We start from the raw sequence: 144,179 nt of genomic DNA, 5'->3' as shown, positions 1-144,179 counted from the left end.
CAACTATAAAAAAAATAAACACTCGATATTATATACAAAATTATCTTTAAGACAAATTATTTATTAATTAATATTAGTAAAAAAGCAAAGATATAAAATTGTTAATGTAGCAGTATGATTTGTAGCAGAATAATAGAATAATAAACATATTTTATAAGAACGGTCGTTTTTAATACTCTAATCCACCAAACATCGAAAAACTTGCGGTACGCAGTTTTATAATATGGAAACATAGTTTTAGATTAATTCATCTTGGAACAAGCGCAATTTATTATATAATATTTTTTTTTCGTACGCGTGTCCAAGATTTATGCGATCGGCAAGTCGCCAAACTGACGTTCGCGTTTAACAAGCCACAGCAAAAAACTGTGGATATTTATTAAAACCGTAATAAAATTATCAAATATTTTTCTCGTTTAATTATGAGCGTAAAGATCGCATACAAAAAATGTATCAGTGATTTAATTATATTAAACTTGTATTATTAAATATTTAGTTAATATTTATTTAATTAACTCAATTAAACATTAGAGTTGTCGAATATATATATAAGATAAAATATATTTTAAACAAAATTATAGAGAACATTATTATTTATTTATTAGATATTTTGTTATTCTATGATTATAACGATTTACAAGAATTTTGAAATAAACATTGAGTAAAAATGTATGTTGAAAAACACATAAGCGCATTAATTAAATTATAAAATAATCACTTTTTATTGAGCATAATTAAGTCGTTAAATATGAATCAACACTTATACGAAATTTTTGTTTGTAATTAATTATTATAATATTTTAGTGATGATAATATTTAATATATTGTTTTGATTGATTTGAAAAAAAAAATCTGCGTGGTCAGGATACTGATATATTGCCTAATTTATTCTATAAAAACGAAACAAGTTAAGTAGAAAAAATACTCGATGATACAGCCCAACTTACAATCTATCGATGTATGTGTTATTATTTATTTGTATTATGTATATTACATAATATGTGTTACGCTATTTTTGAAAAACTTATGTATACATCAATAAACAATGGCAGAAGAGAAGTAGTATTTCTTACCTCCTCTTGCTGTCGATTAAACAGAAAAAAAGTAAAAAGTACTTTATTTATGAGCATTTTAAATTTTAAAGTAACGATAAATCATTCAATGGTTGCATACAAAAAACATTTTTAGCAGAGTCGAGTTAACCCGAAAATGGTCAAGTATTTGTTGAAATCAGGCATAATCATCGTCTCTAAGAAGTTCTTTGAATTTTTAGTCCTTAACGTATATCCAATATATCAATATAGTCTGATTTATAGATGAACTGAAAAGAACATTTGACCTTCTATCCAAAATCTATTATTACATGGTATAAAAATTTAATTAAAAAAAAAAAAAAAACAAAAAAATAAAAGTCATTGTAAAACTATAATATAATGTTAAAACACGGCATAAAATAATGTGAGCAATGTATCAATTTTACCATAGAAGGTGATAAAAAATATCTTAACAATATGGTTAAAGGTTAATAAGAACATAAAATGATTTTAATTTTATTGTTTTAAAATTTATAACTTATCAGTACAGTACTGGATATAAATTCAAATTAGAACTTTAAATTTAGTTTATATTAATTATTCGTATACGACACACATTATAGGTACATAAATACTTATTTATTAATATAATATGGCATGTGTTTTGAATTTGTGTATTATTTCCATATTAATAAGAAGTTGTCGAGAATTCGGAATAAATGTAGTCATTTTATTGTGACGTGATGTAAAATTTCATATGAAACGTAAAAGATAATATTATACAGTGAAATATTTTCTTTTTGTATGATTAGTATAATCTACAAGTAGATTTTTGTAATTTCTACTCGTTAACGTGTTTAAGCGGGCAATACGATGATGTACACTGAAAACGCGGCCGACACATTTTAATAAAATATATCTATTTTCATAACTTCTCGATCCGCCCAACATTTATGCAAGTATATATTATGTATTATCGTATCACGCTAACGAACAGTGACGTTAATTATTACCATAAATTTCAATCCTGCGTTTCGAGTTATTGCAATATCGTATACATCTTACCACGTTCGCGTCACGAAAGCACACACAACTCGACTTGACACACTTGCACTCGGTTGAACAATATTTCATACATGTCCATTATACGGCAGTAAATAAACGAGCGTAACCTTTGGGTGCATAACCTCATGCGGAATAGGTTCAGGACGCATTTAACGTGCGTATGTGCACTTGAACTCTACGTAGGTATATTATATTATGTGGAATTCCTGATAACCATTTACGCGATGCTTTAATTTTAAGTCACAACCATGGTAACATCCACTGTTGAAAAAAATAATACAATGCACAGTTTTGAATGTTTTTCTAAAATATTTTTCGACATGTATTAAATCATGTCAATTGCCATCAGTATGAAATAATCGATAATGTCCATAACAGCTGGATCAAATATAGTATAGTATAACACTATCAGCACACAAAAACGTCTTTTAGATGATGAGCGTAACGAGACAGCATTTTTTTAAACATACAATGATCTGTCGTGTCTTTGAAGTTGATGATTTGTTTGATCGAAATTCCAAGTGATTTTCCAAATATCCGGGAAAACTAAAGAAAAATCGAATAAAAGCGGCCATAACTATAAACCTATTAGTAAAAAGTTCTTAGGTATATTTTTTAATGCACTATAATAATTATTTTGGTTAAATAGATTTTTTTTTTCTAATTCAGATATAAATAATTACAGATACTTGATATGTTTATCAAGTACTAAAAAATTGGTATTTTCTTAAAACAATATATTTTCTCAAAACATTTTGATTCTTTTTCAGACATGAATAGACATTTAAAATAGACGATTTTTTTTTTAGTGTTTCTTTGATTTATGTATGTCTTTAACATTTTTCTTTTTAGTAAAATATCCTGAGAATTAAACACAAAGTTTCTCATTTGCTCATATGATGTGCATCTTAGAATATTCATTTGTATTTAAAAAACACATAATTATAGTTTTTATTAATTATTATTAGCGTTTAAAGTTAAAATGCTTTAGCCATACGTATTACTAACCAACAATATTATACATGTAAATATTTTTTAAAATAACACTACAACATTTAATAGAGTGAAATAAGTAGAAACTGTCTTCTTCATCTTTTGAATACCTTACGAGTATGTGTATCATAGAGTTATATATCATGATGTATTGCATATTGCATGAAGTATAATATACATTTTACATATATACACGTATATATATATGGTTAGTGGTATTAATAATAATAATGAACGTGGTGATAAAGCGACCGCGTTGCCAATGTCATTTTCGCACAAAAACATACTTCATATCCTGCCTCGTAGAATCAACAAAATTTTTTTTTTGAATTATTTTAATTAATTTTCAGGATGGCATTCTATACAATACAAGTATATGCGTCAAGCGTTTTTTTCTTCAAAAACGTATATTAACGCTGTAATGTAAAAAGTGTTTAAAAATATGTATTTTAGAGTTTATTTTATAATTATTATTTGTCTTTTTTTTTTTTTTTGATTGGTTTTTGTTTTGATTTTTTTTTACCACAATTTTATTAGAAATCAAATTTAAAAATGTAATCAATGTATATACTGTTTTCTTATACAAATCAAAAGGAGAAAATACTAACATAATATTTATTGAGTTTATAATTGAGTTGTCCCTTTATAGAATTCCCGGAACAGCCGATCAAAAATCTGCTATATTTTGTTTGTTTTGCAAAAGTATACGAGTTTATTTATTTATTAAAATTTATTTTCCTTGGATTAACGCTTAACACATACTCGTACACACAAATTAGTTTACATAACATTTGAACGATATTATTGTAAACAATGTTTTCTAAGACATATTATTATTACAAGTAACTATATAGTTAGCATTGTAGTTGGATTAGTTACAAATTAGTGCTTTTTTTTTTTTTTTTAAAAAGTGAATAAGTAATAGATTTGAGTGTAACTATATTTAGAGTTTACTTGGTGTGTTCGGTCAGTGATGCACATCTTTTGTACGATAAATAAAATTAAATATTCTATTAAATCTTCAACCGATATTTTATATTATAGTACTAGTACTTATTACTGTGATATAATATGTTGTATTAAGTACGGTATATACGCACATGACTGGATTGAAATACTAAATAAATAGTCAATCAACAAAAATAAAAAAATGGTTCTTTCTTCTAAAAGATTAAAACTAAAAAGAAAATCTTCCTTTTTTCTCAATGTCAATTATTCATTTTCTACTAAATAAAATCATAATATCGAATTATTAAAATCATCATGCATTTTTATTGATTACTTAATATATAATTATACTTAATATCTATAATTATTAAACCTAAACCCTAATGGTTAATTTATGATTATTATTATTTCAAAAATGTCAATTATAATCAAAAAAATTTTTATGATTTTATCATCAATTTGTATTCACTAGGTACCTACTTGTACGATTGTTTTCATATATTCAATTGTGATTTTGTAGTATTTATAATAATTATATGAATAATAAATATTATGCATGTTTTAAGTGTTTATGTGTAAAACTAAAATATATTTCAGCCTGAGTGCTTGATACATGGAATTTATTATTTTTATTTAAGGCGATTCATTTAACAATAAACATTAGTTATTTAAAAAAAATTGAATGTTCGTAGAAACATATTTATTTGTTAAATAAAAAAAAAAAAATTAAAATTTATTAAATTATGATATAGGTATATATATTTTTCTTTTAAATTACATTTTTTACCACATTTGTCGTTTGTAAGTTTATTTATAACATAGATTATGTATTTAATATTCTAGAAAAAATTTTTCTTGGAATCTTAATACTATAAAAATCAAATTTTGAATTAGTAATTATACAGTATTATATTTTTGAATACTATAATAGCTAATATAATCAACTAAATTAACTAGGCACTAGTTTGAAATTCAATTTGTAGGTATACATAAAAACTACCAAATGAATATTCTGTTTAAGATTAAGAAATTATGAAATTAAAAATTGATGTTGCCATTATAAAAATTACAAACTTAAAGATAGTAAAAAATATGTTATATTATTTTATTATAATAAATTAAAAATTACGTAAATCATAAGTTTTCAAAAACTTATATTTTTATAGATATCGTGTATTTGCGATTAAAATATTCCCTGGGATTGATGTAACTGATGTTATATTCCATGTACTAGTATTTCCGATTTGCTGTAATTTATTTATCTAGAAGCATGCACAATACGTAATCAAATAATAATAATAATAATAATAATAATAATAATAATAGATCCTCGAAATGGTGGTGAAATGGAATAAGGAAAAAAAACAAAGAGTATCTACACTACATGCAGATACATCGGTACATGTACAATGCACATGTCTTGTTTCTACTGAATACATTTGACATGAGTATCAAAAAAGTTATTTTTATCGTCAATACAAATTATTGTTGTACGTATAACGGACTATACCTAATGTTACTGGTTAGTGGTTACTACTAGATCACTCACCACCGTGATTCCGATAACGTTCGTATAATCGTTAATTTCCGGTAACCGGTCCCCGCCGGTCGACGCACACACACACGCACACGCATTACATAAAACGCTCATGACGTCATGGTAACATTCTTGATGTCGCACAAATTAACAGAATGACTCCCAGCCATAAGACATAATATTATACATGTCAAAATGGCACGTGTCTTCGATTGGTTTCCTTTAGTCTCCATCGTCAAGTGGACGTACAATCATTTAAAATATACAAACGTGTACAGCAATACGCATTCGGTAACGCGGCATCGTCCGATAATCTGAAACGTTCAGTAAACCAGCTCGTTTTTGGACAGGAAATAACAATTTGGTTCCAAGTAAAACGAGAGAGACGAGAGAAGTCACGCCGGTTTATTATTACAAAACATTATCGATCAAATAATAATTGGAAAATAGACAACGTACGAATTCATGAACTATACACATTGTGTGTTGTTACAAAACTAAATATGTAGGTAACTATTAATACATTCGCTAAATATTTAATCCTTTGTTTTTTGTTTCCTCGAGTATGAAATCATATGACTTGTCTCAAATATCCGCACGACGGCGGCACGTATAGATATGTATTAAAAACCGCCGAGACACATTTGACGCTTTCACGGGGTTGAAAAAATGATTTTACCGTTTCAGAATAAAAATATATTATTTTCAGTCGTCAACTCAACAATGTTATTTACTAAACCTGTATAATAATTTTATTACATCTCGTGCGTAATATTTAAAATATGAGCTGTTAGAGTTTTTATAAGTTTAGTTTAATAATATTTCAGAGCTTTGCACTAGAATTCGAACTCGTACACTTTTAAAAACTCGAATAAGCTATTCGGTAGTATAATGGAGAAGTGGGGCACAACGGGGTCACAACATTTTTTTTTTCAAGTGTGACAACAGATATCGTATATTGTTGTCGGAAATAATAAAGATCTGTCTCCGTGTGACCATTGATATCATTGGCACCATCAAAACCCGTATACTTTTTTTGATGGATTATTAATTTATAAATTATTGTTTCTTATCCATTGTTTACAATTTTATTTCATTTTTTTCAGCAGATAGGTGGTATTTAATACTATACAATAACAAAGTATTATTATAAATTTATCAAAAAAAAAGCACTGTTGTTAAATTGTTATTTTTGTTTAATATTGAATAGTCGCGTTTTTGCGATGGAAACATAGTTTTGTTATAAATTATATTTTGGGATGTAACAGAACCGTGCAGTATGGAATATTGCGAAAAAATACTCCAATTCAACCTGTTATTTTTTTCATTATTTTTTTTTTTTTTTTAAATCAATATGGTTTTTCCAGTAAAATACTACGAAATAACTTTAGAAGACAACATGATGATAATAAAGTAAAATATATTCAAATTATTTATTTAATTATTGGAGCAGATTTATATTTATTTAATCAAACAATGATAAGAGAACTCGAAACTTTACATTAAGTAGAATACTGTGCGACTGAGTTGAAATATGTACTGAATTTCATATTCTATCCGAATAATATTTTTATTAAAAATAGGCGAATTAACCGAAATATGAATAAAAAATGACTAACCTAATCTGAAACTAAAATGTATAAATGTAATTTGAATATTACTCAAATTTTGTAATTAGTTGCTTAAAAAAAAATAAAAAAAAATATTAGAATGATTAATTTTATTCAGTGGGTATTAATTACTAAATGTTATAACATAGATGTAAATATTAAGCTCACATTTTCAGCTACTGAGAAAGTGCTAAATATTTTTTATGATATTTGAGAAATTTCTTTGTTGTGATAATATATAGTATTTATATTGTGTATTTGATCACTTTAATTTTTTTTTTTTTTAATTTTCCTGAATTACTAATATCCAAAAATTATATGATAATAAATTATAATAATAAATGTTGTTTATACTTAGACGTATTTATTTACAATTTTTATTTTAGTTTTTGAACATACAATTATATTCAGCACCCAAAACTCTAACAGTTAATAATTCAAAACTTTCCTTGTATTATATTTTACCACGTTTTGAATAATTGATTTATATCTGATTTAATGTTTGCCTCTTTCCAATAATCGACATTTGTACCACACTCTAACCGTTCTAAACTACCGAATAGCTAACACAAATTTATAATTGATTAATGATTATAATGTACAAATATAGCACATAGGCATGTTATGTATTTTTGAGTAGTTGTAATTTGTGTATCGTTATATTAGTCGATTTATATTCATAATAAACCAAAAACGAAAAAAAAAACAAGATTAAATCAACTTAAATCACGTATACAATACGAAGACAGAAAATTTATTTGATTATTGTTATGATATTCGTGCACGCACAATATCCGTTAACAAAAAAAACCGTTTTTTTTTTTTTTTTTATCACTTTCTAGCTTTATAACATATTATTTATGTGTACACTGATCTATAATATATTATTACTGCTATTGGGTAGCGTGATCGATGTACAAAATAATTTATTTAATAGGTTACACTAATAAATATATTAATCAATATCGGTATTTTTAAACATTTGTATTTTTTACTGAATTTTTAAAAAAAATTCAACATAATGTACATATTGATGTTTTAGATTTAAAATTATTTGTATCAACAATAAAACCATCGTTGTTTTTAAGTCTACATTAAGTTGTTGTAGCGTGGATCACAAATTTTCTAAGGTGACACTAAACCATTTTATCACGGCGTTTTGGCCTTGAAACTATTTGCAAACACTATTAATTTTTTTCGCGAAAATGATCCGAAAAAAATAATTTTGTCATTTAAATACGGGTTGCCTCGTATTTTATAACAGAATATAATTTAATTTATTTTTATAGTAACGAGTGCAGATGATGAGTAATATGTTTTTTTCAAATGTCATGTGAACGCTAACAATCTGATAATAGTCGCACACACTGGTGATATTTTTCAAATCTCTGCCCCGCCGACTTTTGGTCTTCTGCTGTTCACTATAGTAGCCCGCGTTTTCCGGGTCACCAATGCATTATTCAGACCAATCGATAAACGAGCGGAAAGATATTCGTCTGTGCGGGTCTGTGTACATTATATTATTATATTCGTGTGCGTGAGCGTATGCGTGTGCATTGTACACGATATACGCATTATATACTATTCATATATATATATATGTGTCACCGTTGACCTGCGAGAGAGGACTGCCCCAACTGTTCGATTCACAATTATTAAAACTGAGATATTATCGAAGCTTTGAAAAGTTGACAAATTGTCTGTCAGATTAAAAAATATATATTTATTGGTTAGTTTCATTTTTGATGTTGAAAGTGAATTAAAGAAATAAAAAACAATCACTCGTCGAATAAAATAATAATTTGGTTTGATATTTCATAATAGTGCATAAATTATAATGATTTTTCTTTAGCTGTATAAGATTGCAATATCGTATTGTTTCGTACAAAAAACATAATATTATAGAACTGACAATTCACTAGAATTTAAAATGTTTAGATTAGTGTCAAATTATCTTTGTTAAGAGTATCAGTAGTAAACATAATAGACAAACAATTTGATGAAATATAAAATGGAAATCATAATACTAAATGTAAACTCATAAATGGTAAGAAAAACTGAATCACGTTTATCAAATCATCTCTAACAGAGAAATACTTCTGCACTAAATTTATATCGTTGAAGTAACTGTCTTAAAATGTAAAAATTATAAAAGTTAATAAGTAATAAGTACCAAGATACATATTTATTACTACATTAAGTTGAAATTAAAAAAAAAAAAAACAACAAAAAATTATAAATATTATTATTGATGAAAACTAAACGAATATCGCCTTAGAAAATTCTAGTTTTCCGCAAATAAAATATTGAATTTTATAAATTATATTTTTAATGGAAATGGTTAGGTCTGTTTTTAATGTAGAAACATTAAAATTTTATTTATGAAAAAAGTTTTCAAGTTTTTTAATGTAACACCCTTTAAATCAATTAAACTACGGATTTCCAATAAATATTTCTATTTTTGATAACGTTTTATAAATATAAACACATTTCTAAAAGTTTTTATATAATTGATAGCTATAAAATAGATACTACGACAAATAATATTTGATATATAATAAATAAAATAAATGTTGGAAACTCATGTGTAACGGTTATTAAATTAATTATTTAGTGTGACGTATAAACGTATAAGACCGTATTGACTCATGCAATATAAATTGATCTTTTGGCGTTTTTATATTTTTAAAATACATAATATTTGATTGCGTAAATTGTGCATAAAAAGTGTGAGTTTTTTACTTTCTTCTTAAAATAAAATATAATATCAGTTCAACAACTACGTACAAAGGTTATAATAATTATTTAGAACATGAAATAATTTTGATATTAGATTAAGTGCATTGGATATACTTAAAATATGGATACTTGTATGGATAAAACTATGGTGCGTTAGTAATTATTTTACTTTTAATATTAATAAACATTAGATCATTATTTTACTAGAATTCGATTAGTTAAAAAATTTAATAATGATATTAATGTTGAAATTATATATATATATTATGTATGGGACCTTGATACTTGATTTGATCAAAAACTTAAATTTTACTATTGCGTTAATAACATTGTTAACAGTAACACACACAATTTTAGAAATTTTAGATTTTATTAATCGAAATCGTGGTGATTATACTGGAAAATATGCTTTAAAACTCATGTATTGCACCTTGTATTACATTTTATTTATGAATATTGTTTTTCTGCTTATAAGGGCATAAATCAAAATCAGAAAATAAACCTCAAAAATTCTTGTATATTCTTTGATCTAAATGTGTCTCATATATAGGGATTTCCACTTTTCATACGCTTAACTTTTGTCAGTTAAATAAATAATAATAATATTCAATAAGCTTTTGACAGAAGATATTAAGTATTGACTATCTTGATTTCCAAAGTCGTTTATTTTTCTTCATTTTTATCCATAGTTTATGGTTTAAAAACTTATTTTATTTAAAATAGTAACGATTTAGATCTCGTATGATAAATAAATGATAACTTACTATAAAAGTATAAAAGAAACATAGTATTTCAAATTTGTTCATCTAACCAAATATCTACACATTTGAAACTTTTTTTCATAAGAAACACGATTTATATCAAATTCTTAAATAAAATGTAATTAGCGAATAAAAAAGTATCATAGAAAATAATTCATAAAAAGTGATGAAAGAAACCGCCATTTCTGGCCATTGATGACCATTTTATATTATGCATGTTTATTAATAACTAGCTGTCCCCATGCACCTAGTTGCCCATTAAAAACAACACCTCTTACATGACTTAAACTTTGTTCAATTCGTTATTTAATACTCTGTGTACTTTTTTTTTTAAAACATAAAAAAAGATCGAGAAACTTATAATTTATAATGGAATAATGAAACATGAAACTGAAACTCGTATTATATAGTAATAAATCAAAAATATTAATTTATAACTAAAGTGGTAAAAGAAAGCCAGACATTTATCTTTTTGTGATAGCAAGTTTATTGATGAGATGAAAATCGTTAACCAAGACGTTCTCATAAAATAACGTATTAAAATATCTAAACAACTAAACTGTAATCGAAAAAAAAAACAAAATGCAATAATAATTAAATAAATACGTGTTTAACGATAAATGGGTGGTTTTTCTAGGTATAAAATACAAATCTAATATTTATCCAACGATAATAACCATAGTATTTTGTTTCCTATAACCAATAGCAACTTCATATAGATAAAATAATAACCATTTTTCATCAGCCAACAAATCCTTATATCAATCCTTCTTTAAAACACGAATTTCGAAAATTCTTTCTTAGTAAGCACTTATATTATGAAACGAAAATACTGTTAAAATTCCAACACCTTACCTGCTATAATTTAGGCTAAACATTAATTCTCTGTCAGACAAGACAAAGCTACTTATATATTACTATAGTTATGCTTGTGCACTTCGTCACTCGTATAAAGTGCATTCTTGTTAAATTTGGTTGTCAAATGCTAACATTTAGCGTAAAATGTGTGAATAAATAGTATTTTTAGTTTTCTGATTTGATGTATAGATAATGCATATATTCCCAATTTATCAACTTTACTACTCTACTACCTAATGCTGTTTTTTTGATCATTTAATAACAAATATTTTATTCTTTTTTTTTTTTTTTTTGTAGAATTTGATTTCCTTTTCATTTTGTACCATAAACCAATAATTCATAAAGTTTAGATGGTGTGAACTAAAAACAATAAAAATATTTTGTACAGTTAAACTACATCAATACAATTATTAACTAAAATTCTAATATATATAATTATAAATTATAATTGTTAACATAAGTAACAAATAAAAACATCATTAACTGCGTATTTTTGATAGTTAAAAAAATTATGTATTCTTTCATTTAAAAATAAAAAAATACAAAGATAATCAGATGAGTAGTTTCAAAAAAAATGTGTGATAAACTTTTTTTTTTTATATTTATATTTATAAATATATAAATATAATATTATATGATTATTATATTTAAGCTAATCATAGAAGTATAGCAATATGGACTGTTATTGTACCTATTTTAAATTATATTTTTGAGGAAATCCATAAATAGTTTTTATTTTTAAAATATTATTGTGAAATTAAAATTTTTGATTTTACAATGAATATTGACATTTTTCTTTTTTTATCTTTGATAGATCGATTAATATATTAAGTGATTGAAAACCTAAGCGGACGGTTTTTCAATGCTCCGTTTCATCTCTCCTAATAAATGAAGTTTACGGACACTTTGTCTCGAACAAATATTAAAGTAGGTAATTTTGATCAATTACGGCAAGCAAAGTATACAAGTATCTGAAAAAAGTAAATAACAAATTTTTTTGAATTGTATATAATTTTGATTGAAAAAAAAAAAACATTATATTATTCATAAAATATAAAATAAAAAACTAAACAAGAGTTTATCATTTTGCTGTATAGTATTTGTCGATAGTAATTCACTGTTATGGATAATATTATGTTAAGTTTGAATCAAATGATATATATTTTCAACAAAAAATGATTTTAACAGAGACGACCAGCTGTATTTATTATTAATTATATTTTATAATATTAATATTAAAGTAATTTATTTTACGATAAGTATGGTAATAGTTTGATTTATTTTTTAGCAAAAAAAAATTAATTTTTTTATATTATTAATATTAAATTATTGTACAAATTTATGTGTAAATAATTTTTATATATTATATAATTTTTGTGTCTGTTAGGAAATCTAAATGATATAATATCTATAAATGTTTAGTGGAATAATTTAATATTATAATGCATTACATATTTTGAGACATGTTTGAAAAAAAAAAAAAACACTAAAGATATATAAATTTCAATAATTGACGACGTTAAAACATAATGTACTTAATAAATATAGTTAGTCTATGGTTTTTTTTAAACATTTTTTATGTTCATTATTTTAAGAGTTTTTCTTGAAAACAATAATGTGGAAACACGTTACCACTATGTGAAAAGAAAAACACATTCATCCGCAACCTTGAGTTGTTCCTTTTTTTAGTAGATTATTTTAAGAAACCACAACATCATTTACATTTTAGGTGACTACATGACTGCTAAGAATGAAAAGAACAAGTTTTGAATTAGTGGATTTAAATGAAATGATAATCGAATACGAGCATTTTTATAGAACATTTGGCTTTTTTATATTAAACAGATTTTATTTTTATATTTATGTGTATTTAAAAGTTTTATGAGTAGAGTAGGGCATTAATTACATTTTTAAGAACGATGTTTTAAAAAGATTGAATTAAATTTTTATTTATTTTTTTTATCCTTTCCTCATGACTGAGGTTCGTAAGTTAAAATTGGTTTTAATTGAGTTACTGACTTAAGACTTATACCTTACTTCATACCTATTCATATTTATCGTATTGTCACTATGATTTTGTTTTAATAAACTTATGATATATTTTCGAACATTTCAATATGGCTTAAGTAATTGGGCATGAATCACTTGAAATAAAATATACAATAAAACGTTTAGTTTTAACATGCCCAATTTAAAAAATATTTTTTCACGTGTTAAATATTCATACGTTTTTTTTCTTTCATTGTACATTATGTACAAAGTGTTTTTTTTCGATAAATTCAGTTAGCATAAAATATATATTCAAAAGGAATAGCATATCGTTTCGTTACACGTTAACATAATTTATTAGGTGTACTAAATGAATAAGCCACTTAAATTTTGTACTGTTTGTTATTTATAATATATTATTAAACATTTGACACTATTATATTTCAGAATATTTTACTTGGGTGTTTTTCATAGTATCTTTTCAGTAACGTGTTCGATTCTTTAAGTTGCGAACGGCTTATTGGATTAACTGGTATACAATATCATATTACAGTGAAAAGCGAATTATAGTGAATACAATGTACACTATAATATAATTATTTATTATATTACATCTATGAATCATCCTTCCCACACACACAAATAATATTGTTGATGTTTACCTCTTTACCTCAATAATATTAAACAAATAAGAACTTTTGTTTTTCAAAATGTATTTGAAAGCCGTAAAATAGCATGTGTTATGAAATTCCCATTTTCAAGAACTTAGGTAAACCTTTAAATCGTATGAATACACACAAATCTATAGCAGTGAAAATGGTACTTGGAAGTATATAATATAAATACGTATAATTATGTTTTTTTTTTATTATATTTAAGTTATTGGTTCTTTTCTTTCATTTTTAAAGAACAATTGAAATTTAAATCGATATTAACAACATACATGCTCGAATTAAGCTTATAATGCATTTATTATTATATCAAATTTGATAATAAAAATTAAAATAATAATTAAGACTAAATATTTTAGATATTGATTTTTGAATAATTTGATATGCAATATAATATAAATGTTTTTGATAAATGTATTCATCTAATCGTATATACATTTCCAATGGTGTTTTCTGTATACTCACCTCAATTATTTTTATTGAGCAAAGTATCTATTAAGACTATATATTTTTTTGAATTTTTAAATATGCCATTTTAAGGAGTATTTTAAATATTTTTATATATCTCTTAGTTTGAATTTCAATTCAGATTATTTAGTACTAATACATTATTGTTAGGTAGTAATAATTAATAACAAATTTACGTGTTCCTATAAAATATATGATCATTTTTATTACCTACTTTTATTATCACAAATATTCATATTGATTGATTATGGGTCATGATATATTTCAAGGTTTAAAAAAGAATATACAAATTTAGAATATTATTTGAATTCAATTTTAAGGATCGTGTGTCATTGGGGACCGACATCGATAAATTGTGATATGTAAATATATGCTTTATTGTCTAAAAACCACTAAAACCACCGTCAAGTCATATTATTGCACACCCACTTATCGTTAAAGTTAATTTATTCTGTATACCAATAATATATATGTTACTCGTGTAAAAAACCAACTGATATAAGTATCTATCAACTATATCATTGGACAGACACATGGAATCGTAGCCGGTGTAAAGATAATTCAACGTCATCGTTGACCGCATCGAATTTCGCTATTTTCATTTTTTCCGATTTATAACATTATTTTGATCAAAGAAAAAAACAGTTATTTGCATTTTAAAATTTCTAATTTTTTCATAGTTAACTTGTTGACTAGAATATTATAGAGGCATATAGTAGATAGCATGATTTTAAATATTATTAAAATGTTGTTACGTTGTATTTAATTAAATAAATTTATAATACTGAATAAAATGCGGGAGTTTTGTAAATTCATTTTTTATGAAAAATATAATACTATCAAACATTCTATGTACATCATCAGCATGAAATATATAGGTATAATATGTGTGTAACCCCCAAAGATCAAATACAAAGCATAAAATAAACAAATGTCTGTTTTGATTTCACGTTTAATGGTAATGATAGATTTTTAATTTTAAAGCATTTGATAAATTATTACAATTAGATCAATTACTGAAATTTTTTTTTAAAATAAAAATAAATAATATATTATGTACCTCTAATAATATCTCATACACACCAGTAGACCAAACACGGCTATTCAAGCATATACGCCAAATATTATTTTCGATATGGATTTAAATTTCATGTTTTTTGTCGGTCGCAATATAAATGGTGTGCAACTTCAGTAGCTAAAAATAGTTTACAATTTATGAAAAGACGTTAAAATTAAGGTGCTGCATGGTTTTTCATCAACGGTGCGTATTATTATACAATTCACAATGGTTACTTTTCGCATTTGTATAATACATATTAAGACACTTAAAAGTTACAACTTGTTGTAACTTAAATTTAGCCTAAACGAGAATATTGCACATTTTTTAACTTTTTAGTACCTATTTATATATTATATAGTTTATCTACTATTAAACCATCGAAATATTTGTAATTTTTCACATTATAGTTATATTGTAATTAAATTATATTTTTTCTACTTTACTTTATATTAAGTTTATAACTATAAAAAAAAACATTTTTTAAACAATTTTGCAATGAAATACATACGTATTATATATTATTTAATTGTACTTTCTAAACAATAGTACAATATTTAATAACTCACGGTGGTTGATTTTACATGCGAACTGGCATTCCATGTGGAAACTGATCAGGGTACCTCATCTGTATAATATTATAGTGTATAATAATAACTAATATATTATCACGGCCATTATATTTTGAAGACCTCGCTATAGCAGAAAAGTGACTCTCGTTGATATCATATAATAATAATACAAGCCAAAAAGCCCTGAAAACCGTGCTTAGGTCAACTCGAAAGTCAAAATCATACTACGGTTGCCAAAACAATTAGAAAATATAATCAATCTAACTTTTGTAATAATAAAATAAATACATATTATTAGAGTGTACATAATGTTGGGAGCATAAAAAAGTTTCAATAATAAATGCATGTAAATAGACGTCGTTGTTGCACGTGCTTAATGTTACATTATAAAAATACTATTAATACTGTAAATTAACATTATAATTTAAATTGTAATTATTGTGATCGATGACGACGTTTCATGAGCGTTATTTCATTTGGCCAAGAGCCAATAATTCGAGAATTTAGAGCTACGGTGATTGTTCATATTGTCGCTTGTAAGAGGTATTATAATTCAAGTCGTGGGCTAAGAACCAAAAGGTGTCACCTCAAAATATCAAATTATTAAAGAGAGCAATTTTAAACTTCAAACTGTAATATCTTCTTTCATAATAAATGATTTTTAATCAAATCTAGAAATTCACAAAGTTTCTCTGCGTTTGAATTAAGTTCTTGCTCTAAGCAAATCTTAAAATAAAAAAAATTGAGATTGTAAAAAATGTCAGTTAAAAAATAAAAAGTTTTTTTTGTTTTATAGATAGAATCTTATTGGTTGTAAATATATTTTATCACTTAATAACAATTTTTTTTTTTGTTTTGAAAAAAATATATGTTTCTCAATAAATAAAATTCGGCTTAAGTTAATGCTGATAATTGTGCTTTTAAATAAAAAAAAGTTTGAAAATGTAATACAAGTACAAGGTCCCTCACGAGTTGTTCTCATAATATTTTAAATATATTAATAAAAAATATGCATCATTTTTTTTTTTTTTTTTTTATATATAAGCTTTTGATGTTTAAATTCTTGAACATAGATGCCCTTTATTTATAAAAAAAAAAAAACTTAGTTAGTCTAAGTCTAATTATTTTTAGAATTTTTATATACACTTAAAGACAATTTCTTTAAATTTTTGTGATTTTTTTGAACTATTTAAAGAGTGTCTTGTGTAGATATACAGACTTTTGTTTTTCATAGTCGAAATCCAAACGAATAATTTTTGGGTTATTTAATTGTATATACTCATACAGGTCTATTATATGAATTAAAATAATAATTGATTTATAATAATGGGTTTGAAAGTTAGAGCGACTATATCACATTATGATTACTTGAATATTTTAGTGATCATTATTAATCTTTCAAAATTTATAATAATTAAAAAAAACTATTCATTTATATTTTGTTTTTAATAAGTCAATATTTTCAAAAAAATTATTTGATAAATGATTTATAATAGAAAAACAAATTTTTCATATTTTGAAAAACAGAAGATCTTTACAAGACATACCTAAAAGTAGGTACTCGTATTATTAATAAAAAAACCTAAAAAATCTTTCAATGTATATTTTAAAACTCTATAAGTCAAATTTTGAATAATTGCATTTATGAATAGAAAAAAGAGAAAGAGAGGGTGAGAACGACGATAATGGACCACCCTGTCTATCTATGAGTAACAAAGCAACTACTATGTCGTCAAAATTTGCGGCACAATCGCAACGCGCTCAACGCCTGTTATTATCAGTTCAAAGAGGTTTTTATGTAAAAAATACAAAAATCTAAATACATGACTGTCTAAAATAAAACAAAATAATAACTGAAAAAATAGCCTTTTTTTAAAATTATATCTTAATATTTATTAGTATTACAGAGAAATCTCAACCATGACCTTTTTGAAAATTGCAGTAAAACCAACTGCAGGCGTTAAAACTATATGTTATACGCGATCATCGTCGTTTTCATAACAGATAACCAACGTTCGTATGTATGTCAACGTCACAAAGTGTCTGGTTCTTTTGACGTTCCAGTAGCTTAATTTGGTTTCTCCCATTAATAACCAAACTCATAAAAAATACTCATATAACTACCATACTTCGCCTACATTTACCTAACTGTTTAGTTTCATGATATTCTAGATGTATCATAGGAATTTTAAGAATGTGTAGTAAATGAAAATAATATAAACATTAAAATTTTTGTACTGTATAGTGTATACACTATACATGGATTAATATAATATGGTTAGAAGTAATTAGTTCAGTTATTCAGGTTAAAAAAAAATATTGAATAATCAAATGAAATATCTATATGTTAAATTTTTAATTAAATACGTAATAAAAGAATAATTTTGATTTCATATTTACATAATTTTGGAACTCTTTTAATTTAAACATAATTTATCTATCACTGAAAAAGTATGTCAAATCAGTCCATATATTTAGTAAGAACTATTCAAATTAAATTACAATTATAAACAATCAACTATCTATTTTCTAACTGTTTTCGTTTTTATATAAATGCAAGTTAATGAGCTATAACAAACGTGTTTCAAATTACCCGTGAATTAGTCGTTAATTTCTCTCACATAACATGTAAATATTTTTTTATTTATGAAAAAACTCAAATATATAAAAAAAGAAATATTATTTAGATTATAAAATTACAAAAAAAATTATATTTAAAAAAAACACACAATGCTTGATATAGCATAAAATAATATAGAATTATGTAAGTTTTTTGTTATTATTACAAAACAATGCATTAGAGTAGGTAGCACTATGGTCTCTTACATGAATTTAATATTTTAAGTATGTAAAAGATATGCCGTCATTTTGTACTACAATGAGTCATCAGCTTATTTTTTGTTTTCATTTTTTGTCAAACAACACAAAGAAATGATTATTGATTAGGATGCATAGATTAAAAACATATACAAATGAAAAACATTCATATATGAAAATAATTATCTTATTATTGGTAAATTATATAATACTAAACTAGGGATTTTAACCAATAACCTGTGTGCCTTACGGAGTTATGCATTTTTCATCGAAATAGTTTTATGTTATCCACAAAGTAAATGAATAGTTTTTAAAAAATCTCTTTAAAAATAAACAAAGATTATAATAAAAACAATATGATGCTCGAAGCTCTTCATCTTTTTAGTTTATGTAATTACTGATTAAATACTGGCGTTTCTTAATTATTTATTTTTATGCAAATGGTTCATGTAAATATATATTTTACAAAGTTTTTTGTAAATTAAAATATTATGATTGGTAATTTTTTTGTAGTTTGATTATAATATATTTTATCATGTAAATATTGTTAAAATTTTTAATATTTAAACTTATGATTTTTTCACACTATTAATAATAACTAATTTGTAAACTGTGTTGATTTAGAACCATTATTTAGTTCTCAACAATTCTTTAAATAATACACTTAGATAAATAATTAATTGTGGTTTTAAATAATTTAGTATTGTTATCTAATTATATATATGGAAAAAAAAAAAAAATTAAATATTTTAAAATATTCTACTTAGAAACTGTAATATTATAATATATATATCAAACTCAACATTTCGTAAATTGTTGTACGGAGACGGATAAATTGAGCCGTACATAGTTTAAGCATCACTATTTATATAGACTTTTTTTGTAAGACAAATGCACATAATTTTATTTTTGAGTTACCTAGATAGTGTTTGCACATCGCTCGTTTAATCAACATAAAATTATCGTCATTAATTTGCGCATCAATATATTCAACAATAAACTGGAACGCTTAATAACTTTCACCTTAAAATTTGACATTTGTAAAGTTGTAATAGTCAATTATCAAATATTGTAAATGTTTTTCTGTTTAAAAATATACATACTATACATAATATGTTACGACAAAATTAAAAACAAAAATTTACTGGTGATTATAAACCACAACCAATGTCCAATCCATATATTTTTATCATAATATGATATAGATATTAGATACGTTATATTATAATTATGGCTCATATTTAAAATTAAATAAACAAATTAATTTTTCATTTTACTTATTATATTTTGTGAATTAAAAAAAAAAAAAAATGTTAAATTTTCAAATTCAATCAGAAATTAATAATAAAAGTTTTCCTAATACCTAATGCGCAAATTGTAATTGATAATATTTTGGCTTAATTCATAGACGATGTACAAATTATGCGGCCAATGATAAATAAACATTAATAGATAGGTGTACCTATGCTAAATGGAAAATTAGGTATGAAATAAATTTCAATTATCTATTTTTTGAGACATTAACGTATATCATAACGTCACTCTTCAGGCAGTCACGATCTGGAGAGAGAAACCGTCTCCCCCCACCCGGGCATGGCAGAAACCTACGGGTGCCCACTAAAAATTCTGTCAAATAGGCGTCCGAACTATAGGCCTTTAGACCTACTCCCGGACATAAGCGCCATACGATAAATAAATAATAAATCATAACGTCGTTATAGTATCAGGAGTTGTTTGCGGGGAACCGTCAAATTATAAATGTAATGGAGTAATCCAAAAGTGATTTGATAAAAAAATATTCTGATCAGCACACCAGTAGCTGATATTACTTATGTTTTTATTTTTATTTTTTTTTTTTTTAGTAGTCCACGCACTGAAGAAATCGAAAAGCGTCCTATTTTACAAAACCAACAGTTACAATCGATATAATTTAGGATCTTTTAAATGCTAATACCATAGAACCAGTCCGGTAAGACTTCCATAGAAATAAAAAACAGATCTTCATTAAACTTACACAACTGGTATTTTAAACCAACACGTTATTATCATAACTTATTTTATAATAAGGTTTTTGCTCATCTCTTCTCTATTTTTTTTATGTAACAATTAATTAATTCAAAATTGTTTTTTGGAAATTTACATTTCTTGTATGATCATATTTTCATTCATTACTTTCATTTTTTTATTAAATTTAATGAGTTTGAAAAAAACTAATCTCAACGGATGTATTTTTTCAAACCGGTAAACTATCTTTTATATTATAAATTGTAATTGGATGATTTTTAAAATGAAAATCTGTTGGTGTTGTTACACATATTGATTATTGTGTTGAAAAAATAAGCTATTTTTTTTTATGAAAACAAGGCTTCAACATTTGAGGTCATTAGTCTGAAGATTTTACACATTGATCTAAAATTCAATGTGGATTAATCTTGTTGAACATTTTAAGAGGGGGATAAATAATAAAAAAATAAATAGGTGTATATACTATAGATCCTTAAATAACAATATAAGAATCTATAATTATAAAAAATACGGTCTTTAAGTAAATTAAAAATTCACAATTTAAACGAATGCATTATTAAATGATAAAAACGGAATGAGTCACCCTATATACATATGGAAGACGCTGTGTTATATAATAATAATACATTCGACGCACGTGCGTCAGAAAGAGTAAACGGTTATAATTATCAGGACAAATGAGCGCGAAGATTGAAGGAGTGGCGGCGGCGCCCAGACGCCATAAATAGAGAGTCGGTGTATTCAAATTTGTCAATGATAATTATAATAACAATAATACATCTAGTGTAATATCACATATGGAATGCTCATACGCCGTGGCGCGTACATTGTATTATATTTAAGTGTAACAATATTCTAATATCAAATACTTTATTAGGTAACTAATACCTACCACCTATCATACTACAGGTACGACGTGGTGTACTTACAGGATGTATCAGGTTGATATGACGTAATTAAATTTGATTCCTGTGTACAATTCTAAAACCATACTCACATGCACTCCCTATATTGTATATAATAGAATATTATCGTCGGAAAAATTTAAAAAGTCCATAACAACTGAACTACATGTAAGATATATTTTTGGTGTGTCCGAGTGACGTGCGGCTTTAATGATAATTAAAACACTATAGTATTAGCATAGTATCGTCATGCTCTTCATGCTCTGTAAAAAAAAAAAAGTATATAAAAAGTACTATGAATAAAGAAAATTGCATGAGAAAGCATAATGGATAAATATGAAAATAATCAAATAAGAAAAACTTTTTTTTTATTTATTAGTATTTTTGTTTTAACAATTTTTTTTTGTTTTTACAAGGTTTTAACAAATAAAGTTAAAGTTTACATTTGTGATTTACATTTAAATGTTATAAAGTATAGGATATAAAATAATTATAAATAAATATAAATATAGATATAAAATATAAGTTGTAATAATTTTAAGGTAATGAGTGTGTGTTTATGTTTGTTGTTTTGATTCAGATTCAAATGATCCTGATGTCGGTTCTTCAAATAGGTAGATATCTTGTAGGAGCCGAGGTTTCAGTCTGGGGTTTTTTGTTCGTTTACCGATTTCGTAGTGAACGGCTCCTTCGACAGATTTTAGTTGTTGGTGGAATTTTTTGTATTGGTCTTGGATCCATTTACCTAGGTAGGGGATTCCAATGTCATTATGGAGCTGTTTGTTGCGCATAAACCATAGTGATCAAGAAAAACTTGAATTCGTTAACAAATCACTATCATATTATACACATGTTTACCAAAAATATAGTTTACAAAAATTTAATTTTAAAAACAATTATGTTTATTACAGTTGCTATTATTATACACTATAATTATACTATAATCATTGAACATTATATATCTACAATATTATAATGTTTTTTACCACATCAAATAAATACTGTTGTATGAAAGTTCCGAATTTGGAAGAGTAATTATGGAGATATTGACAAAAATAAAATAATTAAAACAGAAACGAAATTTGATTGCGTGCAATTCGTCTCAAATTTAAATTTTGTTACAAAATTAAATATGGCCACTATGTACCTGCAGTTATACGTATAATAATATTCGTGAATCACGATATAAAATCTTCGTTGAGAGCGCTTCGTATACATTCTCTAAACATGTCGTCGACGATTCGTCTTTGTGTATCCTGTGAACATTTATGATACGAAATTATTACAAGATCACATATACATATGTTGTTTGCTGACTACAGGAACCTATAAAACGATTGATCGCCAGATTTGTACATAAAATACTATAGTATACTAGTATATTATATATATACAATATATATATATATAGCATAAATGTTGTATATACCTGCTCGAGTGACAATAATTGTTGTACGATGATCGCCACGATAATACATATATTAATGCAATACACATTACGTTTCCTGGTGCTTATAATATATGTAAACGATATTGTACACAGTGTAAAAGTCTATGATTACGTAAACATAAAATATATATATGGTTATTTTGTTATAACAAAATACATCATCTAGTTTTATAGTTGACAAACAGAAAAAATGTTTGGGTTTTTATAAAAAAACAATAAATTACGTTTAGTACCTATTATCTTGTACGTATTACATATTTAATAAGCACAATTTAGGGGCTCGGGGATAATTATCATATCTAGTTCGTCGTCATCGTGGTAAATATCGTTTGTGGACTAATGAAAAAACAAGTAAGTATAGCATTTCCAGTTTTTCTATTGAATTTGAGCCACTAAACGTGCTTTGTGCTTTAATTTTCATTAATTTTATACTTTGAATTTTAAAATAAAATTACAAATACCTAATATAATAATATGTAATATGTTAATATATACGACAGCGAGTAAAATTTTTGGGGAGAGAGACTGGGAAAATGTATTCAATAGAGCAAAAAATAAACGAAATTGTTTTCATTTTTTTAATATTATTACTAAATACTAATTCAATCATAATTGTTAAAAGCTAAGAATGTGGTCTCTCTGAGATAAGTGTCTTAAAAAATATAACCGTTAAAGCTAAAAGTTAAATTTTGTCTATTATTAATTTGCACTTAAAAAGTTTCATAAAATATAGTAAACTTAAAAATTTTAAAACCAGGAGTTTAAATAATTTACTTATCAAAGAACAAACGAGAACATACCTTATGAATAATCTAGTGTATATGCATACGTAATTTTAGATTATATAGATGCTCTAAAATAATATCAAATTCGTCTAAAAAAACTATTAGTAAGACGCTCATGTTATGAAGTATAATAATAGTAATAACTTTGTATTTTATATAGTAATAATTATACTAATACATGTTAATATATAAATTATGCAGATACATATACAAATAAACTTGCAAAAAAAAAAAATTAAAATTAAACGATATACTTTTTTTTTTTAAAATCATTAACCTAAACAGAAGTAAAACGATTTAAATGTAAACATTTAATTAAGATCTATCGTTTAAATTCGATATATCATGTAATAACAGTATTTTTACATTTATAAGTGTATATTATTTATTTTTTTTAATAACAAAGTGTATAATTATAGCTACTGCTACTGTGATTATAGTTATTAGGTATCGTTTATATGAATGATCTACAATTAAAATGAACAAATATCTGAACAATAAAACCAGTGATGTGAAAATATTATGAACATTTACATACACTTACGAATATAATATTATGCTCGAGTATCTTGTAACTGTGAGTTAATAATACTATAAAAACCTTAGTAATAGGTGTCATTCTAATATCCAATCAATATAAATTAATAAAAATAATCAATATTTTATTTATTTACATACATCGATGATTGGCGATATCAATTGATTAAAAAAAACTGTATATGGTTATGTGCACAATAATTATATAATTAAAACCATATGTGTTTCATTTAATGTACGTGCATAAAAAATACAAATATTTAACACTTTTGCATCATTTTTAGGAATAATTAAAATTTTTGCTTAAAATCCATGCACAGGACATTATAACATTTTGAAATAGATTAATACCAAAATTACACAGTCCGAGAAATATATTTAAAAATAGTAAAATAGCCATTTGGTATAATAATACAATTTTAAAAATAAAAATAAGAACACTCAATTTAATATTCAATTCTATATTTTCATCACTTAGTTTTGAAATACTGTAAATATATTATATCTTAGAAATCATCTGAAATGATTTTAAGAATATTGAAAATATATATAATTTATTGATCTTTTCAAAATATATCTAATTATACTATTATAGTTGTAGGTAGGTATGTTTTCCTTTCGTTCTACGTTTCTATTATATTTTCTGTTAAAATATAATCAATAAAATCACAAGAAAAAACCTCCCAACCTATAACCACGCAAACTGAATAAAACGAAACTTTTGGTGACCAATATTTATAATACAAAGGTACTTCAATAAATCGAAGAAAAATGTTTTATACATAATCCAAGACGTCGTAGAACTATTATACAATAGATACAATGAAAACATGAATGTAATACTAGTTTTGATCAAATAAATTAAATAACAATAACACTTTCTTATTGATTTTTTAGATACATATGTATTTAATTATTTCAGATCTGGACAAAGAATCGTAATAAAATATTTAAATTCATCGATTCGTTTATTTTTGATAGAAAATACATGGAAAAAGAAACGTATAGTAAAGCGGACCAATTTTAAATATCTTTATTACAAACAATAAGTGCTAAAAAGTTTGTATTTCGTTATACAACAACTAAAAAATAACAATACTATTGATTAGTCATCTTCTTTTCTTGATTTTTAAATTTATTTTTTTTTTATATAATATATACGAATGGAATTTTTCCGAAACAAACCAAGTTTAAATTATTCGTTAAATTACACATTGGTTGACATGGTTTATCATTTAAAACTCATTAAGTTACATAAATAGTGAATTCTACCAGTTTTTAAAAACATTTTTACGTCAATATTTTGTATTCCTACTTAAATCAATACTAATCGTATTCACTGGTCACTACTGAAGTGGTATGACATTAAAACTAGCAGCGCTAAACTGCGCGTGAAGAGGCTTATATATAATCTATATTTTTTTTTTTTTTTAATATTTAATATTATTAGGAACTTTATATTATACAATGTTTTATTGCTATTATTGATTTTTAGTTCAGTTTATAGTAAACATAGGTAGATTTAATTTTGACCGTGTAATTAAAATATATGTATTGGCTTTCTATTAAATGAAAAAAAAATATGAAAATAATACATATTTATTGTACATGATAAACCTATTGATTAAAAATATATATTAATTTAATAATATAAAATAGTACATGGAAATATATCCTTGAAACGTAGGTAATTGAATTAATATTTATTATATTCATATTTTACTCGTTCTCCTGTACTTTTCACGTATATACCGTTACGAGTTAGATTGCATTTACAACGAATTCTTCCACTGAATGATTTCTGCAGTAGCCATAGTACGTTTATTTTATTGATGGTGAGAAAAGCGCTAGAATAACATCAGCTAAAATAAAAACGGACACTGGTATTTTTGCATGGCAGATTTTATACTTTATAAACGAGATAATACTATACCGTACGTTATCCAGACGAAAAGTAGATGTCAAATGTCATCAAGTACCAATATGTAGACACGAAAGTGACTTGAACAAGTCCACGTGGGAAGGAAAAAAAATTATCAATCTATTATTGTCTAACATCGGCGTATAACCGAACGATATAAAATGCGCAACGTAATTTATTTCTACCAATTTCTTTTGACACGTTGCGCGTATATTTTCAAACGAATTCAATATAGTAATATTATTGTAACAGAGACAATAAATTATTTCAATGTTTTTAGTAGTATATTATTATGACGTTTACATTAAATAACGCTGTTTACGTCATTACATATCTATACAATACATAGATATAATATACACACATAACGTGTAATCCTATATCATAACACTATTTTGGTTCATATAACCATGGTTATACTGTAGTAACCAAACGGATTAAAACGACTCAGAGATGCTGATTGTATTATGTGTTCCTATACATGTCTAAACCAAATGTGTATAGATAGTGCGTAATATGTATATACGTATTATAATAATTACAATAGCACCCCTACACTTAACCACAAGATTTTGGTACTCGTCTTATACGGCACACGTACACCGGAATACGCTTTGTCCCCGCATGCGAATCCTTACACATTGTATAATTGAGTTCTGTCGGTTTATAACCATATGGTTGCATTGTATCAGCTATTAATCATTTTATCAAATATAATACCCAATGCTTACTCAATGATATGCTTTGTTTGCGTAGATTTTAACTGGAAGTAAGAAACTCGATACCGAGTAAAAACGCTTCAATAATGTGTCGTGAGAGCATCGATAGATCGCTTCCGTTTTTCATTTGATCGGACAATGGCTTAAATAACTTCTCCCGTTTTAATTTCATACTTAACTCTGACACACCTCTGCGGAGTTTTAGTAGTTTGACTTTGGGCCCTGTTGTCGGGATCAATACAATTCTCGTTGTAGTGCGAAACTGTAATTTTTTTTAATGTATTTAACAACAAAAGTCTTACCCTCTCAGTATGAGTACTAAAACTTGGTCAAACTTCGTTCAATATTATTATAAGGATAGGGTTTTCTCTACGACTTTATAGTCTACAGCTGGTATACGATACTGATACGTATAACTACTCATAACTACCTATAAATGTATTCCTCGATATTGGTCCATTGATAAGTGTGTATGTAATAAATTATATTAGTTTGAAATGACGTAAGTATCATAAATAATGTGAGCGTATCATATTAGATCAATAAATAGACTGATAGAAAATATGTGATTACTATCAACATAATTACTTATGAGCATAATATCCGAGTATAATATCTCAAGTATACCAAATGTAAACTATGTTTCATACATTTTTTATTCTGTAGAAAAAAAAAAAAATATAAACAGATTATTATCTGTATTGATTAATACGTACCTATGTCGTATACCAATACCAATTTCATTATAATGTTTCAACGTTATTGTATTATTGGTATATAGATTGAGCTCTATATAATACAATAATATGAAATTAATTAATTTAATTTACGACATTTGAATAATATATTATGTTATAAAATAATTTTCAATAGCGTTCTAATACCAATATCTGATGACTTCAATTGGTACTAGATCGACAATGATAAATACATAGGTGATAGGCGTGACAACAATTCGAATCATTTCGTATACCGACTTATTGTGTTTTGATTAAATAATATAAATAGATAAGTGGAATACCATTTAGAAAACGTATTCTTTTATTTAATTCAATACGCTTCAATGATTCTTGTTATTTTATAAATAAAAACATAGACATCAAGCTTACTAGATTTTTAAAATATTTTTAAATTACAAGCTATGTATAATATATATTATACTAATTTAAAAATTCAATTTTTCTAGAAATTTACGCTAACTAAATTAACTCATACTACATTCATCATAATTATGAAAACAAAATTATGTTTATAAAATATAAATAAAAATGATTTTAACTAATACAATAAGTATATCACATATGGGAATTATTCTAAGTACAATCCGTTGTACTTAAAATAAACCACTTAGTAAAAATATGACAAATTTAAGACACATTTATAAATGAACGATATTATGAGTACTTGTTGATATAAAGATATAATTCTAGATTTTCCCTCACATCTTTAAAATATCACTGAGATATTATAAACTATATAAAAGGTATACCTGATGAATAATGTTATAAATAAAAAACTGAGCTTCTATGCTTTAAATATATTTAAATTACTGATATCGCGTAATTTATAAATACAAAATGTCTTAGCTGTATCTTTTAATTCAAAATTAATAATGAGTTAAAGTAAATCCAATATATCAGAAACCCTACCAAATTAATTTTATGCAAAATAAAATACAAATGCAAATACAATTGTTTTTGGTTAATTAAATCTACTAATTACAATAATAATAACATACAGGATGATTCTTTTATCAGACAACGCACATTATTTCAAAATCTATAAATGTTTTTGAAAATACTTTTTTTCCACATAATTTCCGTCAAAAAATAACAGTATTTTTTTCATATTTTTTTTTTTTTTTTTTGAGTTTTTACCTTTTTGAATGCTAAAATACATTTTAAACTTAATATTCTTAAGTAGAATATTTTTTAGACTACTTCAACAAAAACAACCGAAATTTAGACAAGTAACTTATGAGGTATAAGTATTCAAAATTATGTTAAGCGGAATAAAGTGGTACTGAGATACCTTGTAAGTGTTGGCTTACTATTCTACTCACCAAAACTTTAAATACTTATAATTCATAAATTACTCGTCCGAATTTATATAATTATATCAAAATACTCCAAAAAATATTCTGCTTTAAAATATAAAATAAAAAATTTAAAAATGCATAATGATAAAAAATATAATTTTTTTTTAAATCATGTTTTATTTCGATTAAAAATTATGTTAAAATTATTTTAAAACAATGAGTATTATTACTATTATTTAACGAAAGTATCACCTAGTATAACGCTATGAAATTAAAAAAAACTACAAAGTTTGTGTTTCAACATACACGTGAATAAAAATTATGCCTAATTAATAATAGAATGTGAAATTGTTAACGCCGTACACAAAAAAAGTACTTTACCATATATGTGTTTGTATTTATTTGTATCGATTTTCTTATATTGGACCAATATAATAATACTATCTATAGTGTAAAGGGTGAAAAAGTACCCGGTTATATAAAATAATACTAAAGTAACTATAAATATATTTGGTACATACCAATGTTTTGAAATCTGTTTTGTGTATCATTATATTGCACCTAAGTGTATATTATATCTAATATAATTATTATTATAGTTATCATATTTATAATTATCATTACAACGATTGTGCACAGTTATCATGAATAAAGAACTTATACATTTTTTTAGGAATATCCGATACTAATCTAAATTATTATTACTTATTTATAATAATCATAACCACAGTATGATACTTTGATATATTCATCGTATATGTGTTTTATTAAAACATAATCATCGAATAAATTGTACATGGCAATCAATTATTAATAATTTGATACATTAATTTCGGATAATTTCATTTATATGCCTATATAATCATACGTTTACATAATATAGAGTTATACACAAAATATTGAATATTCTCACACAAAATACGTATGGCACGCGAGAATGTTAATAGTGTTAATAGGCTAAATGTCTGCACACGCTCGTTATTGCATGTGCGTAATGTATAGATAAGTGCGTTTTAGGTACGCATGAATTGACGAAATAAATTTAGAATGAAATAAGGTTAATATGAAAAAAAAAAATAATTAAGAAGTTGAAAAATTACGAAATTGGCTGAACCAATGGACCATACACTAAAGTAGTTGTAAATTAATGAAAAAGACGAGCCTTAAAAAATATGTATTATCGGTTAAAAGGTAATAATAATAATATATTGTGATTTTAATTATTATAACTCGGTTATTAAAAAAAAAAAAAAAAAAAAAAAAATATAAACTAAAATTAAGTTACATATTATTTTTTTTAAGAGTGTGATAAACAGATATAAATTTAGCCATAAGTCATCATGTCAAGTGTATATAATAGTATGATATTGTAGATAATAAAAATTTAAAATACTGAAATGGCACGAGAAATAATTATCGATTATTTTGTTTTAATTTCGTAAAATGATAAATTGTTTTTTTTTTCAACAGCTGAACAAAACAAGTAATAAAAACGCTAATTAATCGAAATCAGCTTTTTCTACGCTTTTCTTTAACAATAAATTCGATGTTTTTAAATTGGCAATTACATTTTTAACTCTAAGTAATGAGTAAATGTTGTGTAATGTGATGTACGAAAAATAAATAAATTATGAAGCTATTAATATTGTAAGCATTAATAATAAGATTGAAATAATTTAATTGGAAATGGTTATGATTATACAATGACAACTACAACTTTTATAATAAAATATATTTTTTTATGTAATTTTAACTTTTTTCACATTATACGATAAACAATAAATAGTGTTATTTTAAAAATATAGATGGTTATTCAATGATTTTATTTTATTTTTTTCATTTTTAACACATTTATTTACGTAAAATATTATAATTTGTACTTTTTACACATACAGACAAACTGTACTTAAAATATTTTATGAATCGTAAATTTCATATTATGCAATTATATTGTTTCATGGTAAAGTACCTAAATAATAATTTGTATTATCTTTTTATCTTAATAATTATATAACTAAAATTTATAGTAAAAATGTCTGTTTTTAAAAATTAAGTTGATTTTTTTTTTTTAATCATACATTTTATATTAATTTCTGTAATCTTTAGTTTAATATAAAATTAATTCTTTTAAATATTTGTTTTGTTATTGAAAAAATAAATGTATTCTATTAATGCGATGAACATTTTTACCATCGGCTTGGTGGAGAAATAATAGACAGACATGAGGAATATACGATATTTTCAACTCTGTTCACAATTGTCATGCATGTTCAATACAATGGTCATTAAGTATAACATAATACATTATTCGATAGTAATTGTTGTTAAACAAAGTATTTTCCAAGTATCTCTAAGATTCTAAAAACTAGATTATTCTCCTTTATATAAGTACCTATACTACATTTTGAAACAACAGTTGCGTAGTAGTTACTAGACTAATTTAGAGTTCTATCGATTTAGAAATACAGCTATAGTATAAATATATATGTTTATAGACTACATACACCAAACTTCCACGTTGAATTTAAAATTCAATGACTGACATGCGTTGTATTTAATGAAACTAAAAACAACCCATAATACTGCATAATTTTATAGTTTATTATGTATTCTTGCTATTGTAATTATTATCGTATTATAATTTATAATTAATAAAATATATTATACCATATGGACACGTGAGTGGGTGGTTTTTGATTGAATTCATATGCGTTAGGTTAATTCATTATAGTATCACATTATAGATAATAAATCGGACAGTCATTTATCAGGTATGCGTAGTTATCAGTTTCACAATAAATATTGTAAACGTAAGTACAATCTGTGATCAGAGAGTTTTAACTGTGACGAAACATAATATAATATTTTAAAATATATATATATATATATATATATATTGTGTATCATGTGTAATTTAATTTTCTAATTACTAAGCGCGTGTGTGTCTGTGCGACGGCGACGGAACGCGTACAATGGCGAAAAATGTGCTATACACAATACCGGGGTTCATTAAGTAAAAAAAAAAACCCGTGACATGTCGGTTTATAAAAGAACTGTATATTATTATTTAGAACGAATAACTAACATAAAAACTGTTTACAAGTGTTTGTAACTCCATATTTCCATTGTTACACTTCAAAAATCTCAACCATATAATTGGACAAATGAACGTAATATAATATTGTAACATTAAAAAGTCAGGTAGGGAATCGACTACTCTTTAAATAAAATCGGTATCAGGTACGTTTATTTTTGTAAAATCACGAAAACTTCGTATCTGGGCGATTGGCGTCTACGTGTAAAGGACTCATCGAAAAAAACCGTTGTCTTATTGTTCGATCGTTTGGTTAGTGCCGCTTAATAATATAACAACAACAAAATATAACACAATAATATTATAACACGACTACTATTAAAAATACATTGCTCAATAAAACTTGAGTTTTTGTCATGACTCGTAATAATAATATAGCGTTTATCTTTTTACTACCTGTTTATTATAATTTTGGCGGATAGCCCGGAGATAGCCGTACGCCCGTGGTATAACTATACAGTATAATATACTCAACCACGTACATTTAACTAAGTAATTTATCATAACTTTACACGGTTACACGTGTTTAATAGTTAATAACACTAAATCGATACAAAAAGGACGGACCCTCGTTACCGAACCGCGTTGTTCTACAAATTACAATCATGTTTACTAATAACTACCGGAATAATCATTGTATAATAATTATTGTGTTATTATATTATTATTATTATTATTATTATTATTATTATTATCATCATCATCACATAGTGGCGTAAATTGGGGAGTGCTGTGGAAAAAGGATATAGGTACATCGCGCCGACGAGGTGGAGTGTATTATAAAAGGACGATACTATGAAATTCAGGAAATTCGGGAGATATCGTTTTGAATCAATATAATATATTATCATATTATAATAGAATACTATAATAACAATATACCTGCCTAAACTGCTTCCCGGTTATGTAATAGAGGTGGTTTATGGAGAAAATGACTCGCTTTATTAGCATTTCAGATTTTCTGTCCACTGATATAGTATTATATAATATATTATATACAGTATACCGCACGGAGTCTAAAATATACAAGAATGATTATTATATAATATTATATTTATTATTATGAAGCAATAATATACTTTTTACTGGCAAAACATAAAAACGACTATTCTCGCTTTGAAACCACATCGGACGCTTATACCAGGAAATCAGGAAATCTGGTGATGGCATATAGCACTAGATGCAAGGACGATGACGTCGATGTATAAAGTATTCTAAAAGTTATTAATATCATAATTATTATGAATATTATTGGTATTAAAACAGTTTATATATTCGAATATCAAAAATATTTTAACTCTATGAAAATTAAGCGAGATTCGGATAGAGGTATCGTTAAAAATTTAACCAGGTATTCAATTTCAATTAATAACAACCCGAAACTTGTAAGTACCAGGTAGATGGTGCACTGAAAATTTAAGATCGCTTAATGCTTACCCATCACGTTAATTTCCATTTACATAGCATCATCTATTATTTCGACGATCGTGCTTCTTGTTCCTGAGTCCCTGACAAATATAATAGTTCAAACTCATGGAACAAAGACACGATTTTTTTTGATATCCTCAAAATATAAAATAAAGATTTTGATTGATAAGATATTTCTAATAACTTGCATTTTATGATTTAGACAATATGTTTACATAATTTAATGTAAGAAAAAAAATATCAGGTAAATTATGTAATAGCTTTGTATATCATGTTATACTTTAAGATAAAACTTTATTTAAATTTTATTTTACGAATCATTAAAGTGTATTTTAAATCGTTGAAATTTGATTTAAAATCATTGTAAAAATCAATATTATATCACTATAAAATAAAATATTAGTTATTTGGATGAATAGATTTAATAATCGTTAGGATAATTTTCATTTTTTCCTTTTTTATTAAATGTAAATATCTATTTAGTATTCGTTAATGCCAAAAATTACGTCACGAACTATAATATACATATAACTTATGAATTTTTGTTTGAACGATGTAGGGCGTAGGTATATCATCAACAGCGTAGTAACTATGACTGAAACTATAATTTTTTTTTTTTTTTTAAGTGCGATAACTAGATAGCATATAACACAAATTAACATATCATGATAAGATTCCTATGCAGCTGTACTGCAGATTTAACCTAACCAAACCTAACCTGGGCATGCTCACTAGAGAAGTGGATGAGACGGTCAAATCTTAGTTTGTATTTATCATTAGAAACTGTTCGTGTTTTCAATATTTTTTCACGTGTGATTTTTAAGTCAAGTTTTAATCGATAAGTAACAATAATGTATGCAGTAAATTATTGAAAGTATAATTATTTTACCGTCATCATAATTCAATTAATATAATTACTACGTACAATAATAATATACGTGTACAAATTGACCTAACGCAAAAAAATTGTAATATTTTACAGTAGTTACAGCTTATTGGACTCACTTTAGGACCAAAGTCAGAAAGGCGGAAGGTCCAAAAATTAAAATATATGTCAATATACATTATAATAAAACATAAATATGAATTATTATGCTATATTTTATATTTATTATATTTGCTTAATTATGCAGATATTCGTTAGAAAAATATGAAAACAGTTTTTTTTTTTTTCAAAAACGTTATTTAAAATTATTTATAATTATTTAAATAAAAAAAAAGATTAATAATTTAAATACATTTCTATTTTATGAAGCAAGGAAATACTAAATAGTATTGTTAGTTGTCGTAATCTATACGATAAAATCGAGAAAACGGAAAAAAATAATACATATTGACTTCATTAAACATTGTTCAACAGACGAATTTTTTCTTGTGATTAGTATTTTTTTGTAAATTGGGATTAGCCCGTTTATGTCCAATAGCTGTACATTAACCACAAGTATAAAATGAGCGGTGACTACTGCAGAATAATTATCATTAACGAGCATGGCCCCCGTGCAGGTAAATAATGTGAGACTACAATTTTTGATTTTTTCTCGTTATAACACCGCGGCGCGGTGGTCTGAAAACAGTCTAGAATGCATATTATCCGCGGGGCCTTCAAGACTGGTGTACCTATTGCGTTGTAGTCGACGACTACGGCGAAGAATCAAAACATTTGTACGGACGTAGCGTTATTAATTATTTTCAGAAAGATCAAGAGAAAAAAAAAAACAAAACAAAAAACCTAAAAAAACAACGCGACAGACGGCGGTAGTTAGCACTGTGGCCATAGTGTTGTTTACAATACGTACGACATTGCGTACATATAGGTATAGAGGTATACGACGGATAGCAGAACCGTGTGGCGTAACAGCGACCTAGGTGCCGGGGGCCCAACGACGGCGGGGAGGTACGGGCGAGATACGATCGCCGCCGCACTCCCGAGTCGCCCGGCGAATTGCACACGCACATACAAGCTCGCGTTTCTCTCGTCGCGGCGCATGCGGCGGCGGTGGCGGCGGCGTCGGCGGCGGCGGCGGCAGACGAGCGCGCGACCCTTGGCTGCGTGTGTGCTCCTCGGCGGTCAGTCGCCGCTAACGCACGCCGGACGTGCCCGTCGAACGCCCGGTGGTCCCCCCCACCGCAGTAATCACGCTCGCGAAATCCCGCGACAAGTGCGCGAGAACATCGTCTTCGTGTCGTGTCGTCTCGTGAAATCATTACGAAGTCTTAATAATCGTAAAATTCGTCGTTACCCGTCGCGTCACGAGTCGTCGGAACGTAATGCGTTAAATGACGATAACTGCAGTGATCGTCTCGCATTAAAACAAAATAGTAATAATAATAATAATAATAATAATTAAGAGACGACTTTCGTCTCGTCACACGGTTATACGAAATAATAATATATGATAATCATTGTGCGGTCGTCGGGATAAAATAAATTATAATATTAATAATAATAATATGTCATAATATCGTTTGGGCACAAAATATATTGTAATATTGTTATTTGTTATCAAACCGCCGCCGTCGTCGGCGTACCTGTTTCGATACATTATTAGGTATACGACGTACGTGTGCGATCGTTGCGAATCCGTTGCAACCAGTGACGTTTTTCCGTGTTGAAATTACCGACGGTTCCAGTTTTCGCAGCCCCGTCGGCCGACTTCATTTCCCGGCTCGAAGAAAAACCAGTCGGCGTGTCGGTTATACATCGTTTTGTTTGCGCGCGAGTGCCAACGACCGGGCCCCTGTTTTAAAATTATTTTCTTAACACTTTGTGTACGCGCGCGTGTGTGTGTGTGTGTGATGCGGTTTCCAGTATTGTGTTCTCCGGATCATCGTCGTCATTGCCGCCGGTGCCACCGTGACCCAGTGATCTCGCGGAGAAGCGTCCGATCTTAAACACGTACTAGATATTATATACGTATATCATATTGTACGGTGCACTTACGCAGGTACTTATATACACTACTGTTACCACTACCTTTGTCCGGATACCTGAATACGCGTGTAAACACCAGTTATTTACCTGTAATATGTTGGCCGCAGCTGACGCTAATATTATGTGATACTCTATATTATTATTATGATAATAATTGTTGCGCAGAACGATAACTCGCGTTATTATTTATTTTGTACGCCGCCGTGTGTGTTATGTATTTTATGCTAATGGTGTACGACAGAGGAAATATTGCCATTTTCATAATTTTGTTTTAAAAAAATAATGCTCCGAATACCATTATATAATTACGATGTAATCGTGTTAAACGTATCGTAAATTTGTTTTTTTTTTTTTTTTTTTTTTTTTAACACACTACGTGTTCTCACGCCTGTATATTAAGATTCTTTTTTGATTTTTCACAAAACACTGTAAGTACGTTTATTTATCGTTATTTTTTTCGCGTAAAATAATTTTCTCTTATCAGAAAAGTTGATTTCTCTCTTTGGTCGTTTTGTTTTTTGATCAGGATTCAGAAAAAAATGTATTTAACCGTGCGATTATCGCAAGCGGTATTTTTTTATACTTGATAATTTACTATCAACTATATTATAATTATGTTTTTTTAAATGACGTTTACAATATTATATTTACGTTCGAAAAATGGTATTCGAGTAACCTTTTAATTTCTTGTTCGACATTAACTTATGTAGTTTACCGTGGTCGTAAAGTGCGTACCTATAGTATTTCAACGTCGTCGACTATTGGTCGTAAACATAGTAATTCGTGTTATTTTAATTGCTGTGACGAAGGGTTATAAAGTTTGTTTTCGTTACGACCATTACTGAAGTGAATTTATACGAAAAAAAAAACAGGAAAATAAATGTACTTAAAAACACGCCTACACAAACACAAATATATCATAATAATAATATAATATACACGTAATCAGGCGTATATATAAATTATTTACTACGTGAAACTAAATTTATCATCACATATACACAATAAAGACGATAAGGAAAATACATCAAATGATTTTAAATAGAAAAATAATTCAAAGATGAAAATGCCAATTTAGTTCAGTTAAAATGTCAACGAATATGTTTCACGAAGAATTATGAAAAAGTTTTGTGTTGTGTGTCCTTGAATGAATGGCTTTTTTGATTTGAAAGGTTAAACTGAAAAGTTAAAATAAATCTAAAATGTATTATTATGATTGTGTTGATATTTTTATTCGTACGTCCATGACACGAACCTGCAGTATTATATTTTCATTAGAAGTTTCTACTTTCAGACGTGGAAGTAAAAAAAAGGCGATTATAAAATAACATTATAGACAATATTATGAATGAATAAGAAAATATTATCATTGACAATAATGGTATGCTCGTCCATTGCACGACATAATAGTGTTTAACTTGAGAACCGTTTAATACTTAATCTATAGGTAATAATATGTATCTATAATCAATCAAATTGATTTTCGAAACATAAATTTACAAAACGATAGTAAGTTATTTTACATCACAAATTCATAAAGTATACGAGTACATCACATTCTTGACTTGATTATTATCGTTCAAGTCGGTTAATGTATTCGAGGTTTTTTTATCACTGTTTCAAATTATTATCGTTATGGTCTGTAACACTAAAAACATTGAAATAATAATATATTCTCAAAGCTTAACAGTGGTTTTCGAGATATATATCCGAAATTCATTGAAGCATACAGTCAATGGACTTCTGGTTTAGACGACCTGATTTCATGAGAACGTATTAATAAAATGAAATGCTGTATAAATACAAAGATAAAATCGTATGAGAAAAATCTTATACTCTAATAATGTAATATAATGACATGTTAAGTCATTGTATTCGATTGAAAAATACTTGAAATAGATAATATTTTTTAAAACAAAAAATATGTATTATAGCATATTATTATTATTATTATTATTATTATTATTCACAATAGTCAATATATTATGTTGTAGGTACAGCTTATAACTACTATTGTTATCGTCGGTTGTCGAATTTTTCCTCGTGAACGACCAGTAAAATGTTATCATTGATTTATTTAAATAAGTACATATAATATAGGTATCATTAATATTGATTTATTTATACTTTAAGCGCGTATTATATAATATTATAAAATGTTGGTATTATTCACATATTTTAAATTATCGTATTTAAAAATGTCTGATTTATTTTTGTAACACAATGAATTTACCTGGTAAATTTTATTTTTTGAGCCCTAGTGTTAGAAAACAATGCGATTTTTAGTCTCGAGTATAATTTAAAAAAATTAATATGATTTTTAGAAATATTTCATTTAATAATATTATTGGTTTCGTGTGTATTGTGCTTTAAAAATTTAATTTTGAGCGTCGTTTTAGTGTTCTATAACTCTTTCACATAAATAATGAGTCGATCGACTAACATTTATGGTAGGTATATAGAATGTATGTAGGTACCTTTAATGTTTTACTTTGATCTTGTATCAAAGTCCCAGGATTTTCATTAATGTTTGTTTAAGTAATCAGTTTTTCTATATTTAATTATAATTTAAAAGGTAATTATTTCCTTTCATTAAATATCTTTAATAATTATATAGTATTAATTAACATTTTAAGAGAATTACAAATTTATTAGAAAATGTAGTTTTTTTTTTTCTAATAATGTTCAATCTAACTATTTTTGTGTAAAATAGAACTTACTGTTGTATCGCTTGATATATTAAATTTTGTAAATAAATTATGTTTTGTTGTTTTAATGAAAACAATTCTACTCCAAATCATTTACTGTAAACGATGTTCTGAATTGTTTCTCGGAATTTAACTCTAACCTATCCGTTTCAAGGGTAATCGAATTTGTAGCTTATTCACTTAAATTACTCGTATGTCTAATCTATTTACGCATTATCCATTGACAGTTTCATGTTGTATACGGTTCTTTGAAAACACAGATAATAAACATAATATCAAACTATTAAGTGATTGTAGCAAAGTCAAATCCGATATTATTATTTATTTTCGAGAAAATTAAACTCGTGTGCAAATAAAAATTATACTTTTATATTTCATTTTCTTCCAAAATTTATCTATACACATAAAATGTTGAATCATAAATTCATAAAATTAAATTATATTAATATTAATATTACTATATTTTTAGCAAGCTGATAAGTAATAATGTATAATTTAGAATAGAAGACAAGGTTTCGGAGTATTTAAACACTAAACTTTAAACACTGCATATTTTATTGGCAACACGAGATTATAATAAAAGTTTTCTGAGTTGTGTATTTTATGTTTGATTTTCTACACGTATGAAATATATATATATACTTTTATAATTTACTAATACTGTATAAAATAATAACTATGAACCCATACTTAATTATATAATATGTTATTTGCATATATTGCTACCAATGGAAATCTAAAATTCTGTTGTCTACTCTAAGTACAACTTTTATTTTGTTTGACTGAACGAAGCGCATTACAATCCGAAATTACAATTCTAAAGTGGTATAAAAATGTTGGTCTCCAAAATCTAATTCAATCTCAGCTGTGTTTTCGCGTGTATATCCGGTGTGGTTTATTGCGTTTTGCATTTGACGCTGATAAAATATTATACAGCCGATGCTGTATAATGTAGTAAGTATAACATAAAAGTTGCATATTGTTTTGTTTTGATTTTTTTTTTATTTTATTTTGCTATGTTATTAGCTATCGTGTGAGATAGACGAGTCGAAATAAAATATATTATCGCGGTTTGAATAGTAAACTTTCATCGGAAGATGATTTATGAATATTTTCCTAGTACGTTTTTATGATATATATGACACTATGATATTTTATCGTAGACGTTATATTTTTTTATTTTTTTTATTATTGTTCGTTATATTTTTTCTTACCATAAAACTCCGGATATTATTATTATGGGAAGAGGATCGCAATACGCGCGTAAAATATTTGAAATTGATTTGTTCGTTTCCGTTTCGGTCTACTACTTATATACATATATCGCGTTCTTCTGTTTTATCACGAACGCTGGCCACTTATACCGCGATGCCGTCACGGAATCGCTGCATCCGAATGCTCATAATACACAGGTGTGCACAGTGTACACTACAAAAAACCAAATAAAACAATCTCGTATGTATAATATAATATCAGGAACCTATTCACGGTGTGTTGGAGGGTCGTTCGATCGCGTGTGTTATTCTCTCATTCGATAAATTGGAAGTACGCACATAAATGTAAGCACACGATGTTACGATGAATGAAGAATTGGTCAAATAATTGTATAGTTTTCGACAAAGGTGGGCCAGTTAATGAAAAAAATAAAATAATTTCAGTAAATTCAGTTATACGTTGATGGTTAACAAACAAATATTTTAATCAAAAAGTTTAAAGTTAATATAAAAAAAAATATAACATACATTTTTTAAATAAAGTTATTATTATTTATTTATTTATTTATTTTTTATTATTTCCATTTAAATTACTCTCACTTTTAATGGTTACTGTTCAATTTTTTTAAAATAAATCTTAATATTCTTTATCATTACAATAGTAGTGGTTAAAGTATTTATAGTTTAAAGTTGCACATGTCAACTAATTTACTTAACCAAGAAGGTTTTATTCGTTTATTATTATTTAAAATAATCGTGTAAAACACAGTGAAATTAGTTTTAACTATAGTTAGAGATATGTATAAGACTTAATAGTCTTAACTTAGCGTATTATTTTTAAATTTTACAGGAAAAAGATAAGTTATTTAAATTAATAGATTTAATTAAGTTTAATTTATTAAAAATAAGTAAAATAGTCAGGTTAAAATATTCAAAAAAATAAATAATTTTCAATCACTTAGTTGGTTCACATTTTCAGCTTTTAGTTTACGTGTGGTACAACCAGTATAAAATCATATAGCTTTATCGCATGGTTGTATTGGTTTATAACTATTAACTATGCGATGGCGATGTAAACAAAGACGATTATGATTATTAGATGATAATATTTTTTAGTCACTCGCTAGAATGTATGTAAAATTATACACCATCGTTAGCCGGTACGCATTTAAATTATATCCATACGATATAGATCATTGTACGTGCGTTTTCTGCACACGCACAACAACAAATGTTTTACGATATTGTGGGACATTCGACGTTCACGAAGGGTAGGCAATAATATATATATACTATTCGAGTGATATATTATACTTTTTGCTCACAAAGTGTCATAATATATATATATACTCACACAGTCACACAGATAATAAGAAAAATATCCGATCGACTTTTTACAGACAAACAATTAATAACAATACACACACACACACACACATGCTGTCTTACCAGTGGTTTTTCTTTTGTTTTGTTTATATTTTATGGTAACTGGTAAGTATATATATATATCGTATTATAGTAACGAAATAATTGTAGTTTTAAATATTTTGACCTTGAGAATTGATATTATCCATTTCCCATTTTAATATTATATCTCGAAGGTTTATATTATAATACGGAAAATTTAATGAAAGTCAAACTATCGTTTTAATCAATAATCGACAACATTTTTCATTAAATTTTTCTTTAAATCCAACTATCTAATTCAGTTAGACCCATGCATAATAATATAATTAATAATTATATTTAAAAAATGTGTTTTAAACTTTAAAAAAAAAGACTACCGTTGGGTTGAAATTAAATCCTGATAAACTGTTACGTTTTTAATTACGATAAAGGTCATGCAGTTATCATATGTGATGCTACGAACTGAAGAAACAAAGTAGGTAATATTATTTTGAGATCGCGATAACTTCAGATAACCATGATGGCTGTAGTGAATAAAACAAATATTAATATACTGCTCTATTTAATTATATTATATAATCATATTATAGCATTATAATGTTATGTACAATAAAATGACTTTATTTATTTATTTTTTTTTTAGTTTGGATTTTTTATCATTATTATTTTAGTATGTACGTAAATGTATGGTAATTGACTATCTTCTGCAGTAATGTTCAATTCACCTACCTGGTTTGATACTTACTAACGCCACGATGTTTGGAATCGATCAGGTCTATATTTATATGACACAATATTTTAAATTGAAACTATACTTTATACGTATTTTAGTGTATCAAAGATGTTGTGCTATAATCTAATAATACAGGATTTATTGTTTCAATAATGTAACGATTACATTTATTTATCAATAAGCGTATAGTTTAAATATATATACCGTCGATATACATAAAATAATACACCGATAGTTTTTAACATCATTTTTTTCTTTAATAATGTTATTTATTTAAATTCCTATTTTTGGAAGTTAAATTATACTTAAGATCGTTTTTTTTTAAATACTTATATTTTATAAAATATTAGAAGTGTCTAATGGTGGTTCAAATTTTGTTTTTTTTTTTCAAATGGAAATAAACTTTTTAATACAATTTATTAAGCATTATTAAGCAGTTTATCTTTTTTTTTTTAAACGTTGATGTATCTATATTAAAAAATAGTTTACCCAAGTATAAATATTTTAATATTTTTTTACTTATTTTTACTAATTTATCTATTCAAAATACGATTTTTTAAAAACTAAAATTCTCAGAAAAACTGCATTAATAGATTATTATCATTAATTGTTATGGTTTTAAAATAATCATTAATTTTAAATTATAAACATCCAAACCTATCAAACTTAACACAAAATATAATTGCTTAAAAACTACTCATTCAAACTTACATTCTGACATAAAAATAATTTCTAGAAAAAAATCGGCTAAATAATTTAAGGTAAAAATATTAGTATCACTACAAGACACTTCAATAGCAAATACAATATCATATAAATATTATAAAACAAATTATTTAAATGTAGTTAAAAATTTCAAAAACCCTAATTTAAATATAATTAGTTATAAAAGAAAAAGGGAGTGAGAAATTTTGAGGAATCGTTCTGTTTATTACGAATAATATTTTTGTTATAATCTTCAAATCTCGATCTTCGACCTAATCGTATATACTCATAAGTAATAATAGTCGATTTCGTATTTTGAGACTTTTATTTATTGATAAATAATATCTTACTATTGTAATATTTGTAAATAACACGATATTATATGGATTTAATTTTTTTAATTCTTTCGAAAATTAATTTTTATATACCTATGTTCATAAATTGAAATATAGAATTACATTTTAAAACACTATAATTATAAACCACCAATATTTTGTGATTTATATGTTTAATGCAGGATGAGTATAACCAAAAAATTAAAAGAGAAAAGTAATAAAAATAATGAAGAATAACATTACAATATTTAATTATGATATTATGATATTAAAATAAATAACTAAACATTATGGTTAAATTTTACTTACCTATACTCCTTTTAAATAAAATAATGTAATACGCATACTAACTAACAAGGTATAGTTTTATTTGTATTTAATTTATGTAATTCAAACAAATTTGTATTATGTTTCAAAGACAATATAATATACGTATTCAGTATCAATATATATATATATATAGTAAAGTTATCTATATTAATTATATTATAATTGTTTCAAAGCCGTAATTTAAAAAAAAAAAAAAGAATATATACTATTGGCATATATAAATCACAATGTTAAGATGATTTGAAAATACTAAAATTAAGAAATTTAATTAATAATTATTATATAATTATAACATTATTATTATGTTATTAAAATTTTACAGATTTTATTCTATACTTTTACACTGTTATTAGATTTTTTCCTTGTTAGTATGTGTTAATATTTGAATGTATTTGAATTTTACAGATTTAAAAAAAAAAAAAAAAAAACAATATTAGATTGTATTTCGGGTTTCTAATATGATTTAAAAATTAAACATGGAACATGTGTTTACCTATATTTTTGTGTGTGAAATCACTTTACTGAAAATTGAAATACAAATAAGTAAAATATTCTGAAAAAATGAGTATATATATATAATTATTTTAGGACATTTATATGAATAAAAAATCCAAGAAAGTTATATAAAATCACTGAAATGAAAAATAACATGGAAATATTTTTTTTCTCATGTGCACATAAGGTAATTGAAATATATTACTTACGTACCCGATATTTGGCGGTTATAATGTAATTGCATTAATAAACTAAATTTGTTATCTAAGCCCATGCCAAGTACGCATACCGCCTTGCCAACATTCAACTTCTATTAATGTCACTTGGCTGTTTTAATATGGCGTTTATGCGAGCGTGCATATACATCGCATACACGTGTATAATATAATGTAAACGCGCGTACAATAATAATATATTGAACAGCTTTATGTGAACAATTTATTCGTCGACTGCCACTTCGTCGTGTGTCGTGTAAAAATTTTCTCAAATCACATTAAAAGAAAGAAAATAAAACGTTTTTCTGTTCACTCGTTGACCTAACCTTAAGAGTTACATTGATAAATCATTATAACAATAGGTATTTATGTATTAAATGCAACGAAATGAAGTAAGTTAACGAAATGCTTAAACACGTATAATAAAAGGTACTTGCGGATTAAATAATGCACATTTCACATGATTGTGCAAGGTGGTTATTTTAAAGGTAAATGCCTATTTCTTGAAAAAGTACAAATTTAATGTTTTTAGAAAATTTTTAATTTTTAATTCTATATTCTAAAGTAGAATATTGTTCTCAGAATTCCAATCAAGAAGAATTAAATTTCAAAAAATTAATGAATTATATTTATTAGTATTTAAAGACTTGAAGAGCGGAGTAGTGAATAAACCTTTTGCTGTGTACCCATTACTCAGCTAGTTGTTCACTTATTCAAAAAATTAATTAACATCTCGTTCGAAATTTAATTTTTATTTATTGAAAATAACAGATAAATATTTTAAAAAAAGTAAAGATCATCCAAAAAATGAAAACGATAACAAAAATTTAATGGATTTAATTTATGAAAAGAAAAAATATACGTTATGGATTAACGAACTTTATCGTGAAAATTTAAAACGTTTTTTAGATGTTTTTTTCAATTATTTTATTATTTATTTTTTTTTTTTTTGAGTGTTACCACAATACAAAAATATAATTTTTATTATAAATAAGAACCTGTTTATTTTATCGTTATCATACTAAATTAGTTAGAATCAGTCAGTAGAACTAAAAAAAAAAAAAAAATATTCGTTGTAATTTTTCTTGTCGATGCATCATCAGCGCGGCACAAAAACCGTCGATGGCATCGTAATCGTCTATGCTACAGCAGACCGGACAAATCGTGTGGGTCGGTGCAGCGTATCGTATTCCGTTTTTTTGATTAACTCGCTTGTTAAACAGTGGTATGCGTGTGTTATATGAAGCTCTGAATTCACTGTTTTGCGCGTCATGCACGGTTTTTTAGAGCTTACTCGATTTAATATTAAAACGCCTTTGACGTTTTTTCCATTATCCTTCCGCCCTTCTAGTACGATACACGCATTAGATATCCTGAAAATACATTTACGCTCATAATCACAATTCACTTACAACCCGACGGATAATGTGTATATAACGGATTTGACATTTGTCATTACGTACGCGACTACACTATACGGTGAACAGCACTTTGGCTACGTTAGCGCGCGGTACTGCACGTGATGCAGCCACCGAACGTGTACGGACCAGAAGAATATTATATCCGTTCTAGTCATGGACGAGCCAACTTTTGTTTATGTTTACCTTTTCTTTTTTTTTTTTTTTTTTTTTGTGAAACTTTCAATGGAAGCTATTCACACGAATGAAACATTATGCTGTGCGTGTTTTAAGCTTAGTGCTTTAAAAGGGTTGAAAACACGCCAAAGGTAATTTTGGACGACAGTTTAGTAGGTAATTTGTTTAAATTAATTAAAAGGACAATTTGTTTGAATTTAGTTTTAATACACAAAAAGGTTATGATATAATACGTAACATAGCTGCGTGCTGTCTACATGCAGTTATTTTTTTAATTTTTTTTTTTGTACTAAATTTATTTATTTATTATTTTTTTTTTGTCGAAAACGATAAAGATAAAAAAGTTTTATGATCGTACGCGCACAATTTGCTAAACGAAATTATGGCTATTTAAAGCATACCGCAGATGTCAAAAGTACGCTGAACGACGGCCAGACAGGCATCATGTATTGCTCGTATTATACGTGTATTATATTCACCTGGCGTGCATCTCGGGTTAATAATCGAAATGCGTTCCACTTGGATGGCTCACTTTATTCATTAAAATACACGATCCCGAAAGGTCGAAACGTTTTCGCGTCGTCTATTTAAAATCTTTGTTGGTATTTTCGGTTTGATTTTTTTCGCCCCTCAGCTTCGTCACAACAATATCAATATCGTGTATTTTTCGTACGAAAATAGGTATATATATATATATATATATATATATATATGTATATATATGTATATATTTATTATGAGTTTGTGTTACGTATAACGCAATATTCCGGTATTTTGATTTTATAAAAGGTAAAACGACATATATTTTGTATGTGTCACCATCGATCGTTTTACCGGTGCCTATATACGCGAGCATTGTGTTCGAAACTGTTATTATTATTATTTATTGTGGGCGAGCCTCAGGTGGTGGACGACAGTCGGCGGCAAAAGTCACAACACGTCGACGCATTATATAGGTATATTATTATTATTATTTAGCAGTCATGCCGGGCGCGCAGTGGTGGTGGCGGCGTTCAGCCGATGATTGACACGTCGAAATAAAACGTGATAATAAATCAACTGTTTGAGAATATTATTATTATCATTACCATGGTATAGTTTGAAACAGAAAACTCCAGTCCCCGCGCAGCTACTATCATTCTTCCACACCGCTCTTGGCACTCGCACTAGTCGCACTAGTACCTACACGACGCGTATATGTTCTTCTTTTTCTTCTTCTTCTTCTTCTTCTTCTTCTTCTTATTATTATTATTATTATTATTATTATTATTATATTACAGTATTAAAACGCCACCGTCCCGTTCTGCCCTTCACGACTTCCATCATCATCGTCGTCGTCGTCATCGTCGTCATCGTCATCTACGTTTTTCAGCGTGATCACAGATTGGCGGGATGGCGAATGGCGGCGACGGGTGGTTAGAGCGAGAGTTACGGATGCAAAGGCTTTATTATTCGCTCGCGGTTGATGCGAATAATGACCGAGCGACGGGATTGAGGGACGGTATAGCCGTGGTAGGGTGAAAGAACGAGATGCGCCTAGGGAGAAAGAGATAGGAACGGAGAAAGAGACCGCAACGCTCCGCAGTCGATGTGCGGCGGATACATACAGTGAAGTGGTTGTATAATAATAATAATAATATTATATCTTGTACATACGGATGTATGCATAATACGCTATGCTTTCTATAACGCAATCATCGTGCACCACCACCGCGTACGCGTAAATTCAATTAAAAACTCCCATCGGTCCTATAGCGGAACGTGTCGCGGTGACGAACGTTTATGAGTAGTCGCGTCGTGGTCGTAGCCATATTTTATCGCCATTCGTATCTTGTGAACGGCATAATACCGTAATAATCATATAAGTACGATCTGGTCTTGACGGGTTTATAGTTATGTAACAATGTCACTTTGTGGCGCGTCCCATTCGGTCGTATCTGACGAAAACTTGATTGCCAAGTAACACAATATAGCGTGCTATGTCGTTTTAAAATAACGAGTTACGAATGAGTTATTGGTTTATTAGGTATATTTTTCGTTTAAAAAAAAAAAAAAAAACCCTACTTTTAGATTAATATAAATAGTAATTCGAAAAACACCAGTCTCGTGTAAGCACGTATATCCATCGGTACATAATATAAAATCATGAATTTTTTTTTTTAATATTACACGTCTGAATAGACAAAAAAAAAAAAAAGGCTTAAGAATTATTCGAATTAGGTAGTGAAATAATATTTCTCTAAGACAAATTTACTATATTATATAATATATTATGTACTCGTATAATAGGTATGTATTGATTTATTAAATTCTTATTTTTATCATTTTTTTGCATATTTATAAAAAGCCAAATTTTCAAATAGTTACCAATATGAGTAAAATATTATCAATAATATATACAAAAAAAAAAAAAAAAACCAGAATACAAAGTAAGGTTTTTATTAAAAAAAAATAACAATTTTACTACCGCAATATTACTCTTCTTGAAGGCGATATATATACAAAATGTATAACAATTTCTTTTTCTTTTATTATTATTATATTTTCACACATAAATTTTTCTAATATATATCATATAATTATAAAATATATAACTTAAGCTTAATTTTTACATATTTAATATTCATGCAGGCAAATTTTTTTTCACACAACTGTATGTAATAATTTTAATACTTGAAAATCTCATTCATATATAATACAATCATGTTTAATTAAATATAAAAATTGTCACATTCAGTTGGTAAAAATGTAAATTAAAAAAATAAAATACTATACTAACCGAAAATAATGACACGACTAACGTCAAGGCCTGATAAAAGGCAAAATCGGATATTAGCGGCAGTGTCTTGTCTCTACCACATTATACATCTTATTTCTATATTTGTATAATATTCAGTCGTTGCACGCCTATGGTATGATAAAATAGAAATCCATTAAATAAATTATATTACCAACTATACTATAGCTATAGACCCAATATTGTTTATTTTGATATTATCTCATACCATAGCAAACGCTAGAACGCATCGCTGTCCACCATACATATACGTATGAATATATGATTGAAAACGCATAATGTAATACATGCATTAATTATAATTTAACGAACTAAACTACATATATGTACCACTACACGAAATCCGGTTGTAATATTATTATTTGTTCACTTAATCTACCTTTGTATTGTAACAAATGCTCAACCCAATTCTCTGACCCGTGTCGGTGGATGGAAGTTAACGACACCTATACACAGATTAGGTACGCGCATTAGTGATAGGTAAAAATAAATCGATGATTTAAGTTTATGAATATTTCATAATATTATATAATTTATAAATAAAAGCTTTCAATAAAATATACACTAGTCACTCATAGAACTTGTCTATATTAATGGAATAGTAAATAATTGTTAAAATAAATACAATTTGGCTATGATAAGAACTAGTTAAATATTGAAATTAGTCATACTCCATGATTAAAAATTAACATTCTCTGCCCATCGTTGATTTTGCTTAGCTTTATCGCTCTTTCTGGTTACCTACTGATATTAAATCAAGTACTAACATTATAATTAAAGACCGGATTTATTTGCACAAAAAATTCTTAAAATATGCTTCTAAAAAATGCTATAATAATATGCTAAAATATATGCACTAAAAATGTAATCGAAAATATTTTGTTTAAAAATATGCAAAAATAAGTATTAATTAATTAAGTATTAAAAAAAGGTTTTAAACGTAAAAAAAAGTATTTTTTCATCTTCGCCATTTAATATTCTTTGTCTTCAATCTATAAAATATTAGTCCACATTAATATAAAGTGAAAAAAAATTATCTATATATATATATGCTGCAAAAGATAATGTAATCTTATCTTTGGCAATACCGACCAGTTGTAATTTTATTGATATTATGTGGCTGTAAACGAGAGAATACAACAAAAAACAGATATATGTGCTGTAAATATTAATACACCTTAGTCTATCAAGCAACAAATATGCGTTTAATAAGTAAAACAGTTGGAATAAACAAAATATGTAAAATACAATTAGTGTTATTTTAACAAGAACGATTTAAATCGAAGACAATTTTCATCAGATTTCAAAAAGCTTATTCTAATACATTTATGCATTTGCATATAAATTTGGTCCCTAATTATCATACTTACGACTTAAAAAATATATTTCATAATAACATACATTAATAATTGTCCTTCGAATAGCAACATATTATTATTGTAAAATATTATGCATCTGTTTGAATTTATATTAAATTTCATAATTCTTAAATAACTATAAATAACCGTATTGGCCTTGGAAATTTTTGTCTTTTGAAAAAACTTTCCCAATCCGATAAACCCTTAAGCATAAATTAAAACTTTATGAATATTTGTTTTAACTTTTCTTTCATATTTCGATTTGAAAACTTTACGGATAAACTTCAAAATACCTATCCACAGATTAAAACAATTGGATGTTTTTAAAATTATACGCACAAGTGTTTAAGTAATTCATCAAAATTCTATATTTTATTGAAAACAACTGTATTAGGTAACCATCTTTAGTAGTATGTGCTACTAGTTAGTAGAAAGTAACGATTGTACGTGATGAACAAAATAAACGTTAACAATAGTATTTAAAATTATGAACGATGCGTCAAAAAGTTGTGTTATTACTATTTTTCGAAATTTGTAAAAATCAATCATATGACTTTACTATGTCAAATGTTTTACCTGAAACAGTTTTAGTTGTGATCTTAAATTTCTCACATCATTGAGAGTTAAAAAAACTTATATATTTAAATTTATTTTTTATTATCCTATAACGTGTGTGAATACTTGTATGTTTTGATTTAATGAATGAAACAAAAAATAAAATATAAAATGAATTTATTTTAATTTTATTTTAATGACTTGAGATTTTTATCGATAACTTAATAAGTACATATTTATTTTTCCGTTTGATTTGTTTAATCAAGTTTTTATCTATGGAATGGATTTAATAATTAACAACATATTACATGATAAAATTAGTATACAGATTGTAACTATAAACATAATGACCTAATACAAATTGTTCCTGTTATTTTTTAATTAAATACGATCAAACGTATATGAAATTAATACGTTTATGATAATTTATTGTAACATCTAACTAAATATGGCTAATTAATAATGGTTAAGGAGATTAAACTTTAATCCCAACTGAGTATGCGTTTAGATTTAATAGGATTTGATTAATGATTTTAATTCAAGTATTTTAATTTTGTTAGATGACATACATATTATATCATAATTCATTATTTCAATTATATCATAAAATATCAAAATATTTTTCCACAATAGCTGTAGCCTGTAGAGAATAATATGACTAAAATGATTCTGTTGTTCAGCAACCATACATTATTTTGAAACAAAAAATAGATTTTTACTACCTAATAAATTTATTCATAAAAATAAATATATATATTATACTTAAAAATTAAATCATTATGTATAAGGATTAAATTAAATTCTGAAGAATATACTCAATACTGTACATTAGAAATTTGTTTAATGTACCTATTTATTTATTAATCTATAATTTTTCTTTATTTTGAATAAATCATCAATTTTGAGTCAGGACTATTTTGATGATATAAGTAAGTAAGTACTATCATTGCTATTAAGTTTATGATAGCAGATGCTTTTCAAAACTCTTATGTTTTATATTATTATGTATAGTAATGAAAGAATATAATTATGTATTGTATTTGAACATTTTTGATCTCATTCATAAATTATTGTTTTTTATAATTATCATTATTATTATTATTATTATTATTTAAACGGGATCTGTGTGTATGAAAGCCATTTGAATTTAAATAGAATTCGTATGCAGACCTCGTATACATGAATAAGATTTCCATCGTACGGTTGTATGGAATTTTGTAAACCACAATCATTGTAAGACGTGTTTAGTTATCTGTATATTAGCATTTAAGTTGACTGGTTTTCTAAATCTTGTGAGCAACATGCCTAACCTATGTATATGGGTTTAATTCAGTAATAAAGGTTGGAGACTTTCATATTAGTAGCTTAAGACAATTAAACGATAAATAAAATATAATATATTAGTGTTATTACAAATAAAAATAATTGTTTTAACATCAATGGAATAAAGTGTATTCAAGACATTCGGTAAACTTTACTATTCAAATAATAAAATTGTTAAAGATGCTACTAATGGGTAGTTTCCTGTTACATATATTATTCTATGTACCTACCTATAATTCAGTCAAGTATTTTTTTTTAAATTATGTTAATAAATTTGGCTATTATATTTAAGTTAAATATAAATTAAAAATTTTTCTCTTTAATACAATTTATTTATAAAATAAAATAATAGGTACATTTTTTTTTTTTTTTTTTTTTTTGAGATAATAACTGAATTACATTATATAGGAATTTTTTTTTTTTATAATAGAAAAACTGTTAATCTATAAAAACATTAACATATTTTAAAATATATATTTTTTTAATATTTTAAAATTTTAAGTTTTTGCGGAATTTTAGAATATATTTTTTTTTTTTTTAGTATTAAACTATTTATTGTCGTAATATATTTTTTAAGTATTTTATTTTTTTTTTTTAAATCAAAATGTTTTCAAAAGCTTGACTACTTTTTGAAATGAGTTTTTGCTGTTCAAATAATCATCCAACTGAGTATGTATTTCATTTATATGATAATTTTGTTGTCACACAATGCGTCATTGTGAGATCACGTAGATACCTATCCCATCCACATTTATCCATAGAAACTTTTATAAATAAACATCTGAAATCTACTATTCTAAAACACTGCGATGTTATAAAACTGTTCTACTCAGTTATGTACTATGCATCTTCATATATAAATATAAAATACACGTTTAATACACAATACATAATACACACGCTTATCGCAAATAAATCAAATAGCATGTTTAATCTCACTTAAATTCAAACAGCGTGACATAAAATACGATATGTAGTTTTAAGTTCTAACCTATTTCGATGTATATAATTTATTAAGATATCATAAACGTATATGTATAAGCATTCTAGTAAATCTATTGTTTCAAATTATTTTGTAGTCAAATATTTTTTTTTATAGATTTCAAATTGGAATGATTATTATTTAATTATATTATATATCAGTTATAAATATTAATTATGTAGATAATTACCTAACTACAGCTAAGTTTATTAATAACACATTAAATTAAACGTATTGATGTAAGTTAAAGTAAATCGAGAAACCAACTATAATTTGCTATTTCAGATATTATCGTAATTTGGGAGGAATTTAATTTTAATTTAACACACGCGCGTTCGTCACGAAGTCAAAAATATTTGATAATTAGACTATTATTTAAGATTGATTAAAAACTTAATTCAACAAAATATTATGTTAGCCAACCAAAGGACGATTAGTTGAATCTCACTGACTGATGAGGTTTAAATTTTGTCGATAACTATAGCGTTACAGTTCTCGTTATTATTATTATGGGAACAATAGTAAATAATTCAGATTGGCAAGGATGAAAACCCGACAGAATCTTATTCGTCAATAACATACCCTATATATATGTTTGTTTCGCTATGATAATATTATAACAATTGTATAATAAATAGATTTTATGAATACACCAACCAATGGTTAGGTTAACTTAATGTTGATTATTTAAATATTCATTTAATTTTATAAACTTAGGAAATGTATATCTGCGCTTCTTTGACCAGTGTTAAAAGATAATATAACGATATTAAATGAGTACCTATTACTCTATAGTCAGTATAGTCTCTAAGTAACATAAACAAATTAAAATTATATTAATGTGTTACTTTGTGAATTATAGTCCATAGATTATAACAAACAAAATGTTCTATTATTAGAATATAAACATTGATAATAATGATAAATTGCATTTATATGTGCCAAATATTGCTTAATTTACCATATACCATCAAAATGTGTGATAAATTTTGACTTTTAGAATGAAATACTAAAATAATGATAAATCCCACGTCTTTAGGTACCTCCAATGATTAATTTAATTTACAGTGTAGAATTATGTGACAGAACCAGCGCGTGTTCCAACTCACTCATTTAATACACTATGTTACTATACTGATTGTTAGTGTTATTGTTTTTTTTTTTTTTAATAAATACCAAATGTAAATTTGTGTGGAAACAGAAAAATTAAAAATAACAATTAATATTTAAAAAAAACTATTTGACGTATTGTGAAAATTGATTTGGCAATATCTATGGAACTTTGTAAAATTCAATTTGTACACACACATACATATTAAACGCAACATATAATTATTATTAATGCATGTGAATATAATAAAATGTGCATAATTGTTACATTAATGCATGTTGAAAAACGATAAAAGTAATTTTAAAAATATAACATTAATGTAAATATTAAAACTATTCATAATATAATAATATTGTATAAGTTCAATCTTGTTATATTCAATTGACTTTTTTTTTTTTAATTATTTTCTTAAATTAATGATTTTTCCTGAAAATCCGCAATGAAAAATTATTTTTTACATAATGAAACATGACATTTTTGCAACGCATGTCTATCATATTATCTTGACCCGTTTTTAAAGTTATAGTTTTTATTATTAGCATAGTTTCATACATTTATAATTAATAATAATCATAATATAGAAAATATTAAATAATATTTATTACAATCCAGCACATAATTATGAATTAACATTAACCATATATTAACGAAATTAAAAATATAAAACTTATTCATTTAATTATATTAAGTAACTAGCCTTTTTGTTATAATTATGTTTTTCTTAAAACAATTTACAGCTATTTTAGAAAAAAAGCCTGTTTTCAAAAAGTATAGTATGATTAAATTGGATTTAATCAGTTAACTTTTGTTTTTATAAAACATTTAACAATATGTATACGTAAATAAATAGGTACAATTATTGTTTGAGTTTCCCCTGTAAATACATATACGTTATCTCAAATCTATAAAAATAAAATTAGTACCTATTTTCAAAATTCAACTTCATTGGATAAAAGTGTACAAGTGGTCTGTATATTCACTTATTAAATAAAAAATAAAAAACAAGATTTTTTAAAGTTTGTTAATTTTTTCAAAAATTAACGCAATTGATTTATGTAAATTATGTGCATTTAACTGTGTTATGAACTAATACATATAGCTTTAAAAAAAGTTTTAAGTAAATACACACAGAATTTAGAATTTTCTAATAAAATAATATGTGAATTAAAAATACCTAAAAATGTACTAAATTTATTTTTATTTTATTCTTTTGACTTTAAAAATATATTTATCATATTTTAATTATTTAATACATTGTATGTGAGCATAAAAAATGTGCAAGATATTTTCTTTTATGTTAAACAAACTTACCGTTCAAAAATCATGTCTTACCATCGATACGATTCATATTATCATTATGTATATATAAATAAATATTCTTATTCAGAGAATTCAAAAATTTCAGCAACGTTTCTCTTGCTAATAATAATTAGTAAACATTTATGCGAAAAGCTACTTAATTCCTCTCGTTTATCCCACGAACCCGTCATAAGCTATAAGTGTCATTTACACAATATCGTTATTAGCTATCCCGTCGATCAGATTTTTCAATTTCTCCACAAATAATATGCCTTTATATTATATATTTTATAGTAAATGATCTATTTGATATAAGCCATTTATTATAAAAAGCTCTAAGTGTTTTTGAAATTATTTTATATTTTGAGCAAATATATTGATTTTACAATGATTTGTGTATTTTTTTCTGTGTGTCATCACCTTTTGTAGCAATAAGAACTGTTCGATTTAAAAAAAATGAGAATGGTTTGTGGTAAAAATTAGATATAATTATTTATATTAATCCTATATCTTAGAGCACCGAAAGTAAACAATTTAAATTTACTAAATAAATTAAATTTTGTAAGTAGGAAAAACAATAAAAAACCAATAACTGTAGTAATTATTTAAAATATTTCAATTACTTTTGGGCTATTTACAAGCACGATCATTCAACATTTTTTTTAAAAAATTTTTTTTTCTAAAAATTTTGATTTTAAATTATTTGGTGGGTAAACATTTTTAAATATTCCATATAAAACTTTTCATAAATCATTAATTTTTCGATTTAAACATATTAAAATGTTTAAATTTTTTTTCAGTTGGAAATGTATGAAAATTTTTGTTTTTATACCTTACATATAAAAATGTTATTCAAGATTCTTTATTAGTTTTTCAATATGTGAATAAAATCTACTGGAAAGCCAAATTACATTTTTTATGAGTATTAAAATTTCGAATATTTATGATATTCAATATTCACCTATAAAATTATTACCTCACCTCAAATAAATTTTGATACTTTATTGTATTTCAAAAAAAAAAATAAAAAAATAAAATGGTTATATTATCATTTTTATTATATGATAAAATTATCAATTTCTTTTTCTTTAAATCTTGATCATAAATTTTTTCCTGTATTAAAATTTAATCTAAAATTATATATAAATTATTCTTATATCTGTGTAAAAATATTAAAAATACATTGGCACATTTTTTTCCATATGCATTTGAAGTTCAAATTTGGAAAAAATTGCATATTTTAACGATAAATAATGGTGTTAATTATTTTTTTTTATAATTTGATATCATTATCTATGAAAATTTAACATTTTTACGTATTATTTATTATATTATTATAAATTTTACCAAATGTAATGACGTTTTCAATTAATTTTTTCCATGAATATATTTTTAATGTAGGGTACTTATAAAAATAGGTTATATTTTGAGTTAAAAACCATTAAAGTTTTATAAAATGGTCTAAGTATACGTTTTCATGATAATTAAATACCAATTACATAATGAAGGCATTTTTTTCGGAAAAAAATTGTATCTACATAAAATAAAATAAAATAAATGGCTAATAACTGTATCAAAAAAAACATATCTTGAAATATATTGAGTGATTATATAACTGTATAATCGTTTTTATTTGAAATTATATATAAATCATTGAATTCAAATAAATACTTTATATAAATACTTTACTTTAAATACTTTATAGTGACCACCCATCCGATACTTAATGTACAATACACTGGTCCTGACATTTATATTTTTACGTAAATCGTTAAAAAATATTAAAATAAAAATATGTTTTACTATTTTCATCATTATTATTTTTAAATAATTTTCTATTTAGAATAGGAATATGAATTTTTAGTTTATTGTTTAAATTCTTAATATTTTTTGGAGTATTTTAATAATTCAATACATAAATATTGAATTTTGTACGAGTAACTTACAAGTTATAAACACTTAGGTTTGAACTGGGTGGAGTAGTGAATCAACAATGGTCGGATTACCCCTGCAAGTCAACACACCACTTATCGAAACCTTAAACATTTATAGCTGTTAAACTATACGTCCGAAATTTGATTTTTATAAATTGAAATCTTTGTATTATCTATACGAATAATATTCCGCTTTGAAATATGAAATTAAAAATGTATGTTATTATTCAAAGGAATAGAAATATTAAATAATGATGATGGCGTAAAAATTCCAAAAATGTTGTTTAATTATTAAATTATTCAAAATAAATTTACAAAAACATTAATGTTTTCTGAAATAATATGTTTCTTACGCTAAACGGATCATACACAAATGTCTTAAAATTACGCGGCTCACTTTTGCACAGTTTTTCGAAATCTGAGACACATTGCAATGGTTGAATCAATGGTTTGAACCGATTTTTTCTACACGTGCGGCATTTGAATAAATACAATTTCAATATTTTTCAAACCACTGTGAGATTTGAACGTGTACACGGGATACGAGTTGGATACAGGCACATGGTGGAAAATAATGAGTTTTCAATGAAAACGTATACTTTTTAATAATAACATAATAGTGGTTAAAATTATCATCTATCGATGGAAATCGTTGTGCAACAACTAGACCGTGCAAGTCGGTTCATTAGAATCGTTTTAATATTGCACGCGAGACAGGTGGTATGTATAGTGTATACATTATAACATACGACAAGCGATGGCGGTCATTCGAATTGTTTAATCCTCTAGGTACTCGTTGCATTCAGGAAATAATAACTATATATTATTGTTGTTATGGTTTCAACAACGAATCGATTACATACAGTGCCACACAAATTCAAATGTACCGTTCGATTGAATTCTATTTTTCTCGAAAACTCAATATAACCTACATTAAATAATTGTCATTAAACACCGAATAGGTAATCCATTTAACGTAAGACACTCATATTATTTCTAAAACAATTTTATGTATTTGAAAATCTTTTTATACGATTATAACTTTTTAATCCCTTATTTTAAAACAGAATATTTTTTGAGTACTTCAATGCATAAACATTTAATTTCAGACGAGTATTTTAAGAGTTACGTAAGTAGTTATTGAAAGCTTTATTAAGCATAGCTGAGTGGTGATAACTTAAGCAGGAGTATTAACTATTAAGTATTAACCCTGTAAAATATTTGTCCACTTCTTCACTCATCAAATCTTAAATAATTAAAATTATCAAAAAAACTACTTGTTCAAAATCTATGGATTAAAATACACCGAATAATAATTTTCTTAGTGATAAGAAATCAAAAAATAGATATTTTATTCAAATTAAAAAAAAAAAATTATAACAATAAAAAAAAATGAGTAGAAATGTAATTTTTTTTCCAAAACCCGCTTTAAGTTAAATAAAATTATTTTTTTCAATTAAATTAGTACTTTTTGAAGTAATCAGTGTATACGTATTATATTTATCACATTGCTTCCTATTCAACACAATTTCAATTTGTTTTTATTTTTAAAGTATCTTCAAAATCTGCCAAGATGCAAAGGTTTATTATTGTACTTATTTAATTATACACTTGATGAAAACATTAAATTTGTAAATACGGTGATCCAAAAAAAATTATCATTGTGTACTTTGAAATTAGTCGTTTTTTTTTTTTGTGTGTGTGTGTTTGATAGGGTTTTTTTGGTATGTGGTTATATCATAATAGTTTGATATATTAAGCAGTTCAAAAATTTGAATTAAGTTTTCATCAGACCCAGTAACGCTGTTTTTGTTAAAAATGTTATATCTTTTTATGCAGTAATAATTATAATTTATAATAATCATAATAATAAAAATAATTTATTTACGTGATTTTAAATAAATTAAATTCGCTGTTCAACGCATGCATATTTTTATAATATTCAAATAGCATGTTTTAGAATGTATTTAAATAAAATGTACCGTATATGCAATGTGTGTATAATAGAAAAGCTAATTTTTTTTTTTTTATAATTCCATAAAATTTAACATTAATAAAAATAATAAAATAAAATGCTAGTAAAATGTTCCGTTTGGCGTAGGTCGGATAAAAATTATGAAATAACAAATAGTAGCCAATTTGTAGTTACCATATCTATTTTTTTTTTTTTTTTTGAGGGAGGGGTGGGGTTAAGAGTAAATTACTGTTTATTTCTAAAAGTCTTTTATTTAATTTTTATGAGTAAAATGTCAGATTTTTAACCGTAATAATCGTCTCCACAAGCATATACATATACATACGCGCACGTGTGTGTGTATTTTAGATCTATTATTTATTTTTAATTACTAATAGCCAGTAATAATTAACCATCACATATAAAATATTTATTTATTTATTTATTTTTTTTTTTTTTTGTCTACATAAACCCTATGCGTAGGATTGAGTTATTTAAGAACTATATCATTAGTTTCCATTAATGGGGTTACAATTTTAATGAATATTGGTTTGTATTAAAAAACAAAAGATTTATATCTAAATTAAATATATTGCAATAATAAACTGTTTTAAGCTATTCTCGCACGTTATATCGTAATATTTCTCTCCGTCCTTCAAAAACGTATAAACGTATATATAGAAGATTTTTGTTTAACACAACTAACTTGTGCTGTTAGCTATAATGTTAAAATGAATCTGTTGTAACTTGCAAGTTAATAACATGTACCTGTAAATCGATTTTTTCTTAAATTTTGAATAATTAAACTAGTTAATAGCATTTTTAAGCTTAAGTATTTTTATTATTTGTAACTCCTTTATATATTTAAATATCATATAAAACACAGATAATAATATTTTCATATCCTATTTTATTTCATTTTTTCATTTTTTTTTTTTTTTTTTTGTAGGTCGTACTCTTGACTTTTTTTTAAATATAAAATAACTAAGAAAAATTAAGTTATTGATGTTGGACAAAGACAATTTTGAAATGTCCTGAAAACTAAAAAACTCGTTGTTCGCGTGAGACAAATAACATAGCAAAATATTCCGTTTATATCTCTAAAAACTTAATTATAATATTAATATGTTTGATATATTTTCATCACTAGATCTTAATAATGTACAAAATACTTAAATATCAATAAGCATTTTTTTTTTTTTTTTTTATATGAAACTTGGGTTTTTTCTTTTGTTGACCTAACTACAAACCGAAGCTCTCAAATTCTCGGTTGCATTCGAAAAAAAGATGGTAATATATACGTATAGACGTTTCTTTGTCTTGCAGTCGTTTAACAGTTCAATTGATGATGACATTTTATTAAGTTGCACACTACGGGCAATGCACATTAGTATATGCTACTTTTCCATATTAATATCTTAGTTTCTTTTTATCGTCTAATTGTTGATAAAAGTGCAAGCGTGTTTTGCCGAGTACGTATTTAGAACGCAAATACTATTTATATGCTAACGACTTTTAATATCTGTTGCAATATATGTTTACTAATAAAGTATAATAATTTAACCGTTTTTATTCGTATTTTTTGTTATTAACGATCGTATATATTGCAGTACAGTTAATATATTTGGACCTTGTGCGTAGTATATTATTTTGTGACCAACCACTATTTATCTGTTACATTATTTTACATAATATATATATTTATACTAATGTTTACACATTTAACTTGTTTAATAAAGTGGTATTTTATTTTACGGCTATTGAGTACTTGTTATTTTTGCATCCGAATTTAAGCTTTACTTTTTCTGTTATTTTTCCCCTCACTAAACAACTCTTTTATATGTGTACATATTTTGATATGAAAACATCATCAAGTATTATTTAAAATAATAATACGACATTAAAGTTAGTAATGATATTTTGAAATTCACATCGAAACTTTTGTCGAAAAATAAAGCCGGTTTAACGCTCGTATTTTATTTTATGTAGGCTATATTTTTGAAACTATTATCAAGTACCATGTAAACATTTTATAGCCACGCGATTTAAACGTGCTATAATATATGACTTGGAATCATCATAATAATTATAAATATGATGTTATCTAACCATATGTACGATTCTATACAATGAACACTACGGGAAAATTAAATGGGTCCAAATCTTCAACAAAAATTGTGAAGATCGTTTGCGTCTAATGTAGATCGTTAAATTTTAAAGTCAAAGTCATGTAAAAACCCGTTTTCAGTATCTTTCTCTAAGAGTAATCCGTTTGTTAAACAGATGGAAACGTAAATGTAATAGGAAAATTCGACACGGTAAGCCGCATCGTCCCACGAGTGCATTCACGCCGCGGTGCAGTGTTTCTGTAATTAATTTCCCGCGAGACCATTACGACACAACGGTGATAACAAAACGTTTCATTTGTCGTCGTGAAATAAACTGCAACCGCGACGAAAATCCTGAGTACATAAAACTATTTCTATAGTACGTTTTAAACACATTTTGTATTACTTTGCAAAAATAATAATATTATGTTTGCCGTAAAATAATATTACTAGCGCGTAGGCTGTCGATTATTATACCTACATGACCATAATATAACAGCATTATATTATATTAAGTATATAATATGTATAATAATAATAATAATAACATTGGTCCCTTACTTGAACTTACACTTACACCTTTTAAGTTTGTCCCAGACACTTAAATAAATTATTGTATATTATATTCTTAATAACCATCTACACGCGCACGTGCAAAACGGTTCTCGACGATAATAGTAAATACATAATATTGTTATTATTACGAGAATCTAAGGTATATAGGTTCACGGACAACATTATAGTTTCCGAATGGCTTGCTCGCCGCACCTCTGCTACATAACCACCCCTCCTTACGTATAAGTCGTTTCCCTCATCCCCTCAATCCGGACGCCCGGCAGACTATAAAGTTGGTAAACGCGTCCGCTTTTACGGCGGTAAAACTTCGTTAATTACCATAACCCATTAATCATTAAGGGCAATCAATTAGTTAGGCGCAGTCCTTGATTCGCAAGTTAAATGACGTCAGACAGTTTTTCGTTCTGTTTATTTTCCCTCGTCGACGCGGCGTTGACGGACAGTCGTGTGTTCGGCGGGTATGTGGTGGAGGAGGATTTGATATACACGTATAGAAAATACCTTAATGCTTCCATAATATTATTCGTTCCATCCATATTGCGCAACGCCTACCATGATGTGAGTGTGTGTATTAAAGTCGAATGAATAATATATAATATATAGGTATATAAATATATATATATATATATATAAAATTTGCAATAAAATATCGATCAGCTGACCGTGTTTGGTATACTTTGTAAAATTAAAATTTGATCGGCCCTTTACGGGAATATTATAGTTGTAATGAATAATGAAATTTTTTAGATTTATGTTAGAATATAGTTTAATTATATTTCGAAAACTTCATCTTGTAGCGAACAAAAACAATAAATAAATTAAATTGATTCACGTAAATAAAGCTTTCTTAGAAATTAAAAACAAACATTAATTTAAAATATATGCTCTAAGTGATTTTAAAAGAGCTAAATTAAAAAGTAAACTTTTAATATGCCTTTTAATTTATAATTTAAAAGCAATATTTTTTATACCTGTTTAGGCAATCTTAAGTCCGAGTATTTCAATTTTATAAAGAAACTATAGTTACTTAGACCAATAATATTATTATACTCAAATAAAGTCTGATAAAACAACGCTGATATTGTATCGAATAATATAACAAGTAAATTGTTTTAGGTCGTAATTGTTTTTAAAAAAAAATCAAATAAATCCCGATGTCATTATTTATCGAATTAAAAAATAAAAATACTTAAGCCTTTGATGCAATGGTCGAAAATGCGTAAATAAACTAAGCGCACTAATTGAAATATTAATTTATAATTATTTTTGATAAAATAAAAAAATCGTTAAATTGAATAATAAAATTGTAATGTGGCTTATTAGTATTTGAATTCAAAGTTTATGTCTATACATGTTTCGAATATATTTCCGGAGTAAAATGTAGTATTTTATATCCTTATTACTACATACTAAGTTTTTATGTCGGTCCGTAACTCGGCTACTTTTCTGAGTACAACACATCCGAACCAATATTGACACAGCAGGTATATATGTAAATCAACTAAATTTAGACGACATTGACACATCAACACAAAAATCCCGTCTGAACACTTGTCGCGAACATATTATGATATTTTTTGCGCCACATCGCTTGAATACTTTTTTATACGCCGCTATATGCTACGCACTGATCCTTCGTTAATATTTTATGTCATGTCCAATACCTTTGTGATAATTATAAGTGATCGCCAACAATAAAATAATTTAAGATTTCTATTGCGTTGAAATTATTGCAATATCGTAATTTTTATGATTATCGTTAATTAGGTATATCATTATAATTATCAAACTAATAAAAGCAACGAAAAAGTTTCCTTATTTCATAATTACGTATCTACCTATAATATAATTATAGTGAATGCTGAATACATTTTTCATTTCGATTTATAGCTAGGTATAAATCTTGGCTAATATTATAACTTTTAGACCCTGTAATATTTTCTGGATTCGTTTCAAATAGCTCAAATTAAATATATTCCTAAATCAAAGTTGTAAGTTCATCGGATAGACATTTTAATTCACGAACCCTGAGATCAAACACAGCAGTTTCTTTCGATAATACTGGTTACGGAACATTGTGTGCTTTTCACAAAATATATATATATATATATATCGTTCTCTATCATCAATAATTAATTATTACGGCGTGTAGGTGGATGCAGCATATTTATCCACTTTCATGTGTCAGTTACATGCAATAATAACATGGTAAATTTCAAAGTTAACCAAATTTTGCGGTACGAAATCAGTGGCGGGAATTACAAACTAAAATGGTAGCGTAATCCCCACCTAAAGTTTTTTAACGCGAAATTCGAATCGACCAGTATAATACATAATAGAGCAGCACTTGTAATCCATATCTATCGTTTAAAGTTATGTATTTAATACGGTCTAATATTAGTAATATTATTAAGCATAAGCGATGTTTCTTCGACCGTAAACTAAGATTTACTAACGACGTATACCATTTTCGTTGAAAAGCAGTTGGTTTGATGATATAATTAATAACAAAAGTGGTAGTAATAATAACATTGATTAAATATATATATATATAGAGAGAGAGGGGGGATAGAGCGAGTTTATGAATTATATGTACTTATCTAAATCAAATATAATCTTATAACGGGGTGTCGCCAATGGGCAACTTCCCCCCTCCTGTAAATCAATTCCCATCACATTTACTTATTGTATAACTTGTAAATACAGATTGTAAATATTATGTTTTGTTCAATAAAAAAAAAAAAAAAAAAAAAACTAACAATGACACACGAACCCAAAAATAAAATTAATGTTTGACACAGCGGTCTTCACGTGTTATAGGTATACGTCTTGTTCGCTCGCCCCATTGCAAGATTTAAACGGTATAGTCAGCTAAGTCCGTAGTGGTGAAGGTTGTGTGTCTAGATATTAAAAAAACGATATTAGAAAATTATTCAAATACATCCGGTTCTAATTGTTCTTTACATCTATAATACGTACGTATACATATTTCTAAAGTCTTTACTAAAAATCAAACCTAACTAAGTATTCTCGTTACTTATAAGAATATAATATACTTTAACACAAGTTTTATTCGCCAGGCACCAACCAAATTGTAAGGTATATATCACAAGATGTATCTTAACCATAGCATATCCACCAATGTACATACACACACACAACCGCGCGTACGCGCACTTGTATATAAATAATATAGTGTGCGCCCACTGCAGATTCGCAATAAAATCGGCGGCTGATACGGTTGAATGCAATCAAAGACCAAAAGGTATTGCGTGCCAATATGTTTAATGGGCAACGTTGGTCTCTACCATGGTAGTCGGAAGTAAACAAGATAATAATTTTCCTGGCTATAAATCGTTAAATACAAAATGGCCGCCTTCGGGGTCTTGCCACCACCGCAAAGAGCCGTGTGGCAGAATTAGGTACATTATAAAACGCAATTACGATTCGTCGAGCATTGCGATCCGTGACCGCACCCGCATCCGTAACCCCCCTCCTACATCATTGTCAATCGCCGAATATATATTTTGTAGAACAGTTTACAATATAGTAACATCATATTATCAATTAAACGTAGGTTATGGAAATATTAAAATATTGTGCTAGAATATTAGACAATAGTATACGCGTTTTAAAAAAGCCAAATAAATCTTGATGGTTATCGACAAAATTAAGAAAGAAAAAACTAACTAAAAACATTTGTATACTACAGGTATTATACATTATGACAAATTTTAAGGTATTATTGTATAATCAAATATTTAGACATATTCTACGAAATCCGATGCAAACAAAAAATAATACTGCCAGTGTAAAGCATCGCAATATTATTTACACATTTATTTGAAGCATTTAAGAGGAATAAAACCTGCACGCCTGGCGTTGTCAAAGATTTTGCTTCTTTTTTTTTTTCTTTTTTTCTTTTTTTGAATACGTCATTATATTTAACTATTTTTTGATTGAAATAATACAGGTTAGGACATTTCATAGTTCATAACAATAGTGCTGATATATTATTATATAACTATAAACCGAATGATTCCAAGTACAATACAATTACAGGGGGGGGGGGTATGAAAAAAAAAAAATAAAAATATATTTTATTCTAATATCGTTATTATTATAATTTTCGTATTACTATAATAAAAATAATAATATCATATTATATAGGTATATTATATTATGCCACGAAATGAGTAAACAACAAACTGCTGTGCGGCAGACGCGCACCGTTTGCACACATACGAAGCGAGTCAATGAAACGGAATAATTTCAATTACTGCATACATATAGATAATATACTATCATATTGTTATGTGTGAACATAGGTACACATCGGATATGTATAAAATACACACACAAACACGTACGCACACTCAAATATATATATATTATATACGAGCTATTCAAGGTGTATCGAATAACGATCGAACAACACTGACAAACAAACAGTCACTCCGATTCGCTTATAGGCCAGGAAAATGGACATAGTTTTCCGGGAGACGACGTGCCTGTTTTTTGAGTATATGTGTGCATGCCGATTTCCAGAGGTAACGGAATTGTATTGAGACTGCTTTTACTGTTGTTTTTTTTTTTTTTTTGTTTTATTTCCCATTACCTTAAACGTGTTCACAGCCGGGCGGGTTGTACTTTGTTTATTTTTGGCACGTTTCTGACAAGACACCCCTCTCACTAGCGCACCCCATCTCCAGATTCACATGTGCACGGTACACAGAAATGAAGCCAAAAAAAAAAAAATAAATAAATAAATAAATAAATAAAATAAAAATGTTATTTTTTCTCTTTTGGAAAACCGTCAAATTTTAGTATAGTCGCTTCGTTTTTGCAACCGTTTTTCCACGAAGCTTTTATCGTTTCCTTCATTCCATTTCTGCGGCCTTTGAGCGTGAGAGTATATTTTTTCCTTTACTAATGACATTATTGACACGACGCCAATAATAATTCAATGTTCATGATGCAGTCACAATATATGTATGTATATATGGCTTTACCATGATAAGTGACACTGACAACTGGTTACAAGAACGCGTGTATACTATAACGATATTATACGAGCAAGCTGCCGATTGGTATACTCGAGAGAGAACGTTATATATTTGCATTTTCAGTGTGAATACACATTTGCGGATAACGGCAATCACTCTTTTTATAGTGAATATTTTGAGAAAAAAACAATTTAAATTAAAAGTTATATTGAATATTATAATGGCATGTGTTTTTCAAAATAGCGTTTATATATATATTATTTTTTTTAATTCTGTTATCATATGAAATGCATTAGAAATTATTAACATTCATCACTAAATCTGTGTCAAAATTTTATAATGTATTACTAATTATAATTCTATAACCATTCATAACTCCAAATTGACTATAAATATAAAAAATAATTCATTTTTAGAAGGCTTAAAATTATGTACAAATAATATATTTTAAATAATGAGTAGACATTAAAACGTTTCAATCTCTTATAATCATTCATAAATTATTTATTTATAATTAATATAACAGTAAGTATTATTATCAGTAATTATTATAGGTAGTCTACGGAAAAATATAAAATAAAAAAGATCCCATCTATGTGACATTAATGTAATTTAATGTTTAAAATATTCATAACTGTATGTGGATTGTCAAATAACATTAAATCGATAGAATTATAAATATAAGTAAATTGTGTTGTCAAACTAAGTTATTTCGTTTAATAATACTTTAATATTTATAACATAACTGAACAACATCTATATCCTATTACTTATATACGTCTACCGAGTAATTGTATATCAATATCCTGTACCATATGCCTATACACATTATGCTAAGTGATAAAATTAAAAATTAGTATACTAATATACTATAGCTCTTCTTGTCCGCCATGAATAAATGAGATGATGCACGAGCACAACAAAGACTTACCACGGTACATGTTATAAAATGTTAAATATTAAGAACAATATAACCGAACTACTATCATTACAATATTATGTACCTACATGTTATTATGAATTCTATGACTTGTGACAAGTTATTACCATGAATCGTATACAGACAAAAACAATAGTGTAATGATAAGTCTTGGCTAACCATAGTCTGCAATATTAAATAATAGTATAGTTAGTAAAGCGAGAATTTTCAAGGATTAATGCCTATTTTTTACCAATTGGTTTTACCAAAACTACAGTTTTTAAAATAATTATAATTTGTACTAGTTTTTCTCGATTACTGTTTATTTAAAAATTCTGTCACAAATTGCTGGCAAATTGTATAGCATCTTAGTTAATAGTTATCTAAGATTGGTCTAAATAAGTAGAACTAACAAAAAATTCACGATACCTAAAGAGTTTCCACTCTATTGTACTAAATTAAAAAAAAACTAATATAGTGTGACAATTATGAATCAAATAAGACGTATAGATTACCTTATGGCCTTATAAGTGATATAAAGTGATATAGTGAATAGTTTATATGAGGTCTGTAGGAAAGTGAAGAAGTATATTATATTTAGATACTTAACTTCGGAAACACGATTTAAGGGTGAGTTATTATAGGTATAAAATGTAATCAACGAGAATCCGTGATCTAGAAAATGATATGATTTAACACTTGAGTTGAGAGTAAGGCCAATAGCTTGACACCATTTAACAAAATAATTGAATGTTGATTGAAGGACGTCACAGTCAATATTGGAAGATATACAGAATAACAGCTTCGCATCATCAGCAAAAAGAAGTAAACGAACCGAGGGGATATTATAAAAGATTAAGTTAACAAAAAGATTAAATAGAAGTGGGGATAAATACCTGTTTTGCGGAACACCAGAAGAAATCTTGAACTTATTTGATGAAATATTGAACGACCTAACATATTGCCATCTATCCATCAGCTATAAGTGAATCCGTGACAAAAGATAAAAACCAATACCCAGTTTATCCAGTGTGTAGATAAGAGAGGTATGGTCAACATTATCAAACGCTTTCAAGAAGTCAGTGAAAATAGCTTCAACTTAGGCTCTATATCTAAGGGCGTTGCGAATAAAATAAGATAAATGTAAATATAAATTATAATATAATTGCAACAAATAAAATAATATTATAGCCATATGATATAAATCTTAAGAAAATAATTATTAGCTATAATGAACTAATTTAAATAATAATTATTATTATTAATAGTATAATTTTAAGTTATGTATACGAGTAATATGATGATAAAAAAAACTATGAACATTACACTATACCATACAGAATATTTCATAGGTTTTAACACAAGCCGAATTTTAAATATTATCAATTAAACGGTTTTCTATGGCCCTATAATATAAAAATATCTTAATTGACATTTTAAGAATTGAATTGTATAATATAATACACACATATTTCTTCGCTAATAATTTGTGCTTTGATCTGAACTATTTAAAATATTAAGTTAAATTATATAATATTTATACTTACATACAAAGTACATATTGTACTTAAAAAATAATAATAAACGAATAGCTTGCCTAAAATATAGTTAGCTATAATAAAATATTCTACGATAATGTAATATTATTATACAACTTTATGTTTTATTAAAACTCATCACGGGAAAATCGTTGAAACTAAAATTTGTAACGTGGAAAATATCATATGATTTTTAAAATTATATAATTAAATAATAATATATTTTATATACTAACTGGATATTGGAAATTATTAATATTTGATGTATTTTTAGTGGATAGAAAATAGTCAGTTTTTCTTTATACACTATAGATTTTGTGTAACTAATATATCAAGGACATAATATTCCATTTAATGAAGCACAATATATATTTGATTTAAATGTTTGTTATAACCGATATTTAACTTCTATAACTTATTTAATCATTCTAATAATAAATGCATCTTCCTATAAAACTGCTAAAATAGTATATAATAAACAAAGTATAGTGAATTGACGCTAATACGATCAAATCGATTAAAAAAATGAAAATATAATAGTGTTATTAAAATTAATAAAACATAGCTGTTTGAGATAATGGTTTTTACTTAGAATCAATAACTGCATTTTAAATTATTTATTAATCGATTAAAAAAATTATTTTTTTATTTTTTTCAATTGCCTTGATTTTTTTAATAGATTATAAACCACTTCTCAGGCATACGAAGTTTTTGATTTTCTTGCAGTAATAGTTTTAGAGATTGTATAACATGTTATGTGTTGTTAATTCACAAAAGTTATATATTTTTTCTGTAAAACGTTTATTGTAAAATCAAACATTTCATTATAATTAAATTGAAATTACGCTCGTAATACGTATCGTCGTAATATTCTTTATTTCTACGTATCGGCCACATAAAATTAAAGCGCTCCTAACGCTATCGGTGATTTCGAAACGGGAACTGATACATATAGTACATGAGTACACAATTCATTTTTTCTGTGTCTGTACGTCATAAAAACGAAACCAATGCAGTTTTCACGTCAATACACATAATACTATACAGCGTCTACGAGTGGCATTTTATAACAGCACTTATCGACAAGAGTGTCTGAGAGGGATGACGGGGCGACTATGGGTCCTTTTTTATGGATTAAGTTTTGATTTGTATATTAAAATCTAATGTATACCTAAATATAACAGTAGAGTAAAATTTAAACTTGAATCTTTTGTATTGTATAAATATTATACAGTATTAACTATTAAGACAAGTGTTAGAATTAAATGTTTTAACTGTAAAATATTAAAAATACAAGTACAAAACAAATGATTGATATATGTATGTAGTTAACTGTAATAATATAATCTAAAAAAATTAATTAAATTTAAACTTGAAAAAATCTTAATGTATATAACACTATACAAATTATAATTTTAAAGATAATGAAGCTGATTTCAGAAAATATCTTCCCTCGAGTTTAAAAGTGACTATAAAGTCACCACCCAAATGAAATTTATATTCGCTCTTTTTAAAATCTTTAAGTTCAGAAAAAAATATTTGAATAAATCTTTATGAGTGATTTTGATTGAAATTAATTTGACCTTAACGTAAACTATCTTAATTTTCCCCTATTTAGGGGTAATAAAAAAAATCTCATTTTTTTTTTTATTATTATTCTATATTACTTACATACTATAGTAATGTATATAAAATAATAACTCAATAATTTCAGCTTACACGGCAATAGCGTTTTTAATGAAACAATTATTATTTCAACATTTTTTAACGTTTTTGGTCTTGAGAGTGTGAAGCATTTTTCGGTGTCACAGCCATGAAGAATAGCCAGTTTATTATAATTTATAACGTTATTAGTAGATTTATTTTATGTTATTTTTGAAATAATAATTAAGTGTGTATAGTATTTTAATGTGCATATTTTCAAAAAAGAAAACTTCCCATTAACTAAATCCCCTATTTATCAATAGTACATAAAATCATCTATTATTGAGGATAAAGTAGATACTATTATACCACAGGATTGCTCTCTAGATATTAATTTGATTATTCGCGTTTTATACGTATGCGCGTAAACGTAACTGGAGAGCCAGTGAAACGATTTATGATCACGCAGGAAATATTTCGTTCTTTTTTCTTTCGTTCGCTTAAAAGACGCTTTGACGACCGAAAGTTTAAAGATTTATCTGTCTGCTTGGAACAGTCGCATTTAAAGTGCCAATACAATATAGACTTTGACTTTTGTTAAAGTCACATTTATCTATCTAAGTTCTCCAACCCATTATTTTGATCTATGAATTATTCTCTCAGCCCGATAAGAAATGTTCGATTTTCTCATGTATTCTTACATAAACATAAAAAATCGTGAAGACTTTTATTTTATACACATAATGATAAATGATAATGTACTTTTTGCCACACCCGTTCCACTTATATAGATACAAGATATTCACTCGCCGATATGTGTTTTCATACAATTTAGTTACTTGTGGGAATTAACTTTTTTGATTTTTTGTTCTTTGTTTTTGTTTTACTTTGGAATAAATGTGAGCCCTGAGCGAAATTATTCTTAAAACAAGTTTACCCGATTCGAACTAGTAGGTAACTAAGTAACTTAATCTTTTTGATTCCAAAATATCCCAGATGACATATAATATACAATAACACGATAATAACATTTTATAATGCTTTGTATTTTACTGTTTATTTTGTAAACATCTCTGCAATTTTTTCTTCCCTTGTGACCTTGTTGCCCGATATAGAATTATTTTTTTACCGATAGTGGGCACTTACAATCTTTATTTTGAATGTTCTTGAATTATAAACTTATGATTAAATTTTATTGTAAGTACAATAATTATTGTAAAGGATACATTATTTATTTTGATATTGTTTACTTATTTTAAAACCCAACATTATAAACACTGATTCACTATAATTAATTATTAAAAGATAGGTGTTGTGATAAACGATGTTAGTATTATAAATGTATTTAATGTTAATCCATTATTTTGAGGTCTTTTCTGTTATAACCAACACAATCACACAACATTGAAATAAGTTAAGTCTCCATTTTTGGTATTAGCCTCCCAAGTTAGTCGGTTTAGTTTATAGGATTATGGAGTAATAATTTAAATAATAAAGTTCCAGACGTTTTAATAGAAAAAAAAAATTAAAACAATTTAATTAATAATTATAAATCATAAATATTAATTTAAATTTTTCAAAAGTATTTGAAAGAAATGCTAGTAGAGACTTATGTGTTGATAATGATAATTATGTTTCTGTACCCGGAAAATGATGCAATAAACAATATTATTATACAAACATAAAAAAAATATTTTGCATATAATAATATTATGCGGTACCGTCTAAAATATTCAAAAATATGTAAAACACAATTTTATATTATAAACGGTTGTGGTTTAAATTATATTATTTTGGTATTTCACTGATTAAATTGTTTGAATACAATTATTAATTGATAAACATAATCACCAGCTCTATTAAATGTATAATACAGTGTTTTTTTTTCAATTGAGCCATATATCTAATAGATATAAAATAGGATAGGTGTAAGATATTTCAAGTTGGTAATCAATTCATTAACCATACTAAGCATTAACTTTTAAAAGTTTTAAATAAATAAATATATTTTTTTTTTTAACTTATAAAGTTGATTCGTGTTTTATTAAATAAATTAAATATATCATTCTGTTTATAACATTGCACGCATTATAATAATTTTAACCATAATACTACAGTATCCAATTTCATGCTTTTCATTACCAACATTTTACGATTGACTTGCATAAATTGTAAAAATATATATGTATATTATATTAAATATTAATTTTTTTCACTATCTGTAGCCATTTAATATTTTAGTATTCTGAATCTAATAATCAAAAGGTTTTTTTCGGTTGGGCTGTTATAACGTAAGTACAATCAAAGTGACTGTAAATATAACTATTTAACGGGCTTAACATCTTGTGTAAAAATATAATATAGTTACTCTGTTAAAAAACTTGTATTTAAAGACTTATACTCGTACATACATATTCTTATATATATATATATATTTTAAATACGCATAAACAGCCAAGTTATTAGCATTTTTTTTTTTTTTTTTTTTAATCTACGATATTAAAATTTAAATTTGTAACTTAGATATTATGGCTACACAAAATAAGTAGTATAGGTATGATAAATAATGATAACTTCAATTAAGAATATAATTTCGACAGATGTAAGCATTTTGTGAGCAGATAGTTATGGTTTCTAGAATAGGTTTAAGAAATAAAAAAAAATTCTTACAAAGATTTATACATATTATTTTTTATCACGCTTTTTTTTGGTTCACGAACAAAACAAGGATTTAGAATGATTAATTTAATGTCAAAGATTATGCAAACAAAAACAATTTTAAAGGTCCAAAAGGTCTTATTGATATACTCTAGGAATTTAGGATGACTGAAAGTCCTTTATAATGTAATAAAATAGATCGAATGTGTACAAATATGCCGTATAATATGTTGTATTTACTTGTCTTACGCTTTTAAAACAATTTTGGAATTAAATGCCATATAACCTTCAAAAAGAAAAAAAACCCAAAACACTAATATATTATAATAATTGCATACATTATGCGTAGTCGATGTGTTTTATTTTTGTTTTCTTTATATTGTTCTGTGACGATGTAAACGAAATTTTGATTGAATTTCACGGTGGAAAATGGAGGTGAATTTTTAAAAAAAACTTGGGATCTTAAGTCGAAGATTTTACGGAGATCAGATATGGTACTTGTGAACTCTATAATACGGCAAGGCCAGTAGAAAAAAGTGTCTACGCAGCACCAAGATCGAGTCGAAGAGACTTTTCGGCATCAACGCACTTTTAAACTAGCGATTGGCGGTGATGAAGTGAAGAGACGCCGACGCCAGAGAGCTCTTCAAAAATGGGAAACAATAATAACACAATAGACCGGAAGCGGGCTGGAAATAATAATAATTCGGAGAATGACGTCGTCACTAATACCACAGCTACGATGAGATTTTCGCAAGCTCCGCGAAAAATAACCCTTTGCGTAAAGGCTAGTGGGCAGTGTAAGGGATTCCAGACGAATTTATATACGTATATATGTATATAGATATTAAATATATAAACGTGCACAAATATTATATCACATTTTATCAATATTATATTATGTTTTGATACTGTATGGCAATATGTATGTATTTTTTCGATCGGTCAAATTAATTGTGTACTTATCAGTAAGTTATTCTCAGCTACTTTTCTATTGAATTATTCGTAGGTAGAGCATAAGTTATCCTTTCTTTTTATAATGATTAAAGACACGTGCAGATATATATGGTTGTAGATAAGTCACGATAATAGCATATTTATTTATGTTTTTTGTAGGTGTTTCTATGCGCAGAACGAAAATACAATTTAAGAAAAATGTTCCTACACTCGTGAATAATGTAATACAATTATTATGTACCTAATGAAGTGTCCATTATCAATTCTAAGTATGTGAAAAAATTCATTATGACTGAATAAGTTTTTTAACAATAATTTATATGAGAATTCCAATTTAATGGTTTATATTTTAAATGTTTTTCCCAATTACATTTTGACAGTTTTTGAATTATCCTTTTTAAATGTTTAACATTAAATAGGAATTTTTTCACAAATTACAAACTGTTTCAAAAATTGTAAATAAAAATTTCAATTTTCATAGAGATACTTGAAGTGATAACTGATATTAGTTTTTTGAGATTCACTGTATAATATTAATTAAAAAGTATGTGTTTTTCGATATATTTTATAGATTTATTATTAATTTAATAGCGTTGTTTAATACACTCTTCAAAATATCACATTCTTTCAATGTTAAATTCGTTTATCGAATACGCTTATTTTAAAAACAAACATTTTTAAGGACAATGTAATAATATTTAAAAAAATATATATTGATTTAATATTGTATATTACCTATATATAATACAAATATAGGTACACTCTATTGAAATTCAATTCTTCTTCTTTTTTTTTTCTTTTTTTGTTCTTAAAATATATGTTTAATGTACTATAAACAATATGGTATTATACAATTGCACTATGATGCAAAGATGTGTACTTATAAATACTAATTATAAGTTTTATTGATAATCATTTAAAATATAAATTGTTTTTTTTTTTCAAGAGTATTATTTTTGTATTTATAAAATGTGTGTATGTGTGTGTGTTAGTGTTTTTATAAACCTATAGACACTATAAATAATGAATGAGTGACATAAAATAAATAATCATCTTACATGAATAATATTTTATGATAAAAGTGTGTAGATGAAGTGTAATCTATATAAGATTCTATGGAGTAAATAATATTATCATGAGGTTTGTGAATTCAATGATATAATAACACTAAATATATTTTAATGTTTTCTGATTTGTATTGTTATATACATAAAAATGTCAATCACAAATTTTTAATATCAAGGCTATATATACACTTAATGTTTTTCGAACCAACAATCAATAATAATCTAATGAATATTTTATGTACAAAAGTAACATAATATACCAAAATAATCTCAAAATAGTTTCGTAAAAATAACAACTATCATTTACATAAAAATAATATAATTTATCCTAAAATTTAAGTAGTTAAAAATCAATTTTTTTTTTTTTTTTAGAAAAACATCGAAAGCTTGACTACCGTTCCGTAGTAGATATATATTTTAAACAGTCAATACATTGCTATTTTGTTCAATAAGTTAAGTCAGACTTTCATACGTAAATAAAATATATTAAATAATTGTATTAAAATTGAAATTTTAATTACTAATTTACACATATAAATTGATTTTAAATTGGTGTTAATTGCAAATTATCTAATAAACCTTGAATAATTAACACATTGCACCTTTAATAATTTTTACATGTTGTGAAATCAATTTTAAGAAGAACTAATTTTAAATAAATTATTTTATATTCATAATCTAATTTTATTAATTTATATCAAAACTAAAATCGTTCAACTTCAATAAAATATCAATATATATATTTTAGCCGAAATGATGTTAATTGTCTGAAATAGTGAATATACAATTTTCATATAATGTTGATTTAATTTAAAAAAAAATAAATGTTGTTTATCTACCTACCAAAAATCACTAAATAAATCCCGTAAAATAATAGTTTATAACCTTTTAAAATTTATTTTTAAATTTACAAAAACTTATGTTTTTTTTTTTTCATAATACTGGAATATATAATATTATATTTTTAAAGAGAAACTAAGGGATAATGTAGATCTGCGTAAATAAATATCTTTACAAGACAATTACGACAAACTCTTTTAAAATATTCTATATTTTTAGATTAATTACTATTATAGTATCATAATACTATGCTAAATATTTAAAACTAGTACATTGCATTAAACTGTAATGGTTTACTATTAATCAAAACCAGAAATCATAGTGGGTATATGTAAATATTTATTAGTTTTGAGATATTGTTTTGATTACGATTTTATACAAAAATTTTAATTTAAATTTTATCATTAATGATAGAACATATTCTTTTTTATATACTCTAACAGACAATATATTGTTTTACATTATTACAAATATGACATGGACGTTTTTAATGTACACAATTATATTAATCATACTTAATCACTAAGATGAAAATGAAAATTCAAATTAAACCTTATTAAACCATAGCTTTAAGTAATAATTTAAGAATCAGTAAATTTGATAAATATTAAAATGGTTAGTGTTTTTTGCGTTATAATTGATATTCTGTCATAATTTTATAACTAAAATTGTTTACTCGCTTGTCAATTATAATTACACGTTAAACATAATTAAAAAAAAAAAAATAAAGTTTTTATACAGATACATTTTTCATTTATCTTGGGAAAAAAAAATTTTATTGTTATACTCGTAGAGAGTAAATGTACACTATTATTATAATTACAGCTTAAATGGTCCTTATCCTAGCGAAAACATTTGTATATGTATATATATTCCTTTTTACTTTTACAAGTTTAGAAGTATGAAATGAATTGAATTGGGATGATTATTTCTTAATTACAAGTAATTACTCCTCAATTTTAAATCATTAATGCGATCAACAAGACTTCAATAATTATAAAGTTTTGAGTAGGTCAACAAATTTTTTGTTATAATATACAATAAATAAAATGTAAATAACACATTCAATTTCTGAAGTCACCATAAAGTTTCATATGTAAAAATTAGACGAAAAAACTTAATTATTTCTTATATGACCTAATTTATATTATAAATGCTAATACTGACGTTTTTTCTAACTATCCCGGAAACTACGTAATACTTTCATACACGGAGACCTAAATAATAGTATATTTTGATCCTTTTCTTGTTGCCTTGTTTATAATGATATTATATGTTCATTCGAGCATATTAAATTTTGATCCGTCGCTTGTCGCTATAAATGTGTGTTTTAGTTTTTGAAGCAAAAAAATGTAACTTAAAACATACATTTCACATGTCAAAACCTGTATGTTTATTTTACAGCACGTCATTCTGCACGGAGAATTTTGTTAATGTCGACTAATTTTGAAAGGTCAACGAAACTCTTCATTTTTCATTTTTTATTTATAATACTTGAATGGATAAGTAAGAAATCTAAATTTACATGCTTGCTGGACGTTTATTAGGAAAATATACATATTTTATGTCATATTAATAAAATAACGAAATAATAGCAACTATAAATGATTTTAAACATATTAAAACATACATGACTTACTCATTTGATTTTAATAGAACTTTGAATAATAGTTCATATTATTTACCGTGCATCACCGTTGCATATACGATTTTAAAAAAGCTATTTTAGTTGAATTAAAATAGTTCGCCAAAACTAAATATATTTATATATAGTTTTAATAATCTAGTTTTGGTTAAACCGCCTACATAATTCCATGGGTGCTTTTATGGTACGACACACATGTGTATCAGTATATTAGATTTAAAAAATGTATTACTTATACGACTTTTGAAAACTTAACTTATTCAAAACAAATCAGTGTACACATTGTGAATATATTTTAAAAGTGAAATATTAAAAAATCTTCGATACGGTTGGTGTCGAGTACATAATATATAAATGTGTGTATTTATAAATACGTTCAAACATTTCATCTAGTTAAAAGATAAAAAAAAAAATACATACATATTATATTCATTTTATTTATTAAAAAAATTATTATTTTATTTATTGATCATCTAATCGTGAACAAAATATAAAGCCTAGGATGAACATTTTAGAATTTTTTTGTAGTGGATGATTTACATTTATTTTTAAATTTTATCAGCTAACACAGTATAAGGCAAAAGTTGAATGACTAACGTTATAAACGTGAGCATAAAATGTACAAACATATATTTACAGTTTATCAATGAAGTACAGATTTGCCGTCTATAGAGAAAAAGAGTCATAAATAATGTTCTTCACATTGACATACACATTTAAAGCATTCAAAAACTCTTCTTCCGGTCTGCATATTATCGTTTTTGAATAGGCACACATGCAACTTGAATGACGAATTGACGACCATGTCATATTGTATTATTTCTATACCATATTGTTTATTTAACGTAATACGAACGTGTTAAATACATTACCTTGTAAACATACGAGTAATATTGTGATAGTGAAAAACAATCATACTATCAACTCATTTCAACTCCCTTAATCTTTTGAAAATTATTTTCCAAGGAGGTAAATGTAACATAACCGTAATCGGTGTAAATATAATATCCTATTACTTTGTATATCGTCAAAATTTATCATGTGCTTACTAACACAATATCTGTCAGACTATCACACGCAATTCGATAAACCGTTCTTGAGTGTGTAAAAAATAAATATGGACATATTTATTACGTACAACGATGGCTGAATGGTCGAATATATTGATTAGCCTAATAGAAACGCTAATACCATACATTTAAATTCATATCATATCGGTTATTTAATTAATAAAATTTTAGGTTATAAACGATCGCTTATATTGTTGTAATAATGTGTTTAATTACTACCCCATGTATAATTTCGATGATATGTAACACATAAATATTATGTACGATATTATTAAACATACGCGTAAACCATTAAATCATTAATATAGCTGTACTTACGTAATTATGAGTGGTTATATATTGTATTTTCTGAATATAATTGTTTTTTCGAAACTATCGTGACTGTTTATGGCTCACATCCAACGCATTTCCATTGTTTTGATTTCCAAAGAAAAAAATACATGACGATACCTAACCAAATCATTTAATTATATTTGCGGTGAAACAACAAGAAGCATTTTTAAATTTTTCATTATAATTATAATACTTAGTACGGTATAAAATGTTAGATTCGCATAAATTATAATTCAGTTAAATTGATATCGTTGAACGAAAATAGTATTTTTAGTACACTTTATGCAAATTATAAATTAAAAGTGGACGGTTGTAGCTTGTACATCTGATGCAAGAATAGCAAAGACCTTGCCAAGCAACAAAATCTGAAAACTTGATGGAAAGCTATTTTTGTTAATTCTTTTTTTCATCAAAGGGTTTCACATTCGATGCACGTAATCCAAAACATATAGTATCGATGGTTGATGTACTCGAATTTCCGAAGAACCTATAGCCATCAAATGGTTTGCGTTCTCTCTCTTTTCTTCCCACACATGAATATGTATATACAATTTCCTTTTTCTCTCTCCCCTACACACACAGACACACACACACACACACACTCATACATATATATATATACTTGCAAGCTGGCACATTTCTCACCTACTCGTTATCGGAATAGTAGGTATATTATGCATTTAAGAGGCCAAAATAATAATTTACTGTTACGTTCGGCCATGTTTTAAAATAAAATAAAGGGAACTTTGAAACATGTTCCCACAGAGTATTTAAAACCATCAATAATGTATAAACAACGTGACTGCTATAATTTCAAATTATTACATAAAATTAATTACAGAGAACACGATAGAAAACTGTAACAGTAAAAATATTTTTATCAATACTATGTATAGAAATATCAAAAAAGGTTTTTTTTCTTAGGCTTAAAATATTGACTCAAAAGAATAGAAAAATATGTTCAGTTGTACCCCACGAATTTTAACCTCAGATTTGCACGTTAAACTTTTAAATAATCCCAATAAAAGAGTTTTCAACTACAGTTTGTCGAAATATACGTATACCTTCAAAATGATTTAATAATTTAATAAAAACCTTTTTTCGTATCAAACATTGTGATTTTTTATTTTGGTTTTTTGTCTTATATTTATTATAATGACTTTTTATGTGTTTCTCAATAATACCTAATATTTACCACTATGGTGGTGCGGCGTTTTGGATAGGTGATTTAGCTACACCAATGTCATGAGTGCATTCTACATAGAGGTTTTCGGTACTCAGTGCAGTGCTGATACTTGGTAAATTTGTAAAATAGTATAGCTAAAATTGAATACAATTAATCTATATCTGATAAAAAAAAAAAAAAAAAAAATGAACCATATACAGTTATAAAGCGAAATAACACAAATTGCTTTTCATATATATATATACCTATACATAATTACGATGTAATATACGATGAAAATATACAGTACGGTGTGTATTTTGTTTGTATAATTTTAGATGCTATACGGAAAACTGCTGCAAACACCACTCCATGCGATATCCAAGAGCGTTATGCATATGACGTCAACTCAATATTCAAAGCCCGCGGAAGACTTTATTATATCTCGCACACAAAGGCCAGATTAACTTCCGCGATCTTATAATTAGTTATGACCCAAAAGATTTGTACCTTTGTAATGTATTATAACATGAACTGGTCGTGATAGTAGAGGAGAGAGTTAAAAGCATATTGCTTAAAGATGTTAAAAATAAGTTGTGGCGTTCTAAATCAGCACTTCCTACCTTATTCAGTTAAACGGTATGATATGTTAATTAAAGAGAAAATAATAACAGTGAAATATGGATTTGATTACTCAATTCCTTTCCGGGTGGCGCGATGGTTAAACCTATTAAATGTTTAATTAACCCAAGTCTTATAGTACTATACCTTTATACGTTTCATTTGAAGTCATACGCAAAATAAATATACATCATTGTTATGGTTAATAATAATATTAATGGGTAAAATGACTAAAATGTATTTCAATTTGAACGATAAGAATAATGAGTATAGTGAATAATCTTATCACGATATGAATATTTATTTTTTTTTATTATCTATGCATATCGCCTTATCCACTATCAAGAAGTCTCAACCCTTAGTCATTGTATCAATCGTTGATGAAACGCGATTGCAGGTTTTGGTGGCGCGTGACGTAAACCTTTCGGTATCTCGTTTTCTATTCGCCCGGATTATGGTCGGTCGTCCACGTCATTACATTGGAGATGAGAGAAGAAGAAATATAGAGTGTTCGTATAATCGTAGAGGACCTACAACATAAACACGCAGACTAGGATAGAATCGGAAACGTCGCGACCTAGTGCCGCTGCAGCCGTCAAAGACATCTCGAGATATTCAAGAGGTAAACCCGCGTGCGTTTTATCATCATTCGGATGACCATTTCGGTCTGCTCGCGAGGGTTGCTGCGGTCGCGCTCCGACGGATATACGGACGATAACTATATACATAAGTGCGTGCATGTGTATGCACGTTGTTTTCATAGTATAATGTAATGAAATTAAACGAAGTGTAGTGATCGTATTATAGTACGGCGTTTGAGTGATTGTGTCAAAAACAATATTATTACGTCCGTGCAACTGTGTACATTATTTATAATGATGTGGCGAATTCCACGCGCTCGGAGAAAACATTGATACGCGGAAACGAGATATTATATAGGTATACTGTATTCTAGTATACCTATAGATTCCTCTACAGTATAATATTATTGTAATCGTCGTTGTTATTATTATACAATACACTGTTTGTGTAAAATTTGATTTATTCGCGTTGTAATATTTCACTTTAAAGTATACAACTTAAAATGAATGTATGTCATACTTAAACAAAGTAAGAACGACTTAAAAAAGTAGGTTGGTGGGTACCGTTCTTTTGTACTATTGTACATTAGATTTCGAATGGGTAACTATTATCGGCGTGTTCAATTTAAATTTAATGATAAACGAGCATCATTGTATACAATAAACAATATTCTAAGCAGATACGATCAATCAACTTGTATTACCTAGTGATATTATGTTTTTTTGATATAATTATTAAAGTTATTTATTTTACTTTTTGTATTATAGTAGGTAGATATATTTTTTTTCGACAGTATAATATTTATTGTATTATCAGTATTTAATTATCGTAATAATATACATGTATAACACAACGTTTGGTTAAACATTTCTGTAAATACCTAAAAACACCAATAAGTAAAATAAATCTAAATTATTATTCCGTATAATAAAATTAAAAATACGCATGGTATATTTAAAATATCATTATTTATTGTTTAAATAAGTGAATTTGATCCAACGGAACTTAAATATCTAAAAAAAAAAAAAAAGTGATTGTCTTTATACGTGTCAACAATTTTATACAAAAAGATAAGTTCTTATGAATATTTATTTATGATAAAATAGTATGCATTTGTTTACAATTTTGAAAAAATTTTAACTTCGAAAAAATAAAAATATGTGTATATATGTACATATGTATTTTTAAAAGTTTTTTTACAGATCTATAAGAATAATTTTTGTGAGACCTTGTATTAAAATTTCAAGAATTTTGACCATGTGAATACATTTTTACCAACACTTATAAAAAGTTAAAACCAATTTAAAATTGAACGTATCGTGTCTACTCACTCCAACAAAAAAAAAAAAAGAAAAGAAAAAGAAAACACATTATAATAAAAACAATACATTCATCGCTCTCCTCAGAATCTAAAATTAAGTACATGAACAATTTAAAAAAAATACAATTTTTATTTTTAAAAATATTATTTCACAATAGTGACAAATAATGTGAAGAATAAGTTTTTGAAATAATAAGTCTAAGGTATTTAAACGAATTACCTCGAATTTTTTTGAATAATATAATTCTTCAAATCGTGTTAGACTAATTATGAAAAAGAAAAAAGGAAGTTTTTAACCACTGTATAAGTATCTATATCTAAGTTTTGCACAACTACGCTCGTAGTATCACGATAATATTTTCAACGTCCATATAATGATGTACCGCGCGTATTCATAAAAAAATATAATGTATATTGGTACAACACGCATTATAAGTATGTTGCATTTTTTAAAACAGTTAGTTCTTTAGAAGCAATCATAAATTAAAAAACTATTTAAACATTTTAAGCTCATATCGCGACGTACTTTACAACAAACAGCAGCCGTCCCTTAAATCTTTGAAAAATTTAGTGATAATTAAAAAACAATATTTAAACAAATTGATTATGCAAATAATGAATTATTTAACATAAAACAGTATTATGATAATTTGTATGATTTTATAGTTAAATTGTGAATATTATGTATTTTTTATAACCACGTTCTAAAGCAATATTATCTAATAATAGTATAAAATATGATCATATTGTTATAACCATACTACATACCATATGCATTGTTCGTACAATCTAAAATATCATTAGATATCATATTTTTGTTCCCGCGTCTAATTGAAACATGTATTATTAACAACAGCCAGCAGCGTATTGTTAACTATGTTTTCCAGTACCAAATGTAAATTTATATAATTAACAACACAAAATGTGTGTTTATGTTACTAGAAACTACACAGTAATAATATAATGACATGCGTTATATTCTCGTTTTAATATATATTTTGATCGGTATTAAGTATATATGAATATATTTATAGTAAATTTTAATCAAACTATAAAAAAAATTTAAAAAAAAATACGGCTCACATTTAATGTTCATAAAAAAATTGATCAAAGATCAGCTTACTGCATATTAATATGTTTACACATAGGACTGTGATGTTGTAACATGTTTACGGAGACCATCTTGATGACACACTGCCTTTTTAAAATTTGATCATTCCAAAAATTTCTGATAACGATCACAGAAAAGAATTGTCTTGGCAATACCAAAAAAAATGACATTTTTTTCTAAGTTATTATTTTTATTATGATAGACATATCTTGGTTATAAATATAATTAATAATTATATTATTTAATATGTTTAACAATTTCAAAATATTTAATATATCATAAAATCTTAATATAGATAAAAATAATATTACTTCATCAAAATAGGTACCTGCAGTTAATATTTTTATGAATTATAAAAACAATTTTGTTCAGAATAAGTTTCTAAATAGCTAAATTATATAATAAATTCGACAACTAGTAAACTGTTTAAAGTAGTTATAAACTAAAAAAAAAATATCATATAAATATTTTTTTGATTTTCCATTGATAAACGTCACACTATGAAACACTTTTTATAATTCTAATATTTTCAAAACTTTGTATGTTTTTTTGAATTCAACAAAAATCTGAAATTTTTAAAAACAATACACCATTATTTATCTTTGTGCCGTATTAACTATAATTTGTTCCAAAAACGCCTGTATGATAACCATAATTTCCTATAAGTTTCCGAGAATTTTCCATCCTTATTCAGTTCTTAATACATTTTTAAATGTGTGTGTTTTAATCATTTAATTTAACAATAAATATAAATTTAATACTATCCAATTAGTAGTTATGGTTATTTAAAATAAATAAAAAATCAAAACAATAGTAACAAATAAATAAATAAATTTATAACTATAATATTGTAGCAACAAGATTTTCAAAGAAATATTTTATTCGTGATTCACTAGTTAAAACGTGCAACACAAATATTACTGTAGCAATTATATTATCGTATTGTTTGAACATAACGTTAATCATCTTATTAACCGTAATATTAATTTATTACTGCACAAAAAACAAAAACCAACCGGATCGCGTATTTTGTATAAGTATTGGAGTATATGGAGTATATTGCGTACTATATATATATATATATATATATTTATGTATGCATTGCGCACCAAATCGACGAGAAATTATCCGATCAATTTATAAAAATAATAACATTTGTGCTGCTTCCATAATAAGATTTTTCGACTTAATTCATATCTGTATATATGTATACATACAATATACTTATATATATGGACATTTGGACGTATTCATAATATATTATAAGTATTTATCATTTGTATTATATTTGGTGAAAATGGGACTTGATGAAAATACGGACGATTAATTTTATCGCACGGAATAAAACGGTTGCGGTATATATAAATATAGACAGTGGCCGGAAAAGTGGCAAAAATAATTGAATATCTTTTGGGGCGCAAACAGTTAAATACCACTGTTGCTATTCCGGGGGGTGTGTTATAAATGGTAACAATCGCCACCGCATCAATTTTCATTATGTCAATATCAAATGCCGTTGCAACCACCGCACATTGATGATGAAACTGACGATGGCGATGGTGTGAAGAGCACCGGCACAAGTAACACAATTTTCCCTCAGACAATTATTTTATACCCCATAAAAATACGAAAGCTAAAAGGCTCTCTGCGCGTTAGGAGTTCATTTATCTTAGCGACCCACCCTCTCTTCGCCGTCGCCGAATGCCAATCACTCGCCGTTGAGGTCGGTTGATCGATTATGCCGAGAAAAACGATATCTCATCGTCATCGTCACCACCATCACCTCCGTGGCACACTAGCACCTCTTCTATAATCTTATTATACGTAATATAATATATTTTCTGTCACTGTCTCTTTCACTCTCGTATACTGATTTGGCATAACGACTGCCTCTGCTGTACACCAACAAGAATAACAACGATGTCGATTAGAAACATACGTACGCCCGCCAGTTTTTTTTCGTATCCATATAAACTGCAACACATGGTACACAGTATAGAATATAAAAAGACTGATTTTAATTTTAAATCGTAGTGATAACGCACAATAAATACACATGGTCCCTATCAGAATTAAAAGTTAGCCACCGTAATAAATAAATTCACATACCTATCTATTATTGCGATAAACAAAAATTTATAAATTTACAACAATATGGTAATTTCTTTATTTCAAAAAATTATCAGATATAATCACGCATAATATTTTTACGTGATAACGAAATTCACATATTACATGAAAACTGCGATTTCAGATATTAATAATTATTTGATATAACCCTCAGGTACAACTGCAAATTACACACTGACGGTGAAATATGATAATATAATACGATTATTAGTGTATATATAGTGTTACATACAAAAATATTATAATATCAACAATATTAATCAATCGTTGTCTGAATGCGAAATCCATCTAGCCATTAGCCAGTCGAGTAATTTACCCATCTGCAGTATTTATTCACGTAATAAAATTATATTTTATCTCAGTCAAATGCTATAATGAGTGACCGTCGATAGTCATTTAGAGCAGTCACGGTATTTCATCAAAATCAATAATTAGGTATTGTTACGAGGACATTTATTGCACCAATGTATACTCCATGTATATATACAATTTAATTATTTGTAAAGCAATTAAATTAGCAAGACTCTTTTTTTTATTTTTTAGAATGTTTACGAATCTTAAAGGTATAAACACTAAAATCTGATTTATTTTTAAATAGTATTTAAATAGTAGATTTTTACTGAAATAAGTAATTTTCAAACGTGTTACCTAATCGAATATCATTAGAATACTAATAATTTGAATTTTTCAAACGAATTCGTACGACGTAAAAATAAAATTTATTAGTGGTAAATTAAACGTGAATAATTTGTTTTGTCAAATTAAAATTCTTAGTAGCAGACTTGAAATAGTCGTATAGTCCTGCAGAATATATTATACACTTAATAAAACATTATTTAGGGCATTATATTTTAGTCTTAATTATAAATATGACCAGTCTTTTTTATTGCAGACTTTAATAGACTCCCTATTTTGGGTGAGCAATATTTACACCGATTATGATTCAATAGTTTTTTTTCATACACTATCAAAAATATATTTGCTACTGAACAAAATAATAAAAAAATAATTCATGTATTTTTAATGATTTTTTTATCTCACTTAAACACATTTATTTTTATTTACCAATAAGTATGCTTTATATAGTACTGGGTATAAACAACGTATAATAAAAATAAAAACAAGAGATATATAAGAACATAGGGACCTAATTTTGACCACCATGAAATATAACTTCACGTTGTCAAAAGTTGAGTGATCAGTTGATTTTTTTTTTTTGACATACTAAGTCATTCTTCTTACGAATCTAAATATTGTTAATAATATATATGTATTAATATTAAAATTTAGTTAAGTTCAATTTATTGTTCAACAATAACATAATTAACGTATGCACCGAAGGTATTTTTATTATACGGAAGCTAATGGAATCCGTCACGATCATAATACAACTGTATAATATTATACACTCAGTGTTTTGAATATTAAAATTATGAATGAAATGACAATTGAAAAATTACTTTTTATAGCAGAATTTTACTCCTTACTATTAAATATGTATATATATATGTGTGTGTATGTGTATATTGATTGACGTTTTGTAAATAGATTACTGGTGTTCTAGGGCTTATTTAATAATTATATTGTTTGATATTTTTGATCGAATTATAACCTTATTTATTTTTTGTTATTCTTATATATAGGTCATAGATTGTCAAAGCATATTGAAATCAATACATTAAGACATTAAGACTTTTTGGAGTGCAATTTTTAGCCACCAGGTGAGTTAATGTCATTACAATAAGTTAATATATAAAATAGTTCAATAAAACGTTGCATTATTTTTATTTTGAATTTTATAATAAACTTATCTTTTAAAAATTTGGGATTAATATTAAAATGAATAAAAATTTTAGTTTAGCCCAAGAATATGTGTATTAACTAGAATGATCAATATTTTTTTTTTTTACTTATTTGAAATATACAATCTATACCTAAGAGGTACAATAAGTAAATGTGGTAGAGAATTAAATTATATATATATATTAACATTGATACAATTAAAAAAAATAAATAAATAAAAATAATAATAGGAGAACAAAAAACATATATAAAATTATTAATATTAAATAGAATTTATAAGGGAAATCAATAATGAGCCAAATAATTAACAATGATATTTATCCATCATGACGGAATATATCTAATAGAAATTTTTAACAAACTTAAAAATATAATAGTAGATTGAATACTTACCGAATTTCGTTTACTTTTGTCATTTTATTAAATCTGAAAGCAGCAATTACAAAATAATGTTATTTAATCGTAAATATTGTTTCATAATAATATACATACATTGTAAAATAATATATCATGTGGTAATTAGTAAAAATTCAAAACAAAACATTATTATTACACATATATATAATTAATGCTTTTATTAATTCTTAATACTATTGTAAACAATATGTAATATATATAAAGAAATAAATAAATAAATTATGGCGCAGGTACATAAAATATATATAACATTCTGTGATATTGAACGAATATTCGTTTTCATTTTATGTACTACATTGAAACAAATTAATTTGTTAATTTGCATATACAATCATGAAAAAATCGAATTATTATTTTACTGCAGTTTTCAAATATTTTAAATTAAAACTTTAATTGTAAAAATATTTTTTATTTATTTATTTATTTTTTTTTTAGATTACTTTAGAAATATTTGTTACGAATCATGATTACATACCATAATGGTATGAATTTATTATACATATTAGTTATTGTATAATGCATACCAAGTGAACTGTAGTTGTATAATTTGTCAATTATTTGCATTTTGCATAGGTGTATATTATAGTAAATATTTAAAATATATTAAAAAATCTTATTCATTATCTGTTCAATTATTTACTTCGTAATTTTTCATTTTTTGTCATGATGTTATCATAGTAATTTCTTATTTGATGAGTTATGATAAAAAATATTAAGTAGCTTATCATCCAATTACAACACATAATATTACATTTATACAAAAGAGATCCGAGTGAACAATGATTTTAATACAAAATAATAAATTAAAATCGATGTGTAGGTAGAAATTCAAGATATCTATTATCTACCGATTTGAATTGAAAATTGTTATTGTTATTATTAATATAATTTGTATGATTGTTCTATTGTAGCGCTTTGATCTCCACCCACCACCAGCAATATGAGATATTAGCAAGTTATATAATTTATATAATTATTTAGCTTATTATACACTCTAATCTAATATAACAATCATATGTCTCGTTGATTAAATATATATATATATATATAAATGTATTAGAAAATAATATAAATCATTGTTTGAGATTATTATTGAAGCACTTTGTATTACATAACATAATTTATTCATGTTGATATTTTTTAACTTAAGTTATTAGTTATTTTATAATATGAGGAAACAAACACTTCCAAACAAACGCAAAAAAATAAAAATGAAAATATGCACACTTAATGTACGTAACTGTATTTGACTATTTTTTTTTTTTTTAATGATCTTTTGGCTTTAAAACTTATCTAGTAATAGTAGTAACATACATATTTTTTATTTTTGCAATGGGTATGCGCTTTAATCGTAACAATATGTTATGTCCATACTGTAATTAATAATATTATAAACATAATAATATATGCATGGCATGTATATAAGGTAATATGCAATAATAATATTCAATTGTGTATAGTGCTAGGATAATATGCGAACAACAGAATTTTAATAAATACATTTTTTTTTTTTTAACAGTTTACTAGAAATAATTTGATAATAATTATAAATACGCAACTCAGTCTAGTATTATTATTTTAATGCCCGTGTTTAAATAAAAATTCACTGCAAAAACAAAATTACAATAAATTATTACCATGTATATCTGGTTTAATTAATTCATTTAGCACAGGTTTAATGATTAACTTTAAATTTTCAACTGAATCATGCCCACACACTTATGTATAATATATATTATTTGTTATATATAATTAATAAGCTAACAATGATACGGTTTATAGATGAAAAGGTATATTGATAGCGTTATTATTATACAAGTATACAGCAACTATGATTGAGAAATCAAGTGAATAAAAATACTTTCTTTATTATAACAAATAAATAAAACAATTAACTGTTCCTTAAACAACAAATTAAATTTCTTATAAAATACAGAATAAATAAATTTATTTATTATACATAATATATACTTATAAATTATAACAAACGTAAAAATAATACTAAAATAGATCATGTCTTTTCTAAATAAAGAAATAATTTGATTTTTGAAATTAATACTTTATTTGCGTGAACATTGATTATTTAAACACATTTTGTTCAAAAAAAAAAAAAACTTTGTATAGCTAAATATGAACTGTCTCCCATTGTCACGAAAACATCGCATAATTAAATACAAAGTAACGATATAATAACAGTTGTATACACAAAATGATTAAAAAATGCCAAAAAATATCAATTTCAATTTTTATGGTTTTTTTTTTTTTATCAGCACACTCATCCAGCTATCCAGCACAATCAAAGTCCATTATTTATTTGCGTGAAATTTAATATTGTTTGTTTGGATTGCGTTCTTATAACATTCATCGTAATCCGTCTTTGCCGTATTATTTTCACAATAATTATTTTTAGATAATGCTATTCTTTCTTTAAACAACAATGCAGCATGTGTTTTTTGTCAGTGTAACGGTATTAGTTACAAATTAAAAATAACATAGAATATTGCTTTTCGGGTGCTTAAATATTATTTTTTGGACATTTATTAATTTTTTTTAGCCTTTAATTTTCATTCAAATTAAATTAAGAAAAAATAATGAGGAAACCTTAGTTACCCAGATTGAAAGACGATAGCTTAGACAATATTATATTATAATAGGTATATAATATATAACATATTAACAATGTTTATATTATCATATTATATTTTGTCGTATAAGTAATGCAGTAAAATATGCATTTTGAAATTTAATTGGGGATAGTTAATATGAATTTTTAATCATGATTTCAATATTTATTATCGTAAAAAAAAAAAGTTATGAAAAAAATTAATAAAATAATAATTATTTATAATTTTTAGATATTCATGTACGAAAATAAATTAAATTCGGAGTCATTAAAGTATTCAAAATTGTATCTATTTTAAGATTTTTTTTATTCATTTTCGTATCGGCTGACTTATTATTAATAAAAATTCTTTAAATAATATCTAATTTATGTCAACACAGGTGTATTTAATAACAACTTAATAAATACACATTGGTAAAACTAAAATTACAATGGAAATCATGTATATACACTATATATTTAATAACATACCGTCAAAACCGGATGTGTTGATAATTGCTTAAAATTGAAAATCAGTGTATTACTTTTTTTCTTCTTTTTTATCGTATGCGAGATAAAAAAATATATATTTCTTAAGTTTTAATTATTTTATAATTCAATTTTATTATCTTGTGTAGATCAACGTTATAATAGATACGTTAATGCTTATAAATTAAATAAGTTGAGCTAGATTTTATAATATTATAAACCTAAATAGCTTAATAATCTATTTCTAGATAAAATTAATAGTATTTATTTTTATATTTGTATATTATGTTACAACAATAATTTTTGAATTATTCACTTTGACGTTGACCAGCATCCTTTGTAAGAATAGTTGCATCCGATAAAAATGATCACACATACACAGAGTAGGCGATACCCAATCCGTCACCTATAGTCGAGTATACTCATTTGAATGACTTTTCTAATAAAAAAGATGCCTTTTTCAATCCAGAATGTCAGACATCTGAGATCAGAAGGCTTGAATAAATCTAAGAAAGAAGAAAATTTGCGAAACCGTGTAGCCATTAAAAATTCTATTTGTCTACAAATATATATATTATATACAATTCCGGAATATATAAAATTAAATAACGTCTAAACTGCGCCTAAAGCTCGATGGATATGCGTTTTTGGTGAACATAGCGGCTCAAAATCGTATAGTTTGCTGTAATGATATCATGGCTGCAGTCGTACTACGCCCGCAGAATTCCGGCTACGCGTTTTTTATCACACTGCGGTGTAAAAAAATATTACTCTCGCGTACAACACCAAAACGACGTATTATTGTAGTACGAGTAAACGTCTATTTACTACGTTTTCCCTTTGCCTATCGCCGATAACCGACAATTCCTATCACATATGGTGCACACACAGACGTAAATATAATTTTGCACAACTCGGTTTCACGTATATTTTTCATGTCGGCGTAGTCACATCGCAACTGCACGTCCAGAACGACTGTTATACACGTCTGTTGTCGGACCCCGTACGCGCGGGACCGGGCGCGCAAGGAATCGTAAAACGAACCTACGCCGAATGGATGAAACCGATCGATCGACCGGCCGAATAGATGCCCACATGCACGTGCACACAGACACGACCTTTTTGCACACAATCGAGCTCGTTCCGAGGCCGTTTAATAGCAAACGGCCGACAATGCACGCGCACAAATGTCATTGTACAGTATATTAACCGTGTGACTTACGGTCCAATTGCCTGCGTCGACACGGCGCACGAGGTCTGACGGTACCAGCTGGCAGCTGTCGAGCGTCGACTGTAAATCGCTGTAGTACAACTTTTACCCCTCCCCACGACTACACCGCACCGTCGTTGCCGCCACTCGTGCTGACCGGTACCCGCAGGGGGGGGGGACTAAGGAGAAGATCGGGAGAACGACGAGGTCGAGAATTACTTTATTTTCAGAAATAATAATAACTCCCCCCCACCCGATTATTTCCGCTAAATAATAGTTGTCTTCGTTCTAACCTGCAGCGGCGACAACAGGTCGTCGTCTCAACCGTCGCCGGATACAATATTTACAGTTTAACATCAATTATTATCCCGAAGTAGTACGTATACGAGTTCCGTAGAACGTACGGAACAATTTTTTTCGAAATAGCCAGTGCAGTTCTATAAAATCAATGGACATTGAAAGTTTATACTTTAGTAATAATTATTTTTTACTTTTTACGAAAACTCGATGTATGTCGTCAATGAATAATCAATACGATAGAATACAAGTATAAGTCGTCTTGTCGGTGCTAGATCTCGGATGGGTGACTACCCGATTTTTTAGCGACGAATCCATGGCACCACACGCATGCAATATGCATGCACGTGTTCCATAACCCTACAAAAACTTTCAAATTTACTGTACCTTCTCACACCTTATAACCTTTTATAACCTTAATTGCCGTAGCTTAAAATTAAATTACTATATCTTATTTTGTGGTTTTAATTTAACAGTAATGGTCTTCTATGTAAATGTATTAAAAATATTACAGTTACAATAAAATACAATAGTATAATAAACCTTTCATGAGTGTGTTTAAGTCCTATGTTAGACAGAAAAACATTTAAATAATTATATACACTCAAATAATAAAATTATCCTTTTACGTTTAAATTAATTTATTATGCTAATTAGTTGACATCATATCTAAACGCACACATTTTTCATTGATTTATAAGTATTCAATTTTCATACTGCGGATAACATTATTTTATAGCCCGAATAATAATTTTTAATGTTTACGATTTAAAACTTTAAACATTATGAACAAAGAAATATATTGTATATACTATATACTATAAAATACCATCTCTCATTCAAATATCAAAAGCCTTCGGGATTATAATCCTTATCGCATTAAAAATTCTCTTTTAGTCAGTTTTTCATTTCGCTTTGTTATTTTTTTTTTTTTTTCGAATAACTTAAATAAATCATCTCATGCTCAGATGTGGGCTATACATGGCTATTTGGCATAATAGTGAACATTATTACTTTAAATATATGCATATTAAGTTCTCCAAGCTTGATTGTACAGTATAATAATTCATATAGATATGCGTAACGATTGTTTTATCTTCTGAAACCACCGTAAATATATGTTACAGTGTTTTGTATTCTGTAGTTAACTTGCATAACTCTGCACTTGCCGCTTACAGTGCGTCATTGTTTCAAACATATTATGCAATAATAATAATTATAGCGTGCATTACATTTAGTGGTAGTGTTGAGAGTGTAAATGAAAATACCACCAAGTCTCTTTCGAAACGAGAGTATCATGTAGGTTATCATATTATGTGTTTTGGCCTTTGGGTAAAAAAAATTCAGCAATGAATTCAATTAATTATCCGCACTCTCTTGAAAACGGGCACCACAAAGAAAATCGGGTATTTTATTCTTCATTAAAGCCCTTAATTGATGTACTTATAATTATCAATCTAACTTGACCACAGATATGTCAATTTTATTATAAAAATGTGTGTTGACTATTAAATACCGATTAAAAACTAAAAAAATTAGCAGTGTAGTGTATGTGATTGAGCTATAATATTATGGTAATTTGAACTATTAAACTATTATTTTATAAAACAGTGATATAAACGTTACCACCCATAAATATATACAATATACATAATAATATAGTATATTGTCTACATTAAATTGTATACATCTAATTATCGTTTCAGTAATTAAAACTTGAAAAATGTAAAATTATGATCTATCCTAACCGAATAATATGAATATAAAAGTTTATAGTTCTTAATATTTATCACGATTAATTTAAAATTAAATAAATGAATTTCACAGTAATTATTATTGTTGATTTTTAATAATATATAACATGTTCTAAATCATACATTAAGTACTATTTACAAATCATTCAAAATATATAGCAATTACCTACATATAGGCTATAAGTACATATAGAATATGATATCCCTTCTAAGTTTCTTATTTTATTAAGTTTTTAAAATGTATTTAATAAAAATTAATTTTTAATTTTTTTAAATTATCTGGTTTATGTAATTATTAATTATCATGTTATTAATAAAATCACTATACATAGTTCGTCTTACACTTTATTTACCATGAACATATTATTGATAACATCACAGAATAAGGATACCATAATAAGACCCCCCCCCTTAAAATTTAAGGTCCTAGGAATTAATTTCTTGTCGTTTCAATTTTTTTACTAGTCATCCTTTCCAGGAAAAAAATACTAATAGTAAATACGCAACTAATTTAAATACCATTCTTTTTTTAACGTGAGAGAGACAGTTTTACTTAACGGCCACTGCGTATTTAAATTTTGCGCTACATATAACACCATTATAAATAATATTTTGATCAAATAATGTTATATATCTGGTAAATAATATGGTATATTTCAACTTTTGGTTCTGTAAAGACTAGCATAATCAAACATTATAATAAAATGTAAACGTATATTATAATGTAATAAAATAATTCCAAGCAAATTTCATGGCTTAAGAATAATTTTGTCTGGATTATTAAAACCAAAGAGTTTGTCTTAGCGATCAAAAATATTTATTACAATAGAGTAATACACACACACAAACTCATTCTAACACCTAGTATAAAGTCATGCTTTAGTTTCAAGTTTAAAAGGATGTCAGCTGTCAGCGCAAGATTTATTTTCTCTCACAGACCTACGTACAACATAGATAAAACTAATGTATTCAAATAAAATCATTTTTTCTTTTGTTAAATTTTTGATTTATTTTAGAGTAAAATTATTAAAGATTTAACACATATATTTTATATTTTATTATAATTTGACTTAATATTGAATTTAAAATATACAAGTATACGATATAGTTCTATGCATTAAAATAGATATTAAATTATTTTAAGTTAATATTTAGATAATCTGCGATTTATTAGGTCATAATACACTCATACTCTAAGAAATATTATATTAAATAATGTTTTTTAATGGATGAATTAAGAAAAATTGTAAAATAATAATTTTTTGTGAATACGTTTTTACTATGTTGCATGAATCTTTACAAAAAGACAAAACAAGCATTGCGCTGACATCCACTTAACTCATTCTTAATTCATGATGGTTACCAAAAAACTAAAATTATATGCACAGAATTATGCCCATTGCGAATGCTTGTTTGATTATTATATATGTGTGTGTGTGTGTGTGTGTGTGTGTGTGTGTGTGTGTGTGTATAATATTTAAACGCAAAAAATCCTCGTTGTGCCAAAAGCGTCGTTAAATGAAAATTTGAAATGTTTTGGGGCAGAGACACCGATATAAAGGTGGTGAAGAGAGAGGGAGAAAAAGAGAAAGATAGAGAGATAGGACTATAGGACTACGTTTCTCTGTTACCGACACCGACCCGTTATACTAGTACAACTGTTGTATATATATATATATTTATAATACATGGCAATGTGGCCAGGGAGGTTTGCGCTCAGGGAAGATTTATTATGGGACACCGCCGTGCGATTTTCCCTCCTCCGGTTTTAGCATCGGTTTTCGTTCGAACACTATTCCACCTCCATCGCCGCTGTTTTAAATGCGCGCACGCCATCGCCATCAGCTCCACACTCGCTCACCATTGTGTACGCTATAGACTACTTGTATGGTGTTGCCGTTTTGGCAAATACAATTGGGTCAACATACAATATTAAATTGTGCGTGTACGCTGGTGAGCGGAAATTCGACGGAAAACGTCCACTTTGCTGTAATAAGATCGTCAAGATCTCAGCTTCAGCGTAGTTAAACGTAAACCATCCGACCCACAATAATAATAATTAATAACACGAATAAACAATAATTCAACATTACACGTACCATTTATAAATGTGGCATTATATAAGTATTTGTACTGCAGAGAAAAAAAAACAATTACTCACACAAATTAAATATTTTATATATTACCTATGCATTTAAATATGCTATTATGTATCAAATATATTTCTGCGAGAGTATAATTTAAATTAAGTACATTAATAACGTTTCAGACACCAAAATGGAAAATTTTCCGTTTGCATAAAGTCACAGCTAACCAATATTAGAACATTTAAATAATAAAAAAAAAAGTTTCTCACATACTTCACTCATAATATTGTCATAGAATATACATAATATACATTTTATTGAAATATACAAACGAAAATAATAGTATTGCGAATCTAGTCAGTTTACATATACATATAATTCCGAGTGAAACTTTTATCTCGAAAAATGCTGTACAATAATAATATAATCTATTCAAATCGTCCGGCAAAGGTTTAAAACTTCAAAACGGGAGTCGATGCGTACGTAAATATTCTATTAATTATACAATAATAATTATCGAAAAGTTAAAAATGTTATAATGGTGATAAACCAATTAATATGTGAAACAGTTAATAATAATACATGATCAATTGAATCATAAAATAAAAATAATTTAAAATTGAGCAAGTAGGTACTATCTTTTTGCACAGTATAGGTGTCAAGTAGGTATTTATAAGGAATGTGTTAAACTTGAATTCAATGATAAATCGTTGTATACAAATAACAATTCTGAGCAGATGCGGTCTGTCAGCCTATATAACTTGCTATATTTTATGATATAAATTGCTATTCTAGTCATTTATTTTACTATTAGTATTATCGTAGGTTATTTATTTTTCCAAATACATTACATTTATTATATTTTTAACTGTTGTAATAACATATTTATACTATATTACGAGTTACGAGTATATTATTATTGTTATTTAATTTTTGAGTTAAAACTATCTGACCGAAAACAGTGTGGTATAAATAAATAGGTAATTTATTAAAATTAATCTATATATTTTAAAAATGTCATTGCATATAATATCATGTATAATAAACGTAAGCTATAAGTCCCCACAAATAATATTTTTGAATTATAACAAAATAATTAACGACATTATTTATAGTTTAAATTAATAAATTTATTCAAACATCTAAAAAAATTATGGTTAATTATTTTTTTTTAGATTTTTTGGATTTAATATGAATAAATTGTTAGATTATAAAGAACCTTTTATTAAATGTTCAAAAATTCTAAGGTCATCGATATTTATAAAAAAAATTTAATTTCAAATGTATATATGTTACATTAAAATGTTGAATCAGTTGGTTAATAAAATAACTAGGTAATTAATGAAATGACTGTGGGTGCTGGCGAGGTCACGAAAAAATAAAATTCAATGCCACTTCACAAAAATAATTTATTCATTGTACTAACAAAAATATTATTTTTGTAATTAATTTGTGATTAAAAAAAAAAATATGCTACGAAAAAATAGATGTAACGTGGTTATCCTGACACAACGGTGTAAGATAGTCGACTGACTAAACCGATTGCTTGCCCTTCCTTGCTACTAAACATTCTCGAACGTTCTCCACACGTTTTTCTCGAAAACGTTCTATAACTTTCTATAAGTTACTGGTGTCACCACACTGCTATGGTATGGCATTTATATCGTTTAGCTTTAGAGAGGAAAAAAATAAAGAAAATTAGAAAAAACAAGGGTAATAAATAATAGATTTATCAAAAACTAAATATTCTGTGTCTCATATTGGTTCCATAGCCAAAATTCTAATGTAAAAAGAGGAAGAGGTGATCTTCGGTAAATTATTGCTGTTGTATTAGAATTAACAAATGATAGGTTTTAAAAATTTACAATTTCAAACTAAAAAATCAAACTGAAATTCTACAAAATAACTATATATTTTATAAAATAAATATATAAATTATAATTAATAGTTTTTTTTTCTTATATTATTTTATACTTAAACTAAAATTAGAAATTAAGCTAACTTATTTCATAAAATAATGAAATTCAACACTTTAACATAATATATATATAAATTATTCAAAAAGATTCATAATTTTAAAACATTTGTATTTTTAAATATTAGGACAGATTTTTGTTAGATACTATTTTTATCTCGACGAATTATAGTTAGGTGTGTGTGTTGATAAAATTCTCAAGTAGTCATCCATCCAGGAACTAGCATGCAACAAAACTGCTAACTTAACACATTAAAAAAATTATACTATATCAAGAAAATGTTATGCATAAATAATTGTAGCAAATTCCAAATTTTTACGGTTATTTGTTTGTTAGTTACATAAACAAAATAACATTGATATTGCGGAATACTAGTTTTGTGGAAAACTTTCCGTTTTTCTTAATATTTTGTTTTTCCAGTTATTTTGAAAAGTATTAGAAATTTTCTACATTTTACCTCTCAAAGTACTATAAAGATATAATTTTTTACTTTAAACCTTCACGAAATTTAAAAACCAAAGCATTTTTACTGCTTCAAAAGATGACGAAAAATAAAAAAAACGCCATTGCAAAATTAATTCATTTATTTCTATGCTCATCAGTATCTAAAAATGCTCCATCAGTGAAGTGGTATATTACATAAAAAATTTGAAAGACATCCATCTGCTTGGACAACGTAATAAATCTAGATAATCCATGCATATTTTATTGAATAGGATGTTTTTATCCTCTTCAAATTGCAAATCGAAAAAATATAAATTTCGAGTGAAGAAACGCTATACTCTAAGTGTAAAAAAAAATTACCTTTGGCCTAGTTGGCGGGGATGTGAATAAATTATGAGCGAAAGATATGCATGCTACTTTATACTTATATACATATATAAAACGAATATCTTAGGTCCGCTCATTTTCCACATCGTACGACATACATGTGGAGAGGAGCTACCACCGTACTTTAGTCCACGCACGTCTAGACCATCAGTATATATAATTTAATTTATTGTTATACACATTATATCTAATGCATATAATATATTAAGTCTAATCACTAAGAGAAACAATTATTACCTCATCCAATCGCCTACAAAAACAATCAACAATATAAGCAGTAAATACAAAATGCCTATAAGTAAAATATAAAAAATAATATAGGTATTATAATTAACATAAAAAAAAAAAATTATCTGCGTTTAGTTTTAACATTCATACTTAAAATTATATCTTAACTCATAAATTGCATACATTATTATGAAAGGTGACTTTGTAAAAGTCTATAATAATAATGGGAAAAATTCTTTAGAAAGACTAATATGTAACATATTTTTTTAGCTGTATTACAGTATACTGTTTGTATTATTATTATTATAAGTTATATATTGTTTTATACCTATTACAATTATTTAACTAAAAATTCCTTTGTAACTAATTAAAATTATTGTAACTTGTGTTGTTTGACACAAAATTGATCATTATCGTAACGTCAATAATTATTTCTTGAATAAATAGGTATATTTAATAAAACTTTAATTTAACACTGTTAATATTTTTATTAAACAAGAAAGTTAATCTATTTTTATTTTTTTCTATTCGATAAATGAACAGTTTACTTGTTGAAACATTGTTGAAGTCCTTAAGTTAAAATAAAGTTCAATGGTGTCATGAGTCATATTAGCAATTAAGATATAATATTGTTCATTATAATTTCAAAACAAATCTACCAACAACTTGTTTCGAAAACGGATAATTATTTTCACGATTTTTACCACCAAACCATTTAACTTAAAAGTTATAACAATGGAAACCTAATACACGCCTCGGATCCGTTGTTAAGTAAATAGTTGTTGGAGATTGGCAAATATTTTATGTAAATATCTTACGAGTAAATACATTTGTAAAAATAAAATAAAATAATAATAACCATCACTAGTCCATTTAATATTATCATATAATAATAATAAGTAATAACAATAATATTACATAAACATTAAAAAATACTCGTACTTTATTTTTTTCAATAAACACCTAATCGCAATTTAGATATAGCGTCCATTGAGATTTGTATTGGTTGTAATAGTTGCATCATATATTATGTATAATAATGTGTAATTAAATAAAACGTCAAAATGTACGTACTCAAATTGTTTGTTTAAGACGCCGTGTTATTGTAATATTAATTTAAATAATAGCAACAATAATAGTATTATGTACATATTATATTATTAAATAAAAAAAAAAACATGACAACACATATGTATAACCAGAAAAAAAGTCGTTATGTGGTAAAAAATAAAACAGAAGGACTAAAAAATATGAGTTCAAATTGTACAGTAGGTACTAGCTGGTGGTATACCCTAAGTTAGTAATGGAATAAATCAAGCGTTTGTATTTTATTACGAAAATGTTGTTTTATGAATACAAAATACATTTAGGAAAAAACTATGAAGCAGATGTTCCTCGGCTAGACATGGCATGTTATGTGCATAAAATATAAGCCTATAATAATATTAATTGTATATTATTCTATTTTATATAGACGTTTATTGCGTGGGTAATGGTATGTTTCTCGACTCCTATACATAGGTACATAGCTGGACGTGTTATGTGATATAATAATGAAAAATGAATTTAAAGTCTCGAAAACGTCAAGTCTGTGTCCACGAAGGGTACCTACCGTTCACTCCAACTATCCTATCAAAGGTCGTAGTCCATATAGACAGGAGTCAAGGCATTAAAATACAATACACATTATATACGATTGTACGCGGTACCTATACATAGCGTGGTAAACACGGGCCCATGCTGTCGACAAATCCCTTTCTACATCTTCAACCCCTCACCCCTCCCCGATCATAATATTTTCAAGAGCAAACAATAGTCGAATAAGTACTTGGCGGCAGCGTAGTACTTAAATGTATTGTTTCGGCACGTCATAACAGATTTCGGTTTTCCTGCGTTAATATAATAGTTTTACGGTTTCAAAAGCTCTCTCTTTGTACGCATATAGGTATATAATCATATCGCTCACACATATACACATACGTGCACGCGCAAAAACACAGCCATACAATATATACTCACGGGCACAAACTATTTTCTTTGCAACGAGTTTACTTCGAATGTTACCCACCCACCTTTCACTAACGTACTGAAAATACACCAAATATGTATATTATATTTCACCGTACCAATAAGATACGAATCTTTTCTTTTAACATTCTCCAACATTAAGGAGATGCGCATTCTATCTTTCATGTAATATAATAGTCTTATTATAGTCTCTTCAAGTGATTGCAAAAATCAAATCCAATCGATCCCCATGCATGTCATCATTGAGTAAATTACTTGAATCATTATAGATTCTGAACAGAACGATGAATGTAGTGGTTTCACAATAATATGTTTTTTTATTCATTTTTATTTTGTATGTATCTGGACATTTTTTACTGAATGAAATATAATTCGATCTCAACTTTTAGGAAGAATTCTGGTTAAGAATTTGAAAAAGTTAAAAGTTCCACGTATTTTTTTTCTTAATAATCAAAAAACTAAAAATAAATAAATTATAGAGTAACGTGAATATTTCCTGAATACTAATATTTGAAAAAAATTGTTTTATTATTTTGCCATAAAAAAAAAAAAAAAAAAAAAATCAACGTAGAAAATATTCACTATTGGTTAATACTTAAAATATTAATTTCCACATATAATGAAATTTTAAAAATATTTAAGTTAACATAAATCTATACGTCTTGTACCACGAACCTATTCACACCATTCTTCAATAGTCTCGCCAATATTGATGACTTATAACTTATAAAAAAATAATATGTGAAATAAAATTAAAATAATACATGCGATTCGTTTTTGGAAAAAAATTTATTACGATACTTTAATAGAAAAATAAATGACTAATACTTAAAATAAAATAGTATTATTTATAACTAAATTATATTGTTTATTACATCACTTAATAAATGACAAATTACAATTGACATATACCATACCTACGCATATTAACTTTCCTGATTACTTTTTAATCTAATTCTGACAAAAAAAAATAATCTAATTTAAATATAGTTTAATTGACCACAAATTATGGGTAAGACTCTATAATGGTTTAAAAAATGATTAATTCCATTAATCAGGAGTCATTATACTTTTTCACTGATACTACACAGATTGAATGAAAACGCTAAAAATAAAATGTTTATAACATCAAATTTATACGTGAAAAAAACCTAATCAATAACTAACTATGATTGTATTAAAAAGTTTACAAGTTTTGTTTGATTAATGAATTATCGACATCGTTAGCATTGTATACAATATATTATAGTTAACAATTATTTAATCGTAATAATATCGTCTGAAAATAAGAGTGTATATTATAATATCGAAGTACTGGGTATAATAACATTATACATGCTTGAATCATATATTCATAATATAATATGTGTTTGTCAAAGTCATATATAATAATCTATATGGTACGCAGTTCCGGCAAAGCATATAACAATATAATGTCACTTTTCGAGCGCAGTAAATAATAAATATATATATATATATTCTTATCACTGTTTGTCAAGTGGGGGCATCGCGTATAGTGGTGCAAAATGTATTCTAAAAGACGTCTGTCTTAACGACATTTCTTTCGAATTTCCTACTTTATATTTAATTTGAAAAGTTTAAAACGTCTTTTGGAATTACGTATACGCGTTTACATACGTGTTTCGCCTGCAATTACCCCTGGCGAAATGACAAATTACAACGCCCGCATTGCTATATATGGATCTACAGTGTGATTTACTAATCAAGCTCATCGCCATTTTTTTTTTTAATAATGAATTTGTTTAAGTCCTAGTTTTATTTTAAGTACATTTAAAAACAATATTTTAAAATATTTGGATTTTATAAGATGTATTCTAATATTCTATAATATTGATCCCTACTATACTTTTTTTAACAAAATAACCCAATTATTAAGCAAATGACTTGTTCGAAATGTATTTATGTATCCAAGTCGAAATTCAAACGAATAATTTATAAATTATTTACGTTTTTTTTTATAATAGTCTTATGACAGTAAGTTTGGAATAAATAAGTAGAATATGATAATTTAAACATTTAAATCAATAATAGGAATTAAAAAATTGTTCAAGTATAATAAATATTAGATCCAATATCATACATTTATATTTTATATTTGTATAATACAATTATTAAGTACCTACTGTTATCTTTAGTATATCTATACAATTTAATAACTTAAACATTAATCTTTCAAATTTTGATTTAAATACATAAATATTTAAAGAAAATAAATCCCACGATTAACAGTTTTTGTTGAAAACTGTTAATTTTCATTATTGTAAAAATAAGTTCCTTAATACCACAAGATACTTCTTAAATAGTTACTATAAAATATCTAAATAATTGCAAATATTATGATCCTCGTTACTATATTAAAAAAAAATATTTTGTTGAATATGTTCTGTGAATCATTCTGTTTATGATACATGTTTACTACTATATTATATGTTTTTATATCCGCAAAAAATGCCGTCAATGTGCTAAGGGTGACAACGATGAGTATAATAATATATTAAAATAACCTATTTCAAAACCATATTATTGTATAATAATATCAAAATAATTGATTTTCCTCTACTTAATAATATATACGATATAATGAGGTGTATGTGTATAAGTGTGACAATGTTTTCATATAAATTTTTGTATTTAAGTTGTAATTTTCGTATGACTGATAGTTGATAGAACTAGGATAGGGTTCGTTAAATGTGTTTATATTTCCTAAATAATTATTTGAGGTACCTATAATTTAGACACTATAATTATGCTGACACAAGTGTTTGAAAAACCAAATTATATCCACGTCGTTTGTAAAAATCGCATAGTGTAAAAATATTGCGAATACATGTCACGTTTTCAGCTGCCATTGACTTTATATTATTATAATACAATAACGTTTAAAAGGGTTAAATAAAAATAAACGTAAATAAATAATTTGAAAAAAGAGTTTCACGAAATAAATTTAATTACATGTTTGAATACAAAAGGACTGTAACCAACGCAAACGATTTATCATATTAAAATAACGATGATCCAATCATTGTGATAAAACTGCTCCGAGCTGCAACCGTTCCCGACCTCTGTGGTTCACGACCCGAATTAGCTGGTTAAGGCGAGGACTTAAGCTACAATAGGTCACATAAAATTGATCTAAATTAAAATATTAAAATATCAATATTTAACTATTTTAAGTGTTTTAGAATCATGTATACACGCGTTTAAAAAACAAAAAAAAAACTATAGAATAGTCAATTACAAGTTACAACTCACAACCCAACAAAATTACAAAATAGAAGGACATAATTGTAATACACTTAAACTTTGATATTTCATTCAAAAACAATGCAAAATCATTACATTTAACAAACAAATATGATTAGAATTAAATTAAAACCACACTTTAATAGTTTAATGTCTTCGTATCTTGTACAATTTATCTGCAGACTTTGTAAAATAATTATTGTTACAAATTAATTCTCCTATAAGAATTAACTAGATACTATTGCCTTAATTTTAGATAACCTGTTAGGTTCATGTGTACCGAAAGTGAAAAAACATCATGACGTAATGATAAACCTATAAATCTCGGGTGACAGAAATTCTCGATGAGATCTCAGCCTATATTCGCATCAATATTGATTATCGAATGAGTTTTTGTCAATAACAATGAACATTTAAAGTTTGATCAACCAGTACAATAGCCGATGAAATTTTTTAATTTGTCAAAGTAAATGTAAAAATAATCGTAAAAGAACGTACGCTATTATGTGGTTGTGATTGCCGAGTCTTAAGACTACTAAAAACGTGAAATAAATTCAATACGCAAACAATACTGGCCAAGGTCGATCGCGGATGTTGACCGGACTCGTATGATAACTTCGTCGCACGTCACACGATCATAATAATATCGTCATTAAATTTTTTTACGTCGCTGTTTGCAGATCATAATATTATATAATCATTTTTAGTTTTCAATTATAGTCTCATTAAATAATATAATATTATGTGTGTTTTCAGGGGTGTCTGGCCGTCAAACCGCATTCTCAAACCGCACCAATAATACGCAGAGGGACTTTGATGACAATATGACGGCAAGTCGGTGGCGATGACTGTCGTCGCTTCGGTGACGACGACCGCTGACACTGCAACCGCACCGCAACGATGACGGGAACGACAACGTGGTCGGCAGCGACTGCGGCGGCGGTTCCGTCAGCGGCCGCGGACACGTGGTAGTGCGTGGCCGCGCATCCGGCTCGGCCGTTCTCCGAGGTCATCGTCGCGTGCGATCGGCGTCGGACGACAGCCGCACCGCCACCACCGACAACACCGCCACCGACAACACCGCCACCGAGGCGGCGGCGGGGGGACGGCGGCCGTCTCGACGGCCGCTCGTCCACGACTGCGACGCGACCGACGGTTCGTCGCGCTGGCCCGCTGACCGCGTCGCGGCGACCACCACTGCCCGCGCGCGCGCGCCGACCACCCCGAGAGCACGCGAGCCGCGCGCCGCCCGTCCACGCTAACGGTGGCCGAAACGCGACCGCCGAACGCCCGCCGCCAGTGGCCGGGCCCGATGAACCGGACCGAGTGCCAGACGCTGCGCGACTCGCTAGTGTGGAGAGACGCGCAGGTTTTGGGCACCCTGGCCGGACTGTCTTTCATCGCGCTGGTCGTGACCGTCGGCAATACGCTCGTCGTGGCCGCCGTGTTCAACAGCTCCAAGCTCCGGTCGCCGACCAACACGTTCATCGTTTCGCTGGCCGTGTCCGACCTGATGGTCGGCGTGGCCGTGTTGCCATTCAGTGCCACCTGGGAGGTGTTCAAGGTAACGACACGAACGCTATAATCATTATAGTTATTGTTTAATTAAAAAAAAATTAATATAAAAAAAACTTTTTTATACATTTTATCTATAGTACGTCATTATTATGTTTTGTCATTATTACAATTAGGTAACCAATTTAAAATTCTAAGGGGGGGGGGGATAAGATGACCCCTGGGGACACCTATTTTTATGGCAGTACATAGAAGCTAAACGTAAGCTATTATATTGCGGTGAATAGCATTAAATTGAAAATACATTTATTTTCCTCTGCAATCATTGATCAAATACTCGTACATATAATACCGAAGAATCGTCATTATAAACAATACGAAATAAATATTTAAGCTATGCGTGAAATCAGCCACTTCCAAGACCAATTTGTTGGAAACTTATTTTGTACTGTTAAAATGAATCACGACGATTAAAAACAGATCTGACGACAAAAATGAACTCCGTAAAAATTGGGTAACTAGTGCACCAATAGTAAATAGTGCGGGTTTACCCGAATTATAGCTGTTCGTCTATTTTTCATTCATATATAAGCAGTACAATCATTTTTATTTATAAATATCCCGCATCTGATATTTTCAACAATTTTCATCACATACACGATTATAATGTTAATTGTGGTATATTAGAACATTATCATAACTTCACCTATACTTTTATATTATGTAGGAAAATAACGTTGATGACTGGTTATACGAGACGAGCACGAATAATAATTATTATAAGCTGTGACCCTGGTGGTTGCCTATCTCTACTTTATAGCGCAAGTTTATGAGCAGCCGATGTACATACGTGTGTATGTGTATAAGTGTGGTGTATAGTGGGCATGAGTAGTGCAATCAACAGCGATAGGAATCGCTGGAAAAATACTGATGAAATAAGTAATAATTATTATGAGTGTGTTCGTGTATTACTGAGAAAATACTTTTTATTTCAAAATACATGAACATTTTCGATAATATTTTGTTCCCATAATTTTCAGTCTGAATAAAAAAGTTGTATTTTGTATCGTTATATTTTTCTAGGTATTTTACTCTTTTGAATGATATATTAATTTTTAATTTAATAGTCTGAAGTCGAATTTTTTCGGAGTATTTTGTACATAAAAATCGAATTTCAAACGAGTAATTAATGAGTTATTAATATTTAAAGTTTTAGTGAGCGGAAAAGTAAACCAACATTTTGCGGAGTATCACTTTACTTAGTTAATCTAAACTTAAAATACTTATAGCTCATAAATAACTTGTAAACTTTCAATTTTTAAGTTTTGAGATATTTTCTAGAAAATATTTTTCTTCAGAATATGAAATCAAAAATGTTTAAAAAAACTTAAAAAATTAGAACGATAAAAAATGTTGTTTTATTCCAACTGGAAATTATGGTGAAAATGTATTTTCAATAGCGCTAATAGATTTTAAAATAATGAGTATCGTTTAAAACAAAGTCACCCTGTATATGTATACTTGTTCGTATATACTTAAGACTAGTAAACAATAGTAACAAGGTTCTAGTAATAAATATGTAGTTGACGTATCATAAATAATTTTGAATAACACTCAATGTATAATAAATTGCAGCACAATATTATTACATATACGTCTTGGACTACACGATATAATAATATACAGTACAGCCCTTCTGGCCCAACAGAATAAAACTAAATTTAGTACACAATTTAATAATACAATAGCATTCTCAGCTCAACCAAACAAAATAAAAATAAAAAAAAACTACAATATAAAAAAAAAAGAAGATAATAAAAAATACTACAGCTACTCACAACGTATGACGGCGCCAAGACTGGGTAGTCTCTTCAACTAAACTTAAATAATATTTATAAACTGAAACTGACAATTTGTATTTGGTATAAACCTAACATATTTAAGTTAACTGAAAACTATAATATCTAAAACAATTCAAAATCAAATATAGGTAATAATAGCAAGTGATTTACGCACGCGTATATTCTATATATTCTTATTATAAATTATAATAATTCGGAGATTAGCGCACAAGACTCAACAGAATAATAATAAAGCAATTCATATTTAAATTAAAAAGTCGCTGGCTTTTTGAGCCAGAGTGAATTGTAATATAAAAAAAAAAAAAAAATGGGTATACAACAATTAAATATACAGTAATAATATGTATGAAAAAACTTTAACAAAAATGTGCAGCCCATATAAAATTAAGGGTTGTTATTTATAAAACAAATGTTCTTAATATGTTACCATTTGTGAATCTTGTAGACATGTGATCATCAGAGCAATAATTTACGTATATTCGTTTTCACAACGCTACGACTTGTGTTAATCCAAAACGCGTCGTATATTACTATTATTATCGATTCATGAAAACTACACAAACACATGAAGTGTCGCGTTTACTAATCCGAAATAATTTATATCATTAATCATAATAAAAAATCGTATCACTACGAATGATATAACATATAATACAATATTATGCGTACATGTGTACCTACATATTATTATACAGGAGACTCATGCTAGATATACTGAATGTGCACATACAATTTATCTCGATGTGACAAAACATTTGTTATATATTGTATCTGCGATATCGGCATAATGCATTATATTTTATGTATGTATATATGATACACGTATTTGATATATATAATATGTATTTTCATTTTTTACGATAGGTATGTCGACGTACCAAACATACATTATATCTCATACCAAGTATAACGTTAAGCGCAGACGAAAAAAGTTTTTGGAGCCTAGGACAGATTTCTTCCAACGAGACCAAAAAACGCTATCTTTTTTTAACATTTAATTGTTAAACTTTATTAATTTTATTACTACTCATTAATAATAAAATGTATATATTACCCATGAACAAGTACCATCTATTATTTATATGTGTACCATATAAATAATATTTAAATATCATCTAGTTTTCGAATAGTATACTAATATACCTATTATTTATTTCAAAATGAATAAAAATTATAATTTTGACATTTTTTTAGGCACCTATTTCTTGATAAATATCAATAAATTAATTGATATAATTAACATGTAACTAAAAATTAATTATATTGGTTTATCCAGGTTACAGTTGCTTCTAAAACTACTTATTAAATAAATTTACATGTTTACGAATTTATACTAAATATTACCTTATTTTAATTTTTATATCAATATTCCATTCTAGTTTATATGAAAAATTAAATTTTTACCTTGTATTAATAATACACCCCTAGTTATATTCGACAAAAAAAAAAAAAAAAAACAAAAAAAAACGAATCGAAACACTTAATATAATTTCTATGGTTAAATTAACAAAACTTGATTAATTAAATAATGAGAATTTGTAATATTGAAATTTAACCACCAATAGACTTGACTATTTTTTTTACTTTTTTAGTATAAAAATATTAATTACATATTATATGACAATAAAATAGTTGAAAAAAAAAATAAAGAAAATTATTAAATATGAGATATTTAAAATACTTTGAATAATTTATGGCTGAGATATTGGTATGTTTTCTTCCCGTTTTATACACTAGTTAAATTGTTATATCATTTAAAATGACCAACGCCTCGATTCGAATAAAGGTCAATCGATCTAATGGTAGTAGTTCTACCAAGTAGATAATTAACACGGACAAACGTTCTCATTTAAGCGAATCGTCCGAAAAACACCGATCGTTAGTGGAGAACGACAGATGAGCATGTGTAATCGATTATTAATTATCCAGTAAAATGTTATATAGTGTTTATAGATGATAATACGGTTTAAAGTTTATTATACATTATCAATACTAAACTATATTATAAAGACGCGAGATCGAACAATAATGAGTTGAGAAAACAGATTATTATATGAATATTATAATTTAATTCACTATCAAGATATTGTTAAACTAATGTCAGAAATGTTAACAATTATTATTTATTCATAACGTGAAAAAAATATAATATCCAGGATATAATATGGGCGAAAAACTGAAAATTCTTATTTATTTTATAATGCAAAAATAATCTATGTGGACCAATAAAAAAAATAAAACTAAATTTGAATCTTTTGGGAATCTATATACATATCATACTGAATAATAATATATAAAATATCTTTTACTAGAATCGAACTCACAAGGAAAACTATTTATTTTATTTCAAACCCTCAGTGGGCCAACTCTAACTTCTATTTATATTCTATTTTTGTAATTTTTAATCAAAAATTTATTATGACTTATAATTTTGTATAATATTGCATACTACATAATAAATTTGTTGATGATAATTAATTCAAATATATTTTATGCACTTAAATAAATATATAATTTAATAAGCACAAATATTATGTTTTTATAAATAACTAATAATTATTCATTTATCTGGTGCAAAACGTAATGGATTATTTAGAACGCATGCCTGTGTGACAGGCACAATATTGCACGCCAATTTACCCAAAACAACGATTTGATGTTCGTTTTAATATCGATAACAGTTGTCCCAGACATACTTGCTTATAATAGAACTACCAAGATGTGTATATAATTAGTTATTTGTCACTAACATTTAAACGAACTGACGATAAATGCACAATATTACTTGTCTTGATATGGATATTATGAAAATATACTAATATACTAATTGTTTGGTAAACTACTAAAAATCATCATAAAATTTGTTAATTAATTATTTGATTAGGTTTTTGCTTAGCTTTTTAAGCTTACACATATTATACAGTGCAAATAGAATAAATAGGTTTACATTTTTTAATAACAAACATCATAAAAGTATAAAACGGAATATTTCTAAAATGATCTTGTGTATAAATAAATGAATTTTTGCATCTTTCTTTTTTATTCTTCATAATAATACTCGTAAATTTAGATACTTTGAGAGTCTATAGTGACATTTATTTTTAACTTTATAAATCTTCTTTTAAGCTATTTACCTGTTTATATATATATATCGAGAGTCCTGTTTGACTTAAAGTCTTGTTCTGCATCAGTACGTTTTCCATAATATATTCTTTTTTTCACACCTTATTATATTGTAAGCTTTTTGTTATGCATCCTACTTTTTACATACCTTAAATAATAATATCCAGACTTATAATTATTGATTAAACAAATGGTCACGGTGTTTAGGTTAAATAAATTAATAATTAATCGAATTTTTACGTACGACACAACACACAAAATTATAAGCTTCGAACGCATAAACATTTGAAACGCAAAAATAGTGCGATCAAATATTAAACGGAGGAGATAAAAATCGAAAAACACGGCCAAGATGACTATTTTATAAGACAAACTGAAAATGAAAATACTGTAGTTACCATTTCACTACAAGTACCAAAAACCTTATAGTCAGTACCTGTTTAACCATGGTTACCATTTTTGTTTAGAACCTCACTAGACTTTACCAATAAACGTTTCATGATGTAAAATTTCCTTGAACACAACATCTATCTGTAAATTTAACCAGTGAGATTCTATAAACCATATAGCTAACTACTGTATGATTGGGGTCAGAGTTACCACTGTAAGTATGGTATAAGGTATACAAGTGTCAAGAGCGTAACTACCATGGTTTTCGTTAGTTACTGATCTTACATTTTACAACAGCGATCTTCCGATTAACGATTTTTGTTCGAATTGTCTATGCATCGTTGCACGTATATAAAATAATTGTGTGCAGTGCCGCATTTCGGTGAAACGGTTCTTGAACGCGTCTCTACGTAATTTCAAGCTCAAAGGATTATGCGCCCGGTAGCTCGCAAAGGTAGGATGCAATCAGTCATCTATATTATTCACTGGTTTCATACAAAAAAAATGACATTTTCATAATATGCGTCTCTAAGATAATTAAAATTTATAGTATTTGCTTATCATGATATAATATGCATCTGTTGCAAGGTTTATAGATAATATGTATAAGCCTTGCAACTACTATACATATAATCATAGAATGAACACTGATAAAAATTAAAAATTTACATGAGCATATAGAAAAGCTGAAAAATCAAAAAATCAATCAGCCATGTTTTTAGAGAATAAACAGTGTGACCACCAAACACATACATTGATAAACTTTTTTTCATTATATAGAATATCATAATATAAATATTATATTAATTTACATAGTTAATTAAATAAAAATTAAATCATCAACATGTCAAAATGTATACAAACAAAAAATAAAAAATTCAATAGTAAGCAATATAGGTACAGATAATATATTTTTTTTATTTAATGAGAATGTAACGTAGTCAGGAGAACGACCTGAAAAATACAAGATATCTAGGGCGAATCATAAGATCCCGTGGATATAATTACCGTAGCCGGGGGTAAATAGAGATAAAAGGATCAAAAATATATTTAAATAAGTATGAAATCATAGATTTCATAATACTAATTATTCTTATATTACTTACAAAATACTTATAACATTAACTCACATACAAGTAACTTTAATATATTATAATAATCGGTGGCTGTGACATAATCCTGCGAAGTTCAGTAGTCGGTGGTGTGTTGATGTTTAATATGTACAACGAACTGTCGTTCTTGCATAGTATGTATTGGAAAAAATGCCTTAAATACAGTTAATTATGATTTGAATGGGTGATTGTATCGGTCAACAGTTAGTTTTTTAATGTTACATAATTTTTTTTAACGAGTCATATTTAATCTTGAGATACCGATAAAATAATAAAATACAAGTAGTTTACATTAGTCTTACATATAAAAAATCTTATGAATGTGATCAATTTTATGAGTGATGTATAAAATTCCACAACATTTAATATAGGCATCTCTGATCAATACTAAATTATTTCACATGCAATATTAATTGTTTAAGTAAGCATAATAAAGCTTCAGAATCCTATAAAACAAAAATATAAAAAGAAAAAAAATACTAAGTAAATTTTAAATAATTTACTTTAATATTAAAAATTGATGTTTGAACTTTTTTTTCTATAAATGTCAAATTATTATCAATTTTTATTTTTTCGTGGAACAGGAAGTAAATTTTGATTTAAAGTCTTAATAGCATAAATATTCTGAAACGTATACATAATAATTTTAAACATGCAATATCAAAGTTTGTACACGAATGACTAAATGGAACATTATCAATAAAGTTTTTTAATTTTATACCTACATTGTTTTCTGTAGCTAAATTTGAAAAATTAATAATGAAAATTGATTTACATAGTTATAAAATATGTCAGGTAGCATTAAAAGATTTCCAAAAGTAGTTTTTTTCTTTATTTGAGTAACTTTTAAAATAATTAAATAAAAATAAATCACCTAGATTATTTTGTATTTTAATGAAATTTAAACAAACATTAAAAATGTGTTTTTGTAAACATTTTTAAAGCAAATATCCACATACATAAGTCAATGCATTTTTAGGAAGATCTCTATAATCTACTTTCCCTACAGATAATGAATATCATTTATGGTGTGTTGTTTTAGGTAATATAATTTTTGAATTAAAAGGAATAGTCAACTATTTAAGTTAAAATAATATCAAGATCGTCAATGCAATTAGCTACATCAAAATATTTGAAATAGTTCACCATTAATAGTCACAAAAATTTCTGAATACATTTTTTAAGTAACCTTAGTTTAATCTGTTTGTAAACAATATAGTATATTTCCCTTTTATATCTTTTCACAATGATTGTAATACAGCATTAATTGTTACTTAGCACTAATTAATTATAAATTTCTTTCTACAAGTTATATTTTCATTATTAATGTTTTTTACTATCAAATTCTTAAAAATTATTAATATAAATAATAAGTATTTATTTTGTTCTTCTTTATTTTTAAATGATCTATTAAAATATTTACTACCTCCCCTTTGTTTAGAATTTAATAAGTAAAATAGTTGGTCCATAAATTCTATGAATTTTAAAGTAAATATGGCAGATAGAGATAAATATCCAGATTATATGACATTTTATGTCTGCTGCACTAAATATTTGAGTAGCATATTTTACTTTTGTTTTTTGAAAAAATCTGGGATTTAAATGTATATCGGTTAATTTTGGAGCAAGAGTGTTTATACCTTTACATAATACACAGTCTTTAGATTCTTTGCTTAGGTTATTCACTTTAAATTTCATATATTCAAATAAAATAACATTGAGTCCAGAAAAAATTTCATACTTTTCAATAACTCTATACGTAAGGTTCTAATAGTAGGCTACTGAAAAATAGTTTTTGAAATATAATGCTTGAGGAACAAATAAATAAATAGTGAGAGCTAATTGTTTTATTTCATTGGTGTACCGGTAACTATGTGGATTATTTTTAATTAGATTTACAAAATCAATAACTATCATGGATAAGTCAGGTGGAAGAATATTTTAAGTGAATATTTATTTATTATAAATTGTTTTATAAACGTTAATTATAACGTCACATCATAGATTAGTCTTTACTCTATATATTATTGCAAAATATTTTTACTCAATATACTCTTCTGAATTTTTCTTCACATACATATATACAATTAATTATTAATAAAGGTTTCAAAACATTTATTATGATTTAATTGTTTTATATAACAATTATAATTTTAAAGATAACCATAATATATACATTGTACACGGCTTATAAATGAGATGCATAAAAAAAAAATAATAAGGAACATTCTTACCGTAGATTGTTGAATCTGACAAATCCAGAATTTCTTTCTAGAAGTATTGGAGCGTGCCGTTTGTAGTTTCAATCCTTTAAAATATTGTACAATTCCATAGAATGACAATCCTTCCTAGAAAAAATTCGTGGCACGTTTTTATTGTGGGTAGCACAATTATTGTATATTTTGGTCACGTGTAAACGCAAATGTAAAATTATATTCAGTAAATACCTATATTGAGTATAAGTAGTATGGTTATAGATAATAATATATAATATGTACGTATAATAGTAAGGGTAAGTTTTAAGGATAAAAGCTATACTAGTAGGTCGATGTATATGTGTGTGTATGTGAGGACAGTAAAATTGTTCTAAAGACAACGATTAGAAACCATTAAGATTGTATGTACATAATCGAGATATAACTACTTGATAATATTTGCAGAACCAATGTGCCGGTGATAAAGTATAATATATACATTATATAATACATTGGTATTAAATATGGTATAGTACTCCGCCATCCAGCACCCTGATCAATAATTATTACAATATATTATATTTAATAGTTTTCATTATAGTTCTTCGGGCAATTTTATAAAAGAAAAAAGTTATTATTATTATTTAAAAAGTTTTTATTTTTTTTTTAAATAACATTATCCGAACGGAAAAAAAAATAAAAAAAAATGAATAAATTAATTTATGGTAAGACAAATTATTATTTTTTACCATCAGAAAAAAAACAACATTGATTTAAAATATAATAAAATTACTTCAGCCGTATATGGGGTGAGTACTCGTCACGTTTCGGTCATCTAGACTCACTGTTACACGTTATTATTATTTTAAATGCAATGCTATATCATTCCAATACAATTCAAAATGTGTTATAATAGAAAGTTATTAAATGTCGAACTCTCGCAAGAACCGTTGAATAACAATAATTATGTTTTAGTATTTTATTATCAACAATTATTTTAACAAAATTATCCATATACATCACACAATAATAATATTACTATTATCGTCATTATACCGAAGATGCATTTCGAACGGATCCCGTTTCAAACGCGTTTATCTTAAATAAAATAGTTACACAAACATTTATCATTTATTAATTATTACAGTTAATTTTTAAAAATACTAAATACTATCTAGTAAGATAATCCACCTAATTTAACTGTCGAGTTTTACATTTTATTTCATAAGTGTATTTGTTAATATTCTAATACATATGCAATTATAAGCACTTCATACATAAACATTGCGGATTACGACCTAATTGTATAAATAATTAATAATATTATACACTTCGGGGTCTTTGAAATTGTATATACCTACAATTGATTTGATAAGAACCATTGAGTTATAAATTAATAAGAAGATAATTTTATATATAATAATACTTCAGCATAATACTTAATATAATATATAGAACTTCGTAAAAAATAGTTTGCATGTTTTATTGTATAATGGAATATTTTTTGGAGAAATTGGAGAATTTTTACTAGAATTCTTACGTGTACTGAACAGAGGCGTTCTCGAGATATTTCAATGGAAGGAGATGAAAAAAATGTTTACATAATAAGCCGTAAGGTTAGGTTAGGTTAGGTAAATTAAAGTTAGGAAAATAAAGAACCTTGGGGGGTCTATCCCCTATCACCCCCGTGAGAACACCCATGGTACTGAAATCATAGATATATCAGTAAGATCGAGTGAAATGTTTAATCTCAAATAAAATATCAAACCCTTTTATGAAAATTTGGTGGATTTTTTACATTTTTTCTAACTAAAATTTGGTTCAGGTAAACCTAAACTATATCATGCATGTATTATTAGTATTTATAAGTTAATTTCTTTTGCCGAGAGTCTACCATTGTTAAACTTGTCATGAATGACAACTATCATGCCATTCATTACTGTTATAAAAGTTTAAATGAATAGTAATATATAATTACATTGCGTCTAAAAAAAAAAAATGTTTTCCTTGTAATTTAAAAGACATGTGCAAGATACAATGTGTTTTTTAACGAAGGGTAAGTTATCGCATTATGTATAATTTTTGATTTTCTCTTTGTGAATTGATATAATCCTTATTTGTAAAGCATATACAAATTATAGCTTTCCAAAATTGTAACCTAAGATTGTTAGTCTGTGGTCTTAGCAGTACCCTGTTATCCGAGACTAGTAAAAAATGCGCCATTTTCTCAAACAAAAATTGTCCACGCATCTCCATATTATGCCACGTACAATATGATACTTATATACTTTTAAATATCTTTATCATTTTCTACTCTTTTAAACTTATACACTTTATAACTAAACAAAAAAAAGAAATAAAATATTTTTGCCTTACATCCAAGTAATTTTAGAGACTCACACATAACCCGTCATGCTTATACATATATAAAATAAGTAATTGTCCATGCTATGAATTCTATGATAAAATTATGTTATTATTATATTATGTTAGGCCAGCGAGCAGAATGAATCACTTCTCTAATTTCATGAGGTAATTTAGCATTTTTTATGTGTAAGAGACAAGACCTGCGTAGTCACTTTCATACTTTAAATATTATAATAATCTACAATAATAGCTACTGAAGTTTCAAAACTAAAAAAAAAAAACAGAATTTAAACTTAAAACATTGTTAAAATACGTATTTTATAATAAAAACATGAAATTTCAAAGACGAATAATTCAACCATGAAAACTAAGTAGTTTAAATAAACATTATAAAATTAGTTTTAATAATTTTGATATGACAGTACTTAAGTATAGTGTAGATTTATATATTTATAGATGTATATATTTTTATCATAACTTATAATATAATAAAATTTAATTAAGTTGCAGTCATAGTAAAATAAAATTATATATTTAGAATTTTAAAGTTGATATTAAATTTTACACTTGTACGCTAAATATTTATTTTTTATTTTTTATTATAGATATATATATATATATATATACGTAAATTACACTAACTATAAATATTTAAATACTACATTTAGTTTTCACACTAAATCCAATAAGTTACTAAATTTTTTAAAATCAATAAATATATATCTTTTATAATGATATAAAATACATATTAAATCCATATAAATAGTTTATTAAGAGCGGTATTTTCGAGACTTTAAAAGTTAACAATTTTGTTTTACTCGATTTAAAAGAAAAAAAAATAAAGATTTATTTTATCGCATGTCATAAACATTTTATGTCTTAAGCTTAATTTGGTAGTTAATTAAATTATTAAACTATGTACAATATAGTGCCTCTACTTATTTTTTTTTTTTTATTTAGGTATATTAATAATTTGTTGAAACGAGTAATTTTAACACCTAGATAACATCTATAGAACATAATCGCGTACTGAAGTGTGTAATTTGATAAATAAATAGTACTAAATTATAACAATTGGTAATAGACGATTAAATATTAAATAACATTGATATCATTTTATAGTCTAGAAAACAAAATATGAAAATATTAAATAAGAAAAAATGAGATTTTAATTTACATAACATTATAATTATATTATAAATACTGATAACATAATATATTCTATTGAATCAATACTAAATAATAAAATAAAACTATTGTATCACATCTTGTCGTATTTATATTTTATATTATATGTAGATACATCTAAAATGGTTTATATTATACGTAAATATTTTCCATTAAAAATAATATGTATATATTTTAATATTATAATTTGATTATTCTATGAAATAATTGTATTGATAAATATAAATTATCAGCATTACACTCATAATTCCGTAAAATACTAAATTTTTAAAAAATATTATTTTTATTTAAATAATCTGGTATCATTGCAAAACAATATTAAAATTGACTACAAAATTATAAATTAATTTAATTTTATAATTATTATTGTTTAAGTTTATTTTTACTTTTTTAAATGAAAATCACTAATTTAATTTCATATTTTTAAATAGGATATTTTCTAAAGTATTTCAATTATAAAGAATTATTAAGTATGGAGCTTTAGTACTCATTTCGAAATATACAAGTTTATTTCTACAAATACAATATTTAAAATGAGTAGTTAATTAGTGAACTGTTAATATTTAAAATTGTGATAAGCTATGAGCGAAGTAATTGAGCAATATTTTGCAGGATATCTTCGTATCTTCAAAACGTTGTTCAGCAACTATATCAAATTATATTGTAAAAATGATATTTTGAAAAAATTGAAACTTATTGAAAAATGTAAACATTTAGATGAATCACTTTATATACAAGTTTCTGATGTTCAATACAATCAATACTTACTTATATATTTTGAAACGAGTAAAAAATCTTAAATAGATTAGCTCAAAATTATTAAAACAAAAGTATTTTCTTCTTATTAATTCAGATTCATTAACGATTTGTTAATTTTAATTCCAACCAATTTAATTGTAATGTATTACAAGAAACAACCTTAACATAATAAGAACTGTATGTACTTAAAAATAATTAATATAGTCAATATATATAAATAAATAAAAATAAAAAAACCATAAAATTTGAGACGTCGAATTAAAATATTTAAAAAATGTAAACTGGAGATTTAAAATTTTACATTGTTTATAGTTTTATTAGTTTAAAACTATTTCATAAAAAATATAAATTACTTAGAAATATAAAAATAAAATTACAAGCAATTTTATTTTCCAATACAATATTAAAAGTGATATAAACAATATTAATTAAAAATAATTATAATTTTATTAATAGACGATAGTATAAATAGAAAATTATTAATAAAAAAAAATGAAAAAATAAAAAATATTGATAACTTTGATATTTATGGAAACATCATTGTTTTTTCATTGTTTCAAGTTAATTTTTTATTTTTCTAGAAGAAATCAATACTTAATTTTTTTTTTTTTTTTATGTACAAATATGCATATTTATCATATACTCGTATATTTGAATATAAATTTTGACGTAGGTCTACACTAAGAAAATGTATTCTCTTTTAAATAAGAAAACAAAAACAAGACAAATAACAATGAAATTATAAAATCATTAAAAACATGTGTATATTAATTTCAATTTTCAAATAAAACTGAATTTATTTTTATATTATTTTAATCATTAGTGATTATTTAATGGATAAGAGGAAAATAGTACATATGACTTGTTTAAATATCATACATTTAATATCAATAACATTTCGTCAATTCTACCTCAAATCAACAAAGATATTTCACGAATTTAAATAATAGTCATCATCTGACAAATTATTGTTATGGACTATGGTTGATACCGTTCATCACGCATAGTTTATAAAATACTACTTACGTCCTACACTATAACATACATATTTTACATGTGAAACTTTAAAATGTTTTGATTTATTTCGAACATTTTTACAAGATTTAAGAATAATTATAAAAAATAATAAAACATATCCATTTCTACACTCTAGTTGTATTAAAATTATTGCTGCTGCTGTTGTTGTTATATTTAGCGCGAACAACAGGTAAGTCGAAAACCTATCAACGCTAACAAATTATAATGTTATTTCACAACTTACAAGTCTTACTTACCTATCTATATTTAGACAAAAATAAACAAAAATTATGTGCATCATAGAAACATGTATTGTACATCTATGTATCATGCGTGTTCACCACAACCATTATAATCGTATGTAATTATTTCACTTAGAGGTTTTCGATTATATAAATACGCTGAATGTCTGCTTATAAGAGAGGAAATTACAGGTGTGTTGGAGATGAAAAACTTCACCCTTATTTGCTTTCTCTTACCCACTTTTCTCTACACGCATACATACACGCACGCGCATGCGCATAGATGCTCACAATCATCATTTTGTTCAGATTCATTAAACAAATTTAATTACCTACCCAAATGAACGGGTACATTATGTTTTTGCGTTGGTCTGCTGTTATAAAATAAATACGTACATACATAATATTAATATATTATGCATGTACATAAACACACAGTGTCACTATACAATAATAATTGTTATTATTATTGAAGTACGTAGTATTATGGCTAAGATGATGCCGTTTTTCCTCTTTTAATAAATTTTTAACTCATTGCGATGAAGAGAAAGTCTCTAGCATTGACGCAGTCATTCAATAATTAATAAGATAATTTTTTCTTGTAACGAAATAAAAATAAAAATCTCTTATTCTGTCGTTGTTTATTTTACCCTTAGTTTTCGTGTAATTAGTATTTTACAGATATTTAATATTTTCACAAATACTCTTCATTTAGTTTATGTATATAATAAGTATCTAAAAGTGCTTTATCTAATCGATCTGGAACAATTAGACAGTAAATACAGTAGTTCTATTTATCTCAGCCTTTATGATTATAATATATTCATTATATCATAGACAATATACAATAAACTTATCAGCGTATATTGTTGGATACTTCACTCATAATACCTATGATGACATTTCTCTAATAACATCATGAATACTAAGTGTAATTTGGGAAGAAATTTCCTTTAAATGTGATCCTTCTTAACGTCAACTTTTGCTGCATTTGGTACATGATTATTATGTGTGGTGAACTTCACATTTTCGTTAAAAATATGAAATTGATCTTTGCATTTCAGTTTTTTACTTTCAAAACATTTCCAATATATTTTTTTCTTTTACGAGTAAAAAACCTTCATATATTAAAATACTTTTATTTTTTTCACCTTTTAAATACACCAAACTTATGATGGCAAAAACGTTTACTAAATATTTAAAGTATTCTATAATACTGAAAAGATTATACTAATCTCGGATCTGCAATACAGCACGTCAACATACGATATAAGATTACTATTGGTTGAATCTTATCTTACCTCAATAAATTATAAGTACAAACTGTCGTTTAAATTATCAAAGTAATTATTATATTACATATTCGGGTTATCGCGTTATCGGGTAGTTGAATAAGTCAAACGAATTTATTGTTTCTGAACAAATTGTCTTTTTAGCAATTCTCAAGCGATCAATTTACATGTATCCATAACAAATATGTTATTCTGATATTTAATCTAAAAACCTACCAATAATAAATTAAGTGTTTATATTCGTACGTGTATTATATTTTTAATCGAAATTTTTATTCGAGTTTTGGATTTTTAGATGTATTCTGAATCAATTTTGATGTTCAAATAGCGGAGTAAGAAATTTAAACAAACGTTTGGCCCGTTTGGGTATGAATAATAATAATAATAACCATTTTTATCCGGGTTAAGCTGCGCACAATTTAAGTCCTCTCCCCCACCCAAAAAAAAAAAAAAAATAATAATAAATAAATATTAGTAACCTGAGGCATGATATTGTCACTGCAAACACTATAAATAATATTTATAGTATTTATTAAATGGGAATACGTTATTCACTTGTTGACACCAGATCAGACCCTACTAGTATATTAAACGTAAATTTTACGTTGCTATTGGCTATATTTAGATTTATTTTATTCCAAGAAAGTATTAAATTATAACTGTAAGTAATAATGTAATATTATACGATTTGATTTAATCAGAGTTTAATTTTATAACTGAATTTATTTTTCACGAAATTCCCAGAAAATATTTTCAGTATTAAATTATTTACTGAACAATACAAAAATAAATTAAAGATATCTATAACATACAATGTATATAGGTAGTATAATAATTCTATTTTAAATTTATTATAAATATTATATTATAATGTTGTGCATTTGTACAGTGTACACTGTTAATAAAATGTTATAAATTAATAAGTTATTACCAAAAATAAAGTATAAGTATTACTTATCTATAATTTAATTTAAAACTATTCCTGTGTTATATTAAACAACTTAATACTAACCACAGAAAATATTAATACAATGAAAAACACACACCGACTGAACACATGAAGACTATAAAATAAAAAAATTATTATGATTTCACGTTTACAAGAATGTTTTAATTGTTTTTTATCTAATAAATTCGAATGTTTTGAATATAAAATCATTCGAGTTTTATGGGCTTCAATCGTTTGATTTTTTTTAGGAGTTTTTAGAGTTGTTTAGGTTGTAACGAGTTCCGATGTTTTCTAATTAGTAATTTCAGACTGAGTAATAAAAACCATGTGAGTGACGGACGAAACCTTAAAAGATCACATACGAATAATTGCGGATGGATTTCCAATTATTATTTTTGATAAAACGATTGTAGAGGTGGGCAATTATTGTTTGATATCGATGATTGACATTATTTAACTAATTACTTATTAACATTAAGATTGTGTCGATGCTTTTGAGACGGCCGTCAAACAAATGTTTTAAATCAATTTAATGACAACCTTACAATGATAACCTCTATTACAAACAAAAATATGTACAGTAATCAACTGGAAGAGTTACGAGTAATTGACGGGTTTAAGTTTCGTTTTCATCGCATAATGCGCAATGAAATTCAACGGTAAGCGTGTAACAAAAAAAACGTATGATAAATTTTTAAAATTTGAAACACACATGTGTCAAATAGAATATAATAATCTTGAGCAAAACTATGGGACTATTGAAGATCGATCACTTTTACGACAAAAAGTAAGCAATGTTGTCAAACGCAAAGCAGTAGAACAGTGTGAACATTCTAGCGAAATTATACATTCTAAGATTTCTCCAGGTGATTTGAATATGTTAGACACACAAAAGATATACATTTAATCTGAAAAAATATTCACATTGCTCGTATGAGTAAATATTCAAGACTACCTAAGACACTTCTAAAATGCTATGCGATAGAACCCGATGAAGTAGATAAATTACACATGAAGGGAGCTGAAACGTGGTTTATTGAAATACATATTGATTTTGAAAATCTATCTATTCAGCTCAGCTCAGCTGCTTATCTAGTATAGCTAATGAGTAATATAAAAGGATGTTAGTTCCATCTCGAACAAGATCGGTACAGAAAAATGCAGTCATTAGGTTTAACTAAAGTATATATAATATACTGAGAATGAAAAGGAAAACTTTTAAAAAACATTTTTTGGGCTACCATTTTTGTCATTTAACGAAGTGGATAACTGCTTTACAGATGACATTATATCTACGCAGCCGGCTGACTGTATATGATGTTACAGATTATGGGTTTATGAACTATATAAATACAGATTCTGCAATGTTTTCTCCAGAAATATGAGCTAAATTTTCTTCTTCGATTTCACGAACCATAAATGCTTATGAAAGTCCTCATGTTAAAATTAATGGCATATTTTATCATGGTCATTCTAATACACATTAATTTATCGAGGCCTTAAATAATGTGGAGACTGGTGGTTTTAAGAAAATTTTCTATGCAAAATTTAAAATTAACAAAAATAACTATAGAAAAGGAGGCAATCATCGAAAACCAAATGTTGCAATGTTCAAGTGGAACAATAATTAATCATTTATACAGGTCGTTTAAAAAAAATGTTTGTCATAAAATCTATAATATTTATAAAAAAAAAAAAAAAATGTAATTCTTTGACGAAGTTAAATGACTTTGATTTTGGCTTTTATAACACGACCTCATAATTTTATATCATAACTCATAGTTCAACTCAGTTTGATGATAACTATATAAATAAGCTGTTTATTTGTCAAGTATAATAAGGAACTTATTTTTACTAGCCATTATAAACTTGTGCGTTTATTTTTTAATTGTAGTTTTTTTTTTCTGGTGAACATGGTGTTTTAAATTTAAGCGGAAATCGAGTACTTCCCTAAGAGTTTAACTAATTATTTTTGTGGGATTATTATGTTACCCAACAACACTTGAAAATATTTGGTTTTATATAAAGTGTAATTTACGTACATTGAACTATTACTTTATGTTTTATAAAAAATCGAGTTTCACTCTAAACGCGTATCTATATAGCTAGTACTGTATCGACCTTACTTTTCGCTGCAGTTTTGTATACTTATGTTTAATATAAATTTAAAGTTCTGTTGTTATAAATAATTTGCTGATTATCATTAAATATTTATTACTTAACATTTAAATGTACTTATTGGATAATAAAATATAAAAATTATGACTTTAAACAATGTAAAGAAAATTACAATTGCTTTGACAATGAATGACAGTTGGTAGGTATATAATTCAATAATTGTATTACTTTAACGATAATAAATTATATATTATTCTGTGGCTGAACGTAGGTTTTGAATGTTATTTGATAACTGATAAATCAAAAATTGTCATTATTATGAAATGGCTTGAAGTTTTCTGAAATAAAAATAAAATAAGAAAAGTTGAGTTTTAAGTACTGAAACATATAGTGAAACAATTATTGATTGAACTTTTAATATATTTTTATTTTATGTTTTATATCCAGTCACGGAAAGTCATAGACGATTTCAAAAATTAGTATGCCAGTGAGATGTAATAATATTTTCCATAGAATTTCTATTACTGTATTTTATATATGTTTATTATAACATTGAGATTCTTTTATTTCTGCAGGGGCTTATTAAGATATTGTCTTTTTGCATTTTTTTAATAAAATGTGGGACTGTTTGTCAATGGTAGGCAGTTATAGAAAAAAATGTACGATCACACGAAAAAGTCTAAATCACTGAAAGTTTAGCTCAAATTACACCACTGATATTGTTTCACAGCTTATGCGTCACGTTATGTTATGCACAAGCAACATACAGATTAACAAATCGTCTAAATAATTGTAAAATCTTAAAAATTCTAACATTTACAATATATATCAGTCTGCGTCAAGAGGAGAATGAGTAAAAATACGAAAAGGATTTGGTCAGTTGAGCATATTATTAAACATACAAGTATAGTAAAAATTCGTCACCGCAATTTTCTGTATGGCATTTTGTGTGAAGGCCGGCGCGGCGGGGGTTGACCTTATTTGCCCTGGCAACTGCTCGGCAGCCCGGGGTGAGAAGTAGTAGAGGTGGGTCTATTTTTACCATCCCTTACGAGTGCCCATCGTCAACCAACCCCTACTCCAATCGTCTACCCCGTCAAACCATCACCAAGCCTACTGTAGAGCGCCCGAAGTGACGCATATAGTAGTCCTATGCACGCTGCCGCAGGTATATCGCGTGACCTATTCAATTCACGTGATACACAGAGCATAATATACAGAGCGTATACCGTGACGACACGATACGGGCAGTTAGAAGAAAGACCACGGTTAATCCTATATCTTTATATATAAATGTGTGTGTATGAATATAAGAATAAACGACTTCACGCCGATTCCCGTGTCTTCAGACCGTATAAAAACACAATACAACCAATGACGGCGGCTGTATAACGATGACAAACGATTCAACTGGGTCAGAACTGGTGAATATATATATATATATATATAATATTGTTATAAATCGTATTAACATTTGGATGGTGCAAAATAAGACTTGACATGCTGAACTACACAACAACGCGGCAGACAATAGGTTTATAAAACGGTGTTTTATCGGATCAACAATCGGCTTTATAAAAAAAAAAAAAATTAACAAATAAACAGCTTGCTTGGAAATTAGTAGATATCTACTATATGGAAGGAAGAAACACGTATTTATCGCCATCGAGATTTTTTGTCGAAGAAACAACGATAGGTTATAAAGCGTGGCGCACGAAAAATACGTTAACGAAAACCGTTCGGATTTGTTTGCGAAAATACGATGTGTCGAAAAAAAAATAGCTGAACATATTTTTTCCCTCCAAACATAATCATCAAAAGTGCTAGGTAGTTTTATCGGTCTATTCGCGACTTGCTAAACTTAAATATCTTTTTTTTTCTACTCTCTCATTCACTACAACACACATACGTGCGTAACAAAAGCGTAATAATAATAGTGTATCTAATGCTACAATAGTTAAATTAAAATTCTTGAACTCGAGCTAATACACTATAATTCATTACACAATTAGTGAGTTCATACATAAGTTGAATACAAGAGTTCGATTCCATCAGTGTACATATTACGTTATTTTCACCAATAATAATAAAATCAAAAATAAGAAGTTTTTTCGCAAGTCAAATTTATAATCAATTCATGCAAAATGTTTAGTTTGTTAACACTGTGCGCGTGTTCACTAGTCGTATACGGTAATTTTATCTACTCGGCGATCGTTATAAACATGAATTAAACGTCCACGAATATTAATGATTTTATTACTAAATGTATTGATGTATAGCACAATATAGAATCTTAAACATTTTGCTCAGGTTTCAAAATAACATAAAGAACAATATAGCACTTTGAGGAGTCATTCAATTATTTTTTTTTATTTTCACGCCCTAACTGTGTAATGCTTGAGGAGCTAACGTGAATAGCAAAATTAACGTAAAGCCATTTCTGTTCAGTCACTTTCACGCATCAAAGTACCTACGCTTTTTTCCACTTCCCCAGAGGATTTAATTTCCGGTGACATTTTTTCAACAATTCGAGGATGACAATTTTTACTATAATAATAAATTATAAGACAATTTACGATAATATATGCGTTAAGTAACTATATTTCAAATATAAGCTATTTCGTTTGACATAATAGTCTAATATACATATGTTGTATTTTCTTGTTATAGTCAATTATGAAAATATATTGAAAATATTAGCTGTATGTCTTTATGAGTAATATTAAACCACTACTTATTTTCTTTCAATAGGTGTTTTGAAAAGGAATCGTTTTTATTTTGATATTACATTACTATACGTAACTAATTGTAATTAATATTAAATGTTTAGATGTAAATACTTATATCTGAATACCTAAAGTTTTAATTATTATTTATAGTTTACAAAAGACAATTCAATGACTGTTAAAAGTTATGATTAACACCACGATTATAACTGTACTGGATTGTATGTTTACTCTAACTTCTGTTTTAATAAAATATAGAAGAAATACATTTTCGGTACGTGTATCAAATGGATTTCAATAATTTATTTAATTTCATTAATTATATCGTAAAAATATAAAAATTACACCAAAATTAATATATTATCACTTTGAACTCTAATAAGAAGTATCTAAAATTATAATATTTTTTTTCTCCATAAAACTATATGAATTAAATATATAGTATATCGAATTCATATTTCAAATAATATCAAGTATATTATCATATTACAATAATACAATTTTCAATACATTTTAAATTTATTTTATTTTCATAGTTGTATTTTAACTATTTTATGTGTCGAAAACTATCAAAAAATATTCAACTGACAAGTAACAACATTTTCAAAATTTAAAACTTTAACTGTAATAGTATGTGTGTTGTCATTTATCTTGTTTGTAAAGTGAAAAGTTTTTAAGAAGAAGTTAAATGAAATTATCATATATCTAAATTTTAAGTACAATACTATTGAAATTAAATAAAATACATACAATATTGCGGTAATAGAAAATCGAATTAGTTAAAAACAAAAAATACACAAATAATGGAAATACATATTAATAGTTATGATAGAATGATATATTATTCTAGTATACAAAATAGTTTAATATTGATCATATTAAATATCCAAAAAATTATATAGTAAACATTATTCTTATAACAATAACTTTACTTATTAAAAATAAATAAATATAGTTATTAATAAAACAGTTTACAATATAAAACAATTCCATGAAAGTTTGTTAAATAAAAATAGTTTCGTTAAAAATAAAAACAATCACGTTTTAAATATAATCTATAAAGGACAAAAAAATATATTTAATTTGAGTAACCAAATATATAAATAACAATAAATACAATTTTAACGTTACATACATTTAAGTTTCAATAAAAATTAATAAGTTGAACTAACTAAAGTTAAAAATGTTGGATAGTTTTTAAATCCATATCATACAAAGAGCTATAGTTTCAATTATTGATTATTACGTTTATCTAAAGAAAACTTTGAGAATGCTTACTGTATTAGTATCGCTATTCATTCAACTAACAGATAATTATCAATTTAAAAGCTTAAACTCTCCAATTTCCAATGTATATCTTATGATTCGATAAGTACTATTTAAGAAAAAATTTATATTATTGAATTTAGTTTTAAATATTAATAAATTAATCATTTCTTCATTCTTCTTGTCATCATTTTTATATGTAACAGTATTAAGTTGTTTATAATATTAATTAATCCAAACTATAAATATGTCAAAAAAAATGAGTTAACAATAAATTCTCGTTCTTAACCTTGTATTAAAATTTAATATTAACATTAAAAAAAAAAAAAAAACGAACAAAGAGGAAATAAATAAAAAAATTTTCAATTAATTTAAATATCAAATATTTGTAATTAGAACAAAATTAATATTTTTATTGTTATTAATATTACATTCATATAAAAAAATCTTCAATAGTAAATTTCCGATCGTCTTATTATAAACGCAGCGTGAGTTTGTGACTCATTTAAAATATTTTTATCTGATTATTATGGATGTGCTTAAATTTAAAATAATACAGTTATAGAAGTATTTTAATTTTAATTTTTAAATTGAATAATAATAAAAAAAAGTAACCATAATATTACAAAAAAATAAATTTTAATACAAATCGTTCAGAATCTTAAAAATTAAAAACAATTTTCATTGATATTATACCAGTTTTAAAGGGGAATTAATTAATATTTTATTATTATTTTAAAAGTATTTTTATTTGTAGAATAAAATAACTGATATTTTATCATGATGCTAATAGCCCTCTTATGAATAAAATTATTAAATCATAATCGAAATTAATAAAATATCAAAATGACAATAAACAAAATCATGATAATTCTAAAAAGACAAATTATTAAATCAATTTTATTTTATATCTAACTCGAAAAATGTATTTTATCTTAACCTAGTTATTTTTATGAAACTCAATAATAATTGCGATAAAGAATACGAAAACTATTTATCAAGAAAATCGTCAAGAAATTTGCAAAACTACTGAAAACAAAGTTATTCGAAGATATATTATGACAGTTTGAAATGGCACGAAGTACGTATATTCATACAAAGTAGGACAAACATCGGAGTTAACTCATTGTTCGTAAAAGATTCAAAAATAAAATAAACGCACATACTAGCAATACGTATTAGCGTAAAACAATGTCATCGTTATGGTTCATGTTTAATAGCGCTCGCGAGTCGCAACTCGTAAAATACGTCGTACCCATTAAACGAACGAACAACACTACACCACACCTACCACCTATACGTCGAGACGACGGTACAATGTTTCGATTCGGTAATAATATAATAATAATATATTATACTATAATATATTGTCATATCGAAAAAAGCAACGATCAAACAACAACGAAAAATGAAAAAAAAAAACGAAAAACGAAAAACGAAAAACGAAAGACGAAAAAACGAAAAAACGAAAAAACACGTCGTGTTTTGTCTGGTTAGCCCCGCGTCGACCGCGCTCGCGATAATATACGCTTTCCTAATCGAATCGAACGTGCACGGAAGTGCAGTCCGGAGGCAAACGGTGCTCCGTCGGAATTTGTAACATTTTTTATCGGTCCCGCGTGACGTCTAAACACGCGTGACCTTTTCGCACAACAATATCGTTACAACACACAGCGTCGTCACGTGCGCGCCCGCGGAACACGGCGGTTCGATCGCGGTGCCGCCGCCGCGTTCGCCGCCGCAGACGACGTTTCGCGCGCTCGTGTGCATCGCGTGCGTGCATCGCGGTGCGCAGTGCGGCCACACCTGCTGATGCGGTCAACTTTGCGCGTTTCCTGACGAACTTCTCTCGTCAGCCGCCCGCGCGACGAAACTTCACTCCCTCGTCTCGTCGGCATTTCGGTCTCGCCCCGCCGGAAAGTTGTGCGCGCGGCCGTCTTCGGAGTTGTTTTCGCACTCCGCCGCCGCTGCCGCTTTAAACGTTCGACGTACGGTCTGCCGTCGCTGTTTTGTTGTGTACAATGCGATGTGCGATACGACGACGACAACAATGCAACGAGCAAACGGACGCTGTCGATTAGGGCGCGTTTCAACCCCGTCAGCGTGCGCGCGATAACGATATAATATAATACATATGCCCCCCACACGTGTGTGTGCGTGTGTGGGTGCGCGGATGGGTGCGTGCGGGCGCGCGTGAGCGGGTGGGTGTGTGCGGGCGCGTGTCTGCAAAAGCACGAGGAATTTTCTCGAAGTATAACGCTATATGATAATAATATATGTATTGTTGAAATAATAATCTCTAAATCTTTCTTCTTTTTTTTTTCTTTTTCTTTTTTTTTTTTTTTTATTTTACGTTAAATTGTTCCGTTTCTGTAGAGGAACTACTGTGCGAGAAACACTCTCCACTCTCCACTTTTCCACCTCAAAGTCCAACACGCACGTATTAAATCTCAAGAAGTGCCACACCTGCAGCACGCATTGTTTCCGTCTTGCAAACGTACGGTATCGAATGCGCGCGTTCGGCAGAACCAATTTCGTTCTGTTATAGCCTTAATAATGTCAGAGTAAATTGACCAGAGATAAAATGTTTTGGTAAAACCGTTATCCGGAGCATCTCGTAGGTTTTTATTGTTACTTAAAACTTTTTATCGATTCGTGAACATTTAATAAATGTAAAATTCTAGATGCTCAATCGACTCTCGGTAACTCGAACTTCACGCGGGGGCTAAAGGATTTCGACTTACAGAAATCTTTAAAAAAAATATTCATTTATTTTTAAAAACACGTAGATATTTGATTTAAAAAAAAAAAAAATTAAAATAATCCGAATCTATATTTATATTACATACCTACTTACATTTTGTCATTAGCATAATAATCTAATAGTAATAATTTTACCTACTGATTCACTTGGTTTTTTTTTTTTTTTTGGCGATCCAATAAGTGATCTTAATTTTTCCGTGTTCCACATATTACGATTTACAAGTAGATTCTTACTAGTACACTCTTTCTTTGCTAAGTATTCCGCCTGAACAAGATTGGCCTTATATAAATGTTTTTTGAGGGAAACATTTAAAAAGTAGTTCTATTTCGTTTGTTTGATAATTTTCATGAGCTTTTGTAAACTATTAATTCATACCATACATTTTTGTACATCTACAACGCAACTTTTACTATAAATTTAATAAAAACCACGATATTCCTGGTTTTTTAATTTGTTGACTATCCACTACTGACTTTAAAATGTTAATGCCCAAACTCTTCAACTTTTTGTCATAAAATTGGTCCATTTATTGGAATTTAAGTCAATTCATTATAAAATGAAAGGTATAACAAAACAAAATTGGTTTTATCGTACGTACATTTTTTGCCTACTTACGTTTGTTTGGTGTAATCTTAAGTACACCATATATCCTTGATCCTTCTACATATTATCAACCAAATTAATTACTATAATCAAATTTCAATCATTTTAACAATTATTTTAAATCAAGCTTAATGTTTTAAATATTTATTTATATTATTTAAAAATAATAGTTATAACCCAGGCTAATTATTTAGTATAAATATGACGCAAGTTTAATTTTTGTTATGTCAACGATTTGTGTAGAAACCGGATTATGACTTAAATTACACAAGTTTCAATATCCCAGATATTTCGAATTTCAAACTAATTTCTATCCATCAAAATTTTTTATATCTCTTGATTTACGAATGAAAACGCACAAAATGCTATGAATAATATACCTACTAAATTCATTAAAAATTTCGATATTACTCTCTCGGCCATTGAATACGTTCCTGGTTTTATGTCTTGTAATATCATATCATACCATAAAGATAAAAGATTGTTACAATATTATTGTAATTATTGTTAACATGTGTTATCTTTTATACTATATTTCATAAGTATATAATTATACTATGTTTTTTTTTATGTTGACTTTCCGAAAACACATATAACGACCATTCAGGTAGCGTTCTGTATAGCCTACGTACATATTGTACACGTTGATAATAATCAATTTATTAACGTACTTCATATTATTATTACATACCTACTCGTAGTGCGTTTGATAAATGCAATAATTCAACTCCCCCTCAAAAAAAAAAAAAAAAGAAGTAAATATTCAATTAATAAAAATTAGCAGCGTTTGTTTAATCTGTACTATTGGACCGTACGAGTTGATATAGTACATTATTGTAATTTTAATAATTTACCAACCGTCGGGGTAGGGTTAAAGACTAAAAATGCAGTACCCAGGGCCCGTCGGCAATTAAATTGCGCATAAGTTTTCAAATAATTATATACCAAAACAATATTGTTTTATACGTCATTATTGTTATTTTTATTATTATAAAGTATCTATGTGTATGTGCGCGTACTAGAGGCGTATTTTTAGAAAACGTTTGCATGTACATATTTATAATATATTATTAAATATCTACCATACGTGGGGTGGCTTGCTTATCGTAAAACAGCGTTTTAGCAATTTGAGCATACTATGCGCGTATAATACAATAATATTATATGAATATATTATAAAAACATTTTTATAAAGGCAAGAGTTTAAATATATTTTGAACGGCGTAAGTTTTAGGTCGCGCTAAATGTTGTTGGCCCACGTGTTTTTATGACATTTTGTTACAAACTTTTTTCATGAAATAAAATTTTAAATCGTTTGAGATTTACTCATATAATATATACATATATTTGGAACTTTTTTGTCTTCACTGTTTCATAAATAAATGCGTTAAATGTAAACTATTTTATTCACGTCGTCACCGGATCAAATACATGGATAACCGTAAAAATATAAAATATTATATGACATTTGCATTATTTGCATAAGTTAATATAATATAAACTCCACACATACTGTAGGGATTAAACCAGGGTAAAAGGTGCTTAACTACCTAGGTAGGTATTATGATTATTGGACTGCATAAAATGTATGCATGAAAAATTATCCTAACTGTAAAAAAAAAAAAAAATTGTGAAGCAAATTTACATTAAAAAAAAAAAAAACATGTATAATATAGTGCTTGTATTAAATGACACTTGAACTTTGAGATTTATTAATTAAAATATCAAATAAATTAACTTAATGTATAATATTTATCACACTTTTTATATTTAAATAATCTTATTGCATGATATTCATAAATAATGAATCAATTGCGTTTTATAAAAATAAACAATTACATTTTAGGAACATTTTCAACAATTCAAATTATAAGCTTACGAAAATATTTAATATTAATGCTGGATATAAATAAATACATTGTTTTTTCTAGATTGAGGTATAACTCAATGCGATTGGTTGGAGTCATTATTGAAATTCTTTATAAATAATGTATCTCTTATAGTTAGCAGGATGATTTTCATAACACAACCCGTAATTAATAGAAGACTCGCGTGGTATGGTATATCCTGTGATTTCTATCGTATTTGACACATAGAGGAAAATGATAGGAATGACTTTAAGTATGATTATATGATTACGACTTAAAGTCTTGATGCGTTGTTTTTGATTTGGCAGTGCTGTATATTAAGTATATTTGTTACTTTCATAATAGAATGGCTAGATTCTTCTAATGCTGAACTTATTTTGGAAACAAAAGCCGATGGATAGAGATTTCTTATTACTACTATAAATGTTTTGTTAGAATATAATTTATATATTATGTGAAATTTAGCATCATTTTCATTTAGAAAATTAATAATTTTTCTTGATTTTTTGGAATATTGGATTGGAGTTTAAGGTGGATGGAAGTTGATTTGTAACTAAAACTTTCGGAAACAATTAAATTTAAGAATGCATTTTTTAACTCAGAAAAATGTATTATTTCTTAATTAATATTACCGATTATACATTTTTTTCTCCGTGTATGTATGGAAAAGTGTTGTAATCCTTGACTTTACGTATCTAAGTAAATGTAATTATCATTCTTTACATTTGTCAAAATAGTAGCTCTGGGACAAGATTAGCGAGGGCAAAGTATTGGTTCAGAAAGGAAAAATACAGGAAAATATTTTCTTAGAAGTGGTTGCGTTAAGGCAAAAGTTTTTGGTGACAAAGATAATGATCGTTTATTGTTTTTAGATTGCAATTTAGAATTATTATTATTATTCGTTTTCTTTATAGATGTAGTTTTGATTAATTAACTGTTAAACAACTCGATGGGTGATACATTTTCTTTTCGATTTACGTATATCATTAGCTAGCAAAATGAGTTAATCTTATATGAGTTCAATAGTCAATGTGAGTGACGATGATTTAGAAAATGCTAAATTTATAAAATATTATTCAGAAATTATTTATATTATATTCAGATTAAAATTACTGTTTCTCAAAAAAATGGCGAAATTTGGCTAAGGAAACGCTAAGTTCTTGCATAATCTTAAAAAAAAAAATACGTTGATATAATATTATATAATTATATAACATTCGATAAATTTCATTAAAATTAGAAACATTAATTTAAATCTTTCACGAGAGTAATAGTAACCAATAGGCATTGAGTTACGAATGTTCGTGAACTGAACAAACATTTTTAATGTAATATTTTGAAGCAGACTATTTTTTAAAGTATTTGATGTATAACAATCGAAATCCATTGGGTATTGTATGAGCTAAATCTTATAAATATTTATTGGTTAGTTAGGTGAAGTTGAGTTCTACTGAAATACCTCATGAACTGCTAGTAAGTTACTCCGACTATCTAAAGTTTATATACTTATATCTTAAACAACTTTTTTTAAATTCAATTTTTATGTATCAAAATATTACAAAAAACATTCTGCTTCAGAACATAAAATTAAAAATGTATGTTATCATTCAAAAAAGTAATAATCTTAAAATATAATGATGTTAAACAATTTTGAAAATATAATATAATTTAAAAAAATATTATTTTATTTTAATTAACAAATATGAAAGAAAAATATTTTGATGTTGATATATTTTTAAATAATGAGTGTGATCTTTGATAAAAAAAATCACTCTGTATATAAAACATTTTTAAAGTTAATTATAATTTAATTTTTAGTGTATATAATAAAACATATAACTATTATTTATATAACAACATTATTTTATAAACTTATAAACAATTACTGTAACACAAAGTTTAAACAATATCTACGTAAAATATGCAAATATTTAAAGTTCATTATAAATGTATACGCATGTATATGATAGCACTGGTTCAAATTTTAGTAAAGTAATTCTAGTTGTTATTGCTTGTCATATTTTTACAGAGACAATTTAAAATAAAAATTGTACTTAGCGACCAATAGGAAACATTAAAAAAATACATTTTTTACCAGATACTTAAAAGTTTTGGATTTAGGTTATAGCAATGAATGTATTGATTTTATAATGATGTGTGTGTGTGTGTGTGTGTGTGTGTGTGTGTTTGGTTTTCAACTTTGAGTGTGATTTTGGGTAGAATATAAAAAATTGAATTTAGTTTTTACTTTATATATGACAAAAATTCAAAGTATTTTTCAAAATAATCAGATAAATATACAAAAAACTAAGAAAAAAAAAATAGGAATTTTTACACAAAATTAGTTAGACAGAATCGATTTTATATTTTTGGTAGGTATAACTTAAAAATAAATGACCTTAGAAACTTTAAATTCTCAAAGAATGTTCAAATGAGAATTTTCAACACATAGAATAATTTCAAAATATTTTGTCTCTGTTCATGATATATATATATATATTTAAAAATTTTAATTTTAGTTTTTTTTTTTTTTTATATTGTACGAATTCTAATAAAAAAGTTATAGTTTATTAAAAATGTTAGCAATTTTATAGGAGGTTTTCATGAGTCCTTGTGAATTTTTCATTTACTAATTAAATTTAAATTTATGGTTGTTCAAATATTTCAGACATTGGATTCAACCTTATTATAACTATTTCTCCTTATTTTTTTTTTTTTTTTTGCGTGATTTAAAAGCGCTAATAACAGTAGATTTATGAAATTTTCATCAAACACTTTATGTTTGCATCGCCTACGCCTGGTTTAAATATTTAGACTTTTTATGAGATTTATAAACATTTAAAATTAAAATTTTTGATTTTATTTTTTTTTTTTAATAACGATAAAAATTATTCGCTGGGTCAAATTTTTTTAAAATTTAATAATTTTAACAACATTTGTTAAAATCATCAAGATCTTCAAATTACAAGTATTTGGTGGTAAACAAATTATGAAAACTTCAATTTTTATAAAAATTAATAAAATGTCCTTCTTAAACAGCTCATATCGGAACAAAGAAAAAAAATGAAAAAACATTATAATCGCAATTTCCTTATAGATATTTTAAGTTAAAATTTAGACAAAATTACATATTTCAATCACGAAATTGATTATTTGGTTATGTTTTAAAAAAATTATTCTTAAGGACTTTAAACATCGGTTTATTATGATATTATGAACTTAGCTATATGCAATGATATTTTCAAAATATTTAGACTATTTTTAAAATATTATTTATTTATACTATCAATCTATTTACTGCACTGGTGGTATTAAATAGGAAGTTAATATCAATAATAATAATAATAATAATAGCTATATCGAAAAAATATCATAAAGTATACTTGGTGAGATAGTATGACAGACCGTCTCCGCTCTAAATCATTTATCATATATAAAGACATATTGGTGTGTTCAAATTTAGTACATGTTAAATACTTGCTATTACTACGTAACACTATTATGGTAACCCACTCGACACTATATAGTCGGGACTCGAGAGAATGAAAAGTGGCTGCTGATACGAACGCTCCCGATAGTGAATTTCTATAATGGCTTCCTAAAATAATGAAAAAAAACGCGCGTATTTTGAACTGTGAAAGTCTTTACATAGTATAAATATTCTATAGTTACCGATTTCATTTCAGATTGAGTACCCCTGTTTTTTGAAAAAAAAAATCGTTGCTATCATATTTGTCAGCGGCCACTCTTCATTTTCCCGACTATAAATGTACAGCAGCACATTTACTGCTCAATCATGTTGATTGAGTAAGCAGTACTCACCCCCACCTTTTTATGCTTTTGGGTTTTACCTAATAACTCCAATGTTTTTATATGAGGCCTACTTAATTGTTTCAAGATATTGAAACGACCATTAAAAACAACAATACAGTAATTTTAAAGAATAAAAACTAATCTAAAGATAATACAATAATAACATGGCGAAAAAATTAGAAATATTTTAAGAATATATAATCTATTAGACTATAATGTTCTTTCGATTAATTAATTTTGATATTTGATACATCTATTTTAATAAAACAATTAATGTATACTATTATTTAATATAGTAATATATATATATATATATTTATAGTTATTTTGTTACTCAATAATATTACCATATTATTAAATACGAATTTCATATTATTATATATAAATTTATTTCACACAAAAATATACAAAAATTATCAGTATATACATAGATCATGACTTATTATTATTTTTAAACCTTGTAACACATACTAATAGTAAATAAGATATTAACAACGTATAATTAAAATAAAAACATATAAGACGTTCTTCTTCTTTGATTTATGTAGTTTAATGGACTAATATTATATTGTCATAAATTCAACAATATTTATATAATTATGATTAATTTTTTCTAAGTGTTATAATACCATTACATTATCAAAGTATCTACCAAACTTACGAAATCACGTTATACTCATACAATAATACAACTGAACAAAAAAAAAAAAAATATATATATATAAAAGCTGTATGGAAACTTATCCGCTATAGTATGATTAATTACGCCTTTAATGAGTCAAATATAAAACTTCTGAAATTTCAAATAACTAAATCAATTTATATACTTAGACACGTATAATAAAGATATGAAATAAATTATTAAAAGAATGTTCCAATGAAAACACCAGGTGATTATTTTATCATAAACAGTTGATTAACGTTTATGAAAATATTTTTACATAATTTTTTGTCAAAATAAAATAATATTTTATTTTTTTAAATATTTTTAAAGTTTTTTTTTACTTTTTTGAATATTAACTTAATTTTTTTATTTTATAATCCTAAATATAGGTATATTAATTTGACGGTTTTTATGTTTTCAAATCGAATTTCTTAACAAGTACTTAGATATTTAGCTCTAATAGTATTGGAAAGTATAATACTATAATAAAACCACTTATTAAAAATTCGATTTTTATACTATCAAAATTTTGAAAAAAATTATTCTCTTGAATATAAAAATCAATAATATAATATGTAGCAATTTAAAGAATTTAAAATTTACAGATAACAAAAAATGGTAAAAATTAATTTAATAAATACTAATTTTAAAATAGGTACAACAAATACGTATATATATTTTTATGAATTTTAATTTTATTTTTAATTAAAAATTTTTCTATCGAATGAATCACTTTAAATAAGGATAATAAATGTCATATATCACGCATTCGTTCCAAAAAGCTCTTTTATTTTCACACTTGAAAACTTCAAAACATGCATTATTATTTATATTATTAATATTAATACTACATGAGCACGATTTAATATAAAGTACCTATGGTATACGAGTAGTTAAAGTTATTAGTTTTATTATACTTACACTACATGCTCTACTATATCTTTAATTTATTTTATTTTAAAAGTAATCATACAAAAAGTATACTCTATGTCAGGGACGGCGAAACTTTTTTTGGCCACGATCTACTAAAAATATATTTCACAATTGAGGATCGACTTTGATAAAAAAGTTTTTTTTTATTATTAAGTTACTATACCACCATAATTAATTTTCGTGTGCGTAGCCTAAAAATAAATTCTAACACGATAGACTTTGTAATCGTTTGTGATCAACCTTTGGCCGTCCCTGCTCTATGTATATTATTTATAATACTAAATTAGTTTTCAGGTTGTACCTAATTTTTTTGTTACTAAATGTGTATAGATATTACAAATTTTATTTTTCATTATGATAAAAATGTTTATTCTTATATCGTATTTATATTTTTTTCTCGATCGATGACTATTAATAGTATGAAATACATAAATAAATACGATAAATTGATTAAATTTGAGTACTTTTCAGTTGAGAAAAAAATTATGTATATTTTAAACTTACAGATGCTTTTACTAACTCAAAATAATAACGTAACAAACAATATTTGTATCCTTATGTAAGTGTCTTTTCAAATAAAAAATATCAAAATACATTTCAAACAAATACATAGTATTATATTTCTGAATACTGAATATTTCTTAGGCTTTTGGTTCGTAATAATAATAACAACTTGAAAATGACTCGAGTTACAATTTTGTTTTTTTAAATATAACAGCGCTTGGAATAGTAAGATAATTCATTGAATACAATGATACTGTGTAAGTGTTTATGTAAATATTTAATTGTTATTTATTTATAAAAATAATTTTCTTTAATGTTTATGATTAATTTATTCCACGTTATTTATAAATTTTAAACGCCTAATTTACTTTATTCCATTAGGTTTTTTCAATAGATTGATATGACGAGATACTTGTATTACTGAAATCAGTCAAACGAAATAAGAGAAAAGTGCATATCTACTTACAGTTTCTGTATATGCAATATTACAAACGTAAAAATAAAAAATTGCCAGCACATTGTTGGATGTATTTTTTTTAAACTCGATTTAATTAATTATCACTTACACACCAATGTTTATTGCTTTTTAATTTATATGAACGAAAAGTCGTGTATATTTTAGTTATAATAAATACAACATAAGACTTTTAATTAATCACCCATAAAATAATATTTACCTATTGTTTTTTACTATTCCGCACAAGTTATTAATGATTTTTCACATTTAAAATAATTTTTCATACTTAACGTGTTCACTTCATTGGCTTAAAATATGATAATTACTTGTTTAGTTTAGGTAAATCGAATGCCTAAATAATTTTTGTGATGAAAATGCGTATACTTCAACATTATGTATTATTATTGATTTAAAAATAGAATTTGTTGTGCCAGAAACTCATAGAATAAAATTTATATTAACTAACTTTGAATAATTAATAGTAAATTATAGTATTTAATATTTATATAGGTATATCCAAGAGCAAACTTTAAAAATGTCATTGTTGTACCTATTATTGTTATTATTATTATTATTATGATTTAATTACTTTTTATTGTTTCTTAAATTTTTTTGATAATTTTCATGAAATTTTGATGTACTTATTTAAATAATAAATTTTAACATAACACAAATAATTTATTCTTAAAAGTATTAAAAATGTTAACAACAAAGTAATGGATCACACATTTTCAACTAATTTTTTACTATTTAATTTAATTTATTAAATTAAATTAAATAATATATATATATATTGATTGTTCGATGTTTAATATTATAAATTTAAATAAATGTTAATTCTAAATATAAAAATGAAAATGTATGTTGTCATTATATAAAAGTTAAAACTTTTAAAACCATTATAATGAAAATTGGTAAAACAATTTAATTTGTATGCAAAAATGTTATGTTATATAAAAACATCGAACTATAAAAGATATTTTTTTGTTTTTAAATCATAAAAATTAAAAAACTTTGTCAATTAAACGGATTATTTCGTATGTTAATAGATTCTACTATACATTTATACATGAATACGTGTCGGAAACACGAAATATAACAATATAACCAACCCTATAACCATAAAAACCCATAGCTTGGTGAAATCGTTTATCAAACGTTTAGTAAAACATAATTTCATAATAATAATAAAATACCCTGTTTTATAATTTAAAATCGAATGATAGCTGCCCGCCGTCAACACGCACGACACTCTCACAATGTATTACATTGTGTATATTACACAATATGTATACTATTTATGCTGTTCTCTTATTGCTTTGTACATTTTTAATTAGTATAAGTGCAATAATTGTCGACTGTTAACACTATACACACAACAACGGTCAACGAATACGACGACAATAATTACTATTATGACGTACATTATATTATTATATAAATACATTCTATGTACGGGGCCTAACGATCATTTTCGGCACACCGTACCAGGCCGTTATTACTTGCAATAATGTAACACAGGTGTAACCAAATTGCCCACACTGAGGGTGGTATTACCTAAAGTTTTATAATACTACATTATAACCAACACTAGTCGTATTAAAAGTTTAACACGTACGGTAAGTGTACGCTTTCGTATGGTTGGAGCAAATGTACGATGATATATATTTTTTATTTTTTTAGTTCCCCTTACAACAACGGAGAAATAAATAACAGGCAGCTATCTATCGTGTACGTGCGTTAACACAATACTTTACACTAAAATCATATTATTATTCAAGACTTCAGCGTTCAGAAACTTCACATTATCGTTATCCTAGGAAGAACGATTACATTTTTTTTCCAATGCCATTGAGTAGAAATGATAGAATAACATTAAACACAATGTTCTTTCTACTTTTAAACAAAAAATAAGGTGTAAATCTGCGTAAAATTTAAAAAGATGAAAATGATTGTGATTTTTTAGAAAGCATCGTATAATAAATAGTATTATTTTCCAAAAATGCTAACTTTCTGAAAATTCAAGAAAACATCACTCTACGTCAGTTTTTCAAAAAATAAAAATAAAAATAAATAAAACGATTTAAAATAAGATTAATCATTAATATTATTTCTTTTTTATCTTTTGACCAAAATTTATCAGGTTATTTAAACCGTGTGTCCTCTATTATA

The 144,179-nt window shown here is 26.2% G+C and overlaps 1 protein-coding gene across 1 annotated transcript; it reads left to right on the top strand.

Moving 5' to 3' along the window:
* Positions 1 to 36,466: 36,466 nt before the first annotated feature.
* Positions 36,467 to 110,662, top strand: LOC112600099 (octopamine receptor Oamb-like). The gene is made up of 4 exons (XM_025347261.1): positions 36,467 to 36,966; positions 88,938 to 89,015; positions 107,037 to 107,844; positions 110,522 to 110,662. The coding sequence occupies exons 3-4, from the start codon at positions 107,593 to 107,595 to the stop codon at positions 110,660 to 110,662; spliced, it is 393 nt and encodes a 130-aa protein (XP_025203046.1). The 5' UTR covers positions 36,467 to 36,966; positions 88,938 to 89,015; positions 107,037 to 107,592.
* The last annotated feature ends 33,517 nt before the right edge of the window (positions 110,663 to 144,179 follow it).

This window comes from Melanaphis sacchari, unplaced genomic scaffold, assembly GCF_002803265.2.
Source record: "Melanaphis sacchari strain LSU unplaced genomic scaffold, SCAv2.0 Contig60_pilon_pilon, whole genome shotgun sequence".
NCBI lineage: Eukaryota > Metazoa > Arthropoda > Insecta > Hemiptera > Aphididae > Melanaphis > Melanaphis sacchari.
This window is presented reverse-complemented; position numbering and strand designations above follow the sequence as displayed.

What these genes read in the sequence shown, in the direction of transcription:
- LOC112600099 (XM_025347261.1), top strand. Translation starts at nt 107,593, where the DNA reads ATGAACCGGACCGAGTGCCAGACGCTGCGCGACTCGCTAGTGTGGAGA. An exon ending in CCACCTGGGAGGTGTTCAAG is followed by an intron (nt 107,845 to 110,521) that starts GTAACGACACGA and finishes TTTTTACGATAG; the next exon opens with GTATGTCGACGTACCAAACA.